Source organism: Penicillium expansum (assembly GCF_000769745.1).
Source record: "Penicillium expansum strain MD-8 chromosome Unknown contig220, whole genome shotgun sequence".
NCBI lineage: Eukaryota > Fungi > Ascomycota > Eurotiomycetes > Eurotiales > Aspergillaceae > Penicillium > Penicillium expansum.
Genome location: NW_015971271.1, coordinates 1 through 138,731, shown reverse-complemented (window position 1 = coordinate 138,731; position 138,731 = coordinate 1). Strand labels below are relative to the sequence as shown.

The following is a 138,731-nucleotide window of genomic DNA, read 5'->3' as shown; positions in this document are numbered from 1 at the left end:
CCGCTGTATGGCGCAATCCAGCTTTTTTTCTGGGGGGGAAAATTAGGAACCAGAGCAGAAAAATGGGTTAGTCTCTGGATAGACAGATGCTAAGGATGAGAAGCTAGAAGAGCGAGATCAGGGAACAAACAAACGAGCCACGTGACATGGCAACAGGGTCCTCTAAAATGAGGCTAGCTGTATACAGGTTTGCGTGGAGATTGGACTACGTATTTAACAGGCGACGATGAGGTTGCAACTGTGAAAATCAACCTCGAAATGAACGTGGTGATATCTTGAAAATTTGCGTAATGTGCATTAAAAGTGTCGAAACCGATCGGCTCGACATCGACAGTTTGGGGTTGAAAATACGAAAGTGAGGTCTTTTCTCCACCGATAACATGTTCTAGTGGATTCTCCATTTCAATTGCCAACTAAGATTAGTAGCTCACTCCAACGTTCCCTCGAATCTTTGGCTCGCAATCTTATGAGATAATTCCAACATAGACCTTGCTAGAATTTCCAAAATAGGAATAGTGGAATCCATAGATCGTGATATCCAGTTGCGCAGCTCCACGGCCACATGGGAGTCAACTCCATAATCGGAGACCGGATTAGCAGGATTAATATTTTCAACAGGGATGGAGAGATGGGAGGCAATTTTCCTGCTAAGGGCATCACAGATGACAACGGCGGCTTGATCCACTGTTTTTGCACCACCAAGTTCAACCTTCAATCCTTCTATCGAGTCGCCGAGTGCAGTAGATTTGCCATGACCCTGGAATCTATACCGGAAATGGGCAAACAATGGCGCGTCGAAGTTCCCAAGTGAATTCATCTCTTTCCATTGGCCGAGCCCAGTTATAAGTTGTGCTCCTCCGCTCGTCGACTGGGAGATTGCAACTTGTATCAGGGATAGAAGAGTTGGTGCGTCGGTGCCCTGGAATCCTTGTCGTTCCATCTTTACCGCTAAATCCTTGTTCTCGGCCAAATGGCCAACATCTGTGATCGTGCCGAGGTCCAGAGATACTGCTGAAAGGCCTAACCCTCTTCGATAGGCGGCGAATGCGTCCATAAAGGTGCAGCCGGCGGCATAGGCAGCCTGTGTGGCATTCCCAATAACGCCGCTAATAGACGACAGCATCAAGAAGAAGTCAAGATTAGTGGGGAGATGTCGGTGCAAATTCCAGGTGCCATAATACTTTGGGCCCATGACATCCCGATACTCGTCCAACCTCATATTTTCAATGTGAACATCCTTGAGGACCATGGCTGCCTGAATCAGCCCTCGTATTGGGGGTGCGCAGTAAGACAGATCATGAAGCATTCGCTGCACTTCGGTCTCGTCGGATATATCACAAGCTCGGGTAGTTACCTGGATACCTTTTTCCACCAGATTTCTCACTGTGATCTGAGCCTGATGCTTTGAAAGGCCGCTTCGATTGACGAAAGTTAGGCTCTTTGCTCCATTTTCTGCCATCCACGTAGCAACCTCTCTCCCAATTCCACCAAGCCCACCAACCAGCATGTATGACGCATTTGCGCGGAACAATGGCTGCGTAGACTTAGGGAGCGTGGCCTATATCTCGTTAGCTGAAGGCAAGAGGACGTTTTCTGCAATATGGGATAAGCTGTACCTTCACAAGATCGTTCTCTTCCATATGAACCACGACATGCTGCTGGCTTTCAGTTGCTGTTATTGCCCCTTGAATATGTGAAACATGATATGTATCGGTAAAGCTAGGCCCTTTGAGTCGCCCCTCGACAAATAAGCGAAAGACCTTCGGCCATATCTGGTTGGCAAGGTCTGTCCTCTCTTTTTGGAGCTCAAATATATTGACTGTGGACATGGACATGTTCTGAGGACATGACAGCAGTGGAGACTTGAGATTGTTTGTTCGAAGTTGAATAAACCGTCCAAATGGTGCAGTGCAGCTCTGGAGAATTCTGTCCTCCGGGGTCTCGAAAGTGACTACTACGTTTGCTTTCTTGCCATCAGTCAATCGTAGCACACCCTTGGTTATATCATCTTTCCCGCTTATGAATACATGCTCCTCCGGAATCCCGAACCTCGACCTCAGCAAGTCCTTTCCATCAGGGCTTTGCACCGTTGCAAATATCCGAGCGTCCCTCAGTAGGTACACTTCCAGAAGTGCTTGGCCGAAATGACTTCCGGCGTCATGGACGAGAACAACATCATTCGACTCAACTATCGACAGGTGGTTCACAACATAATATGCAATGGTATATGCTAGAGGCAAAGCTGAAGCCACCTGTAATGGCATTTCGTCATCGATCCTCTGGAAAGCTGATGCCCGATCGTGATAAAAGCTTCTCGCTGTCCCAGCTCCAAGACACGCAACCCGGTCGCCTACCGTGATGCCGTGGACCCCGGCGCCGACCTTGTATACTATGCCACTACACTCCAAACCGAGGGTGTCGTCTGTTTCCCAATCAAGATAGGTTGACTGAACATCCCATTTATTCAGGCTAAAGGAGTGTACTTCGATCCCAATGCAGCCGACTGGAAGCTCTTTCATCTGTAGATCAACAACAAAACCGGGGTTATTAAATTTCCGGGAAAGACGGAGAGGTTGCTGAATTTGATGAAAAGGGCGCTCGGATATAGCCTCGGTATCATTAATGCTGTTCATGGTGTCGTTCGCCTTCAAATTCTCTAGCACACGTGGAACCAGAATTTGTCCATTTCTCTCCGCATATTCCGTGTCTTCGTCTGGATTGTCACGCAGGAATCGGGTAGCAACAACTCTTACAATTATCTTGGCGGCTTGGGATTCCGAGAGAGGATTTTCAGCATCCAGATCAAGGGTAACAATCGGGTTTACACCCGATTCGGCCCGCGCTGTTCTTGCGAATCCGACAGCCAAGGCCGCGTTTGGGTTGACAGGCTCAATCGTCCCTCCCCTTGTGATCCAGAGAACTCCACCACTCTGCGTAAGCATTGCTTTTATCTTGCTGAATGTAATTTCATCAGGAGCGGCCAACAAGGAAGACTCTGAAGTATCCAAGACCAAACAAATCTGATCCTTACACTCAACATTATTGACGTGTGCCACATTCACCTCGCATGAGGTCTTCTCGAGCTCAGTAACTAGATGCCTGGCAACTCCAGCATTGTCCATGGATATGATGTTAATCTTTCTGGCAGACTTTCGGTTTTTTCGTTTTCTGGCCACGATGAATTGATGGCTCTTCTCAGAATCTTGCTCCGCATAGGCATCAACCTCATTGAAATGAGCATCTTGTAGGATCTCATCCCACTGACTCTCTGTCCAAGCACCCTGGCCCAAACAGAATTCGTTTGCGGACAAGCAGTGCAAGGCACTGAATAAGAGACTTTTCAGCGCATTCTTCTTTGGGTCGAAGGGGTTGATTGCAATCAAATAGCCAGATGGTCTCAAAAGCTCATGGATTTTAGTAAGCGCATCTTTTTCACAACGTGCAGTACACAATCCATGAGGCAGTATTAAAATGTCGAAGGAATTCTTCTCAAATCCTTGTTTGGGGAAATTCTTGCTAAGATCCAGGGGCTTACATTCAACCCATTCCGACCACTCCTCCAGCCGCTTCGCGGTATGCTCAAGCACAAAAGCGCTTTCGTGGGCAAACGTATATTTTCCGCAGTAGGGTGATTCGTTGAGTGTCAAAAGATGGTTCAGGAATATTTCCGCTATCTGGCCTGTGCCAACGCCAAATTCAAGGATGGAGATATCTGGTTTGCCGTGGCCAATCAAGTTGACATAATTTGCAGCTGCTTGGTACGAGTCGTCCGCTGAGAATAAATCCCAGAACTCATCCAAAAGTCGATCGTCTTCGATGACAGCAGAAAAGTCGACTTGGTTTCGAATAATAGCCACAAGATTATTCCCAATAACTGGCAGGAGCCTTCCCATCGGAACGGAATGGATATCTTCTAAGTGGGATATTGATATTGAGGGTTTATCATCATGTCTTTCGAGCACATCTTGGAGATAGCACCGAAATTTGCGGTGAGAAGTGCCCAGTTCCATTGCTTCCGTTGTGCTGACTTCCTCCAGCGCAGCTCTGATGAACCCGACTGCACTCTCTTCGTAATCTGTTTGAGGCTCAGGCTTTTGATCAGCATCCTTATTGTTGAAAAGGAACGATGCATTATTGCTGGAAAGAAAGCTCGGATCGGGTTTCCAGTCAATCTGATAAATTATGCGGCTGTCTTTTGCCTGAGATGCCGGTTCATGGCGCTCGAGCCGCGCGCATCGTAGGCCACGAAGTGAAATAGTTGGCTCGGTTTCAAATTGCTTCACGTTGCAACTTACCGCGACTATGCATGCCGTCACGTCCCTGTTAGGCATCGGGCGCACATGAGTACAAATACTCATGAGCTCTCCTGCCGAACAGTTCAGACTGGATGATACAACCATCTCTTCAATGGAGACAGGGATTGCAGGTCCTTCCTCAATCCCCATACCTGGCGGTAAAGCGGCAAAGATGGTTTGAAATATAGTATCCAGTGTGCATGGATGGACCAAAAGCTCATGCTGAAATGATGCAGGCATCACAGATAGTGTATCTGGTACAGTAACTTCTGCAAAGCACGCCCCGTCTTGAGTGACACGTGCTTTTGTCATATTCGCAAAACATGGTCCGTATTCGAGACCCGAACGCTGAAGCTTCTCATAAAAGTCTTGCACATCAATCACTGATATTCCATGGACTTCAGTCCCCAACGGGACTGTCGCATAATCATCAGTTTCCTCGACGCCGTCGCCTAAAAGACCAATGCTTTTCTGTGCCCCGACCAAGCCAGTACAATTCTCAATCCACCTATTATCCTCTGAGACAGAGTATACATGGAAATTATACAACTGTTCTTGGTCCTGTGTCGACTTTTGAAGAGATATCATAACCTCGACCGCAGAGGTTTCATCGAGTACCAGGGCTGAGTGTATTCTCACATCTCGCAGGATGTATTTAGCAATACTTTCTTCATCTTTATTCAGCTGTATTGAGGCTTGGATTGCCATGACCAGATACCCTGCAGCAGGGAAAACAATGTTTCCCTGAATCTTGTGATCGAGGAGCCAAGGGAGTTCTGAGGTCCGAAGATGATTTCTCCAGCGAGGTTCAAATGGACATGCCATATTGTCTGGTGCGCCAAGTAAGTCCATCCGCGGAGAGGTTCGGTTCCGAAACATCTTGCTCATGCGTGGCTCTGCCCAATATGACCTGGTGTGATTCCAGGCATACGTTGGAAGATCAACCAGTAGCTGTGGCGTGCTACTAATCTCGGTCCCCACAGGCCTGTTAATTGCAGTCAAGTCAATAGGGTAATTAAGTGATGTTAACTTAGCGACTGCACCGAGCGCTGTCGTGACTGCGCTGACTTTCCGTGTCAGAATGCTAATATAGGTTATATCGGCAGCGTTGAGTTTCGCATCGGCCTGGAGAACTTGCTTGATCGGCCCAGAAAGTGCCGAATGGGGTCCAATCTCGATGAGACAATCGACAGAAGGCTTTTGGGCTGCTCCGGCCCTTCTTATTCGGGAACTCCCTGTATGACTAGCGCGGTGACCATTTGTCTCAAAACATAAACTCCTTAGTGAGTTCGCAAATTTCACTTGCCCGATCAAATTTGACACCCAGTACTGAGCATCCAATCCCCCCAAAGGAAACATGGTTCCAGTGACCGAGGAAAAGAACGATCCAGACCTTTCCCTCTTGTCTCCTGCTATTTGATCCAGTCCTCGGGGTTGTATATGCTCTATTAAGCTGTAATACTTCTCGGCAACCTGTTCTATATGAGGAGAGTGATAGGCGACGCCCACTTCAAGGCGTCGGCTAAAGACCTGTTGTTCTTTCAAAGTTTGAGCGAGTGCATCAATCGCAAGTATATCACCTGATATCGTCACACTCGATGGACTGTTGACACACGCTACCACCAGCTGTCTGGGCTGGAAGCTGTCCAGGTAAGGCTGTACCTCTTCAGCAGACATCCCAACTGCCATCATGGCACCTCTGTTTGGTTGGTCATTGAGAAGCTGGCTTGCCACTGCCCCTCGGTAGTATGCCACTGACATCGCATCATTCATGCTGAGTGCACCAGTGGCATATGCAGCGGCAATTTCGCCACTAGAATGACCCATCACAGAGTCTGGATGTATATTCCAAGATTTCAGCAAGTCAACCAGCGCGATCTGTAACGCAGTGCACACTGTCTGGCTGAGACTCGGACGGTTCAAATCGGAGCCCTGGGGGCTCTTTGTGATTTCATCTATTTTCACCACGTCAGTGCACAGAAATTCAAAAAGCTGATTCATGCCAATATACCTTCCACTTTGAAAGGAGCTCCAATATTATTCAAGAATCTGTCGATACCTAATATTGTCTTTTTGAAGACTGGATAAGCCTGAAGCAGCTCCTTTCCCATCCCAGCCCACTGCGCGCCTTGCCCAGTAAATACAAACCCAAGAGCTGGCTTCCGAACAGCGATCCTAGCTTTGACATTCTGGGAGAGGGAGGTTGCCAACCCCGACAACGTATCTCCAACAACAGCTGCCTTCCATGGAAAGACGGAGCGCCGCTCGTTGACTGTGTATGCAAGATCGTCCAAAAACTTCTGATTGTCAACTTCATCTCTCTTATCGAGAATATGATTGCTCAGAGCCTGCATCTGTTGTACACAAGTTCTTTCATCGAAACCAGATAGCATCAATATGCGAGGTATGCCAAGCGATGAACAAAGAGCCTTCTCATCATGGCTTTTGGTCGTGGTCGACGGTATTCGGTCATCTCTCTTGAGTCCCCAGCCTGAGAGGCAGCTTTGGGCATCTTCGACAATTACGTGGGCATTGCTTCCACCATAACCGAAGCTATTTACAGAAACACGATGAGGCCGTGTGGTCTCCCATGGCTCAGGGTACAATTGAACCTACTGACGTTAGTCCCCAGCTTTTGACTTGCCTGAGTGTTCAAACCTTGAGTTTCCAATCATCGAGCGGGATTCGTGGGTTGATCTTTTCAAAATTCCTGTTTGGCAAGAACATGCAGTTTTCCAACATCAACACTGCCTTGATCACACCCGCGACTCCGCTTGCACCTTCCAAGTGGCCGACGTTGGTTTTGATGGAACCAATCCGCACAGGATCATCAGGTGGACGACCAGTTCCAAACACACGAGCAATTGCCCCCGTCTCAACTGGGTCTCCAGCCAGTGTGCCTGTCCCATGAGCCTCCACAAAATCGGTCTCTGAGGGATCCAGATCTGCCCGTATATAGACGCTCCGGATCAAGCTTTCTTGGGATGCCCCGTTAGGTAGTGTTATCCCTGCAGTACGCCCGTCCTGGTTGGAACCCGTTCCTCGTATCACAGCCCGGATCTTGTCGTGGTCGTGTAACGCCTTGGCCAAAGGTTTAAGGATGAGACAGCCAGCTGCCTCGCCTCGCGCGTACCCATTGGCCTTTTCATCAAAGGTATGGCATCTTCCATCTGAAGAGAGAAACCTAGGACTAAGTCAGTCTAATTTTTGAAGTCGCGGGTAATTTCTTACATACTTCATCATGCTCATGGTTGACATAAACTCATGACTCAAGATCAAATTGACTCCCGCTGCAATCGCTGTTGATGAGTCCCCTGTCTGGAGGCTTTGGCATGCCAAATGCAGTGCCACAAGGCTTCCCGAACAAGCTGTGTCTACTGTGACACTGGGTCCTTTCAAATCAAAGAAGTATGATAGTCTGTTTGCCATCATTGCACGAGATTGTCCGGCGTTTGTGCACTGATACATGGGTACACACTCGGGATCCCGAAGTAGGAGATCCGTGTAGTCTGCAGAAAAAGACCCTACAAAGCAGGATGTCCTTGTGCCCATGATTTTGGTCATAGGAATTCCAGCTATCCACCATCAATCAGCCTTGAAGGGGGAACTGGGACTAGCAGCCTACCATTTTCAAGACCTTCATATGCTACCTCCAAAAGCAATCTCTGCTGAGGGTCCATGGCCTGATTTATTTGACAATTAGGTGAGCTCGACAATATTCAAATAGGTACTCACCGCTGCCTCGTCGCTTGTCATGTTAAAAAACGGTGCGTCGAACGCGGATACGTCGTCTTCCAGAAAGTGGCCACCTTCCACATTGATCTATTCTCATATTATTGATCATTCCGACGAATTGCACATATGGCTTACTGTTCCATGGCGAGCATGATCTGAGTGATGGAATGCTGCACTATTCCACCTTTTAGCTGGAATCGGGCTCCATGCCTCTCTACCTGTGAGAATCATTTCCCACAGCTTCTCGACATTTTTGGCATCCCCTGGCCCCCGGAAGCCAATTCCCACAATTGCTATCGGTGTACAGGACCCAGCAACCATGTTCGTCAGACCATCTTCCGAAATTGTCCTTTTTGGGGGGTTGACGCTAGTTTGTGGCGACATTGTTGCTTTTAGCTTGCTAGATGTCGGACAATGACCATATATCTCATGCCAGGGAAAAGCGAGGGGACTGGCTTTTCTCAGGCCAGGGCAATTGGTTTTCCTCTATCAAAGTGATTGGTCTATTCGAGTTTTTGACGCCATTCGTTCTCGGTGACAGTCTACATCGGGATATGTGGGAAGGTTTCACCTCAAGTCGCAGCGAGGTAAGTATCCGGGTGCAACCCCCAACGGCGAAACAAAACTCAAAGCCCATCAACGTCTCGATCTGAAACAAGTTTCCTGTCTTCGCGAAGAATCTGCAATACACCATTACAACATCCTGCACATTATGTTCCACAACCGCAAACATACTACTCCCCTCTTCCAACAGACTTTTCTTCGCCCAACATTTGCCCCCTTGTCGCACAGCCGAAGTGAAGACCCTTCCTTTGGTATTTGGTGTCACAAGATTTGACTGGACATTTTTCGAATTGCACTGGCGATTATAGCGACATTTTTTTTATCACTGGGGACATCATGACCCTTTCCATGTACGGCAAATGTCGAATATCTCGCAGCACAGAGCTGATATAGAGCCATTGAGTATTCAAAGAGGGGGTCTTTGGCGCCAGCAATATGCACGCAGGGGATGGAGATAAACCCCTCCAATCCTTCGTCTACGACTGGGCGGTTCCCAGGTTCCATGCGGAAGGGTGGGAGGGAATTAATGAAGATTGCGCATCGAAATAGCGCAGGCTCATTTGGGTTCGTCTTGGCGTGGTGGATCATGAATCCAGCAGCCAATGTGCCGCCATGAGAGAAGCCTAGAACCCCGTCGAACGGACCTTCCAAGGCAACTGTTTCACTCAGCTGCTCATACGCCTCCAGTATATCGGACTCATCGCTATCCTCGTGGGAAAAGGTGCGTGGGAAACGGTAGTAGCTGTAGTACGGGCCATCATAGTAGCCGGCGATTCCAGGCCCGGGATCTGAGTCGACGTCACCTTCGAGGAAAGAGAAGGTTGCGGTGTTGTCACGTTGAAGCTCGTGCATGAGCCCACCTGTTTGATTAGAGTTTTATGTTTCGCCACTCACAGGAGATTGCATACAACCTACTCAGTTGCGACTGTAGAATCTATTGGTAGATTAGCATGCGGTCACCCCCCTATCAGCAGAATCAGTAACTTGCCTTCTGATTCGTGCCCCATCCATGGAGACACAATAATCTCAGGGGCATTGTGTTGGGTAGCGATAGACAGATGAAGTAGAGCAAAAGTCGCCGTTGTCATCAAGGATCACTGCAATTTGCCATGATGAGCGCCCTGTCTTCCTGCGAGATTTATATTTTCCTTTGTGGCAAACAAGAACACACGGCGGAAAAGAGATTCATCTCATCGGCTTCATTTCATCGATATGCACGAACGACCAGGGACCCTGGAACTCACCGCGAGGAGACAGATCCACTTTTGGCCTAAACTTGGCGAAACTATCAGTTGCACAGACATGCCGATCTGGATATGCCAATACACTCCACGTAGTCCACGTAGTCCATGCAGTGTTGTACTCACTCTGATTCATAACGCTCAGACGAAAGCCAAGGCAGTTGTAGACTTCACCATTGACATTTCCAGGTTGCTAAACGTGCATGTCAATGGAGGTCTTATTGGCTTCTTGCCAGCAGAAAATTGGCCACCTACATGGCTCTCTGGGATATTACAGCGTAATAATTAAGGAGATAAGCATTTCTGATTACCTAGACTGCATATTTGGAGAAGTCCATTTGTAGGAATTGTGCTCTCCATCCCATTCTATAGTTTGCGACTGATAAAAGTATATCTAAAATATATCGTAGTAAAATCTTGATTAGAGCGCTTCTAATAACATTTCCTTCGCACAGTAAGTTGTCTGGATATATAACTAGCCAGATTTCCAGCATACCTACATACCTACACCAAATAGGTGCCCCAATTAGGTTTAGTCGCCGATCAAAGACTCCCGAATGCCACCATTGCTTGGTATGGAGATAACCTTCGCTTGGCAGGATGTTTACTCCGTACATCTACTTTCTAGACGACATTCATCAAACTTCTGAGATATTCATAATTACCAAACAGTACACTCACTATCTCGGTCAAATTCCCACACTCTTCCAATTTCCCACCTTGCGCTTTCACACTAGCAACTGAGAAGCTCCGAACGAGTAAGGCACAGTGAGGACTTTCTCCAAGATAACGGGCTCGTCTGGCTGGCTCGCACGGTCCGCATCCTTTCTCTTGTCCTATTGAGGCAATCAACTAACAGGTCTCAACCCCTCGCCGATCCTGTTCCTAGTTTCTTCTGGTTCAAGAAATCGATCAGGCCCTCTTCACGAGACTTGAAGAGCAAGAAGATATCCTCCAAGGTGCCAGGGCCATGATTGCCAGCAAATATATATCAAGTTATGTCTGGCGCTCAGCATAAACAGATTTCCGGAAAGCTTATGAACATCTTCATAATTTTGTTTAAGTGCATGTGTATAGAGTACCGAGTGAATATTCCAAAATATCAAGATCACTTGAATTCTGCAATTTCTTTTACCAAAATTACAGAATTTGCCTCCCTTGTAAAAATGCACCTTTTACTAGGCAGATCATACAAAGAGTACCTATTCAAATGCTTGGGACGATCTGTAATTTTGGTAAGAGGAATGTAAGGGGCGGGCACTACAACATGGTTTTCTGCCGGGCAAAAACCCCCCGCAGTACCGCCCGTTGACATAGTCAGGGTTGAAATCTCCAGATCTCCAGATCATCTCCACGACTTCATCTGAAATAGAACTTCATATCGCATCACTTTTAGTTCCTATCATATTTTTTTCCCCCTGTACAATCATTCTCACTATTCTTTGATCTTTCGCTCTCGCTCAGGCTATCTTTGCCCCCCTTTTGGCGGTGGCAATCCCCTATTACCGCAGGATCCATTGTGGCTCTTTTGACCAATCGTAAGGATTTAGACATTGATTCTTGATTTGCGAGTACGAACACGACTTGCAATTCTTGATACAAGTAAGCAGAATCGTGAGACCCATCACCAGCGTCAACAATCATCATATTGACCATATTCCCCACCAGGGAGTCTCTTTATGCCTGGACTCTCATTATGTTCTATCGGTTGATAGGATACGCCACGACACCCTTTTCGCAATCATTTCTCTATCGCTAACCTGCAGTGCGTTATGCACAGTACAGTTGGGATTTTGACTGCCTCTGGATGCCTTGATTTTTGTTGGCTGAACTAGGCTAGGCCTAGGTCAATTGGTGGATAGCAGCCCGGACCGCATTCTTTGTGCCTCGTCCCTTCGGCTGCGTGGCTTCCATGCGCGGCATGCCTCAACATGATCCCGAGGTTTGAATGGACTATTTCTAATATGCAACGGTCAGACCTCGGGAGTAATGAGATAAGAGGAAAACAAGCCCTGAAGAGCGACTAAAACAAGAGCTACTGCAGCTGTTGCACAGGATAGCATGTGCGATAGAGGGGGGATAGAGAGAGCGAGAGGTTCGAAAGGATCGAGGGGTCTCGACCACTAAATTAAATCATTGAATCATGTGCAACCACACAGATTTACGCCATTTTGACCCCACCGGGTGGCGTGGGCCATGAGCTCTCGGCGATTCGTAATGTTCTGCCATGAATCCCGAGGGTCCTTTAGTGGATCATACTTCTATCTATAAATCTGGTGTCTGTTCGCCCTTTTTCTTTTCTTTGATATCACAGTGGATAATGGCATCAGATTTACAAGGGACTATCCTTGATCATCCTTGATCATCCTTGACTATCCTCGACTATCCTTCACTACCCTTTCCACTCCACTCTATCTCAGGAGGTGGCTGCGAAATAACAAATGCCCAAGGCGTGGGTCCAGATCGACGTTTTGGGCAGTTCAACTGCGGCCTAAGGGGTTGTGAGAGATAAGGTAGATGAAACAACAACAAACCCATAAATTTTTTTTCTAAACTACATCCAGTCGGTATAAAAAATGGAGTTAAAGGAAACACACGAACCATCCATTTTAGAATTTTAGAGCGGATGGCTCGGTTCCAAACTGGACCAGAACAAGATCGCCACAATATGACCCACACCACCTTGATGTGCAGGTAGTACGTACTCTAGAAACTCTAGAAACTCTAGAAACTCTAGAAACTCTAGAATGAATTCTATTCCCCGAATGATAGAGGTATGTCAGTGTGCATGTATCCATGGATATGCAATTGGGGTCATAAGTAAACTTAAGGTTGAACCTATAAAGTGAAGTTATATCTCAGATGTGCCATACTCCCCGTTATAAGTAGGTATTATTATGATTTCACTTGAGATCTAGACTCTCTTAGTCTTTTAATCTCTTATTATTTTATCTTTTTTTTAAAACCTATTTTAACTACTTGACTTATCCAAAAAGACCCAAAAGACCCAAAAGACCTAAAAGACCCTACCTGAAAATCCGCATTGAGGGAATTCTCTAGGCAATTCCTTGGTTTCGCCATTCAATCCTGTTCTAACCTTCTTTTTCTTCTTCTTTTCTCTCTCAAACTCTTATCCTTTTCAATCAAAACTGTTCATATTCTATCTTTTATTCGATTTTGACTTCTATTCGTGGTGCCTTGTGCCTTGCATAAAACGGCTTGCAGCTCTTGGCTAATCTCCCACCCGAGCCAACGGGCTCACTCAAATTCCCTTCATGTCGGGCATCATCAACCCACATCCCAGCCCAAATGAAGAATACGCAGAATATCCTCTTCCAATCATTGACAATCCCGATGATCGCCATAACCTCGAGCGTGAGGTCACCGTCGATGCCACCCACTACAATGTCGGGCTTGAGCCACCCATACGCCCTCGCAGCCGATCCCATCATAGGGTTCGTTTTCATTCAATGAGTTTGCGCCGAAATGAACAAGAAGATGCTTCACATCCCTCGTCGCGACCGCTACTGCCGCTCACAGACCGCAATGAAATCCCGCTATCCGGAACCATCACCCCGCCAGCCCCCACACATTCCCGCCGTGGATCCGGCCTCACCAATGCGCACACCCCAGACCAGTTGAGCGAGTCGGAGAAACATGATGTCGTAGGTGAAATGGGCCGGATCACCTCGGCCCGCGATCGATTCAGAGCTACCGGTCACATTTTGCGACAGAAAACTACCCGCTTCACCGAACGCCTCGGTCGCCCCACGGATGAGGGTGAGCCACTCAACGCCTCTTACATTCCAGACGACTTTGACGGCAGTATCCCACTCGAGGAGCTCGAGGCCCGCCGCGCGCGTCATGATGCCGACCGAGCGCATGCATTGGAGAGCGGTGAGAATATTATCGAGCCGCCCCCGAGCGCCGAGGCCCATCGCTTGGTCCGTAGCATGACCGTGGTTCAGGACCAGCTGCGGAAGCGGAAACCTCGGGGCGCATATCAGCGGTCGGGACAGACAACTCCCGAGGGATTGTTCAGCGCCTTTACGCAACGGAGACGATCCAGTGGACTCAGCGGTGGCAGTGGCATTTTGTCGCAGCTGCTGAAGCTCCAGGCCGCCCAGAATGGGGGCTATTCGCGCCCGGAAAGTGTCATCACCGATGACTCCGACAGTGAGACTCAGGTGTCTTCCGGTATCTCCACCCCGAAGAAGGGATCCCTCTCGCCTCCTATCCCTGCATCTCTGCCAGCCTCTGGCGCCGCTACCCCGCGCAAGGAGAAGCTCAAGTGGTACAAGAAATCGGCACATCGGTCCACCTCGTCGCTAGTCAATGCCTCCATGAACCTCAGCACGGCTAGTCTGCCTGCCGCGGTGGAGGCCGCCCCGGGTATACACAAGAAACGAAAGAAGAACAAGCGCAAGACCCGTCTGGAGGATGAGATCCGTGTGACCGTCCATATCGCAGAGATCATCGCACGTCATCGGTACATCATGCAGCTGTGTCGTGCGCTTATGCGATACGGTGCGCCGACCCATCGTCTGGAGGAGTACATGCAAATGACCGCCCGGGTCCTGGAAGTCTCGGGTCAATTTTTGTACCTGCCTGGTTGCATGATCATGTCCTTTGATGATCCTACCACGCGTACGGCCGAAGTCAAGCTCGTGCGAATGGTGCAAGGAGTCGACCTTGGTCGTCTCGCTGATACACACAACGTTTACAAAAATGTTGTTCACGATCTTATCGGCGTCGAAGAGGCAACTCAGGAACTGGACGAAATCATGCAGCGCAAGCCCCGATTCAACAAATGGATCTTAGTCTTGGTGTATGGTCTTGCTAGTGCGACTGTCGGACCGTTCGCTTTCACGGCGCGACCAATCGATATGCCCATCATCTTCTGTCTCGGCTGCATTGTTGGGCTGATGCAACATGTTCTCGCGCCACGGTCCACACTCTACTCCAATGTCTTTGAGGTTACTGCTGCTATCGTGACCTCCTTCCTCGCCCGCGCATTTGGCAGCATCATGGTCACCCGCAATGGTGTATCTGAACCACTTTTCTGCTTCTCCGCTATGGCACAATCATCTATCGCTCTCATTCTCCCTGGATTCATGGTTCTTTGTAGCAGTCTGGAACTGCAATCTCACCAAATTATCGCTGGTTCGATCCGTATGGTGTACGCCATTATCTACTCCCTCTTTTTGGGCTATGGTATCACAGTGGGGACTACGATCTACGGGCTGATGGATGGTAATGCGACATCTGCATCGACGTGTTCAGGCCTGGATGTCTACGGGTCGGTTTATGTACGCACATTCCCCTTCGTGGCTATCTATGCTGTTTTCCTGGCCATCGTGAACCACGGAAAATTGAAGCAGATGCCCGTCATGGTCTTCATCGCTTTGTCTGGGTACGTCGCCAATTATTTCAGCACCACCAAGCTCGGCACCCAATCAGAAGTTGCCAACACCGTCGGCGCATTCACCATTGGTGTCTTGGGCAATCTATACAGTCGGGTCTGGCATGGCCATGCTGCGACCGCCATTCTTCCCGGTATATTTGTGCTGGTCCCCTCTGGCCTTGCTTCTAGTGGGTCTTTGATCGCTGGCATCAAATACGCCGACGAGGTTCGTCAGAACCTCTCAAATAACGGGACCAGTACAGCGACTGGTGCCCTTTCTGAAACTTCAGTTGCCAGTCTTGGTTTCGGCATGATCCAAGTCGCGATAGGCATTACAGTCGGATTATTTATCGCGGCTTTGGTTGTCTACCCCTACGGCAAGAAGCGCACTGGTCTGTTTAGCTTCTAAGTCATTTATTTTCATTTTTTGAACATACTTCTGTTGTATGTGTGTCATATTTCAGCCTTTTTTTCTTTCTACATTTCGGGTTATCAGCGTCAATTCAGCGTTTGGGATATACACTGCATTTATCGATTCACACGGGAGCGTCATTAGCGATATCATTTTTAGACATGGACAACAACAGTACACAATTTATAGAAATTACTTAAACAAGATATCTACAACCATTCATATCCTCAACAGGGACTTTGTTCTGATAGTCGAAAATAGTGGGTTCTCGTGTCAGGGCTTTCCGACCGCAATGACACCGCCCCACGGGCATCTCCAAATACTCCAAATACCCCAAACAGTCGCAAAATACTAACACTCTACTTAACACAACAGAGGAGTTGTTTTTTTACAACGGCAGAGACAATCCAAAATGGGACGAATCATCCCAACTGACTTCATCGCCTCAGACCGCGGCGGCGTCGTAGAAAATCGACACAGCGTCCATGCAGCCATCACCGACGCCGCAGGCAACCTCCTCTATGCAGTCGGCGATCCCTACCGAATGACACTCGCCCGCTCAGCAGCCAAACCCGCACAGGCACTAGCCATCCTTGAAACGGGTGCCGTGGACAAATTCAATTTCAACGACGCCGATCTGGCCTTCATGTGCGCCTCGAATAGCAGTGAGGAGCGACATATCGCTCGCGCCCGGAGTATGTTGTCGAAAGTCTCGGCTTCCGAGGCGGATCTCCGCTGCGGTGGCCATCCTCCTCTATCTGACACTGTACTGCGCACTTGGATCAAAACTGATTTCACCCCAACTCCGGTTTGTAGTAATTGTTCTGGCAAGCATGTCGGCATGATTGCCGGGGCGAAGGTGCTGGGTGGTGGTATGGCGGATTATCACTTATCTACACATCCTATTCAGATGCATGTGAAACGTGTGGTTAATGATGTCTGTGGCCTTGGGGATGATGTGTCTGTTTGGGGTCTTGATGGGTGTAATTTGCCTGCTCCGGCTTTCGAATTGCATTATTTGGCTCGGATGAATGCGACGTTCGCCGCTGCGGCTGATGCTATGGCGTCGGGCTCTGGTACATCTTCCAGAACAAAGGCGTTAAGTCGGGTCTTCCATGCTATGTGGCAACATCCCGAGTTCGTTGCGGGAGAAAATCGCTTTTGTACAATCCTCATGACTGCATTCCAAGGCCTGCTGATTGGGAAACTCGGAGCAGATGGCTGCTATGGAATTGGCGTTCGGCAGTGTGAGCAAACAAGATGCCTCGGAGCAGAGGGTGCTATTGGGATTTCTGTGAAGATCGAAGATGGCAATATTGGCGTTCTTTACTTGGCTGTGGCAGAGATTTTGGAGCAGCTCAAGATTGGAGAGCCTGAAATGCGTCAAGCACTCTCTATCTTTCACCACCAAGATATCTTCAACACTGTTAATGTTCAGACTGGCAAGTTCTTGCCTTGCTTCCAAGTGCGACCAGCATCGCGTAGTTAAGCAGAGTCCTACATTGGGTAGGCTATTATAGAGCATGGAGAACTAATAGACATCATACAAGAAATTACTCAACAAAGAGATTGTGCCATGGTCTCATTAACTACCCTCGATCATACTGTTTATATTCTGTCCATTGCTTTTTTAGTGGTTCTTTCACTCTTCTATCACTTGCTCCTTACTTTTCTATCGTGTAGCTCTTTATCTTGTTTAGTCTCGGTTGAATGCGTTGTTTTCACACCAGGCAAACAATATTCTTTTTCAATAGAATCATTATTCAAGGGGCTTGGCTTTTCTTATATGGTCTGTCATTACTATCTGTTCAATTCGTATTGCCCTTCTGGTAAGTGGGAGGCGTTCTTGTTCACCCAATGACATCCTATCTTCTTTATCTGCATTATAAGCACGATGGCTATTGGAATAGCTAAGTTTGGTGCCTGTAGTAACGGCATAAAGTCATACAAGATTGCCATATCACCTCTACTTTACATACTCTATCATATTCACACCCCTCTTTGCATCCCCTAGGCAAAACAACATGGATGTCAGTGGGAGTGAATATCAACAGCCCTCACTAGTGAGTCTCCATCCCAGTTTCCACTGGCCTATGTGCACAATCTAACTTAGGACAGCCATCGGGCACGAGGAAGAGAAAGCGCTCAGCCGGGTATGAGTCCTTGCGGGTAAGTCCTGACTTTCCTCTAAATCAATTTATGTTTTACACAGAAACTAATATTTTTACCCCGTCAAGGCGAGGAAGAAACGCAAGCCAGTGCTCGATGACCTCCGCAAGGTGTTGGTAACTTACCACGGCTTGCAGCAAATGCAACGGGAGTTGAACGAGCAGCTCGCCGTGTGCGAACGCCAAATTGTGAAACACAAATTTGGCAGTGTCTCGAGGAAGCTTCGCCGTAGCCGCTACCGCAGTCGCCCATACGTCTTTCCGCGCTTAAGGTCTCCACTGCGCGAGTTAGTCAAGATAGAGGAAGATTTGCCCACATTCTGGGAGCGTCTAGGAGAATGGTTGCGGAGATTGTGGTGAAAGGGGGAAGGAGCGGAAGCTGAATCACTTCGTGTACTAGGTGGCTCTCGCTGGCGAGACTTCCCACAACTAGATGAGTGTACGATATCGTGAAGGGTCACCCATGTTGGAGATAACTAGCATGTCATGTGTTTCCTACACAACCACAAAGGCAACCAGAAGCCCCGGTCCACAAGGCCTGTATTCTTTACCTCCATATCAATTCATACCATTATGTGTCCGTTTGTTGATTGACCTGTACTCCTGCCAGCTTTTGTTCCTGGGCAAAGAGCGGATGTATCTATTAACCGCTGCGTGAAGTTCTGGGGTTTATATTTTTCAGCATCCAAAATCTACCTCTGAGAAAATGTCTAAAAATACTGACTAAAAAGATTATCAAAAAGAGACATGACTGAACTGCATAGACGGTCGACTGTACACCAACACAATGTTCACCTAGAAAATATATATTTCTCAGCCACATTTTATTATACCACCACCCATCAATTGAAACTACAAAAAAAAAAGTACTTATAAAAGCCAAAAAAAAGGTAAGAATAAAAATTGAATGACATGGAATATACGAGGAATCTCAGCAATTTAAAATGGAAGAAGCAAAAAGAAAAACCAAAAAAAATAGTTTCCCTGGGAATCGAACCCAGAACCTTTCCGGAACACTTGCGATGAAGCAATTGTTAACGGAAAATCATAACCGCTAGACCAGGAAACTGTTGTATGGAAAATATGTTTAATTTGTGTATTATAAGCAAACAAAAAAGAATAACTCATTCCAGTACTACCCATATGTGCAGGTGCAGTTAGGAAGGAATGACCATTGGATATGACAATTCCAATTTCAGAGAACAGTGGGATATGATGAAAAGGGATATCTGAGTATTCTCATTGGAATCTACATTCGCTGTTTATTTGCATAGTTATCATATGGATGATGTCTTGTGTACATGTGTAGTTACCTTACAACTGTCAGAACGGGTTAAACGACTTGGTATTATTAATTTCTCCATCCATCGTCCTTACATAGCCTTGCCAAGCAATATAATTGGAAAATGATGAATCTAAGCCGTAATGTAGTTCCATGGCTGAAGATCTTGAGGCGTCGAAACAAATGTGCCGCAAAGGATCCCAAATCAATTGACGGGTGAGACAGGCTCCGGACTCGTGCAAGGAGTTACGGGTCCCCAGGTAACATTCGTAAGCTTTCCAACGTGATGGCAATCTCGAACAACACGTTCAGCAAGGGTCAGGTCGGATCCCTCGACGTTGCCCCAGTCCCATCCCTTCATGAACCGAACTCCTTCGTCTAGTTTCTTCTGCAAATCTTCTTTGCTCCGATGTTCCACAAGATGATGGAGAAGCTCGGGATGAATATGTCCAGGTGGCCCGTGAAGAATGTAACAAGATATGAAACTCAAGAGGTCCTTTTCAACCGGGAGAGTCACCAATTTGGAACTTTTGGAGATGGTGTATTAAGGAGATCATGTATCGAGGAGGCTTTGGTGTGAAAATGTTGATCTCGGAGGCAAACATCGAGGGGACCTTAGTTGTATCCTCCAGCGTAAGACCGACCAACGACAACGGGAGAAGATGTACACGCATCCAGCCTGCACGATCCAAGCCGTGTCGCAAACATCCGGTATCCCAGTGTCCAAGCCACCGTCGAGTTCCAGTCGAGAGGAGGGGGAAGTCGTGCTCGACTAGAATCTGTGAGGCTAGCGACAACTGCTCATCGGGCACTGCCCATTCCACAACCTATAGAACTTCGGTTAATAGAGCAACTCCCTGGAAAATGATAAAGAGATTGATTATGCCACTCACCACTGGAACCTCCTCGTAAACACATCTGAATTGAACTTGAGTTCCGTATTCCACTATTGAGATGTTCCCACCGGCAAGTACTTTCAAAGCTGCCGTAATGGGAGAGTCACGGAAAGGATGATCATATTCATCTTCATTCGGAGGAACCTTTTGAATCCGGTGCTCCTCAAAGTTGTCATGCTGTCTAGCTTCTTGACCTTCCTCCAGTGTAACCTTTGAAATCTTGGTGATGTCTAGGTTGCGATGCTGTTTGAGTTCTTGATGCTCATCCACTGGGAGTTTCGAAATAGGGAGCTCGCCCAGACCGTGATGTAGTTTGGGGCCTTGAAGTTCGTCCAGTGTAAGCTTTGGAACCTCCAGGTAATCCATGTTTTGATAGCTATCTGTGTCAAGTTTGGCTGGTGAGACATCGATTGCCTCGACGACATTTGGCGAAGGAGAAATATGTATAGCTGAAAACAACAAGGACAATATGGGAGCCTCTAAAAAGGCTGTTTAAGGACGAGCTTTAAGGTTGATTCTCTAGGGTAGAGTGAAAAGCCAAGTCAAGAATTGAGTGAAAAAGATTCCCTCCTGTCGATTTGTTTGCCTTGCAATTCTAATCACCTGTCCACCTTTCCAACTCATTGCCTCTAACCTTTTCCCTTTTCTTCCTCTGCATCCAACATACTTGTCTATCCTTTGTTACTTCCCCCTTCTGACACCTTTCAACCATCGGCTTCCTTTTAGTCTTGATAATCATCACCATGGTACCTGATAAATCTGCCTACAAACACCTGGATACTGCAGCAAGTCAGCTTACACATATCCTGCGTGAGGCAGGTATCAACCACATTTTCTTCGGGGATTCGCCGCCGGCCTTCTTGGTAGCACTCGCGTGACTAAGGTGAACTTTCCCTCGGCATCCCCCCCTCTCACACGTTTGACAAGAGGCTAGAAGCCCTAACAAGAAACACAGGACACTCATGTCACCATCGAGACATCCGCCAGCCGTGCTTTGAGCGATATCCCAGAGTTTACCTGGTGTAGCGATGAGAAGTGTTGGAGGTACTTCTACCGCAACATCCACGCTAGCATTGCCATTTCAACACCAGGGAGTGGGCCTTGGAATGTACTGAGCCCGCGGGCTGCAGAAAGATATACCATTGATCCGAGGGACGTCCCGGATCGTTCGCTCTTTGCGAAAAGTAAGCTGTCAACTACTAAATATAGAGCCTTCGCTGGCCTGCTCCACAGTCGACATCCTTCATCCCTCTGTTCTTGTCCTCACTAAGCTGAAGCCGTGGTATAACTCGGAGATCTCTCGGGATATATCGGCTTACATGCGTAGTCGAGCACACCTAATGGACATCATGAGCGGGCTTGAGTGGCTCACGGATGAGGAAATTGCGGATTGACCTTGACACTTACCCTGGGGTCCCGAAGCAAGAGCTGATGCAGTTGTTCTGCAAGCTCTATCGAGCTCATCGACAAGCACGACCGTATGTTGATGCAACCCTTGCGTTTAACGATATGAAGGGGGGGTTTGAACTCTACTCGTTAGGCCTTTGGCAACTTCAAGCTTGGGGAATAGCCGCGACAGTACTTGGCTGGCATTTGATTCTTTCCATTGGTGATTAGCCCTTTCTATATGGGCGACGGTGGCTATCACTCTTCACTTGAGTTTGATCGATTTATTGGATACTTCTGCCATGATATTTTGCTAAATTGATACATGTGCATAAATATTTGTTGTAAATAGACTACCACCATTCTTCACTTGGAGGTGTATATTGAATGGTTGCCTTCGGGTGGAGACATTGTTCGATAGATCACGGCTTGTAGTTTGCTTGGATTGGAATGGAAATCCTACCTCTGGAAAAACATAGTCTTTCGAGCAGGGTATTAATGAACCTGACTTCAAAGACACACCTTCCCATCACGTTCTCCAATACTATCAAACGATAATCAAGATTGGTAATTGGGGGTAAGATTGATGTAAGACTGATGATGGGGTAACCTGGGAACCTTGGAAGAGTTGAGACATCCGGAATAAATTAGACCGAATGTCTTCGGGTACACGGCCCGTGGCTTCAACCTTGAAAGAGCCCTGGATGGGGCACTACATACATATACATTACTCCGTAAGTAGGTACATAGATGGCTCTGCTTTAGTGCTAAAAACTAAGGAATAATCGGAGAGAGAAGTACTCTGTATGGTTGAAACCATTCAAGTGGAGCAGACAAGCGAAAAGAAAAGGAACCATTTCAAAGGTTCCACATGGAGATCACCCACATTTTTATAAATATACTCTACTCTATACGGAGTACGGCGTACTCTGCCGTACTCCGTAGAACGATATCGTTCAATCATTTTCACTATAATCTGGTAGTGGACCAAGGGATTTTTTTCCCCTAGAAATTTAGCGCCTCTAACAAAGGTACTAGTGCTGACGCACGGCTGGGATTCGGCAAGCCGGCTGAAACCTGCGTGCGACTTGATTCATCTTTATTCTCAATTTTTTAATAACGTCGACTTGCCTGGTCCTTGTCTATACCTCGTTCTTTTTAATCAAACTTCAAAAGATTGCCGTGATGGTGGGCAAAATAGAAGATAAGTATGCTCATCCGGTGGCTGCCTGATACCCGGTCCTTTCCAACGTTGTCCGTTCCCGCTGACAGTTTCTTTTTCCTTGTGCCTCAACAGATTTATTGGGCTGATACTGGCGCTGTTATCTGCCACAGTAATTGGTTGTGTCACCTGTCCCCCTTTCAAGACAGTTTTTAGACATACTGACGATCGCACCGAGCAGGTTCAAGCTATGTCGTCACTAAGAAGGTTCGGTGCCTAGTCAATAATATCCCGGTGTTCTTCAATCGTCGCGCATCTGCAATCTGATACGGCACTACCAGGGTCTTATACAAGCAGCCGAGAAATATGGGTTCACTGGAGATGGATTTGAATACATACGGAGTCCGGTGTGGTGGTGTGGAACAACTATGCGTATGGATGCCTGACTGGACGGATATCGCTAAGGGCTAATAGACCATGATTGCAGTTGTTAGCAGAGAATTAATGAATACTGCGGCCTATGCATTCGCTCCCGCTGTGCTGGTCACACCGCTTGGGGCGCTGAGCGTCCTCATCGGGTGAGTCAGCCAATTAATTATTCCACTGTCGCGCTAATCACTTCTAGTGCCTTGATGGGCTCATATTTCCTCAGGGAAGAGATCAACGTTCTCGGAAAACTCGGATGTGCCGCCTGCCTTCTAGGCTCGGTGTTGTTGGTGCTCCATGCGCCGGGCGACAAGGACATCGAGACTATCGATGAAATCCTGCACCTGGCAATCCAACCATGTTGACAACCCTTCCCAGCGTTGTATTGCCAGCATACTGACATATCTGTAGTATTTCTTCTCTACTGCCTTTGTGTTGCAATAATTGCCATTTACATCATCTGGAAAGTCGCACCGGTACAGGGGCGAACAAACCCGTTGGTCTATATCTCGATTTGCTCTTCGGTCGGATCTATATCCGTCATGTCAGTCAAGGCGTTTGGGATTGCAGTCAAACTCACCGCAGGCGGTGATAACCAATTCACCCACGCCTCGACTTATGTCTTCGCGTTGGTTCTGGTAGTCACCACCCTGACCCAGATGAACTATTTGAATAAGGCGATGGGCCAATTTCCTGCATCGCTGTAAGTTCTCTTGTCTAATTTTGATAAGCCATACATGTTATACTCAATTCTTGACAGAGTAAACGCGATGTACTATGTTGGTTTTACAACGTGCACCCTCTCTGCCTCCATTATATTTTACCAAGGGCTGAACACTAGTAACTGGACGAGTATTATCTCGATGATATGTGGATTTCTGCTCAATTTCACGGGCATCTCCCTCTTGACATTGTCCAAAACTGCGTCTTCCAGTAAAAAGAGCATGGACTCAGTGCGAGGGATGAGCGTGAGGCCACTGGAGCTCTCCCATGGACGATACGAGCACGTACGAACAACCAGTGTGGATATTGAACAAGCCCTTGGAAGACGGCATTCTGGAGCCCAACTGGAAGAGAGACCATAACGAATTGCAAATTCGGATTTGATTTCTTTGTACCATATATTTTCAGCTTCCTGCTAGCCTCAGGATAAATTAGAGTCGAGACTGTGTCCTTACGGCCTTCTTCGTTTTAATCCAGCTATAGGACCCTATTGATAAATACCTAAGATGGCGCGCGTCTGTTTTCGTCTTCAGTACTAGCAGGGCAGTAAAGGAACTTCCCGGCGGTATCTAAGCTGACCGTGTCCCTTTGAATCCGGTCGTGGGCAAGTTGGCGCTCTTCCGGAGTCAACCATCGTGTTGTTAGTGGGTGATCGGGCAGCATGAATATGCCGAGACCTGCAATACCAAATGTAACTGCACCCTCGATGATAGTGTCGCTGTTGTAGGATTTATCATATCCTGCGTGACACTAAATAAGGGCGCAAGATATGTGGCTTGTTTCCTCTTTGCCAGTGGTGTATCTGCTGTCAATTCGGTCATTTTGGGCTGGGTCTCTGCCACACTAGGCCAGACGCCAGAGAAGAAAGCCGCTTCTATTAGCTTTATTAACGTTGTGGCTAACGCATCTTATATCTATACGGCTTACCTCTACCCAAAAACTGATGGCCCTCGTTACTTGACTGGAATGTCGGCGAACACGGCATTTGGCATTGCAACTATTGGGAGTGGTTGGGCTTTGAGGTGGTGGCTGCAGAATACAAACAAGAAGATCAGCAGGGGTGCTCTGCCTAGTGCTGGTGATGTTCTTTATGCCTATTGAGAGATTATCGGGAATGATCTTGTCCCGTGTTTATATGGCTGTGTTGAATAGGAAACATGACTTTGTCCACGGTTGACGTTAACTTACGGCGATATTTAACTTTGACCTGATCTAGGAATCCTCTGAGAAAATTGCCTGTCTTTGAAAGCAGAATTCAAATGATACAAGTGCGTCATATACTTATCTATAAGCCAAATAATCTAAATCTAAATCCCATCAGTCACTGCTGTACAGAGCCTTATAATAGCTCCTCCATGGTTTCAGTTAATATCCAATAAGCATTCTCGTGCGCATCATAATTCACATTAGGGGCTTAAAAGCCGCCAAACTCACAGGTTCATAACCAGCTTTGATCCGCCATTCTTCTTGTGGTTTATTTATCCTCCATTTTCATGTCTTGTGAAATTGCCTGAGGCGTTCTCCAATTTTTACCCACAAGCAGAGCTGGATGTAGACCAGTCAAGCAAATACACGCAATTGAAATCATAGCGCCTTCGAGGATCATCAAGGCTATCTCATCGTTGGCCAATTTACTGTGAAATCCACCCTGGAGCTCGGCCACTCGGAATGAAGATCGAATCAATATAGTTAGAACGGCAGATGTCAAACCTGATAATCAAACTCGAGTCAGTGGAATGCCCATAGAAAAGATCGAGGTGATATACATACCAAGCAAAAACGATCTCCTCATCCAGCTTGCTGGCCGTTCCTGAGTATGGGAATGCAGGCGTCTTGCTCGTAAAATCCGGGCTCCATACTCAATCGCTAGAATAGAGAACACTACCAGCGATGCAACTTGAAAGACCAGTCCAGCGATCATGATGTTGACACCAGTATCGCGAAGTGACTGTTCATCGGCAATTGAAGTAATGGCTCCACCGGCCGCTTGCAAGATCAGGGAAATCAAATCGCAAGTCACGAACAAGTAGCTGTAGGTTCTTGGCTTCAAGCGTGAGAACTCTTCGCCGTAAACAGTAATAATACGACCGAGGCATAGATAGATTCCAGCTGTGAAGAATGCCGGGGCAATGGTGAGACATATCAAGTACCTAATGTATCACGCCTCGGTCAGCATATATTCAATCATGTGGTAGGCTCTGTAACTTACATCAAGAAAGCATTGAAGCTAAATGGGTTATCATGTAAGAGAATTCGGCCCAAATATCCTATGATCTCCAATATAAGGCCCGCAACCATTGGCACCATGAAACTCCAAGATCGAAATACGATACCCGTACCGATCTGTCCAATGAGTAAGATGGCGAAAAGAGCGAGATAAAAGATGTTTCCAGCCATGTTAGGCTGATACTGGATGTAAGCATCACTTAACGGACATGTTTGCAAAGTGCAATCATCCGGATTGGACATGACTATGTATAGTAAAGAACCTTGGAAGATTAAGTAGGCTAAAATGAAGTTTGAAGACAATGAGTGCTGCGATTGAATTGATATTAGCAAATCCATGATAGATTCGTCACTATTTATATGTAGACCCAAAGATGTTTGACGCTGCCTATCCACAATCAATAATCATTATGAGGCTGTGTGGGTATTTTCAAAACTTCAACTTGAGGTAATCTCACTCCCAAATCCTTCGAATTTATAGTCAAACCAATAATCAACGCTGCCATGAAGATTGATACGATATAGTGGATCCCAAGTTAAGCCGTTGCCTGGCGGGTCACCGATGCCAAGACTTTTGCACTTCGACCATGTCCTTGTCCTTGTCCGTGTCCTTGTCCTTATCCTCTTCAACTCGCCCATTTCCTTGTCCTGATGTACCTTTCACCAGAACAGATTGACTATACTCAATTTGGAACATGGCGTCTACGTCGGGACACATCAAAACGTGTCAAAACTGTGCTCGTGGCAAAATCCGATGTATCCGAACTTCGGATTCCTCTATCTGTGATCGGTAAGTAGTGAAACTCGATCATCATTTTTATACTCAACTATAACCATATTCTAATATAAGGTATTAGATGTCGCCGCCTTGATAAAGAGTGCTTTTTTCGGGCTGCTCGACCTCGTTACAACCCCACTAAGAAGGGGACGTAAGGCTCCCAAATTCCATCTGATTCGTGACAGTAAATATGCTGACGCAAGCTTAAAAAATAAGACGAGTCGAGGCTCTCGAAGCCAAAGTGGATCAGCTCTTAGCGCGAGTCGTTAATAGCCAGCACACTAAACACCAGCCTGATGTTCCTTTAGCCCTGTCTGACCCGGAACTTCATTCCATCCCAGATAAACCCCGAGATGTTATTGATCGCGGGATTGTGAGATTTGATGATGCCGTCAGTCTTCTTGAATCTTTTCGGGAAACCTTGATGCCATGTTTTCCATATATCTTTATCGCACCGGAAGTGACGCTTGCTCAGCTGCGAGCGGAGAACCCGCTTCTCTTGCTGGCTATCCTCAAGGTCTCATCATACAAAAATGCAGCCGCTCAGCAGATATTGGAAGAAACATTCCAAACAGCAGTTGCTGATCAGATGATCTTCGCCTATAATCCATCCATGGACGTATTGCTGGGACTCCTTGTGGTTTTGGCATGGTGAGTCTAATTTAAAGTGGTTTTATTGAAGACGGCACTACTGACTCAAAGCCTCAATATCCCAGGTTGCAACATCAGTCTCAGCATGAAAGATTTTCCAGCTACCTTCATCTTGCTTGGAGTATAGTCGGTGATTTGCGGCTTGACCGGTTGTCGGAAACCCAATCATTCTATTCACGGATGGCTATGAGCAAGGTCTCTTCAGATGAAAACAGTAGTAGACATTCGGTGAACGAGAGAAGACGAGCTCTGATTGGATGTTACGTGCTATCCTCATGGTCAGTAACAATGCCCATATCTCCCTAATATTACTGACTGAGTATGGGTGTGTGCAGTCGCTCGACAATATTGCAAAAGGATCGCATGATGACTCGGCTGTCATATGTTGAAAAGCATGCACTTGAATTACTATCAAATGCTGAGACTGCCAGTGATCGCTGCTTAATACAACTAGTAAAATTACAACAAATCTTTGAACGGATCGATGATGCTGTGGTCACTACTGCGAATCCAGTACGAGAGGTTGATATGCATGCATTCCAAACCGAAATCAATGAGTACAGAACGACCTTGCTGGCAAAGTTTTCGGACAATTGTAAGTGACACCGCTTGTGAGTTTGATTGATTAGATTAGAACTAATACTAACTCAACGTCCACAACATAGCCCTACTACAATTTCACCTACACACTCTACAATTGTTTCTATGCCAGGCTTGCTTATTTGATAAACATGAAACAGCCAACTATTCGGCTTCGTCCGCGCCTCGCTCCCATGCAGACTCAGGGCTCCCACCACATCTCCAAAGTGGCCACCAACCGTTAGACTTATCACCCTTCCAGGTTGAATTTCTCAATCGCGGCATGACTGAAGCAAAAAGATTCTTTGATTACATTTTCAAATTTGCTCCGGATACTTATCGACTGATCAGCCATACGCAATGGCTGCAAATAGGCTTTAACTTGGTTCTAGGCTGCAAACTGGCCGTCACGGGGGCAAAATACGCCCCACGCAGTCCGCATGTTCGTGCCCTATGCTCGGCTTTGAATATGCCGCATGTTCTGCGGGCCGCGTTGCAACGGATCCAATGGCTCAGCAAGGACAGAGTGACTGTAGATGGGAAACAGCACTCCAAATACTTCTACGAGGCATGGCTGTGGCATATTCTTGAATGGTTCGAGCAAAAGTATCACCTGGTGCCCTCTGAAGATACGACCCAAATACCTACAGGATTACCCGATGGCGGCCTCGGACCGTCTACTTTGGCCAACAGCGCAACCTCGCAGGATGTCCCCCTGATGGGTGAAAGTTATGGCGCCACACAAGTACCACAGGTAGATGATACTGCCTTATGGCCGGACTTCCTCTGGAACATAAGCACGGATGACATACTCAATGGGTATATGGGGTTTCCGGATATGTCGTGTCCCACATTACAGCCTGGACATGACGTGCCACTGCCATGAGAACAAAAGACGTTGACACTATGCGAATGCATAACACCAAAAGAGACCAAATAAAAAAACCAGCTTGTTCCCGCGGTGGCATCGCTTTAACTCAAATTTGTTGCTGTTTACACCAATAATCCAAGCTCAACAGGGGCTGATTTGATTTGGTCCTCTTGGATCTCGCGAATCAACGCATTACTCGTGTAGTCTTCCAGATCTAGATCCATGTATCCGCTGGATTCCCATTTCCTTCCTGAGACAAAGAAGGAATGCCCATTAACACTCCTGACGCTGAGGATTCTCAGCAGGTACTGCGTTGCGTCTTCTGCCTGTGCAAACTCTACCCCAACGCTGGAAACATGCTTGAACGCCTCATCCGACAGAATGTTTGTGTTCACATACCTTGTGACTTGATCAGCAATTGTACTTCTCAGAATAAAGCGGCCGTGCTTACCATGGGGAGATGACGTTGACCCGACTACCATAGAAGAAAGCAGTTCTTCTCAATGAATGCATGATCCCGCGCATGGCCCATTTGCTCGCACAATATTGAGGGGGCCGCGGACAGTCCAAAAAGGCTGCCCCTGATCCAATCAAAATCAAAGATGTATCTTCTTGCTCGGGTGAGTTTTTCGTGCCATTTTGACGGATGAAATGGTGGGCGCAAGACCCAGGAAGAATGGATCCGTTGGTGTATCGCATTTGAGAAGAAGCTGTGTCAGGCGCTGTAAAGCCAGATCCTCGAGTCCGGAGAACAAAAACTGGCGTGCAAAGCAGTAAACCTGCTGCGGCTGTTTGGATAGTCCCTGCTGGCAAACCAGCTTGCAAACACCAACTCAAAGGTGTTAGCGGTCATTCTTCCGAAAACGCTTCGTTTAAGATTTTGGAGTCAGGCACCGATGACCCTACTTTGGTAGAGAGGAAGGCTTGTTGTGCTGAAAGGTATATTCGTTAACAGCGAACAGAATTAGAAGGGGAGTATGGAATGTACTAATCTGATCATCGTCGTTTCTCTCTTTAATTTGTTCACCAACAAATTTTCGACTACTACACTATATGGTCAAAATGACCCTAGGAGGTGCCCATAGACTAGCAATGTCGCAGTCTACTAGTAATAAACTAGATAAACCTTTAAAATTGAGCTCCATGATATCGATAGGCTGCAGTCCACTAGAGCCCGTTACTAGTTGCCCATTGGCCCCCATATTTGGTACCATCATGTCTCCGTGAGGAGACGCATCAACCTGGGGTAGTGGAGTTACCCCAGCCTTTTCACAGGTTAAAGTGGAGACAATCACAGGCCTTCGCCAGTGAGGCTTAAAGTTCACCGTGGAAATTTGGTACTAAGCAAAAAGAAAAGTAGATCAAAAATCATGTATCATGTATTTACAACACAATAGTGGTAGGCTGCATATCGTTCACGAAGTTGATTATGAACCTCATTCACTAGGCTGAGAACGGACTCGTTTTTGGTCTAGTTGGGTAAACCGACTCGCGAGGGGTCAGCGTAAATGAAATCATCCCTCCATCTATCCATCCATCCATGCTGTACATACTGCAGGACCCCCATTTGATTATCATCCCCTATGGGAGGTTACTAGTAGAGAGAGTGACCCTGCGACTGTTTTTGTGAACAAGGTGTAGTTTCCGGGTTTGTTCAAGCCATGCGAATGTGACTTTTGAATTAGATATAACACGGACATACAAATTGCTAACTCACAAGTTCTATCCATGCACAATCTATCCAACCCCCCACGGTCGAGGCCTCATCACGGCCGATTTCTTTCGAGTCCGTCCAGCTCATGCACCTCGGTCACATTGCTGTCCAACTCCTGTATCGGCTCTGGCTTTTGTGCTCCATGCACACCGAGCCCGTAGCTCTGGCCCGGCGCCCATTTATGCTGCGACATATCCTCGCTCACGGTACTATTTGAGTAGATTTCTGAAATCGGCCGTCCGCTTTCTGAGGGTAGTCCGGGAGAGAGCGAGGGCAGGCTGATGCCTGCTGAGGAAGTTGACATGTATTTCGGGTCCTTTCCTGCTCCTGTTGTCGTGCCGGCAGGGCTGGAGAATTGCGAGTCTAAGCAAACGCAATAAATATCAGCCAATGGACTTGGATAGATCCAATCCGGAAGGAAACTGGTACATACTATGGTACTGCGACCCCGGGGATGGATACATCCTGTGATTCTCGCCCTCGACAACAAACGGCGTGTGCCCGTGTCCACTCATCGCAGCAGCTTTCTTGTTCCTTCTCCGCATGAAGAACCAGACGAGCGCTCCAACAATCACCAGCGCCGCAACAGCCCCAACCACGATTCCCGCGATCGCGCCGCCGGATAACCCACCCTCTCCGCTACTACCCTCATCATCGTCATCGCCTGTGCCCTCGTCCTGGAAAAGCGCAAATTGACCCCGACTGGACGAGCTCCACGCAGCGGCAAGTAAGTCTTCGGCCGGACACCCTTTTGTGCAAGCATTGCTCGAGCAGCAGCCGAGGAAGGGTGGGTCCGTGAAGTTGCAGGAATACCAGTTCGCGTTCGCGGAGCCGATGCACGAGTTGGGCAGGATATCGTCGTAGATGGAGGTGTTAAAGGAGGCGGGATAGACGTCGGGGCATGGCGAGGTGCTGTTTGCGTCGACGTTTGTGCATGGGTCCGAGGAGCAGCAGCCGAGGTAGTACGGCGCGTTCGGGCACACGTACCAGGTGCCGCCTGACGGGCAGGTGAAGTGATTCGAGCTCGAGTTCGACATTATGATTACAGTTGTGTTTTATCTTAATAAAGACTATTGCCTGCGAGAAAAAAAGAACCTAGGAATGGAGAATGGAAGAAACCTGAAAACTGCGGGTCAGGAGCGTTTCACCGAGCCAGGACCCCTGCATTTCGAAGAAAACTCAGCAGGCCCAACGCTGTGGGGAGTTCTTAACAGTAGGATGATTGTTGCTAGGTAGAGCTGACTGAGGCTGAGAGCTTGGCTGCCTCGGACTGGCGTTGGAGCTACTGCAGGCGTGGCCGAGGCCAGCGAATTTTGCGTGTCTTTGATTGGCGGGTTCAGTGCAGGATTCTAGGGAAAGAGATCAGACCTGCTGCGCACTGCTAGATGCGTTGTTAGCGCAGAGACAGGCTTGGGGGCCAAATTTCTCCTGCTGTTACGGCTGATGGGAGAAAGGGAATTGAGGGCAAGACCAGCACCCAACGGCGGTCGCTCTTATGTATACATAGATTCAGCCCTATGCTGCATAACAACTTTAAGAATCATTTTCCTCATCTATTATAATATCCCCCTGCTGGGTTCGTGTTTCAACTTTCAACGCCCAACTTTCAGGGATCCAGTCTCAGCCCCAAAAGCCAACGAAGCGGAGCTAAGACGGCACCTTGGCTGCATTTGTGGATATCATATCGCAAAGCTAACATAATTCCCAACTTGAACCAAGTTAAACAGCTAACTTGGTTACCTCTTGAAAAACTCATCACGTGGAGTAAAAAATGAGTGTTTGGCAACATAGATGTAGTCAAACCAGCTGATGGCTTGTGGGACGTATTTGTACGAGGCGTGCGGGGCGCATCACGCGCCCGGCGAGCAGTCGAGAGGTGCTAAAGCGGAGTCTCTGGTAGTGCAGGAATAATGCGTCACCTACAGCTGCAAAGCGGTCCGTGCTTTCCGCTTGTTAGGGAATCGGGTAATATCACCTATGTTGTAGACTCGAAGAGCTACCTTGCGGGAACGAGTGATCAGCGACTGTGGGGACACAACGTGGCAATGTGATGTGATGCGATGCAGTGCGATCCATCACACACTGTATGAGCGCTTTTGCCCGCCTGATTGCAAGGTAGGGGTAGGCGGTAGGAGGGGCGGCATATAGGCCGACATCTGTATGGCTGACTGCTAGAGCAGAGCCAGACGACAAATGTAATACCTGTTCTAACACCATACAAGACCTCGATAGAACGAATCCTACTTTCGCAGTGGCTTTCAGTTTGGTGACCCCGGTTTTCAATCAAGTATAAGGCAGAAAGGAGGAATTTTCTGATCGGTCTTAACGACTCGAATTCTTTGTCGGCTATCTAAATTATCCGCTGGCTCTGCCGCATTACAGCGCGATTGCTGAATACGCTAATCTCATGATAGAGCCGACCAACAGAGCATTATATGGATCAGTCCACAGAATAGGCAATCAGCAGTCAGATAGCCATTACATAGTATCCCTAGGTTCAATAGAAGGCGGGAACGCTACGCTGCCCAACCGAACCCTACAAAATATATTCATAAACAGCCTAATCAAGGCAACTTTTGTGGAACAACCTACAGTAATTACTTTCACTGATGAGAAATCTATATATCTATAGCTTGTATACTTAAATTTGAGAAACTAAATAATACTCTCTTATATTCCATGCCCGAATCTCCTGCTTAGCCCTACGCTTTTCCTCCGATCTCGAAGCAGCTTATCCTCGGCTTTCGATCTCTTTTTGTGGGTAGAATCGTGTTTTACCACCGCCATTTCACATTTCTTCTGCGCCTTAACAATATCGTCGTAGCTTATCACTTTTATAAGTCCTATAACCGTCTGGCCACTAGCTTACCGGGAGGTCTTTTCATTATTCTACTTAAAAAGGATTCGGTTCTCCTCTAGCAATAAGGCGCGCTTAGTAAAGACCTTTTTAGCCGCGCGGCTTCATGTCTGAAGATGATATCTATATATAATATCTAGGCTCCGAGTATCTTGCTCTATCTCTCTATAAAGCAAGGCGAAGTAATCAGAGGTATTTAGAGTGTGACAGAGACAGTCTTCCGCAAAACCCATTTTGGGTCGAAGGTCTCGACCCAGAACCCAACCCAGACCCAGTGACTGGGGCCCCAGAAAACCAGTACAGGCCCAGTTCGACCCAGTTTCTACATAAAATGGGGTCTTGGCAGTCACAAACCAGCTAAATCAGCAGAATTATACACATAATTAGCGTGTTTGCTTAGTTTGTAACCCAATTTGGGGCCCCAGACCCAGTACTGGGCTACCCAGTCCGAACCAGACCCATTACTGGGTCGTGCGGAAGACTACCCGCGGGTCACTGCCAGGTCTACGTAGGGTTCTCGCACAGTATTAGCCTATAGGTAGTTTATAGCCCCGCTATATAGGCATAAGAATCCCGGAATAGTATAGGGTGAGAAAAAGCTGTTTTATTCTAGGCGCTATCGACAGAGCCGACGAAGGAAGGCAGCATAGATAGTAGTAGCGGCGATGGGAGGGATTATATAGAACCACGCGCGGTGACGCATAAGGACAAAGAGCGCTAAACCCCAACTGGACCAACTAAACTACACAGCGTAATTCGCTATCCCCTTCCGATATGGTGTAGTGGCTAACATCGCCGTCTCTCACACGGCAGCCGGGGGTTCGATTCCCCCTATCGGAGTTTTTTTTTTTGTCTTTCATTTTTCCCCTCCTTTTTTCAGGAGTATTTCATATGCAATCCAGGCCAAAATCTTGAAAATCTTCCAAGTTTCCGTGATTGTTATAGGTCGCTCCAGATTTCTCTCAGGTCCCACCAACGATATACCGCCTTCCTAACTAGACTCATTTTGTTCCTCACTTCTCTCTTGATTTCAACAATCTAGATTCTTTTCTCCCTCCGTATGTTGTATAACCTGACAACCCCCAACCATCTCACCGTGGGGTCACTTCGCTCTCCTATTCGAATTCGAGATAAGTAGCTCGCTGTTAAGCCGCCGTTGAGGCGCGCGCTACGCTCATTCCGACAATCTAAACAGTGGAGATGACGTCCCCACATCCCAAGGGCACCGGCCTGTGGTCCCCGCGCAAAAGGTCGGAGAGTGTTACCTCTCCAAAACGGATAGAGCCCTCAGAGATCGGACAGGGACAGCTAGAGTCCAGGGATCGATCGCAGTCGATCGCAGAGGTTCACCAGCCACCGAGCACTGGGTTTGACCCCGCCGACCGTGTGTTTCCTATTAGGTCGGTTGTTTCGGTCGATCCCACCGTTACCCCCCAGTATACGGGCTCAGTACACTCTCGGGACACGATATCGCCAACCCGAGAAGGGGCACGACAGTATTCATTCATCGACGAACGGACGTGGAATCAACTGCACTCGCAGGTTTCTTCCAACCACCTACATCCCCGCGACCCCGAACAAGCCGAACCTACCATCCCCACCGACATTCCACGCCATACGACCCATGCGATAGATGACAAAACTGAACTTGCGACACATTCGTTGGCATCGAAGGTCGTTCAACACCCCGAACTTTACGCTAAACCTGCCAGAAGCGAGAACCAGTCTAGAACCGGCTCCACCGCGTCTCTATCCTCCCATACCCAGCGCAGGAGTGCTGAAGACGATGCCCATGTTACTGCCCGCTTCAAACATTTCATGACGGATGGCGGCCATGCCGTTATCACAGGACGAGACGGAGAAGCATTTCAATACTGCGAGGACGAGCCTATTCGCATCCCCGGGGCAATTCAGAGTTTTGGTTTAATGATTGCCCTTCGCGAAGAGTCGCCAAATCAGCTCGTAGTTCGCATTGTGAGCGAGAACTCAGCCGACTTCTTGGGTTATTCGCCGAAGCAACTGTTCGAGTTGAAAAGCTTCTGTGATATCTTGAGTGAGGACCAGGCGGACGCACTGCTGGATCATGTTGACTTTGTTCGTGATGATGCACACGACCCATCAGTCGACGGACCAGAGGTCTTCAATATGTCCATCCGTACAGCTGATGGGAAGCGCTGCAGATTCTGGTGCGCCACTCATGTCTCTCAGACGCAAAAGGATTTGATTATCTGCGAGTTCGAGCGTGAGGATGACGATGTGAACCCGTTGAATGTTGATGGCCTTGCCACTCCAGCAGTTCCCACAGACACGCTAGGTATTGTTCCAACACCAGATCAACTCGCTGCGAGTACAATCAATATCAGCCAGCCTCTCCGCGTTCTTAGAAATGCCCGTCGTAGGAAGGGCGAGGCATCCTCGATGGAAGCTTTTAGTATCTTAACTCAGATACAGGAGCAGTTGGGGCGGACGAGTGATCTAGATCAGCTGCTCAACACAACTGCGGGATTGGTCAAGGAGCTGACCGGCTTTCACCGGGTCTTGATCTATCAGTTCGACAGTAGCTGGAACGGCATGGTTGTTGCCGAATTAGTTGATCCTAACACTACTATTGATCTCTACAGGGGTCTTCATTTCCCTGCATCCGATATCCCCGCCCAAGCCCGTGAACTATACAAAATCAACAAGGTCCGGCTCCTATACGATCGCGATCAACTCACTTCTCGACTTGTGTGCCGGACTTTGGAGGATCTCGATTCCCCGTTAGACATGACTCACGCCTACCTTCGTGCTATGTCCCCAATTCACGTAAAATATCTAGCACACATGAAAGTCCGGTCCTCGATGTCAATAAGCGTCAACGCTTTCAATGATCTATGGGGATTGATCTCCTGCCATAGCTACGGAACCGCTGGTATGCGCGTGTCATTCCCAATACGCAAAATGTGCCGGCTCCTTGGCGACACTGTATCTCGAAACATAGAGCGGCTTTCATATGCCTCTCGCCTTCAGGCCCGCAAACTGATCAACACTGTTCCAACCGAGGCCAACCCATCAGGCTACATCATTGCATCATCGGATGATCTGCTACAACTGTTTGATGCAGATTACGGTGTGTTGTCGATTCGCGATGAAACTAAAATTCTTGGTGACAACAACAACTCCCAAGAGGTACTTGCATTGCTAGAGTTCCTTCGCGTAAGGCATCTGGATTCAGTGCTTGCCTCGCACGACATCGTCAAGGATTTCCCTGATTTGCATTACGCTCCAGGATTGAAGGCAATCTCTGGTCTACTATATGTCCCGCTCTCTACTGGAGGCAGTGACTTCATCGCATTCTTCCGCCGTGGACAACTCACCGAGATCAAATGGGCTGGTAATCCTTACGAAATTGAAAAGCGAAAGCAGACTGCAGGATATCTAGAACCTCGCGAAAGTTTCACAGCGTGGCGGGAGACAGTTTTATCGCAAAGTAGAGAGTGGACAGAGACGGATGTGGAGACGGCGGCGGTCTTGTGCTGTAAGTTCTCCCCTTGGAACCTGAATATCTTGTCTTGATTGTCTGAAAGCTAACATACCTTGAACAGTGGTTTACGGTAAATTTATTAAAGTTTGGAGGCAGAAAGAGGCTGCTATGCAGACCTCGCAACTCACTCGACTCCTTCTGGCAAACTCTGCACATGAAGTTCGGACCCCTTTGAACGCCATCGTTAACTACTTGGAGATTGCACTTGAGGGTGCTCTGGATGATGAAACCAGAGAGAGTCTGACCAAATCCCATTCGGCTTCTAAGTCACTTATCTATGTGATCAACGATCTCCTTGACTTGACAAATACCGAGCAGGGCCAGGACCTCATTAAGGACGAGACCTTTGACCTCGAGTCAACCTTTAGAGAAGCGGCTGATATGCTGTATGGCGATGCCAAGCGGAAAAACATCTCATACACTGTTTCAGTACATCCGGACATTCCAGAATCAGTTCTTGGTGACCAGCGTCGTGTGCGGCAAGTTCTTTCGAACGTGATCTCAAATGCCATTCAACACACCGACTCCGGTGCGGTCACGACAGAAATGTGGCGATCTGCCAGTCAAACGATTCCGGGCCATGTAGGAGTGGAGATGATGGTTGTTGATACAGGGGTGGGTATGTCGCACGATAAATTGGAGAGGCTCTTTCACGAACTCGAACAAGTGTCGACCGATGATACTTACTACCCCGAAGAAGAAGAAGAAGACAACACGCAGAGCCCACCGCAAAAACGTGTGTTGGGTCTTGGTCTTGCTCTTGCAGCAAGGATCGTCCATAACATGCATGGTCAGCTCGCTGTCAGATCTGAAGAAGGGAAGGGCAGTCGTTTCAAGATTACATTGCACTTCCGATTGCCAGAGGGGACAACCTGTGACGGAGATGCGGATGGAATTTCTCCTCCGAGTGTTGTCATTCCTGCGACACCTATGTTTTCAGACAAGGAGTTTACACTAGTTTCCGGTGGACATGAGTCTCGTGATGCCAGACGACGAAGTTCCGAAAGCCTTCGCAGTGGTGCCAGTTCCCGCAGTGGACACAGTGGGCGTAGTGGGAAAAGTCACGCCGATCGACTCATCAGTGCCATGCAAGAACCCCCCCTTAAACGGAGCACTAGTCAGGATTTAGATCTGAGACGGCTCAACTCTTCGTCGAGTCCTGCCAGCGCCAGCAGCAATCATGCGCATCCTCTTGTATCACCATCTGCCGTAAAGCGATCATTGGCCATGCAGGATCCGAAGTCTACTTTGTCTTCTGTCACGCATACCCCACCGCTCACGCTACAGCCACTTATCACACCCCCTCCCCCAGGTCTGGAGAATATCACGGACTCGGGAGTACCAATGGGTGCTCTGCGAATGTCACAACATTTCACCAGTCTCAGGTCACCACAGATCGAGCCTCCGAAAGAAGATAGCTCATATTTCCCAAGAGTTTCGTCAGTCGCAGAAACATCACAAGCTCCGTCCTCTGGGCCAACATCCTCTGCCCCACCAACCAGCGTACCTTCAACAACAGACTACGACCCACTCAATGTTCTTGTCGCCGAGGACGATCCAATCAACAGCAAGATTATACAAAAGCGGTTGACTAAACTTGGCCACACCGTTGAGTTGACCAGCAATGGGGAAGCCTGCACAATTGCTTTTGCCTCTTCCACCAAGTCTTTTGATGTGGTGTTGATGGATATTCAGGTATGTTGAAAACGCTCCTCCGATCATCTCCACCCTCACTAATCTTCCCTAGATGCCGATCTTGGATGGAATGAAAGCCACCCGCGCGATTCGCGAATTTGAATCCAAGACACCCAAGGAAGCGCTATCCGAAAAAGCTATACACAATAATCGAGTACCTATCTTTGCAGTCTCCGCATCTTTAGTTGAAAAGGACCGCGACAGCTACGTCGATACCGGATTTGATGGCTGGGTTATGAAACCTATCAATTTTGCTCGTTTGAACGTTCTATTGAGCGGTCTCTGCGATCTGTCTGCCCGACAAGCAGCCACATACACCCCTGACAGGGAATGGGAGAACGGTGGATGGTTCGACAGCAAGTAACAAATATTTGATCGTTGACAACCCAAGACAGCCATTCTTGCATGCGCGGGTGTTCCGTCTCCATTCTCACACTTTCCTGTCATACTCTTGCGCCCTACCTACCCCTCATTCTACGCCTCTATTCTCCCTCATTTGATGAAATTTGACCTATCCTCATTCCCGAGGGAAGGTACACACACAAAACTATACGACGGCAATCCTTTTTGCCCCTGAAGACACATCTCTTGAACCATCGTGATGTATTTGATGATTTTCTTCTGTCTATGTGGTATGTGTTCATGTATTTGCATATACAGGCCCCGGTATACGAAACGGGCCTGTGGGTTTTTCTTTCGGCGTTCCTTGTGACTTCTATCAGGAAAATATACGGATACCCTATACATTTCACATGCATGTTTGTATTTATTTTCATGCATTTTTCGTTTTTTTTTTTCTCATTTTCTTCTTTGCGCTCTTCCACCCATGTACTGCTCATCTTAATGTCGTGACCACATGTCATCAAAGGGCCAGTTGAGTTGAGTTGTCGGGCTGCGTCGGTGCTAGCCATGGGGGAAACGCCGTCGAGGCGTAACACTCCTCTGTCTCAGGTCCCCATGTGTCGAATCCTCCGGCATCGTCTAAAGAAGCTGGGAAGTTGTTCATTTTCAATCCCAAATCAGCAGAAGTGTTTCGAACTGCACATTATACAAAGCGCTTGCTAGGCCTTCATGGATGAACCCGAGGCTAACTTTTAATCACTCAAAATCAAGCTTACTCAATTCTCCCGTCCGCTATTGTATCGCCAACCACCTTTGCCGCCAGAGTGCCGATGCTCATAAACGAGTTCAAAGGACCCACCAAACCAGTCTTGAATCCAAGAGCGGAGTGAAACTAAGCGGGAAATTCCGTTGCAATCAAACTGTCAACGCCGTGCTCTGACATAGCCTGACTTGCATTGAACGCCGGCGCGTCCATCAGAACTATCGTCTCTACCGTGTTCCAGATGATCGCTGTAACAAGATATAAAGTACTCCCACGACGCTGAAGTTGCTTAACAACAGCACGAGACTGACCCGACCCTCTCAACCCATCAACAATGGCATATCATGCCTCCGGGTCAAAGGTGACTGTTGGTGCTGCTGGCACTATCCGCACGAGTGAGTCGTGATCTTGGAACCTCACTACCAGCTTACTGATGTACGTGCCATTGGAGAAGCTGACAGGTGTCTAATGCAGCTGAGAGATTTTCGAGATGACGACAGGGCGGATGGGGCTAATTAAACCAGCACGGTAGTAAAAATCCACAGCTTGCATAAGCTGCAAGCATAGCTTTGCGTCATGCTCGATCACACCCCGGTGCAGGCGCGTCAACTGCTCGAATTTGTATACACATGTTACCACAGGCACGGTGCCAATGTCAATGTAGTCGTCACCAGATTATGTCTTCTGCGTGAGCGCGGTAGCCTCGCAAGCATAGCTGCCAAAGTGAACCTTGCCCGGGCCATAAACCAAGTCACCCACAGCAGCGGGCGTACTTTACCTATTACGTTTTCTACGAGTTAACGTCTCATGGTTGTTGATAACAACTAGTGCTGCAATAGTTTGCTGGGTCTAGAATGGGTGCTCGAGTAATGACCTCTGGCAGGGGAAGCGAGCTTGTCATGGGGCTCAAACTGCGCGGGCCAGTGCTGTCTGAATTTCTCTACATTTGTCTCAGTTACACATGAAGGTCGGTGGCAGCCATGACTGGGGTAGTACCGTTTCACATAGGGAATTCCGGGGACAAAGTTCGCAGCTTAGCTCCGGTTTAGCGCTCCGCAAAGCCCATAAATTGGGGCCCAAGGCCCAAATGGCAGTGGATTATGGGCTATGATGGGGTCTTAGCGCTTACAAACCGGCGTCATGTAATCGCTGTATTCTAGCCTTCTGCTGATTGTATAGAGTTCAAATCTGGAATATAGAGTAAAATATGAAGTTTTGATACTAGATATACAAGAAAGTCGGCCGCGTTTGCGGCCTTATAACATCTGTTTAGTCTTTTCAGATATCTTTCTAGATGGTCTTTCTAGGTGGTATTCTTTGATAGATATTTGCCCTTCTAAATAGGCGATAGAAGAAGGTAGAGAAAGGATTAATTTATGAAACAGACTTTTCTATATATAACATTTAATATTTAGGATTCATTTAGGAGTACTCCGTACGGAGTAAGCGACATACCGCCTTTATATAGAGGTACAAAATTCCGCCCAATACTTCAGAGGTCCCACTATACTACCACTTTCTAAGTGAACCTCGGTAATTTAAAACTTAATCTAAATCACGCATTTCCTCGTGTTTTTAAACGTAACATATGAATTAAACTGATAATAAAATATTACCCTAACATAAGGGCTAGAAATGGGGTCTAAACGTAGGGTAATTAAAAAAAGTCACGTTTTTCGGAATGTTTGTATTGTTTGGTGGTAATTGGGCCCAAAGCCCAGCCCATTTGGGGGCTAGGTTGGGCTGTGGGCTGTGGGCTGTGGGCTTTGTGGGCTTTGCGGAGCTCTCTCCAGTTGCAGCTTCACAGCCACGGACGTGAATTACTCCTCAACATCAAAGACCTCCAATATATCAGCTAGAATCTGGGTCACAAGGCACTCAATGAGACTCGGAGGAACGAACTTACTAATCCCTTCACGCGGATTATTCAAGCCTAATTTCCGCAGCCTGACCAACCGGCAAGCAAGAAGACCAAGCCGCATGATTGTGTCTAGAGATGCGGGGTGAATTCACTAGAAGGCCCTGCCACATTTGATAGGTCCTACTATAGTCTTCAAGTCTAGCTTTGTGGAGGACACATTTCTAGCACGGTGTGCGCTTATATCCGAGAGAGCCTGGAACATAGCCCCGTAGCCCAGGCCATGGCTACATATGTATGATGTGCGAATGTTTGTACCCATGTCCCTCTCGGCCCTTCACGGAGACCGAGACCCGAAGCGCAGCGTAGAGAACATCTCGAATAATTGACAATTAGCCCTTCAGGTCTACTTAGGTGGTGTCTTGTAAAATAAAACTAAATCTCTCTCACGTAACTGAATCACCAAAAGGTTGAGGGTATTCAGCGAAATGGTATCTAATCGAAACGTTACCTCCATGTCGTACATTCCAAAGGGAGATTACACACACACACATATCCAGACCGCTGGTCGATTTTTTGACAGGGGTTTGACGGGGTGCGTCGGACTGTAGGATCTCACAATTTTAAGAACCCTGCTTGATTCTAGCCACACTCCCTACATGGACGACTTTTGCTCGATTGAGTAGACATTGTTAGAGCTTGCAATACCATTGATGTACCCAAAAAAAATCTTCGATGTAGGAAACCCCTTCTAAAGAATATGTGATAGCGTCTGTCAACAAGTGGAGATTTCTCAGTTATTCATATGATATTGGTGCTGGGATAGGCTGGAAATCGATGCAGTGGGGTTGGAAATCTACGGGTGACTATTGGAACCACCGATACATAACTCTCTCATTGGTTAATATTGCTAGGCAGTAATTTAGATTCACTCTCACTTTCTAAGTACTGTGTTCAAAGTGTATGTAGTATGCAGTCTTTTTATCTCTCTAATAAATGTATCAATCTACCTACCATTTGTATACTCTCTGAGTGTATTTAATTTGATACCTGGCAAGAGCATGCTTCGTATGTAAATTGAAGTATATCAAATACTGGATCTGTTTCAATACGTCTCCATATTATGACAGGTATAACAGCAATGGCATTTATATCGTATAGAGTATTGTATCTAAAATTAGAAGATATACCGGTTTAGAAAAGAGAGATGATCTTACATATATCCAATAGTTGCCCGTAAAATCAGCGATTCACTTTGAAGCCGGCAGCGGAGAACTACTTTGTATGCACTTTGTATGTAGGTGGTCATCCCCCATGCCGATCACTGCCCTCGGTGATAGTTAAAACAAGCCCCGAAGGCCCCTTGTACTGCAATAATTGTCGGACTTCGGGCTGCAAACCACCGGAGTGATCTCACTGTGCGTGTAACAAGGGAAGCCATCCCCACGAATTGCATTGTTGCTGAATATAAATACCATGTCGATCTGGCAATGAGAAGAGATAGACACAAGTGACATATTCAACAAATCACGACTATGGAGTCTCTCAACCATCTTCCTACAATTTTAGGTTGCTTTCTTGGAGTATTGTGTCTCGTAAGATGGTTGATTATCGGAGAGCTTTTACGCTCTCAAGGCTGATTTTCGTGTAGCACTTCATTTATACCCGTCTGTCTAGTCCGCTCGCGCGGATTCCCGGTCCGACAATCTCTAAATGGACCGAGGTTGTTTACATACGATATTGGTTCGCCGGGAAGGTTCCATACTATGTTCATGATCTGCATGAGAGATATGGTAAGAGCCTTAATGATCCAATTTGAACCCGATGGAATGGGCTTCGACCCTTAGGAATAGAGTGCTGACATGTGCAATATCAAGGTCCCATCGTTCGAACTGGCCCAAATAGGGTTGATATTTGCGATGTCGATGCTGTGAAAGAAATACACAAGACTAACTCGCGCTTCCTCAAGTCCTCTTGGTATCGCACGCTCCTACCAGATGGCATGGAAAACCTCTTCTCGACCACCGATCGGCATTTCCATTCTACCCGCCGTCGTCTACTAGCATCGCCAATCTCTGACACTTCACTGCATCAGCATGAAGATTTGATTACTGGTAGGGTGAAAATGGCAGTCTGGAGAATGGCAGAAGAGACACAGACCCGTGGCGCCACCGACGTATTTAAATGGTGGCTGTTCATGGCCACCGACATTATTGGAGAACTCAGCTTTGGAGAATCGTTCCAGATGCTAGAATTTGGCGAGGCAAGTGATATATGGATAAAAAAGTCCAAAACTCCACAGCCAATTCTAATAGTACACAGAAAACTCAATACTCCTTAGATCTGGAACAGGTCTCAACCTTCCAACCGATTCGAACAACATTCCCCAACCTGCTCCACTTAGGAAAATATCTACCTCTACCAGTCTTCAAGCGCAGTATAGCAGTTGGGAAGCGAATGGGCATGTATGGAAGCCAGTCCATCGACCGATATAAGAAAATGATCACCGAAAACCCCTCCAACCCGAAAAAGACGCTATTTACCAAGCTATTTGACACTGAGAAAGACGGCCTTGCTCATGAAGAGATCAAGAAAGAAGCTCAGGGTTACATCGTTGCGGGAAGTGATACTACTGCCGTTACTTTGACTTACCTTGTTTATGCTGTCTGTGGAAACAGCCGAATTCGAGATAAGCTGGTCGCCGAGGTGGCAACATTATCTGAACCGATTCATGACAATGACCTTCGGAATCTGCCTTATTTGAACATGGTTATCACCGAGACCCTTCGCCTTTACACGGCTGTTCCTTTTGGTCTCCCCCGTGCTGTGCCTTCGGAAGGGGCCAATTTCAATGGATACTTTCTCCCAAGTGGAGCGACAGTGTCGACTCAGTCTTATAGTCTGCACCGGGACCCTACAATATTCCCCGACCCATATACGTAAGAAGTATATCCTCTACAGGAAGAGGAACACTAACAGAATGCAGGTTCAACCCTGAGAGATGGGAGAATCCGACCAAGGAAATGAAGGATATTTCCATTCCATTTGGTGGTGGATCGCGCAGTAAGTCAAAAGCAAGCTTCATAACCTCGGGAATCTCATCAGCTGACACCATCAACAGTCTGTATCGGATTGCACCTGGCCCGCATCGAACTTCGCTTAGCATCAGTCCTATTTTTCCGAGAATTCCCAAATGCTCAACGATCCGAAAAAGAGGGAATGAGCGAAAAAGACATGGAAATGCAGTCCTTCTTCTTGATGGCACCAAAAGGACACCGCTGTCTGATTGAAACGAAGTGACCTAGTCCTTTTAAGTTGCCCAATGATCTTACTCGGTGACCACTATCTACCTATGAACTAAGAACGAGGCCGAGGGTGTTCCAAAGCTTCCCATCACCCAGGTAATTACTTAAATCATAGTAGGCGGTAATTGCACTTTTCCATCTTAAAATTATATGGTTTTATTCCATGTGACGAGATTCAGAAAGATGCGAGAATGAAATGAAGAAATTTTTAAGATGTAAAACCACTTGGCAGTGAAGTGGCCGTACATGTAGCCCCAGACTAGATTGGTGACCGTCGCACTTAACAGAAATGTGACACTCAACCACGGCAGCTTTTCAATGCCACCGAGCTCCGACACGATGACAGGCTGAAGATCAGCCATCACTATCGCATCGAGAGCATATAGGAAGGTGGAAGCCAATATGTAGACCGATGTCAAATGCCACTTCCAGCCATTGATGTCTCGCGGCAGTTCCTCGGGCACAGTCATAGCGAGGGCAGCTCCAGAGACTTCGTTCTTTGGATCGTCGTTCGAGTCGTCCGTTGGGCTGGTTGAGGTGTCGTAGTAGTGTTTCTCTTCGACCGGGTTGCTGATGGCGCTTTCTTACTTGTCAAGCGCAGTCATATCCGCAATTCTGATGTGACTCTTGTGAGTATAAATATGCCAAAGAGACACAATGGGAGAACGACCCGTTCGTTTCTTTGGAGCAAGTTGTATACTGTGGGATAGGATAGAGGTAAAAGGAGGTAAGAAGATGGGGATAAGTGCAATCTTCATTCTGACGCTGGCTTAAGCGTAGAAATATGATGTCAGGTAAGTAAACACGTTGTAGGGATAGATATAGTTTCACTGATTGGAAAGACCCTTTGATTTGTCAAGCATGTACTGATTCTGCTCACAAACGAGCCTCCAATGCAAAATTTCGTTCGATTTATGGTAGCCACAGTTTGAAGCACCTTAGATTTACCATGTTCTACTCAAATTACTATAGACCGAGGTATAGAGCTGCCCAGGTGAGATCTAGCCCAGTTTGTCAAGCGGCATTTAATCGGCCGTGCTGAATCACAAATTGATCTTCGGTTAGTCCATTTATAAAGAAGAATAGTAATTCATTCCTAAATATGTGCAGATCAAGCTATGTACATGCAAAGGGCATTATAGGACGCCGGCGTCCTATAATGGTAGACGATCAAGTTCACCATCGCCCTCATTTTCATCTTTATGGGACACCAATTGATAAATGCCACTGGAGCCGAATTCCTGGCGAATTCGACGGCGAATAGCAAAGTAGACACCACAAATGAGACAGGAAAGCACCACAAACACAATGGCCCCCAGGGCCCATGGGCTGATATGGGGAGAGTCTTCGTCTGATGACGCTGGTAGTCGCTGGAGTAGTTCCGTCACACCGAGACTCTCTCCGTTTGAGGTCATTGCACGCAGGCGGAAGAATGAATCAACCGTGGAGGTCAGTGGGATTTCAGTTTCGAACCCCTCGCGAGGGACCTGGTCGACAGCCGTGAATGTCATATTTCTGAGGTCTTCACCATCCCATGCCTCAACCCGCCATTCGGCTACCTCGGTGGCACCGTTCCAACTAACAAAGACACTCTCTGGTGTGATAGCAGTGTCAGGGATCGTTAGAGGATTACCAACCCAGTTGAACTTGAACACTCGGTAGGAGACGACACGACCAAATGTGAAGAAGGCAGAGGCACCAAAGTGCACATCGCATACAACATCGCCATTTGGGGAGAACTCGGTGAAGGCTGCAGAGTGGCCCCAACCCACGAGCACGTTCCCTGTATCGAGTACTTGAATATTCCCTTGAGAAACAGCCATTATGTCGTGCGGATGATGGAAGGATTGCAGTAGTTTTGCCTGCTGTTCTTCCGTATCCAGATCAACAATCATCCCATGACTCACCGCGGAGAGGTTGTCGTTATTGTAGGCTGCGTTGTTGAACAAGCTGAGGCGGTTGAGTCCTTGCCAGCGAGCGTCATGCTGCCATGAGAAGTCGGTGGCAGCTCCATCCGAAGCATCAGTAAAATCGTTCCGTTTCCCTCCTAGTGACCAGAGGACATCACCAGTGGTTCCATCTATGCATGCAACAGTATGGAGGTGGCGCATCGAAACCAGGTACCGACCCTGATCATCCTTGTCTACACTGTTGATGTGCGAGTGGTCATACCCCGAGGTCCGTCCCTGACCGGCATCTCCAATCGGATAATAACTATCACTCGGGTGGTAGAAATCAGATACGCGCCACTGGAATAGGAGTTCTCCGGTTTCGAGGTTGATTTCCTGGAACATCCCATCATACATCCATCCCAGCTCCGGACCACCGATAGAGCTCAAATCCATGGGGATAGGGTCGTAAATCATCAAAATTGCGGTATCGTTGGAAGTGATTTGAAAGTCATGCAGGTCACCGTCATATATACCGATTGGGGACACCACGTACTTCTGGGTATATGTTGAATCAAGCTGTCGTTGGGAAAGGGAATTAGAGAGCCTTAATTGTGACGAGCCAAGGCCAATATATAACCTACCATGTACCATGACCCTCGTCCATAACCGTCGGCGGTGTCTCCTTGCCAATAAGTGAGGTAGTCTTCACCTTTATAGCGCTGCAATTTGAAGTCTTGTGTTGTACCCCCGTTCCATTTCGTCCACACAAGTTCTCCAGCGGAATTCAGGATCATTGGACCGGGATGGGCAATTGAATCCCCCCGAGGCGCAAGGAATGTATATCGGGAATCGCATTCTGCATTAGGCGGGGTGGTTTCGACGATGGGTGACTCTTGATCGAAGGAGATATAGTTTCGATCTGGACCGAACCCTTGAACTCCCAGATCATACCAGCTTAAGCCGGCGCGGAACCGGAATCTGAGAAGTTGTGGGACAGCGAACACATAGAATACACCGAGGCCTCCAATGGCGGCGAGAATCAGAGCAAGCCATCGGAGGGGAAAGCGGATGTGCAGACCATCATTCCGAAGCCAGGAGCTCAGGCGAAGCACACCAGAAGAAGTCCGCAAGAACATTGGCGCATCGCCGACGAAACACAGGATTCGAGCAGAGAGACAGTAGAGGCTTTTTGCATCGGAGGCAGAGGCTGCGACAACATGGTTTTATTCCACATCCTGCTTTAACGTCGATTCCCCGACTGTCTGAGAGACTTCTTGGTAGGAGGAACCACTCGGGCTTGGCGACACGGACAGTGGAACTGAGTTTGTACGCGTATGGTGATTCGGTAGCTGACGGATTTTCATAGAAATATCATGGTCTGCCAAGCTCCCCGTGGGTCAAAATTCCTTCGAGAATTGCGCGTCTGCGCCAACCAGCGATGAGAACATCTACCGTAACTCCGTAACCCGTCAGCAATTGCCTAGTGGCTGGAATGACCCATCAAACATCCACTGAGTACAAAGTAGAAGAGCTCTCGGATCTCCTCGAAGCGAACTGCAATGTCACCAGCCCCACGCGTCGTCATCGAAGTGTTCGGGGGAGGTGTGGCGTGGGTGGCAGTTCCACTCAATCTTGAGATCCGATAAGAGCATTCGATGTTTCCTTTTAACATATTTGTTTTAGTATATTGTATATAAAGAGAAGAATTCATCAGCAATATACTCTATATCCATGTTGTAGTTCAATCAGTCTACCGTCCTTTTGTCGTTTTTCTTTTTTTTTTGTGGCGGAGATCGGTCTTAATGTCTCGATTCGGCTTAGTCTCAAGGACAAGGGGGATATTACACAGGGGAATATTCATCCGAAAGGAGGTTAGAATATATGCCATACGTATGTTGTATGTTTAAAAAAAATGACACACGCAATGCAATTGATTCTCCGTGTCTTGACACCAAGACATTGTGGAGTGTTCGTCATTCACTCGATGATCCACGCGTGGAACGCGTGGAAAACGCGTGAGTATGTACGGAGTACAGGGGCTTATCTTTAAACCTTAGAGTTGGAATAAGAACGGGTTCAAAAATGGGTAGACCAATAACCTTCACTTCTCACTAGCGAGGACATGGTGGCTTAGGATAGAACATCATCTTCCTAGATATATGCGGCCATATCTCTACATATGTTGCAACCAAAGGAGCGTAATCCTGTCACCGTCAGGTGACTAGTCACCTGACCGTCACCCCTGTAGCTCCGGCCCGTAGCTAGTATAATAAGGATCATCTTTACCTTCCCCTAAGTTTCCACGCTTACAGCTGGTAGCACGTCCTGGCTTGGCCAGTGTCTGAATTCTGACGAAGGAACCCTCGTCAGAGAAAAATTTTCATTATATAGGCCTTAGGTGCTTCGCCCTTAGCCTGTTAGGGGTGGTCTGCGTCCGTTCGTTCGGTACGCTACCCCGCGGTTTGGTATCTATCTTCGACGACTTTATATCTAAGTCGGCGACGAACAGACAACCTACGTATATATACGATAGTAATAGATACTCCTTGCCTACAGCCTTTTATTATTCGATAGGCCCCCTAGCTAGTTACGTAACTAGGACTTAGGGAGTAGTAGTACTAATTAGTAACGTTATCCTTATATACTCTAGTTATATTAATATTACTTATATCGGAGGAACTAACTAATTATATACTATAAAGGTTGATTTTAACTATATATTAATTATATTACTATTATATAACTAAGTCTAACCTATACCTAGATATCTTTAACCCCTTATTAAAGGTATAAATCTATTTCTTTATTAATTAATACTACTAACTATACCTACCTATAGGAATATTAGGGCTTTACTACCTAGCTAACTAGGCCTTAGAGTCTAGATATATATTAAAGAAAGTAGTATATAACTTTATATAGTAGGCTATTAAGCTTTTAAAGAGGATTTCGCTTAATAGCTTTCTTAACTCTTTAGAGCTAATATTATTAAAGTAACTACTATTAGCTAAAGACCTATAGCTATCTTAACTATTAGTTTTAATAAAGAGATTAGGTACCCTATAGTTTACTTAGATAATATTAATAGCTTAGGAACCCCTATATAGACCTGGCAGTGACCCTCCATTTGGACCCGCCAAGACGCTAAGGAGGGTCCAAAGTCCGGATTCTANAGTCCGGATTCTGGACCCGCCAAGGAAATTATGCATGCATAACCTATCCTAATTAGGAAATAATATGCTTATAAACCATGATTTATATATATTTATGTCAAAATTTAGGTCTTGGCGGGTCGCTGGACCCTCGGAGGGTCCAAGGTCATGGACCACCCGGAGGGTCACTGCCAGGTCTACCCCTATAACTAACCCTACTACTACTTATAGCTAAGGCTTTAGTATATCTCTACCTAAGAATAAACTATAACTTTATTTTTAATAGTCTAAGGCTATCTTTTATAGGATATTATAAATATAATTAAGACTATCTATTATCTCTATTATAAGGGGTCCTTAATAATAATTTCCTAATTACTAAGGATACTATTTAATAGCTAATAATATAGATTATAGAAGACCTAGTAAGGGTATTCTAAGAGAGCTATAGCCTATATAAAGATAATATAAATATAATATTATTATAATAGACTACTTAAAGGCTTATAGGGCTTTAACTATAACTATTAGTAATAATCTCCCTTTACCTAATAGTAAAAGATATTATTAATATAATACTAAGTAAAATATTAGTTATAAAGGTCTACCTTCCTTACTCTACCCCTAACTCTTACTAGCTATATAATATAGTATAATATTATATCTCCCTATAATAACTAGTAGATATTATAGCTACTATAGTAATACTATATAGATCTATAATATATAATAATAATAGCCTATTAAGTAATAGTTTCTTAAATATTATTATAATAGGTATAAGTATAGTAAATACTTAGCTATTATAGCTAGTAGTATAATACTTATAACCTTAAACTATTATACTATTATTTACTAACCCTACTCTATCTAATCTATAGCTATCTACTTTCTCTATTATATAACTTTAATAAATTATAATAATAGTTATAGTAATAAATAATAATTAATCCTTATAAAGCTTACCTAGTCTACCTAGATATAATAGTATCTTAGGTAAGAATAGATATAATAGTATTAGTACCTTTCTAATAAATATTATATAGAAGGCTAAAGATATTAGGCTCTTTATATTAGATATAACTTAGGAGTATTATATTTATAATATTTAGGGGATAACTTACTATTCTAATATCTATATCTTCCTAGATTAATTAAAGAGCTAGATTCCTTTATAAAGAGAAGGTATTATTAGGATAAATATATAATTATACCTAGACCTGGCAGTGACCCTCCGGGTGGTCCATGACCTTGGACCCTCCGAGGGTCCAGCGACCCGCCAAGACCTAAATTTTGACATAAATATATATAAATCATGGTTTATAAGCATATTATTTCCTAATTAGGATAGGTTATGCATGCATAATTTCCTTGGCGGGTCCAGAATCCGGACTTTAGACCCTCCTTAGTGTCTTGGCGGGTCCAAATGGAGGGTCACTGCCAGGTCTAATTATACCTATAAAGAGAAGTATATAAGTAGTATAACTCTAAGCTAATAGATATTAAATATATAGGTTTATAGATATACCTAGTTAAGTATAAATTTAGCTAGTTTATAACCCTAAAATACTAATAGAAGATACTAGTAATAAAGGCTATTAGATAACTAATAGATAATTACTATATATAGGCTAATATTTAGAATAATTAGTCTATTATATTATAGATATAAAGAATATTTTAACTAACTAAGGTAGTAGATATTATAGAGCTAATATAATAGCTATATCTAATATAGACCTAGTTAGACCTATCTCTATAAAGGGATATTAATAAACCTAGACTTAGTACTACTATTATATCTTTTATTATTTAACTAAATAAATAATACCCCTAATAATAAAGTATAAATTAGTATATAAGAATATAGATATATAAGAGAGATAAATAATAATAATAGGAAGATAAACCCTATATAAATAATAATAGTTAATCTAATAACCCTTATTAAATAGATAACTAATATCTAAGAAAAGATAACTAATATACTACTAATTATTATAATAATAATAAAAATCATCCTAATAATTAATAATAATATAACTATTATAAATTTAATACTATATATCTTAAGAACCCCCCTAATAATCTAGAGGTATTTATATTATATAATATTAATAAAGGGGATAGGATACTAAAAAGTAATAAATATAATACTTATAATACCTATAATAATAAAGATATAGATAATCTAGATAACCTATAAAACTAACTAGATTTTTAGGAAGTAGCCTTTATAAGTATAATACTTATAAGGGGAACTACTTCTAAATCCCTAGCTATAACCTATTAGTACTATAAACTACTATTTATATCTTATAATAAACTATACTTATACCTATAAGAATTAGATTATAGCTATTAATAAGCCTTAGAAGTTATCTAGGCGTTTAATATTATTATTAATAAAGATAGTAATATAAATAGTAATAAAGAGACTAATAAAGATTATAAGCTAATTATAGAATTAAACTAATAATATTATTTATATATACCTAGTTAAGCTTATAAAATATAGAGATATTTATTAACTACTATAAGTCTTTATAAGCCTAATAATAAGTTACCTATCTACCTTAATTTAGGTTATTTAATAACCCTTATTAATAGTACCTTAGCTTATAATTTATATTTATAATACTATAAAATACTAGATATTTTAGTTACTAAGATTAGTTCTAGATATATCTCTCTTACCTATATAAACCTACCTATTTTCTTTTATAATAAATATAATACTACTAAGATTACTATTAAAGTATACTTTATTAATAACCTTATTACTAAATTACTCCTTAATATAGATATTATAAGATATAAGAGCTTCTAGATAGATATAAATATAAAGACTATTTATATTATATTATATATAGGCTTTATATTTACTATTAATATCTATAATAGACCTAATTACTAAGACTATTATATAATATATATAGCTATAACTATAATAATCCCCCTTTAATCTTATATTATAGTTAATACTATTATACTAATATTACTAATAGATTATTATTATATTTTTACTAATAACTATCTATATATAAGCTTTTACTTATATTTAGTAGATACTAATATATCCTAGGTACTAGTAGTTAATAACTCTAATAAGCCTATCTATATCTAGTATAGTATACTAATTAGCTTATTTATAAAGATTAACTAATATACTATAATATATACTATCTCCCTTTATATAATAGAATTAGGGAGATTTAGTCTAATAAAGGTAATTACTTTTAATAACCTAAGATATACTTAGTAAAAGAGTATACTACTAAATAATATTATAATCTTTAGTAAGAGGTAAGATACTAATATACTTATTAATATAATTAATATATATAATATCTAAGGCTCTAAGGCTAATTCTAGCCTAGTAAAGATCCTAAAGGATAGGTAGATAGAGATCCTATTAGTTAATAAATAGGAGAAGCTAATACTAAAGCCCTATATATACCTATTAGATATAACTAATAGATAAGTTATTAATAATATATTTAATAGGTTATATAAAGAAGGTAAGATAGTATAGTTAACTAAGTATACCTTAATTAGATTCTTAGTCTTTATTATCTACTATAATATAATAATATTAGATAATAGGATAGTATATAAGTTATAGCTTATTATTAATATATAAGGCTTAAATAAGGTCTCTTAATTAGATATCTACCTAATATAGATATAGGAAGAGATTATATAAATATATTAAAGAGCTAAATTTATCTCTATCTTAGATATAAAGAGCTTCTTCTACTAATAGTAAGTTAAGCTAGAGTATTATAAATACCTTACTATTATCTTATATAAAAGCTAAGAGTACTTTAAGGTTATAATTATAGGTTACTATAACTCTATTATATATATCTAATAATAAATAGACCTAATTTTAAAAGACTTCTTTAAATAGTATTAAATATATCTAGATAATATTATTATATACTTAGATAGCTTAATAGAATATATCTCCTACCTATAATATCTATTCTAATATCTATAGGATTATAGAATCTAATTAGAACTTAAGAAGGTATATCTTAGCTTCTTAGAAGTAGTACTACTAGGCTAATATATTAATATACTAGGTCTTAATATACTAAAAGAGAAACTAAGGGTAATTATAGACCTATAGTTTCTAGATATATTAAGGAAGCTTAAGATATATATTAGTATAATAAGGGATCTTTATTATATTATACTAAACTATACTTAGAAGGTAGAGCTACTTTAGTAATATAAGATAATACTATTAAAAGGAAGCCTACTAGCTAAATAGCTATAATAATAATAGGTATTAAAAACGTACTTTATATAACTAATAGAGATAGAGTTAAAAGTATTTAATACCTTATAGAGTAGGTTTTATAATAAGAACTCTATAATATTAATATATTAGGTATTAGACTAGTAAGCCTATATTAATATTAATATATCTTAGTAAACTAGATTTAGTATAGTAATCTACTATATTAAGGATAGGTATAAGTATAAGGACCTAACTAAATCCTTACTAGCTATAATAATATAGCTAATTATATTCTTTAGCTGTTTACTAATAATAATAGAGAAGAACTATTAAGTGATAGAGCTAAAGATTAGCTATATTATATAGATAATCTAAAAGATCTACTATCTAATTAAAGTAGTAAAGCTACTAATTATCTTTTATACTAATTATTCTACTATAATTACTATTACTATATCCCTATATATAATTATAATTAAGAAGCTTAATCTATAATTAATATATACTATAATATATATTTAGGCTTTCTAAGTAAAAGTCTATTACTACCTAGGCTAGATAAACTATATTATAGATATACTATTATAACTACTAAGTAGATTACTATTAGAACTAAAGAAAGATAATAACCTAGATACCCTATAGATAGTACTAATAATAGAGACTATATTAATAATAGATACTACTATAATATATATATTTTAAGCTTCTATAATATATATAAGTAATAAACTATATTAGAGGATCCTTAATAGGTATAATACTAACCCTTACTAGACTAAGATATAGTATTAGCTTTAAGAGGAAGATAATAATCTAATAATACTAGCCCTTCTATATTTAATAAAGGATAGTTTCCTTTACTTTATATAAGATAATAGTAGCTATTAGTTATATATACCTAGATTACTAGTAAAAGATATATTTTAGCTAGTATATAATAACTAGGGTTATTAAAGGTTTAATAGATATTAATATAAGATAGATAGTATTATTATCTACTAAGGTATATAGTTACTAAAATAATATATTTACTACTACTTAGAGTATCTATAGAATAATATAAGGTACTATCGCCTATATAGCTTATTATAACTAATTATTAAACTACCTATCTTTTTCTATATAATCTATATTAACTTTATTATAGGTTTACCTATATTAGCTTATAGATATAATATAATTATATTTATTATATATAAGTTTATAAAGTAGATTAGTATAATATCTAGTAAAATAATATAGATAAGTAAAGACTAGGCGCTAACTATCTTAGTATATCTATAGACAGCGGATTAAGGTCTACTAATAGTTTAGATCTTAGATAGGGACCTAAAATTTATATATAGGTTTTAGAGGTTAATATTTAATACCTTTTATATAGTACTATTCTTTATAGCGGTATATTATATATAGATAGATAATTAGAGTAAATATACTAATTAGATAGCTAAGATATAGCTATAATATTAGGTATTATTATACCTAATTAAAGATTAGCTAGTAAGCCTATTAAACCTAATAGTAGTAATAAATAATATAATCTCTATATTTATATTAGAGATACCTTATAAGTTAATATTTAGCTTTAATCTATAAATACTATAGAACCTACTATATAATACCTTTAGAGCCTAGTAGGATCTTACCCTATACTAAGATATTATAAAATACCTAAAATATACTATAATATAAATAAAGGACTATTATAATAGGTAATACTAACCTATATACTTTACTATTAGAGATAAAATACTATTATATATTAGATATAGTTATAATATACCTATAAATAAAGTAATATCCTATAAGCTTAGCTAATAATATATTAGTCTTTTTACTATTATTAAAAAGGTTAGATAGCTAATATATAAGCTAGACTTACTACTAATATAAAGGATCTATCTAGTTATTAGTATATAATATTTAGAACTAGTACTAATACTAGACCCCTTTAATAAGGAGCTTTTAAACTCCTAACTAATATATAATAAGTATTTCCCTAAAGATATAGACTATTATAATATTACTATTATACTAGATATTAAGGTATAATAGCTAGGTAGATATAGGATATTATATAAAAAATATCTTATTTAATAGGAAGGTAAGCCTAAAGAATAAGCCTAATAGGTAAAGAAGAGGGACACTATAAGAGTAGAAGAAAAGATAGCTAAGTTTAAGATAGAAAAGTAATAGTACCTTAATAATAGTAATATAGCTAAAGGTAGTAATAGTAATAATATAGCTAAAGATAGTAATATTATTACTTAATAAGTAGTTATACTACCTATTTATATATTAACTCCTTAGTTCTTATATATCTCTTATCTTTATTCCTTACCTTTATAACCCTCTTTTATATATATCTCTTACTTTTATTTCTTAACTTATCTCTTACCTTTATTCCCCTCTTTTATCTTTATTACCCTTTTACCTTTACTTTTCCTTTTACTTCTTACTTTTATACCTTTATCTATATATCTTTACTCTATCTTATAAATCACTATAATACCCTTATAATACCTAAGATCTAATTAACTAAGTAAAATATAATATAGCTATTATATAAGTAAAGAAGCTATAGTATATATAATATATCTTACTAAAATAAATAGATATATATAGATTAAGTTAATTACCTATAATAAGGACTATAAATTACTATACTATAATAAGATTAAATATAATAGGTATAGTTTTATAATTATACCCCTTAGTAACCACTATCTATCTAATATACTAGTATTCTTAATTATTAGTTAAAATATTATTATTATAAGAAATTATTATATAAAATAGCTAAGAGACTTTAATATAATAGGTAATATTAAGCCTAGATAATAGCTAATTAGCTACCTAGTTATAATATAGGTATATAGACTACCCTTTATCCCTATATTCTCTAATTACTATACTATAGTTAACTTATATCTCTATAAATATATCTAGCTTATTATAAAGAAAAAGAGTAAATATAAATATATTAGCTAATATATTAGGGAGGTTATTATATCTCTAAAGAAGTTAAAACTAGTAGATATAACTATATTCTAGATTAATTATAAAAGCTATAACTAGTTAAAATTTACTAGTAGCTAAATAATACTAAATTATATACCTAAGTATTATATATTACTATTTTAGAACTCCTCTATCTAACTAACCTATATAACTAATATCTAAGGTTTCTACCCTAATAGTAGCCTAAAGGTAATTATAAAGGTAACTTATCTAAATAATATTAATAAGGTAGAATAGTAAGAGATAGTAGAAAGATCTTACTAGTAAATTATAAAGTATATAATTAAAAATAAGGATTTATTATAGGGAATAAGAATTATAATATAAAATAGACCTTATAACCCTAACCTAAAGGGTATATCTTAGACTATATAGCTAAAGATATAATCCCTTATATATACCTCTATAAGAATATCTATAAAAACTACTATAACTATAGTAGTAATAGCTAAACTAGCTACCTATAATATAGTAATAGTAGCTAATAATAACTATAGATACCTAACTACTTACCTACTAGTAAATAAGTATAATATACCTTCTAATAGCCCCTCTATTTATAATACTAAGCTATTATAGTAAAGCCTATCTATAGTATCTATAATATCTAAGATAACCTATAAATACTAGTATAAGATAACTACTAATAATATCTATTATATATATACCTTTAATATAGAGGTTACTAAGGATTATAATAATAATATAATTAATAATAAGCTCTTAGCTCTTATTAAAATAGAGAAGGAACTAAGTACCCCTAAAGCCTAATATATTCTATAGCTTAGTTAAGACTTTATAGATATATATAAGGAGTATAAGGATATAATAGTAGTATTAATATAGTAGATCGCTAATAGGGAGGACTAGTAGAAGGCTGTTATATAACCTATAATAGATAGGTACTATTAAAACTATATTATTATATATAGCGTAGATAGGTCGGATAGCGATAAGTCAGACAGTAATAAGAGTAATAGCTCTATATATATTAAGGCGGTAGACGTACTAGAAACGTAGGTTAACGTATCTTAATTCTAATATAGTTATATCTTAACATAGTTACTCGACGTTCCTATATTTCCCCTATTACCTATAACACTAAGGATTTATCTTTCTAACACAACAGAGCCTTAGTTCGGTCGGTTGATAATTATAATGATATTTTTTTTTTCTTTCTTCTTATGTACCTAGTGGTAATCCTCGATCGAGGACGGCCGAGTTTTAGGGAGCGGCAGATATCACCGTCAGGTGACTAGTCACCTGACCGTCACCCCTGTAGCTCCGGCCCGTAGCTAGTATAATAAGGATCATCTTTACCTTCCCCTAAGTTTCCACGCTTACAAATCCCGGCAACCTGTTCGGGCTTTAACCGTATTGGCTGAACTGGCAGAAAATCCCATCCACGGAGGTTCATTATATTATCTAACGCTATTGCCGAATGATTCTAAAGACATAACTTATGCTCCGACCAAATCCGGAGATCCCACAATGTCATTATGGAGTCCATATACACTTAGCAAGCCACATAATCTAGAGAACGCCAATAAGATGCATAACCATGGACTGGAATAACGCTTAGCCATAATCAGCCTTTGGATTAGGTTCACCTACTCTATACCTACTCTCTACCTACAACATATATGTAGTTATCTATCTAGAATCATGTCTATCTCTAAATGAAAGCTTAAAGTCAATCTATCAGTAGGGATACTACGGAGTACGGGGTATTATATCGTAGAACGGCCCGAAGCAGCTGAGGAACATGGGATATCAAATGAAACAGATTTCACGCTATATTTAGCAGGTAAAACGGACGATGTACGGAGTACTTGGACTATTAGCGATTATTTAGATCAAATATCAACGAGAATATTGTGTACCACCTTGTAGCGTAGGTATTCCTATCATAATACTATGTTGGACGGAGTACGGAGTACTCCGTACAGAAACAACCTTCCTAATTGCCAAGTACATAAATATGAGACATTCGACTTGATTGGGCTTTGACCTCTTTGGTGAAGAAACCTGCCGTCTTTTGAAGTTCATAACCATCGAATCAGAGTCGAGTATATATTTTGTACCCCATTGACTCCATTTACTCCATTTTTGACCTTCCATGGAGAAAGATATTCATAGGCACAATACATAATCGAATTCAATCCAGTTATTTAGTATATTTAAAGTATACCTGCATACAACTATGTAAATATATGTACATACACATGTACTCCGTACAGAGTACACAAGTAAAAAGTAGAAACCTGCAGATGTCCGGAAATTAAACTTCGGCTCCACTTTCGGGCTTTTCTCCTCCCCCCCCCCTTCCCTTTGATGACTTTCTCCACGGCCCCCTTGGTCTTGGTCTACCCTTTTTTCTCCCTTCTTTGCTATCCATCCACATCACCATGAAGGGAGCATCGGACAAGAATATGGTGTCCCAAGACGTCGTCGTCGAAGCGACCGACCAGGATGATTGGGACATGCAGCGCCTAGGAAAGACCCAACAGTTCAAGGTGAGTTGCGCATCCCCCCCCGGACTTGGAGCCAATGCTGATCAACAATAGAGAAACTTCCGTTTTTATTCGATCTTAGGTTTCACAACGACATTGATGGCCACATGGGAGTCAATTCTGCTGTGAGTTTTGGACGCGCGATATTACGAGAGGACACTGGGAATAATGGGGAATGCCGCAGCACGAGTACCTACGGCCTGACCGATGGCGGACGAGCCGGCATGGTCTATGTGTATATTGGATCATTTGTGGGATTTTTTGCCGCTGTGATCTCCATGGCCGAAATTGCCTCCATGTAAGTTCGATTCTCACCTGTCTGTCCGCGCATGGAGATTGACTAGCCAGCTCCCCGACGTCCGGTGGACAGTACCACTGGGTCAGTGAATTCGCCTGGCCAAGATGTCAACGATTCTTGAGCTATCTCACCGGTTAGCCCACACCTCGAATTTACAACCCGACGATCTCTAGCGCTAATCCGGGTTCTAGGTTGGCTTTCGGTGCTAGGCTGGCAGGCGGCTTTTGCTAGTATTTGCTACCTTTGCGGTACTCTGATTCAAGGACTACTGGTCTTCAACTACTCGGATCCCTCTGGTTGGGTGTATGGCTTTGAGCGCTGGCATGGGACACTGCTGACCATCGCTATCGCCGCCGTCGGAACTGTGGTGAATACCTGGGGTTACAAGATTCTCCCTCCCATGGAGGGCCTCATCCTTGCTATTCATCTTTTCGGCTTCGTTGTTGTTGTCGTCCTGATGTGGGCGATGTCTCCAGGAAAGGCCTCTGGAGAGTCTGTCTGGAAGGAGTTCACAAACTCTGGCGAATGGCCGAGCATGGGCCTCGCTTGTCTGGTCGGCCAGCTGACTCCCATCTTCTCCTGGACAGGCCCGGATGCTGCTACACATATGTGTAAGTCAAACGTCTTACTTCTTTTGAGGCGTTATGATGGCTAACCTCTATTAGCCGAAGAGGTTCAGAATGCTGCCTTGGTGGTCCCGTGGTGTATGGTTTCGACCGCTTTGATTAACGGCGCTCTCGGTTTCATCATGCTAATCACCTTACTGTATAAGATGGGTGACTTGCAGGATGTGCTCGCCCCGGCGAGTGGATTCTCTTTCCTCCCGGCAGTTAATCATGCTACCGGCTCCGTGGCTGCTACCAATGCTGTGGCTGCTATCATTCTTGTCATGGAAGTTTGCAGCGCGATCGGTATTCTTGCGACAGTCTCTCGTCAGACCTTTGCTTTTGCTCGCGATGATGCCTTGCCGTTCTCGAAGCATCTGGCCCACGTTAACCGACGCACCCAAATTCCCATCTGCTCTGTGTTGGTCTCGACCATTATTACCGTGCTGCTGAGCTTGATCAACATCGGATCTACTGCGGCTTTCAATGCTGTCGCATCTGTAATGATCGCTGCGCTTTTCACCACTTACATCTTGCCGATTGCCGCGGTCATTCGCGTCCGTTTTCAACCAGGTGGTATTCCCCCTTCACGCTTTTCGCTCGGTATCTTCGGGTTGGCGATCAATGTCTTCTCACTAGCTTGGCTATGCTTTGCCATCATTTTCACCTTCTTCCCAACCGCCAATAACCCGACCCCGGTTAATATGAATTGGTCTATCCTTGTCTTTGGAGCGGTAGTCATCTTTGCCATTGTTTTGTACATTGTGCATGGCCGCCGAGTATATCGTTCACCTGTGACCCAAGTGCGCAAGGTTGAATAAGCCCATTGGTATTTTGGGATCAACCATACAGCCCACTTGCGCCCCAAACGCTCTATCTATTTTGGCACCAAGCGTTGGCCCATGTTTTTTTGCGTACATATATGACATTTAATAAAGATGTGGACATATTGAGTATATATAATTTGATACCCAAAACAATCTGAATTCGCCTGACCAGCGTTGACAACCATCGTCCGAGATCGCACTGTTGAGCTCCAAGCATTATGGGAACCCGAGTGCACAAATTACCTTGTCTCCATTTTGACACAGAAGAATTTTATGACTTTTCAAGGGCGCTGTCGGTGAATTCCGGAGTTTATGTTTATCGGGCTGCATTGATTCGACCATGACTCGGACCTATTAGAAAGCGTAGATTGCGCATCCGTACGGTTCTTGGAGTGTCTTGGAATCGCATTTAACTTTCAATAGACACAATGGCATCTAATTGAAACGTTTGGCAAGGATAGGATACTGTACTCCGTACTTCGTACTCCAAATTCCCTTTTATTAGCTTGTTAATCCGAGTGCAACCCTCTACGCCATTCTTATCAGCTCAGCCGAGCCAATCCCCAACACGATGCATGTGTATTGTACGGTGAAAGAAATTTGTGTGACATCGAATGGCCTATAAGTGTATTCATACTTCACCGTTTGCACATATGTAAAGTTACTAGACTGTTAAAAACCATGGCATCTCAAACCCGATATGTTGATCGAGTCATTCCACGTATCTCGATGCACAATTTCGAAGATCGTATTGATGAAATCACTGATCAGCTAATTCAAGCCGCTGAAAATGTTGGATTTTTTACCTTGACGGGTCATGGAATCTCCAAAGAAGACATTGAATCTATGTTTGCGATATCCAAAACTTTCTTCGATCTACCGGACGACGTCAAAGCAGCTGTACCGTGGAATCCGAATAATGTCGGATGGGAAAAGAACTCACAAATCCGACCGTCTACAGGGCAGCCCGACTGTAAAGAGTCATACCAGTTGCAGTTCGGCGAGAATATGAATGACCTCTGGGTCAAGTACGACGACCTACCTGGATTCCGGACCGCCTCTCTCGATTTCATGAACCGCGCCCAACGAGTATCGGAATGTTTGATGCGATGCTTTGCACGGGGCCTGGGGTTCCCGGAAAGATTCTTCATCGAGTGTCATGGCATCTCACGACCGAACTCGCAAACCACTATGCGTCTACTCCATTACTTTGAGTTGCCAGAAGTTTCTGACGGCAAGGTGTATCATCGCGCAGGGGCACATGCCGATTGGGACTTTTTGACTTTACTTTTCCAAAGGGACGGCCAGGATGGGCTGGAAATTTGTCCCGGTCGCGAGGTAGTGACAGAGTTCGGTATTGGGGACGAATGGACCAAGGTGAAGGCCAAGACCGGCGAGATCGTGTGTAATATTGGCGATTTACTCATGTCCTGGTCGGATGACCGGTTCAAGTCCACTTTTCATCGTGTCAAGGCTCCTTGTGAGCCTGGTGACTATTATGGCGATCGATACAGCATTGCCTACTTCAATCAGCCCTGTAAGGATTCTTTGATCCAGGGGCCCTCGAAGAAGTATCCGATGGTGACTGGGGCACAGTTTACCGAAACCGCTATGAAGCGGAATTTTGCTGCGTTGCAGCAGAAGTTGAAGACAGTCGCAGCGGCATAACTTGATCGGGAGCGCGTGGGCATCAAGTTTTCACCTGGGGTTTTGTTAGGAGTGTTTCCGCACAAGGGTATTTTCGCATAGGGGCTTTGGGCAAAAGAATAAGTGCGGGGGGATGGAGACGAGAGTTACGGCCCGAGAAGACAGTAACACCGTAGTAGAAGTCAATGAACATATTACTCCTATAAGTTTCCAAAGTCCCACCAAGTGGAAAATCCATCAATGTTTCCGAGGGTGGATTCGGAATCCGGGTATCCCACATTGTTCTCCATATCAACAAATTGCGAGGGATCCGTCCATAGCCAGGGGGTATTGGTCATTAAACTGTCGGCAGGCGCCACGAGTTTCTCACCAAGGTCGAGATCAGAAGAAGTTGGTGTGGAAGATATGCGCGGCATGGTTGGTGGAATGTGAGCAGCTTGACCGCCATCCGCAGTGTTCACTGTGATATTTGGGGACATTGCAACAATAACCTCTAGAGTCGAGGCTGGGCTATCCTCCGCCTCCTCTGTAGAGACTGTCGGGGTCAAAGATGGATGCAACAAGCCGCCCGTGGACACTTCGTGTGGCTTGGGTTTACAGTTGACTTGAAGAACATCCCACATCAAAGGTATACTGAGATGAATCTTCGCGGGCTCCCAATCATGGTCGATGTTTTCTGAACCGGAAGCAATTCGAGTCATCTTGTCCAGCGTTTGATCCTGTGCATTTGTTAGCATTGTAAGCTGCTTTTAGGTTGCATGAGACCCACCAAGATTCCACAAGCAGGCGAAAAGGACACAAAGCTCTTCAGGAACCTTCGGCATTTTGTGAAATCAACCTTGGATTTGTACTTTAGTCGGGGATCCGCAGCACAGCAATAGTACAGATGCACGGTAGCTGCAATGGCGGCAGCGTGTCCGAAGAACGGATCAATCAGTCGCATCTTCTTCTCCGATACCATGTCTATCATGCGAACAAGCCACGTAGCGTGTAGTAAGACCAACTCGGATGACCGTCTCCAGAAAGCGTTCGGGATTGCCAGATTGTCGTTGTATTGTGATGCCACAATGTAGAGAAAAGGATGGTTCAGAACAGTCAAAATGCAGTGATAAGTGAACTGTAGCTTCAGCCATGGGGTCCAGTAGTTTCGGCTCGATCTCAGCTCCTCTGCTGTTCGCTCGTAGAATTTGACCGAGTCATATCGATGACACTGGGAAAGCTTGTTCTCAATTTCTGTAAGGTCGGAGAGCACCATGGCGTACATGGAATCGTGTCGCCAGGGTTCTTTGAGCCTATTCCGAGCACAATCGGAGACATATGTTCGCACTCTGCTCCAGACCCAACCAAAGTGGGCTGCTAAGCTCCAAATCCCTAAATCGGATGATTTCGAGCAACCAAGATCATCTATCGGTAGCGGTGGAGGCTTCGGCTCCGTCCCATCTTGTTTTGCACGGTCGCCACTGGAGGCAACATAGAAGGTGCGCATGATTTCTGATGGTATACAGAGAAACCCATTTTGCTGCCCGTAAGACTGCTCCAGACATTGGAGACTCCAGAATAGACGCTTCTTTCGCTCGGTCATGGGACCTTCGCCGGCATGACTTGACTCGAGATCCAGCGTTGCTGACCTACAAAGATGTAGAGCAAGACCAAGATGGAAGCGACCGAGGTGTATATCTCCATCTAGAATACAATCAATATTTGAAATCCTTTCACTTGGCTGAGGCTCATACCTAGAAATGAGGAATAGGAGAGCAGACAGAGACTCTCAATGGTTTCAAGCTCCACTGTGCCGTTAGCCATACGAAGCATGACTAGGCTTCTTGCACTATCCCCATAATGTTGTAAATGATCACGATCTCTTGAGAATCGTGATGTCAAGGCGAGGAGGCAACAAACGAGCTCCTCTGACAGGTAACTGGGGTCTGAGACATCTTCACGGTCAAAACACCAAATTGGTTGTCGATGACAGTATTCAAAATAAAGATCAATAGCTTTGGCGATCGCAGATGATGACGGGTGAGAGGTTGAGTCCTCGTAGCCAAACCCGAGGAAGAATGGGTCATTGACTGTGCTCGGTTCAATGGATGGTGGACGTGTTGTGAGAGGATAGCATTTTTCTGAGTTTCCATTTCCTGTCTCTTGTGGCTTTTCTGATGCAAGTGTTTGAGTAGGTCTGCCACTCAAGATGAGATTTACCTTCTCTTCAAGGAATGCTAGCCTGTCGTCCTGTAGAAAAGAAGAAGAATTCACGTCAATGATTGACCACTGACAATCATAAGCCAACACATACAGATTGCCCTCCCCGGGACCCTCTGGGTATTGTAGTATAAAGGCATGGCTGATTTAAGCGGACACAGCTTGAGCAGGAAGGTTTCTCGGCCGGACATCGGGTCTTCTTTCTTCTGTGTTGGAGATCAGTTCCACCCATATATAGACAATTATATTATCTTACCTGCAGTTGAGACAGGCCTCATGGGAACGCAACCTTCCGCGAGTGCTCTCTCGTGGCATCATTGAAGGGAAAATAAGAAAATACGGAGATACGAAAATAAGAAAAAAAAGGGAGGGATTTAGCGGGGTATGGGAGTTACATAGATTAGATAGACAAGCTTGGAAGATCGTCACCAGACTCAGCAGATTAAAAGAGGGGATAGGGATAGGGAGATAATGACGAGAGATAAAGTACCAAAATTCAAGAGGTTTGGAGTAATTGGATAATTGGAGAAGATTGGGAGGGGGAAAAAACGGCATTTGACCGTGTTTTGAGGCTTTTCTCCTCTTTTTCTCTTTTCTTCTTCCCCCATAGGTTCGACCTAATCTATGTGCATGAACGTGCATGAATGTACATGTCAAATGTAAATTTATACTGAAAAAGGTTAAATGATCCCTTTTTCTATTATCTCTTTACTTCCCCACCCATCCCCCCCCACTAATATTGGGTTGATGATATGAAGGCCGTTTACGAACTACTTCCAACTGGCCTGGTCATCCTGAAAAGTATAAATACTACCGCTTGCTATATAATTGGTATATAATTGGTTACTTTTTCTTTTTATAGTAACAATTAAATCTTGTGTAAAATCAAAGTGTTCATATGACCTTCTTTGATGCTTATACCTGTCTCGTGATCACTGATATGTATTCATCCATGGTTGCATGTAACATGTCATCTTCATAATAAGAATATATCCAAGGCTAAAAAAAAGAGCAATCAACTAAAAGAATAACTAAATAGTTCGCTATCATGGGCATCATTAAACCACCATAGTCTCAGGTGCTGTTGCTGCAATGGTGGGAGGTCCTCCTCCACATCCTCCTCCACAACAACCCCCCGCAGTCAAAGCTGATCCGTCATTACTTGTTAACTTGGAGCAAAAGTCCATATCCTCTTTGCTCACTGCCTCTTCCTTGGGGAGTCTTTGTCGTGCGGGCCAAAACTGCTCCCCTGTATCCTCTTCCCGCTTATGGTGCTCCGCGATCAGCCCACGAACGACTGTCTGGAAGTCGACCGATCCCTCTTCCGTCGGGTGGAGTTGACCATTCACAGAGACTCCTGTGTTCAGATTCTTTTGTGTTTCAACGCAGAGATCTTTGTTTTCGGACATCATACGCTTGTACATTTGGTTGATCATTTCAAAATCGTCATCGCTAGAGTTCTTGTTGCGGTAGATTTCATAGCGCACTGAGCATGTGGTGGGGCCCGTAGGCACAAGTCGCTGCATGAAGAAGAAGTGCGGCCTGCGTACACGATTAGCACCAAATCGGTTACATTAGGAGACAATTGCACTTACGAAACGGTCATAGCAGCATTAGGGAAATAGTAAGTGCTGGCAGTCTTCAGCCCATTGGAAATCTCCTCGGATGTGGATTTGCCGTCTTTGGTGTCCACGGCGTATGAGATGAGGTTAGAAAGCGAAGGAGTGTAGGATTCGTTGTAGTTGTCTGCCAGGATCTTCCAGTTGTAATCTCCACTCATCTCCCAGGCGTGGTCGAAATTATAGTCCTCGAAGTCAAACCCCTCGAAACGTGGCTGTAAGTCGATACCTTTGAAGTCATCTTCCCACGAGATCTCAGGCTTCTCGCCGGCATCTAGGTTGACCCAAACAAAACCGTTGACATCAATATGAACGTGGATCGGGAGGAGGCCGTTTTTGCTCTTATCGAAACCTTCTAGCTCTTGATAGCCGGGTGCTTTCGCAAGTTTGCCATTAAGGCCGTAGGACCATCCGTGGTATTGACAAGAGAAAATTCGAGAGGTGCCACCCTCTTCGGTAACCACTGGGAATGCACGGTGTCGACAGACGTTGTGGAAAGCATTGACATTTCCCTCACGATCCTTCACCAAAATAAAGGCGTACCCGGCGATGTCGTATCGGAGCCAGTCGCCTGTTTTAGGGAAACGCAGCTTGTGTGTAGTCAGAAGCCATTTCCGACTGAATATAGCGCGTCGTTCAAGTTCATGCATATCTGGCGAAGAATACCACGAGGCAGGGAGAGGGTGAACTGCGGAATTATCGTTGGCGGGGGTGGGAAGTCCCTCTGTTTCCCCAAGCTTGAAGGAATCCTTAAACGTCGACATTGTAAAGGCCAAAGAATAAGTAACAATAAGTATATAGAAAGATTATCCGAGGGACGAAATCTAGTGTTTATTGTCTTGAAACTCTATCAACTCTTCATCTAGAGCGGAACGCGAGTTCCTTAATATAGGCACAGGGCATCTAGATCCCAATGACAGCTACTATGATCATGAGTCAATAATTCCCCATAAGGATATGCAATCAATAGGTTTCGACCGATCACAAGATCGGAGCGGAGGGTAAGCCGTGCATCGCCCGACCGTTTTTTAACATCCGGTAGACCGTGCTAGGCCACGACGATCAGATGGAAATCGGTCGACGGGTGCAATTACCGCGTTGGATAAACGCCACTCGGGTGGTCGGGTTTCCTACCGGGCTTGTGAAATCAATAAGAGAAAGGATATGCTCGGAGAGGATGAAGATAAACACTTGATATTCCAAGACCGGCTAGATCGTCCACGGTGGTATGTGGTACATCGCTGCGACAAAGATTAGACTCAAACCTCAAAATGGAATATTTAGATTTATATTTTCCTAACTTGGTCGAAAATAGATATAAATATCAAATTATGGACGAATAGGCTGAAGGTGAAGGGTAATGCGTTTGATATAAAACTTCCCCGCATAAGATCTCAGCCGATCACGTGAGCGGCCCATGAGTTTATAGGAAGCTGCAAGTTCTCTTATCTTCTCCAGAGTTGGAAGTGTGTTTTTGTGAAAATTGACATTCCAGATGTGATAGTGTATGAACTGGAGAATCGAATAATTGAAGTGTTGAAATATGTATATATTCATATGTATAATGTTGAGTCTACTACGTACTGGGTGCCAAAATCACCCGAGTACCCCGCACGGGACGGGACCACTTGACCAACATCACCATTCTAACTGTCTTGATCGGCGAGAGATAAGACTTCTTTTTTTTTTAAAAAAAAAATTTGCCAATTGGCCTATTAAGAGCTCAATGGGTGATAACTACACCATACACAAAGTTTCTTTAAAGCGAACCCGGCAAGCTTGTGGTCCCTGTCGGTAGGTGCCAAGCCCCCCCAAAAAAAATCCCGAGATCGCCAGGGTGTACATGTACTCATTTCTAATATGCAATCTCGCTAGTCGGAAGAAGGCACGATGCCCAGGCGAGAAACCAACATGCTCGCTATGCCATAGGCTAGGGCAACACTGCTCATACGGACCGCAACCATCTCGTGTGAAACCCCACTCGGTTTCGGCTCGTGCGCAGAGCCAGGAAACACAACACAGTAGCATCAATGAGGTATGAATGCGTTCTCTCTTAGTTCCACCATTGGATTGGAGGTGATGTTTTGGGCTATGCTAACTTTATCAGATCCAAGGGGATATCTCGAGCTCTGGGAGGCTTCAGCGCATCGAAGAAAGACTAGATATGATGGCACTTTTACTCCAGTATGCAAGAGACTTCATATCTATGCCCTAGGGGTTGCTAATTAAAAGATCTTTCGAAATAGAGAAGGCTTACCAAGGTCGAATTCATTGCGAGAAGTATCGAGTGATACCCAGCTCAATGATGATCGTGAGCTGCAAGAGGCTTCTTATGATGACCTCGAAATAATGGATTGCCCAAAGAGTCACTCGCTGGCCTCTCCAGAGTAAGTGTGGAATTTTCCCTCCTCATTGGTCATCACAAACATCTCTAATGGAAATGAAATAGAAGTGATCTTCCGCTTGCATTTATTGAGCAGGAAGTGCAAACTTACCTTACGTACTTTCATGACCAGCCATATTGCCTTTTTTCAAAATACTGGCTGTTGAGATATACCAGCTCATTGCCACCAGAGGTCGCATTCGCATTAGTGGCCCTTACTTCCCGTCTGCCTCGACGATCTCGTGGACCTTTACATGAGAATAGACCTGATGGGAAAACATTCGCAGAGAGAGCCTGGGACCTTTTGTCAAGTCAGTACAAAGATGGCAAGATGGGCCTTTCATTTCTCCAGGGTACATTTCTCATGGCCCAGGTAGATTTTGCCGATGGAAAAGCGCATCGAGCGTATGCGTCGGTTGCCCTTGGATTGCGTGTCATTCAATCTGTAGGGTTGAATAAAGAAGAGGACTCCTATCGCACGAATGAGCCAGAGATCGAAACGAGAAAGCGCATTACTTGGGCCTTTTTTATGCTCGATCGCACTTATAGTGCTTCCCGGAATTATTCACTGTCCCTCTCCGACAAACAATTCACACTTCCCTTTCCTGCTCTAGAGACGGAGTCGCTGTTCAGTGAAAATGGGCCACTGACCCACGGGTCGTTGCATGACGGTCCTGGAAAACAAGGGCAGAAAGTTGATCATGGAATTCTCGTATGTCTCCTGAGGCTGTTCTCTTTGTGGGGAAAATCCACGGAGTATGTCTTTGAACCCTTTGCTGAGAGCTCGCTACCTCCCTGGCAAACCGGATCAGCTCTCGCGGTCCTCGAGTCAGAATGGTTGCAATTCGAAACACACTTTGCAGATGCTCATCGATATATAAACGTGGATTTCAAAAGCTGCGCCCGAGAAGATCCACGGCCACGTACATACCTCTCGACCTGGGTGTGTGTCCAATTCCTTTTCCATTCAATCCAGGGTCTACTGCACCACCCATTCGTGATCATGACCAAGCTTCGCAACTTTAATGGAAATCTGTCTGCAACATTTCTGCAAAAATCGTTCGAGACATCACTCCTCCACTCTCGATGGATAGTTCGGTTCATAAGGGAAATGTCAGATGTCAACTTTGAGACCTGTGATCCGTTTCTGGGATATTTGGCTGCGATCGCAGCAACAATTCAGCTCGAGCACACCGGCAACAAAAATCCACAAATTGCTCTTTTGCTCAACAAAGAATTTCAGATTCTTGTTGACTTCATGACGGAGCTGTCTGTGTATTGGGAAAATATGAGTGTTCTGGTAAGTCTGCTTGCAAAATATCAAATCAAAATCGCTGATTATTTTGGTCAAGGTTAACAAAGTGAATGAACTTGCCGCTCGTCATCAAAATTATGGATCACTTTATTACAATCAAGAGGGTTTCTCGGGCGCTTTATCCAAAATGCCGACCCCTTCGAATATGCCTAGAATGTCCGCAGAAGACGAGGGACTCATGTGGGAAATCCTCGATTTTGGCTGCTCATCAGGAGGAGACAAGGCAATGAACTTTGGGAATTTGGCTATCCCCCAAGACATCCAAGCAAATGAAGGGCACCCCGCACAAAGGAGACCGTCGTCAAGAATACAACGTGCAGGTCAGCAAAACAAGAATGATCAGAGAGGGCGCATGACCCCAAGTGTTCCAAATCTTGACGAAATATCCGAATCCATCAACGAAGGTCCATTGCCTGAGTGGCCATTTCAGGCGAGAGATGGTGGTGATATGATTGGGGCAGCAATGCCGGACATTCCAGATTGGATGATTCTGGGAGATTATATGGCAGAGCATCTGTGAGGTAATTAAGAGGAGAGAGGTCTGAGGCTTTAATACATCAATAACGTGGCCTTGATCTTAAACGTCTGCTTTGTTCAAAAGTACACAGTAACTCCGAAAATTGGCAAATGTTCCTGCCTATAACACAGTATTGCTTTGAAGTGTCCCTAGGTAATCGATGTAGAGAACACGAGGGATATCAGCTACTGAAAGTACCCGAGGTCGAATCCCCTTACCCACAACTGCGATCGGTTGCTATTTATGGTGGTGCAAAATCATCCTTTGGTCTGGTATATTTCTTTGCGACACTAAATCGCAACGACTCAAAGCTGCACCTCAAGTCTACACAGAAAGATCTTGTCCAAGTACACTGGATCATCCGTGATCGAGGGTCCACTCTTCCAAATTGTGACACCGTTGCAAGCGATAAGTATGCCAGTAGCCGACTGCTCACCCATCTCACCCCGTGCTGCTAAGAGACTCCAAAATGCCAGTCTATCGGAACCTCCAGGGGTTTGCACTAAAGGCTTGGAGGACACGGCGCAATATGGTTCAAATCGGAGGATAGAAAAGCTTCGCCCGGAGAACAGGTAAGTCCAACGAGAGATCATTTGGAATGTGATTGATAATTTCCAGTGTTCTATTTGCCCATGGAGCAGGCTTGTTTGGCAACCAGCTATACAATACGGCCATGTTGGTTTTATTAAACAATCGGCCTCGCACTGCACGCATCGCCGACTTCCACTCCGTTGCCATGTCGCCGTTGTGGCATGCGCAGCGGATATGCAGTATCGCTCTCCACAATGATAGTCGGGAATTCTGGGATCCATATATCCTGGCATCCTTTCTGTTGGCAGCTCGCTGGATGACACATGAGTCGCAACAACATGAAGTTGTGCATGCATTCGACCGCATACGTACGGTGTCGGGGTGGAACGCACACAACAGCTTGCAGAGCCTATGAGCGGAGTGGTGCCTCCTTGATGAGACATCGTAAATGATATCTCTGGGGAGGGAGACCATTCAAGTCGGTACCAGCTGTCCATCAATATTCCGGTCTGCACGTGAGACTTGATACCCCCAGGCGAGTTTTAGGTCGTGGATGCGCCAGCAAGCGCCCCATCCAGTATCGGCTTCAATACGACGAATTATATCGATTATAATGGTGTGTTCAGACACATGGCTGAACAGACGAGCTGCAATCCATAGCGGCTGGATGGCGTTGTTCAAGCATCCATGACGCGGATTGGCGAGCGAAATTCCACAAATGCGGCTCGCATGCCATAGCATAGATATTATAGGTGTTAGCTGTAGCTTGATAAATTTAGGTTTCAAGTTTAGCAGTAAAATGCATGCCGTATGGTATAGCTGATTCGAGGATATAGCGGTCCATTGCAGAAAAAGGACACGGGGTAATGGTTTGGTCGTTGTTGTGTAGATTGGTAATAACTCCGGTGGTCGGCTGTCAAGCCAGTGCTGCAAACCATTCCAGAGTTGCAGCCAGCGGCGATTGAAGGCCTCGCCGGTGCAGTCATTGCGAACCGCTAGATCCACAAACTGAGTGCAATTAGCGACCAGCTCGCACGACTGTGCGCAAAGGTATACAGCGTAGTTGGCGTGCATCACGAAGATGCTACTGCACAGCTCTTCGAAGCCGCGCTCTCCCCGGGCATATGCAGGTGCGAGCCATTTGCTAGGCCGAAGAAGAGTGCTCTGTGTCCCACCAGAGATCAACGCGCCACATATGTCTAGTTATCCTGAATTAGTGATGACCCTTTGTAAGTTGACCATGAATATGGACTCTTACCCATGCGTGCGTAGCACCAAAACACTGCTTGTAGAAGGCCGCTGCTGAACCCATTCATTTCGAAGGTCTCAAAAAGTGCCGCACACCCCTACAAATGACGGCGCCAATCCTGCACGCGGGCAGACATCATCTCAACACAGCAGAGTAGCACGCAAACGGCGACGACTTCAGGACCGTGCATCTGCAATAGCGGGCTCAGCAGGCAAATTGCTTCCTGGTATAGCTCCAGATTGTCAAATGAGTCTTGAATCCCCTTCTTCCTTTCCATTTGTCGGGCGAATATCGCGAGGATCGCATTCATCAGGGCGGGGAATGATCGGGATAGTGCGGGAATGTGTAGTCGAAAGGTACATTGCGAATCGAACATATCGAGCTGCGGTCGGGGATTAGCGATTGTTGAGAACCTCACAAGTCATATCGCTTACCCATGGTCCCACCTACCCAACATAGCTCTTCAAGTACTCAATGCGACGGAAATTGGACAGCACAGGACGCGTTGGTGTTCGCCCCCTGTCATGCAATTGTGAGGCATCTTGTTCCGGGATATCTGGGCTCTGTGCGCGGGTCGGAGCTGCAGACTGATTAAAAAGCATACATCGTAGCTCCTCCTAAGATGCTAAAAAGGCTGGATCAAGGGAGAATCCATCACCCCAGTTAGTAGCGCCCAATGGAGAAGCAAATGCAGCATTAGTGGAATTGTATGTTGTCGCGTCGGGTTGCAATCAGTCGTTCATGGTGTAATTGGAGACATGCGATAGCTCTCCCAGTTCACAGGAAATTAATTAATTCATCAAAATATTGAGTCCATGTTGAACTGTGAAGACGAGAGTAATCGAGAAAACACGAAGAAAAAAGAGCAACGAAGAAGTGGAAATGAAGATGGAAGTGTAGATGAAAGCGGGGAGAGATTGGAGTAAATCAAGAAACATCTCACCTGGGCACTTCCATTTCTCCTCGGACACTCCTCGGACACTTCGAGATGTCTTTTCCACAAGAATTCATTAATCAACTCATGTTAATTACAAAAATTCACATCATCTACTGTAAATGTTCATACACTTCAGAATCCCACCACACCCCCTACCCAAGATTCACGAGTACTCATAAATCAACACTGCACCTCGATCACAACCTACGATGTACTCTGTACAGCTTAAATTAGCAGTCACATTCTCTAGGACAGATCCTTCACTATGAATCTTTGCGTACTTGTGTACGAAGTACAACATACGGAGTACATGGGAGATCACTACAAAGAAAGGGGTGTGAGTTTACAACCCAGTTGGCCGTAACCCCTGGATGGCACTTGCATGAAAAACCGACGCAAGGGATATAACGAGGAAGGAAAAGACAGATGGCATCTCCTTGCAGGAAGAGTCATCGACCTTTCGAGTTAGACTTTCAGACACTGTTGAATATCTTTAACCTTCAAATCTAGTCTTATTGGGTCTCTGCCTCTCATCTGCGTGATGTACGGTCTCAAACAGCTCTCGCTTCTAAGCTTGATGCTTCTCTCTGTATCGGCAGAGAAGAACTCCAAAAGAACCATTGTAGGCATGGTCTTCCTTGAGTCTATACTCTATTGCTAACAGGACCATGCAGGTGGGCATTGAAACAGCCGACAAGAGCCGTGGTATCGATGTGCCATTGAATGATTGCCATGCGATCGAGGAAGAGTAAGATTGATTTCCAGCCATTACGTTTCAACAGAGACTAACAAGCCACAGAGATGTTCTTACTGTGTCTCTAAAAAAGCCATGTCGTCTCTTCACGTAAGTCAGGTGTCAATGAAGCAAGTCGACTCTCACTAATCGTACTACAGTGGCCCTGACTGCACCGGGCACAACACATTCTTGAGCCCTGGCGACCACTCTTCTAAGGACCCAATCCCCGTCATCGAATCGATATTTTGTCAGTCATCATTTTGAGGAACCACAATGGTAAAAAGAACAAGGGGCTTGGAAGTTGGTGCAGGCATTTTATCTGGCTTGAATTGGTATATAGTATCAAATCAAGACTTGTATTGTTGACCATTATTTGCTTCGGTTTGTCATTGGCCTGCCTTAGACGCCGCCAAAAAAACATTTTCTCGATCGAGCACCAAGTCCAGCAGCGTTCAGATTCGTAACGATCGAAAGCAGGTATTCCTACGACATCTTTAAAGAAGCCTCCTGCTCATCGATCACCAACACACTTGATGCTACTGTTTCGAGTGTCAGCACAAAAGTGGAGCGCATCATGAGGACGCAAGCTTCTTCAGCTCCAAGATGCCACCACTTAGCCAGGCAATTGCTAGCGGCCAGGTATCACGGTGGCGATTGATGAACCGGAGATCAATCCAGCAGAAGAGGCAAGAAATATTCACTGCACCGGGACCCCAGTACAACTCACCTCGGCGAGTGAAGTATGCATAAAAGGTAAATTTTTCATGATCGCTATTGCTACACCAATAGCTATGACCGTGCCTCCCCGCCGTGCAGTGTATGCGGCAGTGTACACACTGCTTTCCACGCCGGTACACTCGAGTATGGTTTCCGTGGCAACATATTCGCCTGACCCGAAGAGAGCATGAATTGCCTCTGCATTTCCCTTCAAATCCTTTGTACGGTCTACCTCATAGGTAATGCATGAAGGGACAAAATCTTTGGCAAAGGCCAGTCGAGAGGCTCTAGATCTCTCACTATGATAGAATGGGCACCGGAGGCACGTGCTGCAATCACTCCGATGGGGCTTACACCGCATACAACTATCTATACCACAGCCCAACGAAAGACCAGCAAACTTGACCCCGTATATCACCACTGAGAGTGGAACGAGAAGTGCATCTTCTGCAAAAATGACGTTGCGGGGAGCTTGTGTAGCCACTTCGCAGGGTGGTTCTTGTAGCGCTGAATGGTACCTTCAAAATGGTAAATGCCGGCAAACTGAACATGCTCGCACAGGTTATAACGTCCCTCATTGCAGAGGAAGCAGTGTTCACAGGGAACACCAGGTTCGACGGCAACTCGGTCACCTATCCAACCATCAGCACAGAACTCCTCAAGCTGAAACGAATCACTTCTACCTGGCTTCAAATGATTGACCCCTCGCTGCATTGCAGGACGATACCCGAGGCCTCATTTCCAATGATGCAGTCGCCTTCAAACACCAACGACCCAATGTGTCCGGTATTTCAGAGGTGAATATCAGACCCGCAAATTCCAGTTGCTTTGATATGAACCAAGACCTCACCTGGTTTCGGCGTGTAAATAGGCGTGTCGACAGATATCAGCTTGTGGTCTGCGGTCACCTGAAATGATGGATTGGGATAGGAGACTTGGAGGCGAACGCGATCGCCCACTGTTCTCACGACCCGTGGCCGTTTCGCTGATTATAAGTACCGGAGTCATTGTGTGTTTTCTGTGCAACTTCACAAAAGTGAGCGACTTCCAATCTTTAAAGACGCCGCCATGTGAGCCCAAAGAATGCTTGATCTAGTAAGTTGTGGCTCAAACTACCTGTTTGGGTGTGGATGGAGCTGCTAGCTTACCCAGGAGTGGAGTCGGTGCTGGGTGATCGCTTAATTAGGAAATATTAAGCATCACCACTCCCAATATTTAAATGAGCTTCCCCTCCAGTTTTGAACATCCATATCACCTATTGCTCAGCTCTGTATGGCTCTTATAATGGCGGGTACCCCCGGGTATGGTCGTCGCGACATTATCTTGGTTTAGGCACAAGCTGATTATGTGTCAGTGGTGCTATTGGTATGGCTGCGATCGGTGTAGAGTTATGGAGGTATATATACTAAAATAACATCCTATAGGGCACACTTGCCTCTTCTAATACTCCTTTCTGCATCTCACAGGATACAAGGCCATGACCTTCGAACAGCTAAAATCATATCACTCGGAGCGCGTAGACGCGCTATGCCCCGGTCATCCGGAGATTGAACACGAAGGATTTGAAGTAACAATTGGACCATTAGGTCAGGGAATTGCGAATGTTGTAGGCCTGGCTAGACCGCCGCAAAGCCCACAAAGCCTAAAGCCCACCGGTGGGCTATGGGCCCAATAAGCACTAAACAATATAAACATTCCAAAAAGGCGTGACTTTTTTAATTACCTTGCGTTCAGGCTCCGTTTTTAGCCTTTGTTTCAATGTAATATTTTATTATCTTATTTTTTTCAAAAGTATTTATTAGTCAGGTTTATATATAACGTCTAAAAACGCGAGAAAACGCGTTATTTAGAAGTTCACTTAGAAAGTAGTAGTACTCCTGTATAAACCCCAAAAATATATCGAGTTTCAAAATATTAATATTAACCTTTTTCGCGGTATCTTAATATCTATAAGGCAGATTTTATTCAAATCAAAATACATACATATTTATCACTTTAATAAATTTTAAAAGTTCAAACTCTATAGGATAAGTGGAAGGTCAGAATACAGCGATTACAAGTTACTACTTGAACCCCCGTGGGTTATAATGGGGGCCTTGTGGGCCTCCACGAATGGGCTGTGGGCTGGCTGGGTTGGGCTTTAGGCCCGGGGTCCGGGCCCATTTATGGACTTTGCAGAGGTCTACTGGCAGCTTACTCCCCAAACACCATCATTCCGATCACGTCGACTTCCTTCATGTTGTACTTGTATGCTGCACCCGCGGTCCGAATGTGCGCATTGCAGCGACTCCAAATCATTCACCCACGACTCTATTGGTATGGGCGAGGATGAACCGACCCACCAGCCTATTGAGTTGGCTAACCTGTATCGCGCGATGCCAAACCTCTTGTACATCCGTCTGGTGATAGCAAGGAGATGGCTGGTGCACGGATTGCTGCTATTTGTGCCAAACAGACCCCAAGTATCATTTCTACCTCCCGTCAAGCCTTGCCCCAGCTCCCCCAGACGCGTTGAGATGGCATAGCCCTGGGCACGTATGTCCTGTCCGAATGGGAACCGGCTACTGTGACTTTGATCGGGGTTGGAGCTGAGCCCTTTATTTACAGTGGAGGTTGCTGAGAAACTTAAGGTGCAGAAAGGTATTACCGCGCGCGTTGTGAGCTTCCCTTGCCAGCGCCTGTTTGAGAAACAGTCGGTCGATTATAAGCGTAACCCGCTGCAACGACACCGGGGCATACCAGCTGTGGTGATTGAGCCCTATGCACTAAATGGGTGGGAACGGTACGCAGATGCGGGCATCTGCGACACGCTTTGGCCATAGTCTGCCAGGCAAGGCGGCACACAAGCTTTTCGGATATGAGGTTTCTAAATTGACAACGAAGGTGGCTAGGTACTTGAAACGGCTCCAAGAAGATGAGCTACTTCACGGTGAGGTTGTCAACTTGTGAACATGGTGTTTGAGGTTTTTGACCATCTTTCATGGAGGAATGGTTTGGATATGGGGTCAATGAACTTTTAGGTTTACTTCAGAATTGCACAAATTCTCCGATATCTATTGTTCTATATTCAATCCGATTGTATATATTCCACATAGCCCCTTCTAACCTCAATCAAACAAACAACTTAGGAGATAGGCATCTCACCAAGCTTGGGTGCCAACGTCTCTAGTGCTTATGCTGATCATTTACATTTTCTTTCTCTTTCCTGCCGTTAAAGGTCTGGTATTGGTCTTTGGTTCTATCATGAGACTTACCAGGCGACTTGGCCCAACTACTCTGCGACCGGCTGAAATTCATACCAAGGTATTGACATCCTGCTTACTTCACCCCTCAACTTGATTTAGGTGAAAGCGGGCGAGACCATATACAGAAGAGCCAGGGATGTGACCATTTCGCGGGGACAAGGAAATAATAATGCAGTCCGCCTGATCATGGAACGTGCTAGGGTTATTCAAAATGAAGTATAACAGTCATAAGATAGACTGATCAGCAAACTAGTGATCGAATAATACTGATTGCGAACAAACGCATTAAACACATCCCGCAGCGAGTGAATTTGCGGTGACGAGAACGTTATTAGGATTTTAAATAACCTTCAAGCGAGACAAGGGGTTTAATCCAAGAGAAATCTTCGATCGAATGTATGCGATGTAGCTATGTATGAATCATGCTTGCAGGATCAGGATATATTGCACCCTCTATTCCCAACTAGCACGCTAATAATATTACTAAATAAAAGTTATATCAGTTGTTACAAATACTAGTAACTAAGAACATATGACCCTTTTTCTCTCTCTCTCTCTTACTGGAAATATACCTGGCCAATGATAGTGTGTTCGTGGCGCATGCCCCGACGCGGGGGACTCAGAACTGTTTGATCGACACGCGTGGGTGACCTCGCAGAATTGTGACATGCACATGCGATGAAAGGGGTTTCTAAGAGGGTGCTCAAAGAAATGTGAAAAATAAAAGACAAAAATGAAAGTAAATGAAATGAAATACTTATAAGCTTGTCGGTTCGTCAAGTCAAGTCTACCTTTTTATTCTCATCTCAAAACATGGCGGGCTTTCTATTTTTGGTTGCCCTAAGTCTTGGTGCCGCTGCGATGCCCGCTTCGTCGGGTATGAGCAACATCAAGAATATTGTGGTCTTGGTCCAGGAAAATTTGTCATTTGACCACTTCGCTGGAGGTCTTGACTATGATTCCAGCATCGATGGCCCGCGAAATCCTCAATTTTGCAACCCTGCCAATGTTTCCTCCCCCTCCGACCAGGTCTGCGCCAACCCCAATGCGCAGAACATCGCATCGGACGACCCCAATCACAGCATCGCGGGTGGTAACATGCAAGTTTTTGGCACCTACCACCCCCTTGCAGGAGCCATGTCCTCCATGGATGGGTTCATCAGTGAGCAGCGTGCCTCTTACCCTAAGGACGACCTAAACCGGGCAGCCGAGGCTATCAACTACTTCCACCCAGATCATATCCCCGTGTTCAATACTATCGCTCAGAACTTTGTCTTGTTCGATCGCTGGTTTGCTGCAGTCCCGGGCCCTACAAACCCCAACCGTGCCTACTTGACCTCTGGCACTTCGCATGGCCATGGCCACAATGACGACGACTTTCTCAACTCTGCGCTGCCACAAAAGTCCATTTTCGAGCAGCTATCGGAAAAGGGAATCACTTGGAAGAACTATGAGAACTCCACCCAGTCAAAACCCGCATTTTTGCCCGACGCGTTGTTCTATGATTGGACCGCGAAGAATGGCAAGGATAACGTCGTTCCGATTTCCCAGTTCTATAGTGATGCCAAAGCTGGAGCGCTGCCACAGTTTACTTGGATCAACCCCGAGTGCTGCTCTTATATGTCAATGCATCCTCCGTCCCCAATCAACATGGGCGAGAACTTTGTCAAGAGCATCTATGAGGCTGTGCGCAATTCGCCGCAGTGGAATGAGACCCTCTTCATTCTGACCTGGGATGAACATGGTGGTTTTGCTGATCATGTTTCGCCTCCCACTGACGTTCCCGCTGGCGACAGTCTGACCTATACGGAGACTGCTCGGGATGGTGAGCAATACACGTTCCACTTTGATCGCCTCGGGATTCGGGTTCCTACAGTCTTGATCTCCCCCTGGGTTTCCAAAGGCCTGGTCCAGCATAAGCCCAGCGAGGGGAACGAGTTCACGCATACTTCTATCCTCAAATTTGTCTCTGAGCTTTGGGGATTAGACAGTCTATCCCCGCGCGTGGACTGGTCGCCTTCCTTCGGGAACCTGGTCACGAACAGATTCCGAAGTGATACTCCCGAGAAGTTGCCGGACGCGGCGGATTTTTAGGCCTTCACTCTCTTGTGTCAGTAGTTGCAGTCTGGAACTCCTAGCTTACTTCAATTCATTTCGATGATAATAATAATGAAAATAAAAATATAATACTCAGGCCTATAAAGAGCCCAGTGCTTATATGATGCATTTTATTCCTTGAGCTGACCACAACTCATGAAGATATTTAATTTGATTTGGGTAATGTAGTTCTTCAAACTGGGAGGATGACCTCCCGGGGCCCTCCCGCCCGGAATCACCCGATTACATAAACCCATCCACATCTGGCCCCAGGGACTAACCTCGGAAGAGGTTTTCTCAAACCATCTATAAAATGTGAATCTCATCAGTCATGGATATGGCAAGACAACCCGTAAAAGATCGTCTACGGCCATGACAAACATGTTCGAACCGTTTTTCCCCCGAATCAACAAAACACGGAGACAAAATCTACAATGATCGCGACGGCAGGTGATGATGATAAAGATCCAGTTTGTGAAGATTTCATGAGGATAAATGTCATCAACTATGATGAAAAGTGGAATCGCTAATACATAATGTCAGGAGATTATGCTGTCTGGCTTGATGGATAAACTTGCGTTAGCTTTGTTGGCTGGAATGTTGCTCAACCTCTCCGCGCAGCTTTTGGAGAGGTACGACATCGTATATTTGTCTATTGTCCCATTTGCCGACAATATCTTATTAAAGACACGTTATTCTAACAATTATATCCTTTTGTAGTGTCAAATGAGCTTAACGCATGCAAAGAGTGCTAAGTTGCCTCTGTAAATGACAGAATTTAGAGGTTGGAGTATCTATACTGATCGAATCTACCCAGCCACGAAGCTTCATACATCAGGAGAAAGGTGACTCTCCTTTTGTTCTTATCTCTGCCAATGACAGCGGTTCAGATACCTGTTATCAACATGGAATTCTCCGAACCCACCAGCTCTGCTATGCAGTGATCCTGATCAACATTCCATTTCCCAGTTGATCCGCTCAGCGGGGCGGTTCGTGCACCCACACAGTGACCCAAGCCTAAAGGAGGCCGTTGTCATTTCTCTCGGATTATTTCTAGAGCAGATCCCGCATCTGATCGGCACGGCCTCGAATAGCAGCAAATGGCAAAACCCTGCCTAATATCTCAACATGCAATGAGGAACGACAGAGAAGAACCTCTTCATCGGGAAGATATCTACTGGTATCAACTGAAGACCTAGGGAAATGAGTAATCACCACGCTATGGTGTCCCTGGACGCGTGACTTGTGAAACGGACCATATCAGTACATCTAGGGGTTCAGCATCACATTGCTGGGACCCCAGTCCACCTGGATTCCAGGTATGTGCTTTTGCGCTACCTTCCTGAGACGCCAATTGGGTGGATGATCCTTGTCAAGGAGATTTATTTCGTCATGCAGTTATCTTCCATTAGCTTATTTCCTTTTCCCAGGACGATCCTGGCTTTCCTTTCAACGGCCGCATTGAATATAAAGCCTTTTCAAAGGAGGGTCTCCCCGTGGCTTTCGCACACAAACCCATTGTATTTTCGGATCCTCACTACGCCCGTGGCTACAGATCCGTGAGATATTTCACATCATGGAGCCTAAGGAGTATCCTCCTAGTTTCACCAGCCGGAGCACATCCTTCATACCCTCCGACCAACAGTCTGACAGCCGAATCATTCTAGATGATGAGAAGTTGCCACCAGTCGACGGAGGAGTTCAAGCATGGCTCTTCCTTATGGCTTCTGCAATGCTCGAAGCTCTAGTTTGGGGTACGTGGTCATTGGCCGAGGATGAATTGTGGATGAAACTAACATGTGAACAGGTTATGCATTCGCCTTTGGTATATTTCAAGACTACTACAGTACGCATGAGCCATTTAAAGGATCTGAAAATATCGCAGTTATTGGTACTTGTGCCATGGTTAGTTGTCCGGATATTCCAGGTCCCCCTTCTCTCACTAACAGAACATCCAGGGTATCGCATACCTGATTGCCCCGTTGGCAATCGTTTTGATGATTTTAGTGCCTAGAATTGCTCGCTGGGTGTCGACTATAGGAGTTGTTATTATGTGCTTGTCTTTGGCACTGAGTTCCTTTTCTACCAGCGTCATGCATCTTATTTTGTCACAAGGAATTGGGTTTGGAATTGGTGGCTGTTTTGCCTATACTCCCACCATCTTATTTATGTCGGAGTGGTTCGACAAGCGGAGAGGGCTTGCCTTTGGTATTGTCTGGGTGAGTTATCAAAATTACTCTCTACCCGCGAGCTCCTTCTTGCGGCAAGACGAACTGATACTGATATATATCTATTATTAGGGTGGGTCCGGTGTATCTGGGATAGTATTCCCACTTGCCATCCAGTGGCTTTTGAACCAGTATGGGATTGAAGCCACGCTTCAAATATCCTCAGTGGCATTGTTCATTCTTGCTGTGCCTTTCCTCTACTTCCATCGACCGAGACTGCGTACGACAGAAATTGCGTATCACCGTCTGAATTTTCGCTTCTTGTACAACAAAGTCTTCATAATTTACCAGCTTGGCAACACTCTGGAAGCAATCGGGTTCTTCCTGCCGACCATCTACCTTCCGACATATGCGCGCAGTCTAGGTGCGAGTGACTACATGGCGTCTCTCACAGTCATCCTCGTCAATTTGTTCACCGTGTTTGGATCTGTCATCATGGGATTCCTTTCCGACCGATATCACATCACTACCTGCATCTTGATGTCGACTGTGGGTACCGTTATCGCAGTCTTCTTTGTTTGGGGGTTTGCCGACACTATCCCTCCTTTATACGTGTTTTGTATTGCCTATGGTCTCCTTGCGGGTGGCTTTTCCTCCACATGGGCTGGGGTCTCCCACGAGGTGCAGAAGGCCAATCCATTAGCAGACGAAACTGTCATTTTCCCATTCATGGAAACAGGGCGTGGGATTGGCAATGTGGCAAGTGGCCCCCTAAGTGAGGCGCTTCTCAGGGCAGACAACTGGCGAGGACATGCCTTGGGTGCATATGGAACTGGCTACGGGACACTTGTCGTTTGCACCGGCGCAACTGCATTGATAGGCGGCTTGTCTGTGGTGGCCCGGCAGTTAAAGTGGATATAAAAACTGTGGCAACAAACAACAACCATGGCCGATCATGTTGTGATTGAGGGATGTTCCATGAAAATCTGGAGCCAGGTGTCGCTAGGTGTCCTCCCAAATTATTACCCGCACGAGCATACAGGAGCATAAAGTATAAGAAATACATGATTCCGAGAATGGCTCGTCGATATCTGAAAACAATAATGTTACAAAACGGTACTGTAAACATGCCAGCCACCATGAGCAGGTGCCTTGCGCTAAATAAATCACATATACAAGTTATCGAATATTGATAACTGTGCTATATTACTTTGTGACCCAGCCCCAGACCCTCCAGTACCATGGCTTGGGAGCGTCGACTTCCTTTTCGTAATGCAAGCGACCTGTGTCAATATCGGCATCGGCTGCACTGACAAATGACGGACGGAAAATCACCTTGTGTCCGACGTAGAGCACCACAAAGACGATGGGGCAGATGTAGGCAACAAAAAAGTCCGTCACTCGGAAATGCGGGATGAAAGAAGTGAAACCCTGGGTGAGAGCGATAAGGATGTTGAAAAAAAGACCGTACCAAGCGAGATATGGTTGCAAGATGGCCTTATACGGAAGGGTATCACGAGAAATCCCACGGTTTGCCAATACACGCATGAACGCAATATGACACGCATTGATCGAGGCCCAGGTTACAAAGCCTGCAACGCTAGAAAGGTTAACGAGCCAAGTGAAGACTTGACCAGCGTCATTGGAAATGTTCATGAAACCCAACAGACCAAACAAAGCGGTGAATATCACACTAACATAGGGCACACCGTGCTTGGTCACCCAACCGAAACAGGCTGGAGCAAATCCTTCATGTGCCAATCCAGTCAGGACTCGACTACCACTATAGACATTGGAGTTTGCCGCTGATAAAACCACAGACAAGAGCACGGCATTGATCAAGCTTGGAAGAACCTTAACTCCTGCCAAATCAGCCGCGATAACCATAGGCGACGATGATGCGTTGGTTGTTGCGGTGGTGAGTCGAGCGTTGTCATAGGGGACCACGAGCCCAATGAAGAAGATCGTCAAGACGAAGAAAAGGAGAATTCGAACGAACGTCTTGCGGATAGCCGATGGGACAGTCTTTTGTGGATTTTCGGTTTCTCCAGCCGCCACCCCGACAAGCTCCGTGCCTTGATAGGAGAATCCGGCTTGGATAAGCACCGCCCAGAAACCAACGAACTTGCCTACCGATACCGGTAGCTGGGGACTGTATGTGGCAAAGGCCCCCGGCGTGCTCCAGTATCGGAAGCCCAGATAGCCCTGCTCCCCAACTCCGACATCGATGCAAATGGCAAAAATGATAAAGCCGATAACAGTGGCCACCTTGATAGTGGAGAACCAGAACTCCACCTCACCGTAGAAATTGACGGGGAGAAAGTTCATAGCCGTGATGAACACCCAGAACACTCCGATGAAAATGGCAATGTTCAGACTAGGATCCCAATATTGGATGATGGTACCGGTGGCAGTAAGTTCGACAGCGAATGTGGAGGCCCAGTTGAACCAATAAATCCAGCCCATGGAAAATCCAAGGCTTGGGTCGATCAGCCGGGCTGCATAGGATGTGAAGGCACCGGGGATTGGGATATAGGTTGCAACTTCACCCAACGAGCTCATGACAGAATAGACAATGGAGCCGACAAATATATAGGCGATCAACGCGCCAGCTGGGCCAGATTCTGCGATGGCAGTGCCACTAGAGATGAAGAGTCCTAGAAAGGTGTTAGATTTCGGGATTTATCAAGCCGAGGACCTGAGGGCAATAGAGTATACCTGTGCCGATAGTTCCGCCTGTGACAGAGGTAGGTTAGCGTCTCCTATAAGCCATTTTGATCAAAGAAGCCAAGTCTTACCAATCGCAATCATCTGTAGATGCCTGCTTTTCAGCTTGCGCTTCAGTTCCCCAGGGTTGGAAGTGTCGGCATGATTTTGCTCGGCATCAGCCTCCTTCGTGTCTTGAAAAGCATTGTCCGACTCTGTCGAGATCGCATTTGCCGAGGTTTTGGTATCATCGTGTGCCGCGGAGGCATTGCGAGAGGTATTGTGAGAGACCATGTCAGACATGGCAGGGCCACCACGGGGGTGTGTGTATGTGTATATTGAATTGAAATAGGGATTCGAATTAGACTAGCTGAGATTGTCACCACTGTATCTGGATTTCAAGATTGTCAAAAGTTCAAAGAATTTTCTGCAAAGGCTTCCAAGAACGGGCTCGGTGGGGTTCCGAGAAGAGATCCATGGGTGGAGTCAAGAATCTTAAATATTTTAGGTAAGTGGCGTTTGAACCAGCCGGAAAAGGAAATGACGGGAGAGCCCTACAACATATTGTACATATGTTGTACAACATAGAAACATCTTGGGAAGTACCGATGTGTATTAGGTACATAACATAAAAGGCGAAATATCTACTAAATGTAGGTACACATCTCTTAGAGTTACTTAGAGTGAAGTCCATCTTGAAAGACTTCTTGATCCTGTCCTAGGATATATGTACACATGTACACCTAATCTATACATAGGAATATTAGTCAGATATGTATATGTTCCTATGTACGGAGTACCAAAAGCACTCATGGTACGGCGTCACTACTCCTACCGCGGAGGGCTCCTGGACACACTGTTGTACGACTGTGTGTTTCGGAAAAACCTCGGGAGACTTGAACTTCGAAGCCTTGGAATTGAGGCAACACTACTCACATCCACGTGACTCTGCCTGAAACACAGGCCACAAGGTCCAACAAGAAAAATCCCAACTTGGCACCAGTTAATATACGTGTTTACACAAAACAATGCAAGGAGATCTTCTGAAACGGCCACGTCTCATATCCTAGTGCTAGCTATATCCGGACCTTCCTTCTACTTACCTATGTAGGTAAGATGTTGATGCAGATTCGGTCGTACTTCTCTCAAAAAGGCCTGGTCTCAACCCCAGCTACCCGGTTTAGGGGTCAGATCAAATTTTGGGCTTTGAACGCTCAACATGTTCCATATCCTGTTTCTTTAAGCCAGCCAATTCAAAAATATACGCCCCAATCTTCCGCATCTGGATCTCCTCTGCGCCTTCCGTGATCCGATACGTTCAAAAGGGTAGTGACGAGAGTATCAATCACCCCCGTGAATCTGATATGTCAGTCATGTCTCAAGAACCAGCCGGTATGGACAAACCTGAATCGCTCGGTCGGCAGCTTGGCAGCATAATCGATTTGCCCAGAAGTTACACATAGCCACCTGATCGGAGAGTTGGCGCTCAATTTCAAACCACGACGGGTGCTGGGCTTTCGGCGACTGGCCCTTCCAATACAGTCCATCTCCCAGCTTGTCTTCAATATGAACAGTCGCAGCATCTCCACCTGTGTCATTAACTCAGCGACTGGGAACTGAATAGTCTAGTTATCGGCCAGGGTTTTTTCCTCTCCCCATATCTTCCGTGCCCGTGCGCGCTCGATGCTTCCGTCCAGACAGTATCGCGCGGCCCCACAAGAGCTGGCGGCTTGACGAATTCTATTCTCGTGCACAAACTTTTGGGCGATGGCTAGTCCCTGGTCGACCGATCCCAAAACCGCCGACCCAGGCACCCGTACACTATTCAGTTCCACCATTGCGTGATCGGTGGGCATTTTTTAACGTCCACTCGTAACTAACGATGTGAACCCCTCTTGTGTCACGAGAAACTAAGAATGCAGTGATGCCTTGTGTTGATCCTGATTGACCAGAAGTTCGCGCAAAGATGAGAAGGTGGGTACAGTGATACGCCCCTGTCTGCCACTTCTTTGCCCCCGTAATCTCAAAGCCTTTCCGAATTTGATGAGCTGTAGTAGACATGAAAGTTGCATCACTTCCGTGGTTTGGTTCAGTAAGACCGAATGTTGTTCGGAACTCCCCCTGCAAACGTGCAGGAATCAAGGTATCTCTTTGCTGTTGACTACCAAAATGGTGGAGCATCAAAATATCTGGGAAATTTCCAACGATACTATGCTCATTCTGTAAATCATTGGCCAATCCAAAACCACCACCGTATACAGCATTCGAGGACAAGTGATAGCGAATGGCGGAAATCCATGAGTTCACGTCTGGATGTGACTGACCGCCATAGACCCCAGGGAGGGCAAATCGGTAAAACCCCGAGTAATCAGCTAGAGTACGCGCCTTACCTGCCGATTTATCAGTCCCGCTTGTCTCTGACTTTTGTTCTAGGTTCGTTCAACTGACCTAATAGCTCCTCCCATTCCTTTCGTGGATTCCCATTATTTTCCTAGTCTGTCCGTGCATACCCACGACGGTGATCGAAGAAGCGGTCATTGTCATCGGAATGCTGCAACGGGAGAATAGTTGAGTGAATGAACGAATCTATGGATTCTAAATGAGCTTGGAGAGTTGGTGGCAAGTCAAAATCTGTTTTGATGATGGTCCTGATAAAGGTAGGGCTTGCAGGCTACATGCATACCAAATCAAATTTTTGACCATGGATGTTGTATAAATTTCTCAGTTTCTCCACATTCGGACCTCGGCGAACATGCATCTCAGTTCAATGCCCGAGTACGCATAAATGCGTGTCTCCAATTTAGTCTGGCATCTACTTTAAAGACAAGAAAAGGCCAGAGGGAACAACACCCTAATGTTAGACAAATTTGGCTAAACGCGGGAGCTCAGGGGTTTTCAGCACTTCGCTCCCTACCTCCTCACCCCGCAGGATGAGTGATGGCTTGCAAAATTAAAAAAAATTCGGGATGCGCAGCAGACTGAAATAAGGGCTGGTGAGGAAAAACTGCTGTTTCATGCAGATGAGTGGTGTAATATGATAATATATCTCGCTACGACCAGGGGGGAACCCCTAATTCTGATTTCCTGTACGGCCTTGGGAGAAGTACTACGGAGTACGCCGTGCTCATTGAATTTGTTGTTTACACGACGGATCACCCTTATTTGCTGTGGCTGTGCCGTTTGTGTCTTAGCAAAGGGATTGTCATCTTCAAGGTTCCACAGCAATGCCTGAGCATGATAATTTCGAGACCAGGAGATCGGCCTATGATATTAGGGAACCACCGGAAATGATATCCCCCCTATCTCGCGAAATGCCACGCAAAGATTATGTCTCGTATTTCATGGACTTTTGACGAACAATGGCGTTGTCTGTGGGGGCTTTTTTTTTATCTTTTGATATTTCCACTATTCCCAAATGGGAACCGTCGCCCTATCTTCATGAAGATCCTGCAGAAATCTCTACCACCTCATCCCTCTGAGGACAAAAGGGATGAGTGGAGTTCATTGGGCAAAAGAAGTGAAAACAAATATTCAACCATAGGAGGTCATTACTATGATTATAATCTCCTAGCTACTGATTCTTCAGCTGTCGGCACTTTCAACGCTTTGTCCCTCCGGGATCCTGAAGGTTCCACCGAGGTCCCGTGCCCTTGAACGGGGCTTGGAAATTATCAATCCGAACCTCTTATACGGAGTGAAATAGATGATCCTAAGCTCTGGACACATTTCTCAGACCCACAGCCGAAGTAGTGTCCTAACACGGATGTGCCGCGATAGGTTGGAGAAGATTGCCACTACACGTGGCCCTTCCCCATCCACAAAGGTACAGCACTCGAAGTTACCGACAGTATGGATTCTAATCACCCTCCTGTGTCCATCCGGTCTAGTGGCATAATGTTCTTCCTGACAGGTGTGGGGCACCAACTCAAGAAGATACAAAAGCACCGACCGAGAACTGGCAGATTAGCATTTGCGTATTTCCTCGTCTACAACGTGTTTTCCTTCTCACTTCAAATCCACCCATCATGGATTGGTGGGATGCCGTTATCACACACCCCATTGTGGCCCTTGGCGTTGTTGGAGTGACCTATGGGGTGTGGTTGGCAACATATCGGCTATGGTTCTCACCACTGGCTCATTTCCCAGGACCAAAACTGGCCGCTCTGACAATGTGGTACGAGTTCTATTACGATTCATTCCTCGAAGGTCAGTACACTTTTCGAATTGCTGAGATGCATCGCAAATACGGCCCGATTGTGAGAATCAGCCCCTTTGAACTACACATCGATGACCCAGAGTACTATGAAATCTTATACTCTCGAGAAAAGCCGAGGAACAAATCGTTACATTTGACTGGCATGTTTGGGGCACCGGCCTCCGCTTTCGGCTCAGTCGATCACCGTCGCCATCGGATACGTCGACAACCTATGAACCCGTTCTTTTCTCAGCAGCGAATTCGGCAGTTGGAACCTATGCTCCGGGGAATGATTGATAAACTGCGCAAAGGAATGCGAGTGTGGAAGGAGAGAGATACACCGCTGAATATTTATCATGCGTTTAATGCCTACACAACAGACGTGGTTGTGGAGTATTCTATGGGTGAATCGTTCCATTATTTGGATGACCCTGATTTCACACCGCAGTGGTCAAAGACCATTGAGGCAATTGTGCAAGTCGGAGTTCAATTCAAACAGTTTCGCTGGGTCTTCAGTTTGTTTGAACTGCTTCCACGATGGCTAGTTATGGCTATCAACCCTCACATCGGCCCGGTAATTGATCAGAAAATGGAAAGTTTGCGACTAGCGAAAGCGATTATTGATAGCCAAAGCGCCGATGGGAACTCAGCAGATGATAAGGTTAGTGTACCTCAAGGCACATTGTTTCACGCGCTGCTAGACAGTAAGCTTCCCCCAGAGGAGAAGGCCCCTGGCCGGTTGAGTCAAGAGGTTTTCACCGTAATCTCGGCCGGAGGAGAAACGACTGCGAAAAACTTAACGACACTTACCTTCCATTTACTTAACAACCCAGACAAACTACAAAGGCTACGGGACGAGCTCAACCGACTCGACCCCGATGGAACAGCAACTTTGGTAGAATACGAAACAATGCCGTACCTTGTAAGGTGTCTATTCTCAATGTCGAGTTCATGAAATTCCAAAATATCTGACAATACAGCAGACGTCTGTTATGCTGGAGGGCCTGAGGTATGTCAGGCCTTTGTCTTTTAACTCCCCCCGACGCGACTTTTTCATTTACTTATTTGACCCCATGAAGAATCACCAACGCTGTGGCAACGAGGCTTCAGCGTAGCTCTCCAGATCAGGTTATGACTTACAATGACTGGACCATTCCTCCCGGGGTACGATATCTTCCCCCTTTTTTTTGTGGTTGCCCAGGTCGCATTTTGACGATTATAAACTAGACACCTGTGGGGATGACCAGCATATTTATGCACCACAATGAAGATATTTTCCCAAACTCGCAAAGCTTCATCCCCGAGCGATGGATGGACCTAGAGCAGAGGAAACACCTTGAAAAGTATCTGGTTGCTTTCAGCAAGGGGTCAAGACAGTGTATTGGAATTCCGTACGTGGATTGTTTTGATTTTTCCATCTTAATGACATACTAACGTCTGTTGACTAGCCTGGCGCGAGCGGAGATTCTTTTAGCAATCGCCACCATTTTCCGGGAATTTGAGATGGAGCTCTACGAGACTACAGTAGATGACGTTCGAATTGTACGAGACATGTTCAATGGCCACCCGCGGAAAGGAAGTCAGGGAGTCCGCGTTATGATAACGGACTGGAACGGACGCCTAAGGCAGAGTGAAGACTCCCCATAAAGGCGCTTTGACTTTCTTCTCTATCGGTGAATGCTTGTTTGATTCTGAGCGAGTTTCACGGGGATGTGACTTAGCTGGGAGTACCGCTGAAGGCTGGCTCATTACAACTACAGAAGTAACGCCAAAATTCTGAAAACTTCCAAAAGATCTTTCTCATCTAGAGCTAGTCCAGCGGATAGATTAGGCGCAAATCTGGGAGATAAGCGGCTGCCAGCCTTGATATAAATAATGCATATCATCGGCTTTTTGACCTCCAAGGTAAAGCGCACGGGTTTCTACACGACAGGAATAAATAAGAGAAGTGGATAGGTCCAACCTTGAATTATACCTCATATTCTTGCCTCCTATGATTGATGGCCATCTCCAGTGTTCGAAAGCCAGTCGCGCTCTAGCCAAGGGCATGGTCGGGCTTTTAACTCCTTACTTGGAAATCCCCGCTCCTGGACGGTTGGTACTCGAATACTTCGTAATCAGTGGAGTTCACAACGTGGAGGAAAAATATGAAACCCAGCGGGCCCAGAACCGTCAAGCCGGAACATTGTCAGCTCGGGTCTAGGATGGCCTTAATTCTCCGAACTTTGATGCGGCTTCGGCCTCGACGTGAAATGCGATCTTCCAAACCAGATTCGGGTTTCTTTTGATAATATTTAGGGTAGAAGTCTTAATTAGTGGCATCAAGCTCTTCTCCAATGCCTACAAGGCAGGTACTATAGGGTAGGTCCATATCTGCGACCAACCGGCTGCTTTTTAGGCACCGTCGTTGGGATGACTTGTGTCCTTGAGACTACATTCCGTATTAGTCTGTTTAATCTCACAAGATGGTCATCTCCATTTCTTCCGTGGTATTCAACTCGGGTCAAAGGACTGTTGAAGCCGTCTCAACCTCTTGGGCACTCTGCGTAAAGGGGAGCTCAAGTTTCAGATGCAGCGCTATGTGAGACAATATTTACCTCCGTTGTATTACGCCAGATATTTTCCCTGATACATTGCTCCCATTTGAGAATGGTGTAACATCTTCCATGGATCCTGACGCACCTCGTACCAGGACTCTGGGGCTCAGCCTTCGGTTTTTGGATGCGATGGAAATACCCTTAAACTTCCGTCTGCATGTCCGCATGTCCATACACATGTTGTGAGAGGATTAAGTTGACATGATTTGGGAACTTGTCACACCTGAGAATTGGAGGTGCAAAACTCAGGAGTATCCAACGAATCACCACGTAGGGTCAGCTTCAAAAATGTTGTGGATCATGTTCCAAGGAGAGGTATACAGACGCGGTGATACCAGCCCACGCGCTTTCCTAGCCTTTTTCTCAGGCTCTAATTTCGAATACATCTATCTTTCCTCGAGCCTGAAGTATGTTTAGATGTGCTGATGGGAATGATTCAAGCCAATTGGTGGGTTCCAATATTCCATTCAATTTTAATCGAGCAAGAACGGAGTACATATTTGCCCTTTGTAGCTTCTTTTCAATGGTCTATCTCTGTAATTGTCGACCGCCATAGAGAATATTGTTTCTTGTTTTTTTTATCCTTCCAATGCATCCGACCCAGAATTATCGGCACTCTCGACGGTCCGCCTGTGATCGTTGTCGCGGGCAAAAGTTGCGATGCGAGCGCGATCATATGAATGGCATGTCTTGTGAGCGATGCCTCAAGGCCCAAGAAATTTGTATCACAAGTATGAATCAGCCTGCACCGGTCATCTTACCCTCAACCCATAGCCAGAGTCTACTTGTCCGAGATGATCGCGAGCGCCAAAGATCCAATCAAAGGCATGAGTCAATGTCTGTGCTTCACAAATCATCCGGCTCCAGAGTGAAGAAGTTGTTGCATTCTCCCTCTCCAATCCCAGGGCGACACAATATGAAAGAGCACCACTGCTGGGAAGGAGTAGCCCCAATGCCTGTTGTTCCTGGGGGCAGCTTTCTTTCATCCTCGGCAGACATTGGGTTTAATGTTCCCCTAGATGTTGGAAACATCATGGCTCCGGTTGGGCAGTGGGGTGATCCTCATTCAAATTGGTCAACCGATACCTATAACCTAGTGAGTTGGAGCCCAAGGGAAAGCACACTAGCCATTTACTGACTATTAATCACTATAGCCTTCTGATTGGATGCCATCAGACCAATCATATCCTCGCGAGGGAAACTCTTGTTTTCCCTTTGTTTTCAACAGCCATGTCCATCACGAGATGAGATCAAGCACGAACGCCTTTCCCATCCAAGCCACTGGAATTCCAATCCCCGAGCCTTTTCAAACTAAGTGTCTCAGTTATGGCAAGCATGAATCCCTATTTACAGCCAAGAACCTTCCAGATCCTGCATGGGGGAATCACCCAGACCTTGCAGCTATAATTAAGCCTCCTCCGATGACGACAAGAAAAGAAGCTCTCTCCTCTACGCAAGACATTCGCAAGAGTCTCTTAGGATTGAAATTGGCTCTTCTTGAAGATTTGGAACTGTTTGAAACTGGATCAATGCTTCTACAATCTTCATCCCTCTTATATGAAAATTCTCATTTGCCTATTGAGACACTTGACCTCCCAATATATCGTCTACTTGATCATTCTTCTTGGCTTTTGGGAATTATTCAATCTTCATGTGGCACGAAGGAAGAAATCTTGGACGTTACACCTGCTACACAACGATTCGAATCGGAGAACGGCGGATATGAGGACTCCTGGTTTATCCTTCGGGATGCTGGCTACAATAGCATGGATGAAGATCCCACCACAGTATCCCCACATGATTCCGGGTATCATACCACGACGACATCTCCGGATCGAATGACAAATCCCCCAATACCAAAATGTGATATAGCACTGTGGCTTGGCATATTGGAAGCACATTGCTCACTTGTCCGCATATATCGTGCTATTTTCATGCGATTATACCAGCTATTTCTCATCATACCTCCAACTGATGCAGCCACGATTCTGGTGTTACCGAAGGTACGGTTTGGAGGATTTCATTTGGAAGGAAATCTCATTGTACAAGTTCAATCATTAGTTGAGCTCAGCTCTAAAACAATGGGCGAGCTTGACCAAGCCCTTAAATTGAGGTCAAGCCCAGCTCAACCCCAAGAGGATCAAGAGTTCGATCCATCCGAAACTATCCGCCAGAAAAGTTGGTCAGCATCAATCTGCGAGATTGTCTTAGCACACGAACAAGATCCCTGTGAAATGTCGTTGATGGAAATAATGGAGTGCTTGCGGCAACTTGTTAAAGATCCAGTGATGATTTAATGGTATAGTTATTCAGAATAACCAACAATATTCAAAAAGATCTACTTGCTCCTTGGTTGTGCTGGATTTTAGGATTAGTTAGTATAGGGCTATTTAATTGTGCAATAATCAGAAAGAATAATAAAGCCATATCTAGAGATCAGATAAATGAAAGGTCACCCAGAGTTGGAGAATGTATCCTCACACTTCTGAGTATCACAAACCGGGCGAATAAAAGGTAATGTAGAGTTACTCTATGAGTGAGCAACCGGTGATATTGATTTAGGATGGAAACCATGCCGTGTTTGATTATTTTCTATGCAAGACTGTTCGCTGTGTTGATGGGCTGCTGCAGGCTTTACGATGGATGGTCTGTATACGAATGAGTTGCTCCGCTCGACATTCCCTGCATGTTCGGACACCGAGTCCGAGTCCGATTTCGATTTCGAATCCATATAGAGATCCCTAGATTACGGGATTAAGGGAGACTAAACTTCACCCTTAAAAGGAACGAATCGCCTCATTACCAAAGAGATATACTTTTCAAAGAAGGAAGAACATAAGTCTCAAGTCATTCGTTAAATCTATACCCCCGAGTATGGCTGTACCTGATTTCAAAGATGTTCCCGACCTTACTGGAACCTGGGTATTGGTACGTTAAGGTTTTCTTATTTGATTACTTACTTAACTCATGGGCTAATATGGTGATTAGAACCGAAAGCTATCAACCGATCCAGATGATGTTTTCGTCTTGGTAAGAGCAATATCGAATTGAGATATTGACTTTAGTTTACTAAGAAAGAATAGCAAGGTGTACCTTGGGTTGTCAGAAAGGTCTTGCGACACGCCCGGCTTTCGTTGCAGATCTGCCAGACCACTTCTTTATCCGCAAAAGGTACAGGGATACCCAATGAAATTTCTGAGCTGGCCGGCAATTTGAAACCTGTTATAACTCTTTGTATGACACAAACCGTCAACCCAGGGGGGTTTGACAGCGAAGGAAGCTATCCAGTTGATGGAAGACCCCAAGACGTTTCGCTACCTATCTTCGGAGATATTCAGATGCAGCTCCAATTTGTCGACAAATCTGATATAATCGAGGACTCAATCCGTGAAATTTTGGAGGTGGGTAGCTTGAGTGACAAGGTTATTCAAGAATTGGCCCGGAATGCGTCAAAGGGATGGGACGCCGAAGTGATTTGGGGATTTGAAGAACTCGACGGAAAGAGATATTTGACACGAAACATTAGCACGACAAAGGAGCAGAAGAAGGTTATTGCTAAGATGGTTTACGACGGCCCAAATTAGATCCTACCTACTCTGTATGTTGATTATTCCGTATTTTCAACGCAAATCGAAATTTTGAATGCACCGTATAGAACCACTACAAATATCATGCTTTACAAAATCTCATTTTTATATTTTATCACTTGGTTCCCTGGTATTTGGTCTAACGAGATGGCACATTTCTACTGGAGTTAGGAGATAACGGCGAGCTCTCTACGTCTGAAGCATATTACACTAACTAGCAACAATAACCACAAGGGACAGCGAAGAGACACGTCTTGTGTGTACAAAGAGATATGTGATTCCGACCTGCGATCAAACCACATATTCTCTAAAATAATTGGAAATTGGGCTATGCTTCTTTCAGCCGTCCAGCTCAATAGAAGCTTTCATTTCGTGGTCATAGAGACGATGAGCTTCTTCCCTGAGACCCTCCCATTTCGTAACATGTCCAAGCCCTCCAAGATCCCGTCAAATTTGCCTGGGATGTTTTGAATTGGGCACGGTCTAAGCTTCCCATTGTCTATCAGTTCTTGGAGTTCTGCGTACCATGACCGAGCCCATACCCCGATCTCGGGTCGTGGTCGAATGTCGTATGGGTCTGGGAGCTCAACACCTCGCCCAGAGATAGCACCTCCCATGACTAGTTCGTGCTTGATTGTCTTTCGCGAGCAAAGACTTTCTTGATATTGCTCAAGTGCACAGTACCTTCCTCCAGTACGACCAATAGCCGCATAGCACATCCGCAGAGTCTTGGCTTCCGCAAAGGGATCAAGGACATAGCGCAAAGTGTTTTTTGTGGCCGCTCGAATATCTTCAGCACATGTCGAAGAGTTGTAGTCAAAGACAAGATCTGCCCCGTATGATGTCACCAAGTCGCAGTTGTGAGGGGAGCATGTGGTGATTACCCGGTGGCCGCAGCTAAGGAAGACAGATCAGTTACTTTGAACATACCGAAAGCCACGGGAAAGAAGAATAGAATACTTACAGTTTTACCATCTGGATTGCAAGTAGCCCTATAGTGCTACTTCCGCCATATACCAGAACATCCTCTGCTTTGGATGCTGGTGTGTGCAATGTTCCGGGCAATTGGAGTGACCAAAAAAGAGCAACCCCAAGAGTGGCAATTGCGGTTCCTGAGAGTGAGGGGGCATTGGCAAGATCCGTTCCCCTAGGAACGTGGAAAGTAAGGTCTGGCTCGGTTCGAATGTACTCGCAATAGGCTCCAGACAGTGGATCTGACATATTTGAGCCTTGAACAGCACCAAAAACATGATCCCCGAGACGGAATCGTCCCTGTGCAGCAACTTCGCTTCCTAAAGCAACCACTGTGCCTGAAAAGTCACACCCATCCCACAGACCTGGGGTCGGGAACCTCAATGGCATTTTATAATCACAGGGGTTAAGAGCCACGGCGGCAGTCTTCACCAGCATTTGGTGGGGCCCGAGTTCTGGAATAGGCAGACCATGAGTGATTTGAAGAATACCACCTTCATGTTGAATGATGCCGGTCTGATTCGATGGTACTTCATCCCGGGCTGCCATCTTGTGATTGTAAAAAGAGTGCTGATAGAATTCTAATCGCACATGAATTTGGGAGACTCGTTATATAAAGTTCAATCCTTCTCACCGAAGAATATATCAGACGACAACAATAATCAAAAGAAAAGACCAGGAAAAAAAGGAATTAACGTAAACAGTGCGGTTATTGGGTATACAATGATGGGTTTAAAATCGGCGATTCCGGTCAAAGTTGCAACTTCTGCCTTTTTATACATTTACCCTGGGATAATGACTGGGCCTTATGCTCCCCACGAGAATGTCGAGTTTACTACTTGTATTCTAGTTTATTCTCAGTACGCCCGTAGTTAACGTGATAATTGGGATGATTTTCAACGCTAGCCAAGAATGGCAACACCCCCTGATGCAAGATTAACCCTGTCAATGCAATTTGACGTCGCTTACGCCATTTTCTGCATATAATGTGCATTGTTTTGTATTGCAGGAGTGCTGTTCAATTCGGGCTGCATTCACCCATTGTCAACTGATGGATTCGGATGAGTTTGTGATTCTATCTGTTTCCAATACAACTTATGTTGGTAGGGTGGAAATAAAATGCAGAGATATACGTTCATACTCCAGCAATGAAAAGATTAGACAGCTTTACAAGGGACATTAGTTTCTTGATACTCTCAAATATCTTTCCCAGAAAGGTCACACTTCATATATGCAATAATGTACCATTGTGTAAAGGGTGGAGGTTGAGTGAGCTATTTAAAACAAGAAAAATAGCAAATGGGGGAAATTGTATCTAGTATAGCCTGCTTCCTATATCCCTGACATACACAACTCTGACCTGGGTATTGACAATCCAACGAAAAACAACAAGTTCGTCCAATTCAAAAAGAGGATCATCAAAGCCCAGGAGGAAAATGGGCCTTGGACTTTGTCGGTGGTTTAAATTGAAATATATTTCATTCAAACGTCCGGAGCTGACTGCATAGTCGGGTCTTCATCGTGAGATGTAGAGAAATGTAAAAAAGAAACAAAAAAGTGATTAAGGCCACTGTTGGTTCTCTCCGTGTCGACCTTCGATTATACAGTATTCTGTCTGGTTAATTGCTACCGATGAGTGCTATCAATATCAATTAAGTAAGTCTTTTTTTTTTATTTTTTTTATTTTTTTTATCACAATACCGGTTGTTTTCGTAGGAAAAATGTTAAAGAAAGATTAGCTTTTGCCCTGGAATGATATTGGTGGGAGAACCCATTCCGCTGCAACTTGAAATCGTAGAGCTAGGAAAATATATTCGACTAGGGATAGATATCTAGTAAGAGAGACTCGAAAAGCCTAACTTGCCTATCATCGTGGATCAGGAGAGCGAGCAATGATGTCGATGAAAATCTCAAACAGGTCAGATATATCTCTTCTCATTCCCGCGTAGAGGCGTTAAACCACCTGTGTACAGGTTGGTAACTAGTACTTGAACTTTCTATTCCCGTACATCCTCAAATCCAGCACTTTTGATCAACCTGGGGAGGAGAACTTGGCCATCGGAGGCCCTGCGCAAGTACTCCCCCAACAACACACTCATTCCTGCTTGTTCGGCAGCATTCACCCATTCGTCGAGGGAAACGATCTGAAACTGTTGCCCTGATCCCGATTCCATCAAGGGCATAATCTCATCACGTCCAATCTTCGTCTCACCAGATTCATAAAGGTAGTTCAGAGATCCTGTACCTAGTTCAGCCACGCTGGATTGGTAAACGGCTTCGAGGAGTTGGCTTGCAGCTGACTGTACAGAAATGAGATCGAAGACTCCCGACCATGAACTCGAGTCTGGCACTTTCTGGGTTTCTTTGGTAAACCGCATCACATTACCCATCAGATCAAGTTCCGGTGCATCAGTACCGGTGATGCTCGATGGGCGGTGGATCCATACGGGGAGACCGAATTGGCGGTTGATGTGCTCCAGATAGACTTCGCTCACCCACTTGGCAGCAATGTACCCATCTGTTGGTCGAGATGGAGGAGGATATGATGAGACTGACGTCTCCCCGAAGCTTTCTTGGGATGCAAGGCGTGCAACACCGGCCGACGAGACAAAATGAAATGGAACACACCGGGGCAATGCAAGCTTGACGAGTTCCTTTGTCGATGCCACATTGATCAGCTTGAGGGTCTGATACGTTTTCATGAACGAAACATCCGCGCCATTGTGAATAACAATGTCTGCGCAGGAGAATATAGATACGGCCTCAGATTCTGAGAGTCCTAGTTGAGGAGCTCCCAGGTCACCATAATGTAAATGAACTTTCGGATGAGCAAATAGTTCATGTAAACCCAAGGATCGGTTTCTGACAGCAAGACAATGGATCAATGAGACCTTTCCATCTTGTATGAGTCTTCGGAGTATTTCTTTCCCAAGGAAACCTGTTGCCCCTGTAAGCACCACAGTCTTGACCCCAAAAGCCCTACGCGGCCCAGAGTCACCGTATAGAGATGAAGTGAGGTTGGATGCGACTTCAACTTCTGTATCCCAATTCACATCTAGCTCAAGTGCGGGGCGAGATATATCTTGAATCCTGGCCGCCATGGCACTTAGACTGCTAGCTTCAAAAAGTTGATACAACGCCATAGTTGCACCGAGTTTCTCCTTGATCAGAGCTTGTAGGTTGACAAGGGCGAGGGAACTTCCCCCAACGTGGAAAAAGTCGGATTGGGAACTAATTGAGTGAAACTTGCTAAGTTCCCGTGGTAGTGCTTGTTGCCAGAGCTGACGTAATGACTCTTCGAATGTCGTGAGAGTGCTGTCGTCCGGCAGCTGGGATGAAATCAACGGAATAGGAAGCTCGCTGACTGCGACGTGATCAGTTTTCCCCGAGGTATTTTGGGGAATGTTTTCAACTGGAATGATAGCAGCAGGTCGCATATGACGTGGTAATGGCAGCTCTTGGGAAAGGCGCGCGAGAAATTGAACCGCATTTTCAGAATCGTGTGTGGTAGCCATTGTAGCAAATGCAACAAGAAATTGATCGCCCTCAGATTGAGTTGCATCTGAACGAATGGACACAACAGCTTGTGTGATAGCTCCAGCTGAAGAACTGACGATCGCCGTCTCGATTTCTTCAATGTTGATGCGAATTCCCCTCAATTTGATTTGGTTATCCCCGTCCAGGCGCCCCAGGAGAATAAGACCACCATCGCAATTGAGCTTTCCGCGATCGCCAGTGCGGTGAATTGTTGTCCAGTCCTTTTCCTTGAAAAATTTGCTCGCGTACAGATCATTTGAAAAGCGTTCAGTTGTTTTGGGGCCGTCAAGATAGCCCTGCGCAACCCCTGCACCACCAACAACCACCTCGCCAGGAACTCCGATGGGAACAGGGTTCAAATTTTCGTCGACAATGTAAACAGAGTAGTTTGGTAGAGTGTAAAGCGCGAATGCAGGGGACGTTGACGTCGAATCTAGCAGGCTGTACGGGACTTCACTACCCGAGCATGCAACACTGATCTCCGCCGGTCCATAAGCGTTTATCAGTTTGAGGTCTGGCCGATGGAGATTCTTAATCTCTTTGATCAAGCCACTTGGCATGAATTCACCACCACATATCGCAGTCGACAAGCGAGAGTTAATGAGGTGGGGGCGACCATGACGCACCCAAGTGAGATACTCTGTGGGCGTCGCAAGGGTGCATGTGACATTCTCCGATGCGATAAGTCTTGTGAGAGCAACAGGGTCGCCTCTTGTGAGATCAGATGCAATTACAAGGGTCGCGCCAGAACATAGGGAGACCATTATCTGCCACAAAGACGCGTCCCACGCATAAGATGATTGATGAAGAATGGTCTCGCTTCCCTGTTTAAGTTTCCAGACGTCGCTGGATGACTGAACCTGGTGGACATATGCCGAATGGGCAATCATAACCCCCTTTGGGACACCAGTTGATCCACTAGTATACATGATCACCGCTGTCAGGCTTGGCACAGCCATGTTCCGGACGGCACGTGCAGGGGAGCCGTTTAGTGTACACACGTTAATGGGTTTCGCCGTGGTTTGCAAATGCGCATAGTCAGACATGGAGTTTGTATCAACCAATACCATGGGTGCGTGTGTTTCTTTCATAATCATGGCCAGTCTGTTCATCCCCACCTTTTTATCCAATGGAATGTACGCACCACCGACACGCAAGATGGCCATGAGAGAACATATCCAGTCCGCACTCGGGGACTGGAAAACGCCAACACGGGTGCCTATGCCAACTCCGTTGCGTAAGAGTTCATGGCCGATAGCATCGATCCGACGCTGGACTTCAGCGTAACTCAAGGAGTTGCCATCGTGGCTCTTCAATGCGACACGCTCCGGATAACGCAAGGCAACTTCATCTAGGCGATGGACGATAGTCATAGCATATTCGTCTCGGAGCTCCGGTCCTGTGGTTTTAGGGTTTTAGCAAAGTACCTACAATTATCAAGGAGTAATTAAACATGCCTCGGCCCACAGCGACTGCCTCCTGGAGGTCATCTTTGGAATGTAATTCCGGCCAGGCCACCCGAGTGGCTGGATTTTGAAGAAAAGACCGGAGAAGATTGACGTAAGAGCCGAGAAGAATTTCAGCATGCTCCATTCCATACAAGCTTTTCTGGGCTGATAGGTGAACTAGCGTCTCGCCCGCACCAACGTTGCCAACATCTAGACCAAGATCAAAAGAGGTTTCGCCGCCGCTCAAAAGTGCGCCATCGGCTACACAACCGCAGAAGCTTCGTGATTGCTCGACCTTGGGTCGATAGTTGAAGAGAGTTTGGCATAGGGGATTGTGTGATGCGGAGCGCGGAACGTTAAGTTCTGTTAAAATCACATCAAACGGCACACGCGAGTGTCCAAATGCATCCTGTGTGATGTTCCGGACCTCCTTGAGAGATTCCCCAAAGGATTGACATGGCTGCTGAAAGAACCTCACAGGAAGGAGGTTCAAGAAAAGTCCCATGCTCCGCAGAATGTCGGCATCGGTACGGTTCCCATCCCCCAGGCCGATGGAAACATCCTCCATATCAAAGAACCGCAGAAGAAGCGTTTTCCAGACTGCCAAATGGAAGTGAAATGGTGTTGAGTTGAACATCCGGCAACACCGGTCAATTGAATCCGACAAACTGATATCGAGACGAATCTGAGCAGTATGAGACCCAAATTGAGCAATCTTGGGCCGCATAGGTTGTAGGGAAAATGGAAGAAGGGGAATTGCGGGTGGAATCTCGATATATTGTGCTCGCCAGTAAGCGATATCAGCAGCCCAGGCGCCCTCTTCGTATTCACGAAGCTGACGCATAGTGAAATCTGGATATTGAAGTCCATCTTCGGAAAGAGGCTGGCCTTCATATGCCTTTTCCACGTCTGACCAGAATACTTCGAAGCTAATGCCATCCATGTTGATGTGATGAAAGCCGAAGATTATCCAGTGCTTTTCTGGATTTAGCGAAAGCAGCCGAACCCGCATGATCTCACCATCAGAAAGTTTGAACACGTGTGCCTCCATCTGTTTCGAGGCCTGTTTGACTTCTGTCTCGTCCGAGATTGCAACATGCTCCAGACGCAAAGACGATCTCGTCCAAACGCCTTGCATATGATTTCGCTCATTGTCAGTGAAGAAGAAAGTACGCAATGCTTCGTGATGTTGTGCCGCGGTTTGTACAGCATTCGCAAATTCCTCAATTCTTAGACGACCAGACAATTCGAAGGTCGGTGTAATGTTAAATGCTGTCTTGTCCTCGACCAGATGATCTAGAAACCAAAAACGAGACTGCCCATAGGACATTGGCACAGTTCTTTGGATTTCCCGTTTTGCGGGCCCCATTTCGCTGTTGTCAGTAAATACGGACGAAGAAGTGTCGTCGTTATCTTCGGAATTCGAATCTCCAGTGATTAAAGAAGTCGTGGAGCTGCCACTGTACGCGTTTGTTGCGTCTGGAAGTGCAAACTTCAATTCGACAGGCAAATCCGTGCGAGAAGCTTTTGCAGCCACAGGAAAACCCGAGGCCACCTTGTTCAATACGTTAGTGGTATGAGGCCCAGGTTGCTTTGCAGCCTGGTCGCCGGTCATCAGATTGGGAATCAAGGATTCTGGCAGAACTTCAGCAGTAGTGGCCAAAAGCTCACGAATCGACGCCGCGTTAAAGATTTTCAGCACCGGCATATCGACGCCTAACTCCTTAAGGAACCATGATCGAAGGTCAACGGCAACTAACGAATCCACACCGAGTTCATCTGGACTCATGTCCAACATGGGCTTGTTGGGGTCAGCCTGAAGGGCTGACTGGAGCTTCAACACAAAGCCATCTAAAGAACAACACTTAGTTTCGACTGCGTATAGAACTTGCGACGCTCGTACCTTGTAAGATCTCGATAACCTCCTGATTTGAAGTTGCCTCGAACAGGCGCGTTTTAATCAAGACGCCGTATTTCCCTTTCTTTTCCGCTACCACAAGACTGCTAGACTTGTAAACCAGATGTTGGAACATTGGGTTAGAAACCCAACTCTTTGACTCGTCATCGTCAATTCTGAGTCCACAGCATAACTCAGCACTTCCTACACGGTCTAAGCAGGATAGGACACCTTCGGCAAACACCTCATGGAAGTCTTGTTCAGACATCCATGAATGGCCAACTCGGTAAAGATATGATTGTTGACCCATGTTAAGCTCTCGCGTCACATAGCCGTTACCGACAATGGCGCCAATGTTAATCGCATGTGCTGCCAAGCCACGGCTTCGGCGCTGAGCTGCCAGGCTCGCCATAAACATATTCGCGGCATTATAGGCAACCTGGCCGGGGTTTCCTGTCATCGCAGCCATTGATGAAAAGAAGACCATGAATTCCAACGTGTCCTCTGGGAATAATTCGTCGAGTAATATGCTACCTTCAACTTTGGGACGGAGAACCTTCTCAAGGCGAGGAAGATCCAAATCAATAAACATTGTATCCTGGAGCACCATGGCACCCTGTGCAACACCAGCAATGGGAGGCATGCTATCGCTAATATTTCGATAGGTTACTTGAACGGATTCCCGATTCGTTATGTCGCTGGATGTATTAGCTTGAGCCCAAACCCAGAAAAGAAGGAAGAGCTTACTTGGGAAAGACTCGAACAGTGCAGCCATTGGCAGCCATTCTCTGCAACCATTGGTCATCAATATTTGGATTACGACTTGAGAGAGCGATGTATCGTGCCCCTTGTCCGATCATCCACTGACAAAGCGACAAGCCGAGCCCGCCTGTCAGTCCAACTAGCCAGTAAGTTTTGTCTTTTGAAAATTTGACCTGTTTGGTAGCAGGGCGAACCTGGACAGCAAGTTGTGATCCACCCCATGCAACTAAAGACTGCTGTGAAAGCGGGGACTGGGCAAGGATCAAGTCCTCGAGTCCTAAAGCAATAAACTTGTGCATATTGACTGGCATCAGGTCGCATTGTGCTCTCGTCCAGGAGTTCTGCAGCTGCATAGCCAATTGGCCTCTATCTGAGGTATATAGAGATTGGGAGCAGTTTGCAGTCAGCGTGCTCTCGCTCTCGAAATGACAGTATGGCGGCAAACATGTCTTTAGGAGATTAGTCACATCAGAGCTGCCACTCATATTGACAACTCGTGAAATAATGCCAGGTAACTTGGTTAGTACTTCGCGCCGGGTGGAGTTTGGGTGTATTCGGATCCATGGCCACGAGCAGTGTCCTTCTTTTGTTGTCAAAAGCACAAGGTGGACACCCTTTTCGTTTGCATATTTCGTAAGGACAGGTGACAGCGAAAAGTCAGGGTCTAACACAGCGAGCGTCTTTCCCGATTGAAGTTGTTGTAACATGGAGAGAGCAAGAAAATGGAAATAGAGGGTGAGCATCGATCGAACTCCTAGGTGTTCAGAGTCTCCACATCGCACCGCTAGGCCACTCGGCACACGAACTTGGGAGTCCAGAGTATGCGACAGGGCGACCACACGCTCACCATTCCAAGTATTCTTCCCAACCACCAAGAAATAACTGTCTGATGAAGTGATACGGACGGCACGGAGCAAAGAGTGAGTCACATCAATATTCACATCATCTGGGAAAGAGGGCGAGGCTCGAAGGTCTTTTTCTTCAATTTGATACCCAGTTTCTGTTGGTTGGATGGTTACCACAGACCTGTCACGTGCAACATCTTTAATGATGAGACGCCTTGAGGAATTATATCGATCATTTCGGCCAGAATCGAGGTGGAATCGAGGAACTTTGAAGTTCCCATTCTCAAGCACCAATTCCCTCTCGTTGGACCACAATATCCCATCAAGCTGTCCGCTTTGATCCCAAATTTCGGCGGCTTCCAGATGAAGGAGTTTTGTTGCAATAATATTGGCATCGGCGTCACGCAGTGAATGGAGGTTGAGGAAATGGATATGGAGGTGAGTCATCTCCATGGCCAATGTGCGTTGAACTCCTACAAACATGTTGCCATAGGGGTTCTCCCCTTGAGCACCATGCCCCAGCCATAGAACATTCTTGCTTTGTTTGAAGAGCTCTTGGAATGAATTCAAACCCGCGGGGGTCATGTGTTTCAGAACTGGCCCATCCAATTCAATCAAACTAATCACTGTCCCCATTACTGGCAGCTTTGCTGAGATGAGGTCGCCTAAAGAACTGGCTGTGTAGATATTGCCGTAGTGGGGACGGACCGCGGTTTTGATATCGGCTACCATATCAGCAGTCAAGGGAGTTTTGCCTCCGATGATTGTCAATGAGTCCACACCCAGTGGAATATGATTAGCCGCCAGCGGATCACGGAGGAAATTGATACGGTGATCAACAGCTTGGGTAACCATAACGGAGAATGGTATAGGCACGGTTTTGGAAGACGACACGAGGGCTTCAAAGGCAGAAAATCCCGACTTTTGCATCAGAACCTCCCAGTCGTCCTCCGATACACACGGTGATAATGTTCTTCCCTCCTCGTAGCCTAACCACCAGCCTGGTAGGCCACCAAGGATGAGCCCGAAGCGCATCACATCAGGGTCAGTGAGCTCTAGCATAATCAGATAGCCACCAGGCTTGAGTAGCCGACGAACATTTGTGAGGGTTGCTTCAAGCTTTCTGGTAGCGTACAGGGCCAGAGGGGCAATGACAAGGTCAAAACAACCCTCTTCATACTCTTGTTCTCCGATGTCCTTCTCGATGTCCAACACCTTGAATGCCATTCTGGATTGATAATACGAGAATCTTTCACGTGCTTCATCGAACTGCGAGTCCACAATATCAGTGTATGTGTATGACGCAAATGAAGAGCCCATTTCACGCATGACTCGATCTGAAGTAGCGCCGGCGCCAGCTCCTGTAATACATCAGTACCAGGCAAAAGAAAGAAGGTTTGTGTACTAACCAATCTCCAAAACGTTAACATGGGGGTATCTATGGCTGATCTGGCGAGCCGCCTGAGCAACAGCATCCAAGTAGGTGTCTATTCCAAGTGTTTTGGAGTAGAATTCCGCCAACATGTTGTCATGCATCAGAATTTCAAGAAGATTCGTATCTCCCCGAATGATAGCAGAAAGACTTTTGCCAACTGCAGACAACACTTTGATGTCGATACTTTCGGAATGACTATGTAGGTCGGTCAGTGTTGTTCGGGTTCAGTCAACATGAGACTTGTTCTCACCGGTCTAGAATTGGAGCAACATCATCTATGGTGTCATTGGCCCATTCCGGCTTTGCGAATTTATGCTCCTCATTAGCAACAGACGTTGTACAATGCTCCACATATGAGAGAAAATGGGTATGGTTCCAAGTAGCATTTGCACGATCGGAGTGCTGAAGTGAATTTTCGAGTTTTTTGAAGTAAAAATGGGCGACACGTTCGAGATCCATGCCTAAGGAACGGTCTTGGGGAAGCATTTCTTCGACTTTGTCTGGTTGTCGCCCAGTGGGTCTGTCAACATCCCAGACGACTTCTGTAAAAAAGGGAACATCATTTTTTGATGTCAATGGACTCAGTGGTGTTGTATGAAGTCCTTCAAGTTGAACCAAAGTGTGTCTCCCGTCTGCGGAAAATATATCAACATCGCCCGAGAGTTCAGCGAAGCGGGCTTCTGTGACTGCAGAATAGAATCGTAGATCTACACCAGGGGGGGCAAGAGTGACACAGGCAGTCGGATTGAGGCGAAGCCTGTCAATTCGAGTGGGAAGGTAAAGCGTACGTAGACGTCCATCGCCTGGGAAGGAATAAGCAAGCATGATGGACTGAATGGCCCCGTCAAGAGACGCTGGGTGAATGATTAACGGTCTTTCGATTCCGGAATCCTCTGGGACACCGATATGACCTGATGCCTCGTCCATTTTTCTGCGCAAGTTGGAAAGCGCCTGGAAGGGGCCGGTGTAGCCAAACCCAAGATCGGAAACCGAGTTGTAGAATCGGTCGGCTTCGAGATCCAGGAATGAACCTTGAGGCTGGGCTTGTGGTGGGAGGATATCGTGTGTGGGCTCACCCAAAATAATTTGCAGGGTGGCAGATGCGTGAAGAGACATGTTGGATGACCCCTTATTTGAATCGGAATGACAGGAAAAAGACGCAGACACGCAATTAGCCTGAACTTGATCGATCGACAGTCTGAAAATTGTTTCCACTCCCCCGTTCTCTTCAAGCACCAATGCTTGTCCAATGACCACATCATGGAAGTCGATCAGTTGCACAGAACCCAGGCCATACTTTTGAATGACAGACTCAACCGCCGCCGATATATACCCAGCAGCGGGAAACACCATCTGACCTTGGACTTGGTGATGTGCCAACCATGAAACCTCCCTGGGGTGAAGATAGTTGCGCCAGCGCAGCTCATTTTCTGTGCCGTCCGGGCATTTCACACCCAGTAGGGAGTGAAATGGTTCTTTTTCTGTGCGAATTGCGGCTGATAATCTGGATTCGTGCCAATAAACCCGATCATGATCCCACGAATACGATGGAAGGCCCTTGATGAGCTGTGGAAGATTTTGCTGTTGCATTGCCTTCATTTCAAACCCCGCAAAGTCCACAACACTCTCACCCAAAGCAATCCACAGAGCGCCCAGTGCGGATGAGAGAGCCTCACTATCATTTTTGCCACGGCTTAAGGTCCCGGTGTACGGCAATGTCTGGCCAGAGACTTCTTGGATCGTTTGCATTGCAGGCCCCTTCAATGCTGGATGAGGGCCAATCTCCAAAGCCATGTCGAATGGCCCAGCTGCACCAACTGCATAAGTGACGGCCTGGGAGAATAGTACAGGTTTGACCATATTGTTGCTCCAGTATGTATCGGCAAGATTGTCCTTCACATTGTCAATATTGTCGCCATAAACACTAGATATCCAGGTAGCACTGCCACTCGGTGGGCGCTGAATGGCTACTCCACACTTCCGGACAGCTGTGATATAGGGACCTGCGCAGGAAAGCATGTGATGTGAGTGGTAAGCTTTGTCTACTTTCAACAAGCGAGCAAATTTCTTCTCATCTTCAAGGATTTCCCTAGCCTCGTCGATCGCATCGGCGTCCCCGGAAAGTGTGATGCTAGCAGAGGAGTTACTAGCCGCTACGCATATTCTGTTCTCGAGTGACGGCATCTCGCAAAGCTCCTTTGCATCTTCAAATGATGTCCCCGTGGCCATCATTGCCCCTTTTTGTCCTTCCTGATCTGTTGCGTATTGCAGAGACCACCCGCGGTAATAGGCGATGCGGATAGCGTCCTCTTCATTCAGATATTCCGCGGCATACGCTGCGGCAATCTCGCCAGATGAATGGCCAACGACAGCAGTGAGTTTTATATTGGCTGCCCGAATAAGCTGAACCAACGCAACCTGAATTGCTGTACAAAGAGGTTGCGAGAACGCCGCCTCCCCAATGCGAGACGAGGACTTATCTTTGCCAAGCTCCTCCCTCAGCAACCAAACAGGGCGATGCTCCGTGGGTAGTTCTTGTAAAGACCGATCGAGACGGGCGATGCAATCACTGAACATTGGTGAGCTTTTTAGCAATTCAGCACCCATCCCTGCCCACTGTGCTCCTTGCCCCGTGAAGACTCCAAGGAGTTTTGGTTCGCGAATGCTTCCAGTTTGCGTGCTTGGTGTTATTGCCGAGGACACGACCGCTTCATCTAGCTTTGCAGCAAGCTCTTGTGGGCTTGATGCAGTTACCGATAGCCGTACTGGCAAAGTTGAACGCCGACAGTTCAACGTCCATGACAGATCACGGGGTTTGACATCCAGATGATTTCGCAAATATGCCGCGTATGCTGCAATGTTGGCAAGAAGCGACTTTTCGGAGGAAGCAGAGAAATTGAACGGTGACACTGCTACGGAGCTGCCATCTGCGGTGTTGCGACCACGAGTAAGCAGGCGCGCATCGAATGCTTCTAGAATTGCATGTGCATTTGCACCACCAAATCCAAAGCTGTTCACACTAGCACGGCGAGGGGTATTCTTTGGAAGTTCAGGCCATTCTTTTGCGACTTGAAGAATTTCAAGATCGCTGTAGAAGGGAAGTACCGTGGAACTTAACTCATTGAGCAGTAGGTTTGGCGGGATGACAGCATGTTGTAAAGCAAGCGAGGCTTTGAGGACCGCTGCTAATCCAGCCGTCCCCTCGGTGTGACCGATGACTGTTTTGATGGACCCAACATACAAGGGGTCCTCCTGGTCACCATCACGGTGATATTTGGCTGCTTCTCCAAAGAATGCAGTGCTGATGGCCTCCGCCTCGACTGGGTCACCTGCTGGAGTTCCTGATTTGATCAGCAAGGCTATGTCATTGTTAGACTAAGAATACGTACCGGTACCATGAGCTTCGAAATATTGTGGTCGGTCGGTGGGCTTAGAAAGATCAAGTCCAGCTCGAGCGTACGTCGTCCGAATAAGGTCTGCTTGAGCCACAGGGTTGGGCATTGTAATTCCTTTGGTGCGACCATCTTGATTGGCACCTGTCTCCCGAACGATGCACTCGATGTGATCTCCATTTGCCAATGCTGCGCTCAATGGTTTTAGTATGACAGCAGCAATTCCATCACCACGTGCATATCCATCTGCGCGTTTATCCCACATGCGCGAGCGGCCCGTTGGGGAGAGCATCTTCAGCTTACTCTCTGCAATGTATTGCTCCGGTCCCAGCAGAAGATTGGTTCCTGCTGCGACAGCAACATCAGTCTCGCCACTTCGCAAGCTCTGTACAGCCTGGTGTAGCGCGATCAGACTAGAAGAGCACGCTGTGTCGATGGTCATCGAAGGACCGCGCCAGTCGAAAAAGTAGGAGACACGATTAGATAGAATACTTCGGGCAGTTCCCGATGCAAAATAAGTTGGAAAGTTCTGTACATCCCGACCTAGCATATCGGCATAGTCATTGGTCATCAAACCAACGTATACGCCCGTGTTAGACCCTTGTAGATTCTCCATGGGAATGCCAGACGTTTCAATGCCCTCGTAGACAGTCTCGAGCAACAGCCTTTGCTGTGGATCAATCGAGTTTGCTTCCACTGGCTTGGTTCCAAAGAATTGGGCGTCGAACAATCGATGATCGTCGGACAACAAATAGGAATGTCGAACGTTCGTAGTGCCATGATGAAGGCCATCGGGGTGGTAGAACGCTTTGGTGCTGAAGCGGCTTTCTGGGATTTCGCTAAGAACATCTCGAGGTGCTTTAAGCAGGTCCCATAGCTTCGAGGGGGTTGTTGCATCACCTGGAAAGCGGCAAGCACTTCCCACAATGGCAATCGGTTCTCCGGTATGCTGAAGATTACCGGTCATTGTGTAGCTCAGGTTTCACTGACTCTGCACAGGCTGGTACGACCAATGTGTGACTTTGCGTATTGCAATGAAAGGTCTATAGGGTATCAATCGGGACAAGACTTTCTCCGCAGCATTCAGACTCTAGTTGCTAGCGACGGGGAGCGGTACATATCAATGTGCCGAGGCTCGCTTTGATTGACAAATTAGGACAGTTCGGACATCCAATCTCGCATCAGCTTGCCATTGTTTTCAGCTGGTTCCGACTCCGAGAGTTATCCCCGGGGTTGTGATATGAAACGAGACAAATCATGATTGATACATGGGATCCACCAGTTTTTCACCATGTATGCATGGCAACTTCCTGCATCTTCTCCCTTCACGTTACTCTAGAAACCTAGGGAACGTAAGATCCGTTCCTTCCAGAGGTTGCCAGTCCGACTAGTTTGAAATCTGAAGACCGAGTCCGAGTCCGAAGGTCATTGCCCTGTTGCATTTGCATGTTCAAGATATTCATACCATCCATGACGGGCCAGGATGCGGGTAGGGATTGTAAGCACGTGTCTTATGGCCGATGGGGTGCATCATAGGGCGACATTCCACAAGACCACACCAAAAGAAGATGCGCCTCACTAATCATATTCCTACATACATGTAGTCAGCAGTCGGTAGGTTCAGCATTACAGTTCAAGTCCGAGATAACCTACACACCTAGGCCAAGTTCCAATATGGAACCCCTTTTTCTCGGATCATTACCACGCCTCAGTTGTCAACCACATTATGTCCCATGAATCTTCGTCAATTTAGGTCCTAGCCTCAAAACGATTCGAATTTCAACTGGGTAATGTCCGAACATAGGTGCATATTGTATTTGAATGGTCAAAACGTGGCAAATCGACGTGGCCTGCATTGTTTGTGTTGTTTGCTCCCCTATCCCTATCTAGGCAGGAGGTGAAAATAGAAGATGCACTTGCTGCGGATAAGGCGGACAGAGAAGGCGGGGAACCAGAGGGGGGAGAGAAGGAAGAGAAGAGAGAGTGATGTACATGTTCTGCCCATCATCCCCACCCATAGACATGTCGTGTTAGGTGGACTCAGGCACCAAATTTGGCCTGAGGCCGTATTTTCTTTACAAGTGTGTTCACACAAAGAGAAGAATGAGATATTCTACTCACTTTGCCGAGGGTATCAGTCAACTTGAATATATTGGACGTATGGCGACTAGCTTCAATAGATATAAACAAATTCATCATTCTCCCGATCGGTCAGATCTTGAAACGCATTGTCCCCGACTTGTACAGCCTCATGCCCAGCCTCCTCTAAGCTGTCCTGCATATCGTGATAATCGTTTTGCATCGAAAGGTCAACTATTTCAGCTCTCTTTCCATTCTGTACCCGTCGTCGGGCTTGTTGTTGGTTGAGGAACCACAAATTGGCCCACTGAATGAGAACAACAGCGGCCAAAGTGCTGAAAATTCCGAGACATGCGCGCAGGCCTGGGTGGTAGGCCGGCTTGTCCTTCTCGTTGAAGAGCAACGGGCCAACGATATTTCCTGCTGAGCTTGCTGCATTGTACAAACTCATGATAACGGACTTCTTGGTGGTGCCTGCCGTGTTGCCGATGATCCAGGTCACAATCAATGGATTTCCACCAAATAAGAATGCGAGGAGGTAGTAGCCAGCAAGTAACTGGCTCTGCACAGACTTGGTCCGAGCTACCGCATACAAAATTGCTAGGCCAGCGATCACGGGCAGCATGAAAGCCGCGATGATAGCACTCTTCACACGGGCGGTTTGGGCAAGATAGCTTGCCAGCAGAATGATGATGAATTGCAACGCGCCAAATGGCATGGTCAGTAGAGTTGTCCTGTATTTGTCGTAACCGAGGCCGCTTAAAATCAGTGGGCCGAAGATGTTGGTCACGCTGGCGCCAATATTGAGAAGCATTGCCATTCCAATCCACAGGTATGTTTTGGGCTCTAGGAATGCCTCGAGGACATGACTGAACTTAAACTCAGTGTTTCCGGTTCCAGTCTGGTTGGCTCGCAGGCGCTCTACTCCTTGGGCTTTCTCCTTCTCGCTGAGGAAACGTGCGGTGGATATATCGTTGTCCAGGCGCCAGTAGACAAGTGGAGAAGATGCGATAGTTATCAGGCCAACCACAAGAAAGATGCTAAAACCGAGTCAGAATATACCGGTCTCGGGGGCTGGATGATTCGATCCCCTACATTTGCCATGATTTGAGTACATCCGACTTGATCTGTGCAAGTCCGTAGGACAAAGCAGCTGCAACAATGGTTGCTAGGCCATTTGTGCTATACCACGCAGCGATCCGGATCGGTTGCTCTGCACGACGGTACCATTGACTCGTGATAACACCAAAGAGAGGGAGACAACCGGCCTCGAACAAGCCTAAAAAGAATCGAGCGGCCATCAAGGAGTTGAAGTTGTGGCATACAGCCATGCATGTCTGCGCAATTCCCCACCCAAGGCACAACACTGGCATCAGGATTTTGTGAGGAACCTTGACAATCAGGTATGAAGAAAAGGGCTGCCAGGCAAGTTGTGCAATGGGTCCGATGGAGCCGACGAGCGAATATTCGTTACCGGTAAGGCCTGTGTCTGCCTGCAAACCAAATGTTGCACCGTATCCCAGGACTGTCTTATCGAGAACCTGCAAGAAGTAGACCCAGGCGAGCACAACAAGAATAGTCCGGTCGGTCTTACGGCAGATGCGCTTGCTGTCTTCTTCGGTCAAGAGGACGCGTACAATGCCACTATTATCCATGATTTTGTCCCCCTTCTGGGGCTCTGCCGCTTCATTGTGAACAACATCTGGTTTCGACATGGTAGGATCTTGCATTGTAGGAGAATATGTATACCTTTGGTCTTACCTCTCACGACATATATATAGGTTCAGCTTCAGAACCCCACGTCATCTATATCTGGTTTTCCCCATGTTGCCCCGTGATCCCCCAATGTTCCCCCACGTCTCCGCACCTCCCCCCACGAAAGTCTAACGCGCAGGTCACATGTGAGCCAAGGTATTTAGCGAACAAGTCTTGCCATTTATCGATTAGTGTCTCCTATGTCTACCAATCGATTAGAATATCCTTGTTTCTTTCCAGAGACAACGCAATGCCGAGATTCGGAGTGGAGATCCCCATTCGGGACATCCCGTTACCGAGGCCAACCGAAACTCGGGGGTCGTGGGGGTAAACTCCTTGCCTATGTTGTACATTCCTACCTACATTCCTAGCTTTAAGCCTTGGTAGGTACCTACATAGGTATGATGGCGGTATTACCTCAGCACTTTTCTACCTTTCTATTTGTTCGTCGGGTACTAGAGTGAATTGTCGGCGTTTGAAGTTTGCCGTGTAAGATGCCGACCTGGGGGAATTGGCCGAAAATACTCCGCACATATATTATTATATATCTCGAAATGATTGATATCGGATAGGTCATTTTTCTGCGCATAAGGAAGCCATATGTCTTATAACGCTCAATGAATACACTTTTGAATACTCCGTAGTTCTTCCAGAGTAGAAAAAAATCCGAGGCTGGGTACTCCGTAGGTTGTTTTATTATGATGTATTCTCTTTCTGCGTTGCCTTTCATGTCCAGACACCCGGAAAAGGCCAAAAACTTTGAAAACAAAACAATAATTATATTCAGTTACATTGTTAACATATAGGACTCTGTAATATGTTCAAAATATGTACTCCGTACCGGATTTAGAAAACATGAGCTGTCAAGTTGACTCGGGACAAGCTGTGACCACAGGTCAGTAGGGCCCGCCTGACCTCTCACGTTGGTGCGCTGCCTTAGGCACCCACCAAGACTTCATGTGTGCCTTACATTTTTCATTACCTTACCACTTTCCTATAATTACCTATATCTCTCTTACCAATACCATACCCGTGGACCTACTCTGTTTAAAATTCCCCCTAATGCTTTAGAGGTCCTATAGCTACCCTTATAATATAGGTAGGTACCCCCCTCCCCTAGGGCCCCCCCTATCTCCTCCCTAAAAAAACCTTACTAGCGCTAAACTCCCCCCCCTACCCCTTTATACGTAACCACGAGTAGTATAGAAGTATTCCGTATATATATACCCTGAAAAAATAGGGTAAAAAAGGCCTAGAAAAGATAAATATATATCTTCTAGTTTAGGAGTAGGCTTAGTAGCTATATGCTACTAGAAATAATAGAACAGTAGTAAATAAACCAAGAGGTTTAGTATAAAGTGATTTCTGGATATTATATTAGATGTAGAGTTGTTTATTATTTGTAAGAATGTATCCCTTGGAATTCACTTCTATAGCTGTAGACCACATATTTCATACCGAAACGGGATGACATAATAATTGATGCCTTACATTTCCATACCAAACCGCTTCCCGGTACGTAAAACCCAGCGAGCCCACGTGAGCATTGACCAACGGACCAACGTGAGAGGTCAGGCGGGCCCTACTGACCTGAGTTCTGGGACAAGCTGCTAATTATTATTCATGTCTGAGGCAGCAGCAGGGAAGCAAGGCAGCAAGGCATCTAAACACGAAAACAAATTCCCAAACGGAGGACGCGTCTCATAAAAAGATTCAATTAGCTCGTGTAAACGTTTTTTACGATATCACTATACTCTATCCTCTACTGCCAAATATGACTAGTATTTTTCCCTCTGAAAGAACAAAAAAACTCGAAAAAAGAGGTCTCGATTTTACCACGTTAATCCATTCCGATCTTGCAAGCGCACCGGACCCTACTCTTTGAGTGAATCATGACCCCAGTTCTTGAGTGAGCGGTAACTCTTACTACTCGTGTCCTGCTTGGATCGCTCCTCTTGCGCTAAATGGCGCTTGCAGTAGGAGACCACACGACGCATGAGGTCAATGTCTTGATCGCTGTAGTCGGAGGGGTTCTTAGTGGGATTTTGCTCAAGGATCTGCATAATCCTTCGGCCACTATCGTCATCTTTAGCGCTCATTTCTGTTTTCCAGTTGTTGAAATTCTGCGACCGAGGGCGACCAAGAAAAGGATTCTTGACTGACCTTTTGTGACCAATAGTCTCCCCGGAACCGCCCAGCTAACCCGATGTTAGTGATTGCTCTTGTTCAAGCTAGGCACGAAGCTCAGTCGCGCTCATATTCACGAGATAGTTGAACTCGCTGGTCAGAACGTCAATTGTTTTTGTTTATTAAGCCTGTCAAAGGGGAAAATACCAAGTCACGGTATCTCTGTCCTTCATTTTCCCTCCTACAGTACTCTCCCAATGTGAAGTGAATATTGAATTTTCAGTTAGATGCGACGAGTAGTGGCCAGCATTTGATTTCGCTGTTATTGGTCTATTGTTGCAGACTTCAATTAGACGTCACAGGTGTAGAAGTACATGCATACATACGGACAGGTATTCCAAAGTTGCTATGTCACGATGACAAGGTTCGTACCTAGATACCTACATTTTGGAGGCCTTGCATAACCTTCAAATGTGGATAACTAGCTACCTAATGTACAATATGGTGCAAATTATGTAGCATGCATATTGTAGCATTTACCATTAGTTACAACATACAGATGTAGGTAGGTCCGCGGAGATGTAGGATCTCGACAACATATTCTTATCTTGCCAAGATCCTTGACTCTGATAACTAATTCTCTTTTGACTCGATAGATCTTTCCAGTGTGAATATGCTCGCTAGTCACTGATCCTGTTAACCACGCCAAATCCTTATCTAGGTTCAATGATCATCATAACTCTAGATTTAAAGTAGCCGAGTGTGGGAACTATTTGCTCGTAACCATGCTAGGGAGAGTTTCCAACGAGACGTGAGATAAGCCATCCGTTGCATCGGTAAGGGAGTTATCGAGACAAAATCATTTATTTTCGCCGGCCCTTCAGCGTTATATGCCTCCATTACATACGGAAGGGTTGCTACTTTACTACTGAACTGATATATTCACCGGATTGCGATTGTTTTCTGATGAAAATGACTTTCGATGCCTTCTCTCCTCAAGAGGTGATTGAGGCCATCTCAAAAGCTGGCACTCACAAGGGGAATATGCGTCTGGACAAGGTGCTTTTTAGCTCAGTATCAGCTGGCTGTCTACTTGCATTCGCTTGCGGGACTACTCTTAGTACCACTACCGCACCCTGGTTTCAAGACAATGCCCCAGGTCTGATACGAACTATTGGTGCCATGGTGTTTCCTTATGGCCTGTGTATGATTCTCCTAACAAGTGCAGACCTTTGTACTGGATCTTTCATGGTATGGAAAAAACAGATACGGTGACCATGATGGAGGCCATCAACTAACATGCATACTAGTTTACTACAGTGGCAGTGCTCCATCGACGCTTGCCTTGGTCGAAAATGTTGGTTCATTGGGCTGTGACATTCGTCGGCAACTTCGCTGGATCTTTATTTGTCGTGGCTATCATCTTCGGCTGTACGGAATCCACTCTCACATCCCTATTACTATAAAACAATGTGACTAATGCTGGACTCATAGATGGAAATTCTTTTTCCGCAGAGCCATTCAGGTCTGCTGTTATTTCTTTTGCTACAAAAAAGCAGGTCACCCCAGAGTTCCACATGATACTCCTGCGTGGCATTGGATGTAACTGGCTAGTATGTTTGGCTTGCTTTTTGGGTATCCAAGGGCGTGATCTGGCCTCCAAAGTTATAGGAATCTGGTTGCCCATCTTCGCTTTTGTTTCCCTCGGCTTTGATCATGTTGTTGCAAACATGACATTCATTCCATTGGGTATCTGGCTTGGAGCGCCAAATATTACAATTGGCTTATACATATGGAAAGGCATCATCCCGACCTTATTAGGAAATATTATCGGGGGAGGTATATTTTGTGGTCAGTATCACTATCCATATTCGTGCATTGAGTGTCTCGGCTGATGAAACCTCTAGGGACTTACTATTGGTACATGTTACTTCTCGATCTAAACACCCTGCCTTTATATGGAAAAGAGAGAGTTCGGGGTAGCTCATTGAAGTCAGTGTCGTGTTCAGATCGAGCTAGCACTAAGCGACCGGACATCGAGGCACCAGCTGGAGTCTTTGGTGACCAGAACGCACATATGAATGATTAGATGGAAGACCCATGAAATGGAATACAACAATGTATCCACGATCTTAAATCCTAAGCTGGACTTCCTAAGCTGGACTGGAGTTGCATGTGCGTATGCAGACATATGTACATCGATGTACTTTCCAAATCCTAATATAATTGATTTTGTCTCTTATTTCTTTGATTTGTTCGAGCTTGCCATTATATGGATACATATTGCGTGATGTGTGATGCCAGCTTTAGACTTCTTAGCCGACAAGCCGTAATGGCAAACTAGCATCGTGGTTTGGGTTGGTTGCGATCTTATTGAATACAGACCTGGTCAGTTAGTACTTGGAGTCTGACTATGATATATGTATTCCCCTTATACTTGAGAAATCAAACGTAAAGTTTCATCTCGTGAGGCCGGAGGTACAACGAGCAATGAAGCGATCGGCCGAAACCGATCGGCACGACAAGCCGAGCAACCTATATCTCGCTAGACGGGGATGCACAGTGATAGTATATATATATATATATATATATATATCGACCAGAACCCATTTCTGACAATAAATAAATCTCTCCATTTAAGGTCCCTGCACTGAGGATATAATTCATCCACATCAAATTTCATTCAACCATGGCCCCCGGACTAGTGGAAGCTACTACTTTGCCGACCTTGTCGAGCCCCGTCAAGCTCTCTGTGTTCCCAGATGGATTCAAAACATCCGGTCAGCACCCCCCCATATATTCACTAGTTCGGCCCTATGCCGATTTCCCGAAGACACATACCGGGCCTACAGTGTGGAAAGCCGAAGACTATCGCGAGAATCCTGAACTTTGGACGCATCGATTCACCACAGAAGAGATTAAAGAGATCAGTACTGCTTCAGATCAATTTATACAAACTGGAACCCCTTTGACTGGAATATCAAAGGTATGGTTGTCCATGACACTGCGATGAACACGAGGAGTGGAAACTAACTTGTCTACAGGCGAACTTTCCTTTGCCCAATTTGTCCGAGCGGCTGGAATTGCTTCGACAAGATCTGATCAATGGGAAAGGATTCTTTCGTTTTAGAGGGCTTCCTGTTCAGAAGTGGAATCTCCAGAAATGTGCAACAGCATATATGGGGCTTGGCACATACTTAGGCTACTTTGTCAGTCAAAACGGCCGTGGTCATGTCCTCGGTCATGTCAAAGATTTAGGAGAAGATCCAACCAAAACTGACAGAGTTCGAATTTATCGAACGAATGCTCGGTATGTAACTAGTCCTATCCACACCAAAAAGTGGATAAAAGCTAACTTGTTCACTAGTCAATACTTCCACACGGACGGAGCCGATCTTGTTGGCCTTCTTTGTGTCGCCAAATCCCTGTCTGGCGGGGAGTCTGACATTGTTTCTACGCATCATGTATTCAATGTACTACAGGAAAGACATCCCGATGTGATACGAACACTATGTGAGCCCAACTGGTATTTCGACCGGAAGGGTGAGATGTCCGAAGGCGAAGATGGCTGGATTCGAGGTAGCATTTTCTATCTCGAAAACGACAACGGCACCTCTAGTCCACGAGTCTACGCCAGGTTCGATCCTATGAACGTGACATCGCTAGCGCGTTTCAATTCGGGGCCTGATGCATGCATACCCCCTTTGTCAGACAGACAGACACACGCCCTAGAGGTATTTGAGAAGATCTGTGCTGAGCTATCACTACATATGATTCTAGCTCCAGGGGATATTCAATTTCTCAGTAACACACATGTCTTCCATGCACGAACCGCCTACACGGATCATCCACCTGGGGCGGTTGATGAGGACGGCCGGCCTGCCCAAAGACGGCATTTGATGCGACTTTGGCTGTCAGCCCCAGAATCAGAAGGAGGATGGAAGCTTCCGTACCACGATACTTTGGACAAGAAACGCGGAGGTATCCAAGTGAATGACACTCCTCCCGTATACCCCTTGGACGCGGAGTAAAAGAGTGGATCGCCGTATGAATCTTACTAAAACCCTTTCTGTATGGAATTGGATATATCATTGCAAACCCTAAGTTTTTAATTTTATAAAATCAGATTGGGCGCTGGACCGTCTTTAAGTGGCCATAGTAAGGGCATCTTCGTAATAAATAGAAATCAGACGTGGGTTTCCCAAGGAGCTGTCAGCTTTGCTGGGGGAATGGAAATACAGGCAACCAGGGCTGTGTTTGAGTGATGGGATATCCACCTGCCCATGGCAATAGTCCAGCTCCCTCTGTTCCTGATCCAACGGCCGTATCTGCGGGCTGCCATGCCCATCCAAGATCAGACATGAACAAAGTTTGCAGCTCCTCAAGGCTCGACTGATCAACCTCTAACTCAGCTTGACCACTTTCTACCCCGGAGCCGCTATCAACTTCACAAGGGGGATAATCAATATCCCCTGCATTGTTACCTCTAAGTGCCGACGTAGTGCCTGCCCTTTCGGGGGCATGTCGCTCCGGTATAGATTTGCGTGCCATTCGGTAAATCGTCAACGGGTTGAGCACGTAGTCCGGCGCGCTTTGAACTGGAGTTTCTCGAAGGTTGTCACTGTAACTCACGGTTAGCAAGTAAAGACCACTTTCCGGAAACTGGCCACATGTACCTCGTGTCTTCCTCCTCAGTTGATTGATATGGGTCATCGGGTATGATGTTCTGGGAGACCAACTCGGACTCAATACCAGAACGATCAAGCATTGTCTCCGCTGCGGAGGACTGGGACAGCCAAAGATAGATCAGTGATCAGGCCTATTCAAATTGGAGGCTACGCGAACTAACCAGTGAGCTGGCGATTGCATTGAGTGATCCCATTAACTTCAGTGCGTTGATGTTACTGCGAAGGAGGGGAATGGTAGCTAGTGCAAGAGCCTTTGCATTATCTGAACGCGGATCTAGAATCTGAGTCAAATGATATACCATGATCCGGCAGCTGTCATACGCGATGGTGGGAAGCCAGGAGTCTGCCAACATTCGAGGACCATGACCAGCCGCCTGGCCAATGATAGTTGCTAAAGCTCGAGCTGCATCGAAGAGAACTTGTTGCAGATGCCGAAGGAAGTCCCGCTGTTCAGGAGGGAAGTCGAAAGCCGCTCGGAGTTTGTAAAGCGCAGGGGCCCCTAAGCGATATAGGTCGCAGACTGTTTGATAATGCGCACAATGGAGCAAACACAGCGCGCCTAATTGCGAAGTATCTTTGCGGATGTACATTGCATCGGGGGTGAATTGTAGACTTGCCGGTAGAGACTCATACCACGCCCGGCAATCTGAATCTAAAAGTGAAAATTCTGACGCGGGGTCCCACGGGACCATAGCGTCTCCCAAATGCTTGATATATCTTGTTCGACGTTAGCAGATTTGAAAGATAGCAAAACGGGGTTTCAAATACCTCAAAACTCTTTTGCGGATTGAGATATGTCGAATGAAATACGCCATTATACCCATGTTGGGCAACAGGGTCTTTGTATCTGAATCTTCTGGCAGGATCTTGAGCCAACTTCCAGGATATAAAGTTTCTGTGATGCAGGGGACATTCTGAGTGAAGTTGCGCTCGTTGCAGGGAAGTTGAATCTTTATATCTCTTTCATCCATCAGTGTCAGCTGGTCTACTCCGCTGCCAACAAGCGCATCCATTATATAGCAGCTCCACATCAACCGCCGACGAGATTCCTTTGCCGTGACTGGAAGACCGTTCTCGGTATCTTGGCAGAGTATGTCGGTGTTGTATTCAAGATTGATCTGTAGCGCTTGGGTCATGCGAGTAGTGAGTCCGCTCAGCATGAACGCGTTTGCGAAGTTCCCTAATCGAACCGCATAATCGTGAAGTAGAACGGCCGCCTTACTAAATGATTAGTATTCGGCATAGAAATCGGCTTATGAGCAGAGCACACCATTAGACTTTCAATAGTGACACGATCTATGGTCTCAAGAATGAGTCGTTGGGCAATTTTAGCCCATTGGGTACCCGCAAGAAGGACAAATTTCGGCTCAAGCGAAGTTGTTGTCTCGCTATATGACAGAGCATAAAACCTTCAAAACAGAAATGAGCTTGTCGGACTTTATCTCTGAGATGTGAGTTGGGCTTACTGGGCTCCCAGTGCACATATAACATGTAAAAGGGCATGATTGTGGTATTCCTTTGAAGTCTCTCCATCCAATCGTTGTAGGAACGAAGGTTTGTGGATAAAAGCAAAGGCACGTAGAGGGTGGATGTTGTTAAAATACTCTTCGACTAGCATCGCGATTCTCGATGGGTTGGGAAGGTAATTGGTAGCCAACCTGCAGCGAGTGAGCAGAAATGCAGCATGTATATATATTAGTAAAAGACTTCACAGCTCACCAGTCAAGTGGGGATGATGAACTCCCGGCTTCCACCAGGGGAAAAGCCTGTGACATAGGCGACGTCCGCATTGAGCTAGGCGGGCCGTCCTGGATAGACGGTGTCTGGCTGAAAGACGATTCAGGCCTGGAGGGTCGGGATGGAGAGAAGTCTCCGTTGCCTGTCGGGGTCACGTTGACTCTGCGCACCCAAGTGGGCTGTGTAGACTCGCCGTATACGCATTCGTTTGAACGTTTCCAACGGCATCGTTGGCATGGTCGCTCACCCGAGCATTTGGTCTTCGAAACTCGACATGCTGTGCAGGAGCGATACGTCCTTTTTCCTCTCGTGGAATCTCCTTGGTATATTTCACCCCCGGTTGCTTGAGGCCCCAGCGGTGTTGTGTAGCCGGAACAGACCAGTCGTAATCGAGTACAGTTGCCGCATTCGCCAGGTGTTTCATCACATTTGACCTATGAAATTTCGATTGCATGTCTTAGAAAACCAAGCCACCTGGAGCAAAAAGGTAACTTCTCACTTTTCGAGCACGGCAGGTGCGACAGCCTACAAATATACATATTAGGGGAGTGATCAATCCCGCTGAGAGGATGACTCACCGAACCGTGATCGCGATGTTTTGTTATTCGAACCCATGCCAACGGAGGAGTCAACAACTCAGCAGTGTCATGAACATTGAGAGATTTCGGACCATCGGTTGGTCGGCTAATTTGATGGCGGGACATGCATGTTGAATGACGAAATCTTAAATGTGGAGAAGGCCCATTTCTAGAAAGAGCCTAGCGTCTAGTTGGGGTATGTATATGTACAAGATCAACTTAGATCTTATGTTGTATGTTGTATACACCACCCTGTCCGGAGTATATAGGACTTGATTTCTCGAGTACTGCAACCTGATTGGAAGGCCACGAACCGGCCGGCGTAATGCAAAGAAGACAAAAGAAACCCAATGTAGATGGTTCATCCCGCATTCCCCGCGGGCACAGAGTGTCCCCTTCTCTTTATAATGCACCTTCCACCCCCTTCTTCTTCTTTATTACTCACTTCTCTCTCTCCTTTCCTGGCTCCTCGAGTTACCGAGTCTCTGCATCACTAGGACCGCCAGTTGCATTATTCCGGCAGGTCGTACACAAACAGGTTCGGATCGCGACGCTATGCTTCGTTGTTATCTTCGTCTTCATCGGGAGTAATGGCTGATCTCTATGGGTTTTGTTGGCGTGAGGTGACCTCGGTAGACCTGGCGTCTGGCTACTAAGTTGTGCTTCCTTTGTCTCTAGCACTTGTAGTGCCTTGGTTTGATTCTAAATTCCCGTCCCCTGCCCCCTTCTCCTTACCGGTGGCGACCGAGTCTACTGAATGGAACTGTCCTAGGAGTCCCGACGCGATCATGAACTTTGCCACGATCGGCGCTGCCTTCGATTCCTTCAACACCTCTTCCTCTCCGAGCATCGCCGACACCCCGGCTTCGAACAATTTTTCCGCCATTTCTGTTCGCAGTTCCTCCCGAAGTGGACACTCGAGCAGGACGTGCCGCACACTTTGGTCTCCCAGGTCGCATTGGCACCGCGATGAGTCTTTTCGCTTGATTTTGCACAGGTCCTCGGCCAGCCTAGCCACGCCTTCCATTGCTAATAAAGCTGATCCTGCTGCAGCCAGCGCAATACCTTGGGAGGCGGTTGTGGCTCGAAGTGTTGCACACCGATCGATGCTAGGGGCTACGATCAGTATTCGTACGATAACGGGGGGCATTGCAAAGTCATGCATTTGGAGTAATAGAGAGTGCTCTTGTAATGCGGTTAACAGCGCGGTTGGTGGCTCGGTCTCTTGTATTGGAGATTATAATGCCGGTGGCTATTCGATCGTGTCCAGGGATCATGGCTGACACTACGTCGCACGTACTTAGCATTGCGTATATTAACTAGAAAGATAGAGAGGAAAAACAAATCCATCAATACAGATAGCTTGTTGTCTAGATGGGCGATATTGTGAATTTAACAGTGAAATACTGCTCGTAGATGAGAATTTACAAAATGATGCACTCCATGTTGAATGTGCAGCAAGAGCAGAGTAGTGTAAAGGAGTGTTCAATGAGAGCCATGTTGAATAGCGGTCAAAGTAGGAAACTCTAGAAAATAATCAATGAAAGGGTGGCACCTTCGGTGATGCACTCAAGTGACCTCAATAGTCATCGCCACGACTGATCACTTCCTTGCATGAATCTCGCAACAGAACGGTCTAGGAAGGTTAGCATCGCGGGTTGGTTTGTAAAGAAGGAGGCCCACAAACATGTTCGAATTGAGCGGAATACGATCCTTTAACGTCCATCAGAGGTTGGTAGACCTCGACATACCCATTAGATACGAGGTTGTTCATCTGTTCACTATAAGCACCTGATTTCCATGGTCCAACGATGAAAACTCACACCAGCCAGATAACGTTCGACGCCAAGCCGCTCAAGATAGCGGCGACAGAAGACAAGCGAGCCAAAATTTTCGTTGATTTTCTGATAAAGGGACTTGGCACTGGCAAGGTGCGAGGTGATCCTTTTTGGTGCGGATGGGTCCTTACCATAACCATAGACTCCAGGCTAAAGAATTGAATGAGTACGTGACAACAACTACAAGCAACGAAAATGAAACCTACCCCATCAAAGAGATAGCCATTACCGGTTGTCCCGAATGTCTCGATGGCAAATATCTCTCCGGCTTCCATCTTGGTGTTGTCATTGTTCTTGACAAATGGTATAGATTTCCCGGCGTGAATGCGATATTGTTCGATATTGTGCCCAGTGATATTGCGCACCGCCTTCACAGGGAACGTCCGACCATTGATGTCGACCTCATAGCTTTCCATAGCTTCCTGTATGGCAGCACTGACATCGCTAATGCGAACATCGACTCCCGCATTCTAGAAGTGGTCAGCGGTAAGTCTAGCTTGCAAACCACAGATTGTTTACCTTGATGCCAGTATTTGTCGCGTCCTTGACAGCGGCAAGCAGATTGTCATAGGTTGGGTCAAATGACATTGTGAAAGCACTGTCAACAATCCAGCCATTTATGTGGACTCCAAAATCGACCTTCATGACATCACTTGAGTCGAGGACTACATCCTTTTGGCCTGGGTTTGGCGTGTAGTGGGCAACACAATTGTTGAGTGACAGGCCTGTGGGGAAGCCAAGTCCGGATATGAGACCTTCACCAGTGTCAAGGCCGGCATTATCGAGCAACGCTCTCACGCCATCTTCGATTCCCACAGCAATCTCCGTCAGAGTCTGGCCCGGATGAACACTCTCTTGAGTCCAGCGTCGGACTTGGCGGTGCACCTCTGCAGCCTTGCGATAGTCATTCAAAAAAGTGTCATCTTCGATATGACGTCGGGCCTGGTATCGGACTTCCTCAGCGGGTGTGCGGGTTGTATTTTCGACCATAGACTCATAAATTTGAGCCTCGCCATGTGGATACCGGCGATCAGGGAAGAGATCGGCAAGGGGAATTCTCGGTGGTGAGGATTGCTTCAATACAGAAGATTTCTTCTTGGTCCTCTTTCGTTTCTTCTTCGAACTTGTTAAGGGTACAGCCTGCGAGTTCAACGGCAAGGTAAGAGCGCAGGGGATATTGTCGCCGTCAGCATCATCATCTCCATCGCCTTCTCCAAGCGTGCCATCACCATCCCGGGACCAATGGGCACCCCGAGGTTCCCCACCAGTGACATTTGCCATGGTAGAGCTAGAAGGCGCATCTGCTAAATGTCAGTTGACTTCGATGGAGGTTGATCGCTATATCACTTACTACCACCTCCTTGGCTCTCATTCTCCGCTGTTTTAGAGCCCATGTTGACATAAGGAAAGCTAACTCTATGTGTGATACTGGACTGCAAAACGGATTATTTTGGAAGCAGCGTTCGCGCGGGGGCGGAAACTGAGGTGGTGTGTTTGTTGTGTTTGTTGTGTTTGTGGGATATTTTGCGAGTCCACCATTAACCGTCTCACGCGCACCCCCCTGTGTTGGTGTCTCCTGGTCAACGATGATGATGATGATGATCTCATTGACCCGATGTAGCTTGATATTATATACATGCTGCTATGCGGGGATTGCGTCCTAGAGCCTACTCCCGACGACAAATGGTGGTGCATCCCCAGTATGCAAGTCCACCCTGTATAGTTACATGAGTCGAGAGGGGTCCCGTAACATGAATTTGAAGGCCACAAAGCGGCCGGCATAACTAGTTAACTAATGCAAACAAGACAAAAGAAATTAAACGTCATCTGTAGATTGTGATTTCCCAAGAGAGACATCACAAAAAGAAATCCCAAAAAGACGTCCTAAAATGGTGTTTTGGGGTGGGCCACTTGTATGTGAAATACGTTATCAACAATCCGGATATGTCTGGTAATCGAAGTAACATGATGTTCGGGGTATAATACCCAGTTTCAACCATGTATTCCAACTTAGTATTCGACATCATCCATTCATACCATACATTGTCATACGGTCGGATTTCTATCAAGATGAATTAACATGGCCAATGTAGTCCTACCACGTGACTCTTTTATGCGCGGCTGGTGAATTCCTGAGACCAGGGATGCACAATTCGGAACCGGCGACTCTATTTTCTTTGTTCGAGGTTAATATGTCGCCGGTCCGACGAATTCTGCAATCCATGCATTTGCGTATTATCAGATGAATTTACAACACTCGCTTCAACGCAATTTACACAGTTAGATCTGGAATATGTCTTTGTCTCTAGATGAGACTAGAACTACCAAGTCAGAAGATGCTGGCAGTACTGCCCAACCCCAACACCAGAACCTTACCGAGGGAAACCCAACGGCGATGTACGGCTTCAAACTCTGGGCCATTTTTATCGGTATATGTTTCGGTGCTTTTCTGATGTCCTTGGATATCTTCGTTATCGCAACAGTACTATCACCCACTCCCTGTCCTAGAAAATCGAATCATCTGACGCACTATGGATAGGCCATTCCATCCATCACGTCCGACTTCAAGGATACGTCGCAGCTGGCCTGGTATCCGGCCGCCTACTCACTCACAACATGCGCATTGACTCCGCTGGCAGGAAAGCTGAGCGCAACCTTTCCCCTACGCTGGATCTATATCACGTTCTTTTCTATCTTTATGGTTGGAAGCCTCATCTGTGGCTTTGCTCCGAATAGTAACAGCTTTATTGTAGGTCGTGCAGTCGCAGGTATCGGGGCGTCCGGTGTCGCGAGTGGCGGGTTTATTATTGTTCTCACGGTTACTTCGGATAAAGCGAAACCGCTCCTTATGGGTATCTGTAGTAGTTGCTTTGCTATGGGTCTAATCCTTGCACCCGTTATAGGTGGTGCTTTCACGCAAAAAGCAACATGGCGGTGGTGCTTCTGGGTTAATCTTCCTCCGGGTGCTATGACATTGGTCGCCATGCTCTTATTCTTCAAACTCCCATCTATTCAGCGCGATCAAACAGCTCTCCAGCGGATAAAGAATCTAGATCTCATTGGATGTGTGATCTTTATTCCCGCTATTTTCATGCTACTTCTCGCTATGATGTGGGGCGGCACGGAAAAGCCTTGGGGCTCGGTAACAATCATCGGTCTCTTTATAGGGTCTGGTGTGATGCTCATACTATTTGTTGGCTGGGAGCACTATAAGGGTGATGGCGCTATGATACCGGGGAATCTAATTGTGAGACGAACTATCACCTTTAGTGTCTTATTTTCCTTCTGTCATTTCGGGTCTCTTGGCATCCTTAACTACTATCTTCCAGAGTGGTTCCAGGCCGTGGAAGGCGCAAGTCCACTGGAAAGCGGTACGCGGGTTTTGGCTTCAGTTCTCGCTCAGATCGTGGGAACAATATCTTCTGGTATTCTGGGTAAGCTTAACACCCGAATTTCACGTGGAAGGTATCAGGCTAATACTAAACAGCGCGAAAAGTCAACTTCTACAACCCTTGGCTCTTCGCTGGACCTCTCTTTATGTGCACTGCCGCAGCGTTATACACCCAGTTCACGGCTTTCGATACACCATCCAGCCATTGGATTGGGTTCCAAGTCATTCAGGGTCTCGGGGTTGGCATGGCCCAGCAAATGCCCTCTCTCATAGTCCAACTAGCAGTCCATGATAAACCAGAGCTCATGCCCGCTGCCGTCTCTCTCAACCTATTCTTCCAGTATCTAGGTGCCACAGTCACACAGGTTATCGGAGGCATCGTGTTTCGTTCAATTCTGGGTAAATCCCTAGACGACCATGGTCTAAATGCTACACAGATAGCGTTGTTATCTGCCGCTGGGACTGCCGGTATCCGTGATATCACCAATGCGAACTTCCCCACACTATTGCATCCAGTTTTGGAATCTTACAACAAAGCTATTACTTCCGCATTTGTGAGTGGTCCTTCCCTAGGCGAGAGAGTAGAGGGACTAGCTGACATATGGACATCGATAGTTTGTTGCAGTTGGTACGACGGCCGCAGCATTCTGTTTTGCTTTCGGGGTCAAGTGGACGAGAATTCATGCGGCAAAGAGTACTGATCCGGAAGCGGATGAGGTTGAACAGAAGTAGGGACCTGGTAAGCCTATTTTACGGGTCTCACGAGTAAGAGAAAGCCATGATCCGTGTGCAGAATGTAGGGAAGTGATCGATGTTAAGATATATAATGAATGGAGAAAGACTAAACTAGGTATTTAGGTTTACGTCTCTCGTACGTAATTTCTAGAAGCAAGTTGTGTGCTAGCCTAGAAAATTGAAAATTCAACTGTGGGATGTAAAAATGATTATCTATTTCAAATGTGACGTGATAACCCGAAGTCCACGGATGCATTTCAAATATTTGGGCCTAGTAATTGTGGGAAAAAATGTTGTTTCACCGCACAACAAATCATTCATAAACTTTGGAGTGTGGGTATAAGTAGGATATTACTCCGGGAGCTTCTAGTGCTGCCTGCCTGAGGTTATATTTTCCTACTAGAGGCACTGACTAAATTTGCTTAGAGTGCCCCGGATCAGATGTAACAGCTGCACTTACGTGGTGGCGGTGACGGAGCAGACATTTGCTGTGGAGTGTCAGTATAACCTTGTCATAAATCATCTTGAAGTCAGTTTTATTAACTAAAACGATAGTTGCACTGGGCTTCTCTGCTTCGAGTTCTGCACCTGCTGCTTCTGTTGTTGATGGAGTGGTCCAATATCGACCCAAAAAATCCTTAGTGGTATTTAACGGAGCTTCCAGTGTAGTCTAGACCTATTCATAACGCTCCGAAAATCGCCCTAAGATCTTGGGTTGTGCATAAATAAATCGCATCACGGCGATAGACAGTCATGTAGGACCTAAAAATAGAACCGGCCCTCCGGCTTACTTGAATGAATATAGGGCTTGTAACCCCAAGTATCATGTGACAAGGATCTTGTAATATTTTTGTAAATCGAACAACAACCTAGACTTGTCTTGTCGAAAGCAAGGTGCCTAGTTAAAAATACTAACACGGTTCTTCTTCTTGTTTCTGGTCTATCTCAATAATTGGATTGCTTGAATTGAATTAAGAAATAAAGAATCTATAGAAATATAAAGCAACCTGGGGAAAAAAAAGAAAATAGGAGGAGTAAAGAAGATAATCACACGCCCCGGTAGACCCCATGAGGTTTCGCAGCCTGTTCATTCCCGGCACGAGTCAACTCGTAATTCGCGGAATCAATCAAAAACTGAGTGATTTCATATGGATGAGCAATATTGAAGATAACCATAGCAATGAAGATGAGCAGTGAATCAAAAATATACAAGAAGATCTCATGACGCAAAAGATAGCCCGTATTCCCCTGGATGTATTCCGCAAGTCGAAAAAGCGAGCGCACAAGGATCAACAGACTGGTCGCATAGAGAATGTTTAGGTGTTTGCGCCAGGGAATATGCCGATCGAAGCAGCGTGGGATAGGGTATTTGCGAAGTTTCCAGTCAAATAGACCAGCGACAACAATGAAGAAGCCAAAAAAGATGATTTGGACAAAAAGTCCTACAATGATAATGCGCTCGCCAGTCTTCATGCTGTCGAGGGACCCGCTACTCTGGATGCCGCCACCTAGATATACAGTCAGATAATCCCATCTTATCTTTTATTTATCTCGAGAACACATACCAGCGCCTTGTAGAAGGAACGACATCACGTCACCGGTCACGAAAATCTTCGTAAGCCATTTCTTTTTCAAAATGGAATGCGATTCTGCCTGGAGCACCAGAATAATCCGGCCGAGAAACATGTAGATTGAGGCTGCTAAAAGAGCTGGGGCAAGAAGCAGACACAGGGTCTGCATGATGTACGGTCCTAGCGTCCAATCGGGGGTTTGTTTGCTGGACAAGGCACGCCCTATATATCCGATAATCTCGACTACTCATGTTAGCTTGAGTATAAAAAGCGCATAAAGCAAGGTTGCGCGTACGGAGACCACCTATCATGAAGGGAATAAAAAACCAAGTCTTGGCTTTGAACATCTGGTAGATGTGGTGAAAAGTTGTGCCCATGAAAAGAATCGTAAAAAGGACAGCACCACCCATGCTGGGGTTATAGTGATAAAAAGCGAAGCCGCCCGGTCCATCATCAGAACGGATCGAAGTCATGTTATTCTGTATTCTGTAACGATTGGCGTGGTAATTTTTGTCAAAGAGATTTAGAAGGTATCGATGTTAGGTCCGGATGCGATATTTCAAGCTTCATTGCTTCGTAGACCTTTGCAAAATGTTTTGTCGCCATTTCTTATATACCACTTCCACAGAAGCCAGAATTTGACCCTGAATATAAAAATAGTCTTGGCTTTGTATTGAATCGCAGGTATCTAAATAGCGCAATAGTAGAAGCGAGTACGGGTGGGTCAGCGTCAAAACGAGAGGCTTAGATCCCTTGGGTAAATACAGAGTACCCAATGTAAATCCGGCCAGACAAACCTTGGCAGACCCATCCCAACTGAGTGGCGACCGGAAAAACCGAGAATGCGAATACGGGTGGGTCAATTACGGCCTTGCCGCATCCTTGTACCAATTAACCTACATGATAATGGCAGTGATGGCATCTACCACGGATACAAAGATCAAAATTTATAAAAAAAATCATATTTTGTCCCAAATACGAATAAAAGTATATATACTAGATTAGCACGGTCAGAAATATATAATAATTAACTCCTGCAGCTGCTCATTCAAGGTGACAAACGTCGAACAACCTCCTTAGTCCTTTGAATTGCCTCCTCTTGGCCGAAGTATACTTGTCACTCTGACAGTTGTTTGTATTCGGCTACCACGCTCATTCATCATGGGTTTCAACAAGGATGGACAGGCAGTCTATGAACTATACCGCTATACGCCCTCTCTCGCGGCTGCAGTTCTCTTCACTGTTCTATTTGTTTTAGCAACTCTTCATCACTTTTACCAGATCGTCCGTACGCGATCCTGGTATTTTATAGTCTTCGTTATCGGAGGAGTCTGTAAGTTGGCCCGGTCTCAAGTCCAGAGCTCATTAGCTTCCTCATGATCTACTGGAGTCTATAGCGTTACTAATGGGTGTTGCAGTTCAAATCATAGGTTATATTTGCCGCGCGCCAGCCCATAAAGACAAAGAGAATATCCCGCTTTACTCAATCAGTACTATTATGATACTCCTTGCCCCTCCTCTCTATGCAGCCTCGATATATATGACTCTCGGTCGTCTCATTGTGCATTTGGACGCCGAGAAGTTAAGTATGGTGCCAGTGAAATGGCTTACCATAATTTTCGTCACTGGAGACGTGATTGGGTTTCTGATGCAAGCGGCAGGTAACTAGTCCTCTCTGTCAACGGAACCGTCCCAGTCAATGAAAACTAACCGAGAATAAGGCGGGGGAATCATGGCAAGTGGAACTCTTAGCTCGATAAACACCGGCGAACATATCACGATCGGCGGTCTCGCCATACAATTGGTGTTCTTCAGCGTTTTCATCATTGCTTCAACAATCTTTCACCGCCGGATTCGCAATAATCCCACCGAGAAGTCTGTCAGCCGATCAAGCTCATCTGGAGTAACGAGCATGGCTACTTGGGAAACCATCATGATTGGGCTATACATCGCCAGCATTCTGATTCTCATTCGTTCGATTTTCCGACTCATTGAATACGCCCAGGGCAACGATGGATACATCATCAGCCACGAGGCATTCATGTACGTCTTTGACTCAACTTTGATGTTATTTGCTATGATTGCCATGAGTATTTTCCACCCATCGAGGATTCTGTCTCAACCAACGAAGCCACCGCGAGCTTCGAGAAGGTCGCGTTCAGCAAACAAAGAATCGCCTCTGGTAAGAGAAGAAGCCTAGATTGCCACCTTATTACGAACAATGTCGCATGATTTTGCCACGGTTATCTAGCACAGAGGGGTCTAGAAGTCCTTGAATGAGTTGGAGAGCGGGTATTGTTTTGAGATTCTAGTTAGTTATTTATATATGTTGAGATGGGTGTTTGAAGGAGCGGGCCAGTGGAGCCTTGGAATGTACTCTGGTTGATAGCTTAGTACCAGTATAGATAAATGACTCACGATTTAAATTGCAGGATCATAGCAAGAATGGCCTTTTGTATTGAAGTGACGGCGAGCTTTCCTACTGAATCTCCCCAAGCACGATGGGCTTTCGCGTCGCACCGATGACATTGAGACCATCTAGTATAGAGGATAGTCCTGGCAGAGAGTCATGTCGGCCCTAGCGATCGATAGTACCACTTAGGGGTAGCAGCAAAGGACCGCCATGTCGGTGTGGAAGATGTAAGCTTCTGAAATGAATTTACCTATAGCTAGATCTTTGAAGGCGATCAAAGTCTCTTCTTGGTATTTGGAAATGGGCGAAAGGTCGGGAAGTAGCTGCATGACGCGTACATCCACTACCCCTGGGAATCCACTCTACGATCCTGACTGGTTACGAACTGGCTCTGGGAATACAATGGCTACATTTGGGAGCTGCCGTGCTCCTTGGGCCCTACTTATGGATCCTGGACTCATTATTCTGCTTTCTGGGGTGGCGGAAAGCCCTGACAAGATACCTTACCAGACCTGCGCACAAATATGAGTCATTCAACGACTCCTGGAAAGGCAAGCTACACCCCCAGGAACCGCACCTGAGGTTCCAGGAGTTGATAAGACTATCAACCGGATCATGACTTTAGTTCCCCGAGGTGGAGGTACAAGACCCCAGAAGCTACTTTGGGCTTCCTGGGGGCTACTTGGCTCCTGGAAGCGGCTTCTTTGCCCCCAAAAACCGTACTGAGGCCCCTGGAAGCTACCTTGCTGATTCTAAGAAGTTGACGACAGATTTCTGTCAGTTTCCTTAAACCAGGGACGAACTCTTTACGTATAGAACTAGCGTGTTCGTACCCTGCTCTGACACCGCAGTAGGCATCAGCTCACGATGTGTCCCGGCGTTATGTCGTTGCCTGGTCAACATTTTCCCAGCTGTAAAGCTGTTGAGTCTGCCACAACAGTCTTGACAATTCACAACCAGTTGAGTACCAAACAGATAGAGAATACATCGCCGGACAAAATCATGAAGACCTCTGCCACAACAATCATTACCGTGCTCATCGTTGCTGCTGAAGGAGTCTATGCGCTTCCGAGCACTGGTACCACACCGCTGAGGAACGAGGCAAGCAAACAGTATATTCTTATTGGGTCTCGAGCGATCACTCCGATGTATCTCAATGATCCGGAGTTCGCGGCTGTCCTTGCCAATCAATTCAACATCCTCTCTCCCGAAAATAAGATGAAATGGTCGATCATCAAGCCGGCCAAAGGGCACTACAACTAGAATAAGCTCGGCCACCTCGTGAAATTCGCAGAAGAAAACAATATTGTGGCCTAGGGGCTCGGGCTTATCTCGAGCAGCTATAATCCCGACTTCCGGCTACATTGCAGATACCTTCCGTATCACCCGAGTAGCAGCCCCAGACTCCAAGCTATTCATCAATGAAAATCTGGTCCAGTCATTTCCTAGCAAGCGCAAGGAACTCTACAACCTAGTCTCTAGATTCGTGGAAAAGGGCGTCCCAACTGATGAAATCGCTCTGCATACACACATCATTGAATTAGCTCCGAAACCGGGCGTGATCACGGAGATCGCAACTCCTACGAGGCGCTCGGATTGGAGGTGGCAATCGCTGAGCTGGATGATCACACGCTCGACAACGCGATCGAGGCTAATATCTACGGCACCGTCTTCAGCGAGTCTCCCAACGCAGGAATCACCAACCTTAGCATCTGGGGCTTTACGGATAAGCACGCTTACACCTGGGTGCAGGGCGCAAAGCCATTGATGTTCGACCAGTGCTACAAACCCAAGAGTGAGTTTTACGCCACTCACGCTGCTCTCACCAACTTCGTCAACCGTTCCTAATGAGCTTGAGCACCATCTAGCCGCCAGAGATTGCGCTTTACAAATCTGCAGTCACAGCCCTGCAAGATTAACCGTAAACATGTTTGAAAAAAATAAAAAGCATTGTTGACGAAAAAAGGATCTGGATCTTACTAACACATCCAAGGAGTTCTCAACATTCCTGAATGCCTGATTTATACCATGTTCATAAGGCTTTTAGATTTTCCGCACCTTACAGCCTTATTACATTAAGCCTGACTCCTTTTTTTCCTAAATGAAACAAGAGCCCGTGATTCCGTGCCTTTGGTCATACTCTCATTGTACAGAATCACAGGCTGATGTGCAACGAGAGCATCAAGATGCCAAAGGTCAATACAATATAGCAAGTACAAATGCCCATATGTCTAAGCAATGACCCTCAGTACAAATGGAATGCAGAGAATGCGTAGCATGCGCCGTCTACCTCTCTCTGTCTCTCTCTTCCTTTCTCTTCCCGATGCCCCCCTCACTTCTCATTCTAATGAGATCAGGACTCGGTTACAAGACCAACTTCAACTTCAATTGTGACTCGCTTTCTTCCAGGAACCTTCCCACAAGTAATAGCTGCTTAGTTCTAGTATATAACGAACCAGTACTAAACATCGGTCTGCAAAGAAAGCAACTCCGATATATGAGAAAAATACGATGCCAAAAACGTTATTTGGCGGCCCTTGCAGACTCTATATATGGCGATTATCATGGCCTCGAGACCACCACTGTAATCCTACAATCGATGGTTACGCAGAGTTTAAGTTAGAGAACTTAAGGGCAGATTAGGATACTCACTCGGGTCGGTGAGTGTTCAAATCAAATTTCGGAGCCTTTATATGGCCATGGAACTACTGTTGAAAAAAGTGACAAATCCAACAGATCCCTAATAAAGCTCTAATAGGTCCTCTTACAGTATTACCTATTATTATATTCTTTGGCTTTGAACAGCCTCTTGTTCCTCTAGGTAGCGATTTACGAAGTAATGGTGGGAATAGGCTGCCTCACTTCTAGAAGAGAAGTTGAACCTAAACCTTCATATGAGTAATATTCATAATATTCATGTCCGTAAACCAATTTCACATGAACCTGCCTGCAGGCTTGTGGACCGGAATTGGATACCGGAAGTGGAGACCAGTTAGTATCTACGTCTCTGGTTGCTGTGGACCGCCCTGATTATGGGGTTGATCGCCGGGTTTTTCTTAACCAACTACTCAAGAGAATAGGCTGCAACTTTGCGCAAATGTTGCCAACCATGGTGGATGTTCTCGTTTACCATTAGAGAAGTTTTGTGTTCTGAAAATGGACGAAGACATCCTAGCTTTGGCAGCTTCCGACACAGCAGACAATCACAGAGTTGTGAGAAGACATCGCGCCCGCCACACCAAATCTCGCAATGGTTGCTATTCTTGCAAATTCCGGAGGGTTAAGGTACGCCTCCTTACTCCTAAGCCTGTTAGTTTCTGTTTGCCGACTAAATGCTGACTTCCCTAAGTGCGATGAGCTTCAACCCGTTTGTGGCACATGTTCATCCAGGGGCGAACCCTGTTCCTACCCTCCCCCGCGCGTTACTTCGAAAAGACCTCCTAGATCAAGAGCAGACACGGAAAAAGACGGATATCTCTTACCAGATTCTTTCGAGCCATCTGATGAAGGTCCACTACTCGATTGCATCCAGCCCTTGTCAATAAATGCGACAGCACCAGCGATCACCTCGAACCAATCCCACCAACACCAAGATGGAGATCTAAAAATGGATGATCTGCAACTCCTTCAGTTCTATCATCTATACACTGCAAGACAAATGACATTGCACCAGAGGCGATCCAATGTTTGGCAGTATATTATCCCCGAATTAGCAAGCGAAAATCGATATTTGATGCATATGCTCCTAGCATTAGGGGGTATACACATGGTCAAACAAAAGGCCGATGCCAATAGGACTGTGGTTTTTGAAGACTCAGATACGGTGGACTTGGCGATCATCATGGCACATCATCAAAGAGGATTAGAAGGCTTTAGGGAAGACGTGTCCCGCATATCTCCCTCCAATGCCGAAGCTGTTTTCACAGGGTCAATGCTTGTGGTTGCATTTGCATTTGCATTCCTTGAGATTCAGGACCTTAACCCACTCACTGGGCCTATAAACGGGAGGAGCGGCGCCATGACTGATGTTTTCCCCACAAATACCATCCCGCGCCTCAATTGGTTATACCTCAACCGAGGTGTAACCTCTGTGATCAGTGACCAATGGCAGGTTTTGAAAACCGGCCGGCTCCGGCAGATATTATCATTACAGCACAGCGAGGGGGTTTGGGTGGGTTCATCATCTAATGCACCGTCTCGGCTTTCTCGTTGCTCACCCCGCCTGGTGAAATTTGCCGACGGAGCTCGTCAAGCAGTCGCTTCTATCAAGGCTTCTCTGAATATGCTTGAACATCCTTGGGATGACTTGTCCAGCTGTTCGGGCACGCCAACATCTCAACCTTCACCGCCCACGACATTAAACTGGGCTATGGATACGCACAACGAGACAATACGCATCCTAGAATCATTTTATTCACGCATTTTATCCGTATTGGGGTGTGCATCAACTGAAAACCCGACAGACAAGGAGATCCAGTTGGACTTTGAAGAGGCAGCACTTCTGTCCTGGCCGAATTTGCTCCCTAGTGCTTTCTTAGCGTTGCTTGAGAGAAGCGACCAGAACTACCTTCGTGGACTCTCGCTCGTCATCCTTGCTCATTTCTATCTAATAAACACTCTGGTAGATACTTGGTATATGAGAGGCTCCTTCGAAAGCGAGATACCCAGGGTCCACGCGCTTATTGGTGCTTTGAATGAGAACGATCTGTTAACGTTCATGCTATGGCCCAACGAGGTCATGAGCTTACCACTCAACTGTACATTATGAACCAAATGTATAGCAACAGTGAAGGGCCCAATAACAACGCCAACGCCGTTCGCCGTTCGCCGTTCGCTATAATACTAATGACAGATGGATCGAATGGTTCCTGGTTGTCCCTATTCTATTAGCCAAAAACAGGCACATACTGGAACCTCTATCCTATGGGGGGGAGTACATAGAGCCTGAAGTCACTTTACTATACATTACTTACTAGACTGCGACATCGCCCATGGACGGGCGGGTGGGCAGTGCCCACGGGCCTTATGTAAGCGGGCGATGGGCACTATCAATACGCCCATGGACACCGTGGGCGCCCGTGGGCCTTTTTAGTAAGCAAAATTAGTGTAACACGTGATTTTTATTGACAGATGTCGAAAGCTATGTTACAATACATGACTGGGAACCCGAGTATTCAACACCTCGGAAAATACATGGACCGCTATGATAGTGGGCCCCATACAAATTGCATATTAAGCTTAGTCAGTTATGCCCCAGCAAATTGTCAAATAGGGGATTCTTGTCATTTTAGTTAGTTAGAGTCATACATATCTGTCATTTTGACCATACATTGCAGTACCGGTGATTTCTAACAGTTATAAGCCCGGAATCGTTCTATTCGAATAGATCTATCTGTATATAGATTACCTTTCAACCTCGCTGTCGCCGAATCAGTAGATAAATTAATACCTGAGTCAACCCCTGAATCGTCGAAGGTAACCCCTAACTCCTCGAAAAAGTATCGGAAGTTATTAGTATACTAGTATTAATATAACTAATTTATATCTCTCCGCGATATCCTCTCGCGTTATATTAAAGGACACAGAATCATAGGATTCCTAGCTGCTATATATTAAATCGATTATTATTTAGTACGATATATAGGAGTTATATAACCTATCCTAACTAAA

General features: G+C 45.7%; 40 protein-coding genes across 40 annotated transcripts; 22 read left to right on the top strand and 18 right to left on the bottom strand.

Annotated features, from left to right (window-relative positions):
• Positions 1–427: 427 nt before the first annotated feature.
• On the bottom strand, positions 428–8,414 carry PEX2_065890 (putative polyketide synthase; the record flags this gene model as incomplete). The annotated part of the gene is made up of 8 exons (XM_016743860.1): positions 428–1,558; positions 1,617–6,250; positions 6,307–6,907; positions 6,954–7,479; positions 7,531–7,870; positions 7,921–7,978; positions 8,031–8,117; positions 8,166–8,414. The coding sequence occupies 8 exons, from the start codon at positions 8,412–8,414 to the stop codon at positions 428–430; spliced, it is 7,626 nt and encodes a 2,541-aa protein (XP_016600042.1).
• A 441-nt stretch (positions 8,415–8,855) lies between these two features.
• Positions 8,856–9,898, bottom strand: PEX2_065880 (putative DUF341 family oxidoreductase; the record flags this gene model as incomplete). Its single annotated transcript, XM_016743859.1, has 3 exons — positions 8,856–9,454; positions 9,510–9,528; positions 9,839–9,898. The coding sequence occupies 3 exons, from the start codon at positions 9,896–9,898 to the stop codon at positions 8,856–8,858; spliced, it is 678 nt and encodes a 225-aa protein (XP_016600041.1).
• A 3,212-nt stretch (positions 9,899–13,110) lies between these two features.
• On the top strand, positions 13,111–15,648 carry PEX2_065870 (threonine/serine exporter family protein; the record flags this gene model as incomplete). Its single annotated transcript, XM_016743858.1, has 1 exon — positions 13,111–15,648. One exon carries the CDS (start codon positions 13,111–13,113, stop codon positions 15,646–15,648), a length of 2,538 nt encoding a protein of 845 aa, XP_016600040.1.
• Positions 15,649–16,063: 415 nt separating this feature from the next.
• Positions 16,064–17,140, top strand: PEX2_065860 (asparaginase; the record flags this gene model as incomplete). Its single annotated transcript, XM_016743857.1, has 1 exon — positions 16,064–17,140. One exon carries the CDS (start codon positions 16,064–16,066, stop codon positions 17,138–17,140), a length of 1,077 nt encoding a protein of 358 aa, XP_016600039.1.
• Positions 17,141–17,451: 311 nt separating this feature from the next.
• Positions 17,452–17,610, bottom strand: PEX2_065850 (uncharacterized protein; the record flags this gene model as incomplete). The annotated part of the gene is made up of 1 exon (XM_016743856.1): positions 17,452–17,610. The coding sequence occupies one exon, from the start codon at positions 17,608–17,610 to the stop codon at positions 17,452–17,454; it is 159 nt and encodes a 52-aa protein (XP_016600038.1).
• Positions 17,611–17,675: 65 nt separating this feature from the next.
• On the top strand, positions 17,676–18,179 carry PEX2_065840 (uncharacterized protein; the record flags this gene model as incomplete). Its single annotated transcript, XM_016743855.1, has 3 exons — positions 17,676–17,714; positions 17,770–17,820; positions 17,889–18,179. 3 exons carry the CDS (start codon positions 17,676–17,678, stop codon positions 18,177–18,179), a joined length of 381 nt encoding a protein of 126 aa, XP_016600037.1.
• Positions 18,180–19,601: 1,422 nt separating this feature from the next.
• PEX2_065830 (uncharacterized protein) lies at positions 19,602–20,363 on the bottom strand (the record flags this gene model as incomplete). The annotated part of the gene is made up of 2 exons (XM_016743854.1): positions 19,602–19,928; positions 19,995–20,363. The coding sequence occupies 2 exons, from the start codon at positions 20,361–20,363 to the stop codon at positions 19,602–19,604; spliced, it is 696 nt and encodes a 231-aa protein (XP_016600036.1).
• Positions 20,364–22,911: 2,548 nt separating this feature from the next.
• Positions 22,912–24,795, top strand: PEX2_065820 (Magnesium transporter NIPA; the record flags this gene model as incomplete). The annotated part of the gene is made up of 5 exons (XM_016743853.1): positions 22,912–22,977; positions 23,020–23,123; positions 23,171–23,331; positions 23,383–23,674; positions 24,408–24,795. The coding sequence occupies 5 exons, from the start codon at positions 22,912–22,914 to the stop codon at positions 24,793–24,795; spliced, it is 1,011 nt and encodes a 336-aa protein (XP_016600035.1).
• Positions 24,796–26,571: 1,776 nt separating this feature from the next.
• Positions 26,572–28,814, top strand: PEX2_065810 (uncharacterized protein; the record flags this gene model as incomplete). Its single annotated transcript, XM_016743852.1, has 4 exons — positions 26,572–26,710; positions 27,007–27,349; positions 27,685–27,944; positions 28,090–28,814. The coding sequence occupies 4 exons, from the start codon at positions 26,572–26,574 to the stop codon at positions 28,812–28,814; spliced, it is 1,467 nt and encodes a 488-aa protein (XP_016600034.1).
• Positions 28,815–28,921: 107 nt separating this feature from the next.
• PEX2_065800 (uncharacterized protein) lies at positions 28,922–29,498 on the bottom strand (the record flags this gene model as incomplete). The annotated part of the gene is made up of 2 exons (XM_016743851.1): positions 28,922–29,198; positions 29,251–29,498. 2 exons carry the CDS (start codon positions 29,496–29,498, stop codon positions 28,922–28,924), a joined length of 525 nt encoding a protein of 174 aa, XP_016600033.1.
• A 1,067-nt stretch (positions 29,499–30,565) lies between these two features.
• On the bottom strand, positions 30,566–31,550 carry PEX2_065790 (EGFR-like transmembrane domain-containing protein; the record flags this gene model as incomplete). The annotated part of the gene is made up of 2 exons (XM_016743850.1): positions 30,566–30,876; positions 30,947–31,550. The coding sequence occupies 2 exons, from the start codon at positions 31,548–31,550 to the stop codon at positions 30,566–30,568; spliced, it is 915 nt and encodes a 304-aa protein (XP_016600032.1).
• Positions 31,551–34,570: 3,020 nt separating this feature from the next.
• On the top strand, positions 34,571–38,952 carry fphA (putative sensor histidine kinase/response regulator; the record flags this gene model as incomplete). Its single annotated transcript, XM_016743849.1, has 3 exons — positions 34,571–36,887; positions 36,955–38,588; positions 38,641–38,952. The coding sequence occupies 3 exons, from the start codon at positions 34,571–34,573 to the stop codon at positions 38,950–38,952; spliced, it is 4,263 nt and encodes a 1,420-aa protein (XP_016600031.1).
• Positions 38,953–43,553: 4,601 nt separating this feature from the next.
• Positions 43,554–44,851, top strand: PEX2_065770 (Cytochrome P450, E-class, group I; the record flags this gene model as incomplete). Its single annotated transcript, XM_016743848.1, has 4 exons — positions 43,554–43,818; positions 43,893–44,490; positions 44,538–44,614; positions 44,673–44,851. 4 exons carry the CDS (start codon positions 43,554–43,556, stop codon positions 44,849–44,851), a joined length of 1,119 nt encoding a protein of 372 aa, XP_016600030.1.
• Positions 44,852–45,002: 151 nt separating this feature from the next.
• PEX2_065760 (arylsulfotransferase family protein) lies at positions 45,003–47,884 on the bottom strand (the record flags this gene model as incomplete). The annotated part of the gene is made up of 3 exons (XM_016743847.1): positions 45,003–45,439; positions 46,037–47,303; positions 47,390–47,884. 3 exons carry the CDS (start codon positions 47,882–47,884, stop codon positions 45,003–45,005), a joined length of 2,199 nt encoding a protein of 732 aa, XP_016600029.1.
• An 11,697-nt stretch (positions 47,885–59,581) lies between these two features.
• Positions 59,582–61,410, top strand: PEX2_065750 (Amino acid/polyamine transporter I; the record flags this gene model as incomplete). The annotated part of the gene is made up of 5 exons (XM_016743846.1): positions 59,582–59,689; positions 59,743–59,984; positions 60,035–60,117; positions 60,176–60,595; positions 60,650–61,410. 5 exons carry the CDS (start codon positions 59,582–59,584, stop codon positions 61,408–61,410), a joined length of 1,614 nt encoding a protein of 537 aa, XP_016600028.1.
• A 735-nt stretch (positions 61,411–62,145) lies between these two features.
• On the top strand, positions 62,146–63,084 carry PEX2_065740 (Oxoglutarate/iron-dependent dioxygenase; the record flags this gene model as incomplete). Its single annotated transcript, XM_016743845.1, has 1 exon — positions 62,146–63,084. The coding sequence occupies one exon, from the start codon at positions 62,146–62,148 to the stop codon at positions 63,082–63,084; it is 939 nt and encodes a 312-aa protein (XP_016600027.1).
• Positions 63,085–63,263: 179 nt separating this feature from the next.
• Positions 63,264–67,645, bottom strand: PEX2_065730 (Aromatic-ring-hydroxylating dioxygenase, alpha subunit; the record flags this gene model as incomplete). The annotated part of the gene is made up of 6 exons (XM_016743844.1): positions 63,264–63,782; positions 63,833–64,746; positions 64,797–65,215; positions 65,359–65,468; positions 66,465–66,804; positions 66,858–67,645. The coding sequence occupies 6 exons, from the start codon at positions 67,643–67,645 to the stop codon at positions 63,264–63,266; spliced, it is 3,090 nt and encodes a 1,029-aa protein (XP_016600026.1).
• Positions 67,646–68,607: 962 nt separating this feature from the next.
• On the top strand, positions 68,608–72,042 carry PEX2_065720 (uncharacterized protein; the record flags this gene model as incomplete). Its single annotated transcript, XM_016743843.1, has 9 exons — positions 68,608–68,675; positions 68,811–68,916; positions 68,989–69,065; positions 69,128–69,268; positions 69,442–70,564; positions 70,617–71,095; positions 71,263–71,508; positions 71,573–71,668; positions 71,715–72,042. The coding sequence occupies 9 exons, from the start codon at positions 68,608–68,610 to the stop codon at positions 72,040–72,042; spliced, it is 2,664 nt and encodes an 887-aa protein (XP_016600025.1).
• A 2,312-nt stretch (positions 72,043–74,354) lies between these two features.
• PEX2_065710 (uncharacterized protein) lies at positions 74,355–74,813 on the top strand (the record flags this gene model as incomplete). Its single annotated transcript, XM_016743842.1, has 4 exons — positions 74,355–74,435; positions 74,488–74,561; positions 74,613–74,657; positions 74,708–74,813. 4 exons carry the CDS (start codon positions 74,355–74,357, stop codon positions 74,811–74,813), a joined length of 306 nt encoding a protein of 101 aa, XP_016600024.1.
• A 4,511-nt stretch (positions 74,814–79,324) lies between these two features.
• On the top strand, positions 79,325–80,605 carry PEX2_065700 (putative phosphatidylglycerol specific phospholipase; the record flags this gene model as incomplete). The annotated part of the gene is made up of 1 exon (XM_016743841.1): positions 79,325–80,605. The coding sequence occupies one exon, from the start codon at positions 79,325–79,327 to the stop codon at positions 80,603–80,605; it is 1,281 nt and encodes a 426-aa protein (XP_016600023.1).
• Positions 80,606–82,184: 1,579 nt separating this feature from the next.
• Positions 82,185–83,697, top strand: PEX2_065690 (Major facilitator superfamily domain, general substrate transporter; the record flags this gene model as incomplete). The annotated part of the gene is made up of 4 exons (XM_016743840.1): positions 82,185–82,362; positions 82,416–82,513; positions 82,567–82,827; positions 82,909–83,697. 4 exons carry the CDS (start codon positions 82,185–82,187, stop codon positions 83,695–83,697), a joined length of 1,326 nt encoding a protein of 441 aa, XP_016600022.1.
• A 285-nt stretch (positions 83,698–83,982) lies between these two features.
• PEX2_065680 (Amino acid/polyamine transporter I) lies at positions 83,983–85,785 on the bottom strand (the record flags this gene model as incomplete). The annotated part of the gene is made up of 3 exons (XM_016743839.1): positions 83,983–85,433; positions 85,495–85,512; positions 85,575–85,785. 3 exons carry the CDS (start codon positions 85,783–85,785, stop codon positions 83,983–83,985), a joined length of 1,680 nt encoding a protein of 559 aa, XP_016600021.1.
• A 1,322-nt stretch (positions 85,786–87,107) lies between these two features.
• PEX2_065670 (Acyl-CoA oxidase/dehydrogenase, type 1) lies at positions 87,108–87,338 on the bottom strand (the record flags this gene model as incomplete). The annotated part of the gene is made up of 1 exon (XM_016743838.1): positions 87,108–87,338. One exon carries the CDS (start codon positions 87,336–87,338, stop codon positions 87,108–87,110), a length of 231 nt encoding a protein of 76 aa, XP_016600020.1.
• Positions 87,339–89,507: 2,169 nt separating this feature from the next.
• PEX2_065660 (cytochrome P450) lies at positions 89,508–91,324 on the top strand (the record flags this gene model as incomplete). Its single annotated transcript, XM_016743837.1, has 5 exons — positions 89,508–90,599; positions 90,658–90,686; positions 90,757–90,841; positions 90,905–91,068; positions 91,126–91,324. The coding sequence occupies 5 exons, from the start codon at positions 89,508–89,510 to the stop codon at positions 91,322–91,324; spliced, it is 1,569 nt and encodes a 522-aa protein (XP_016600019.1).
• A 2,194-nt stretch (positions 91,325–93,518) lies between these two features.
• Positions 93,519–94,571, top strand: PEX2_065650 (uncharacterized protein; the record flags this gene model as incomplete). The annotated part of the gene is made up of 1 exon (XM_016743836.1): positions 93,519–94,571. The coding sequence occupies one exon, from the start codon at positions 93,519–93,521 to the stop codon at positions 94,569–94,571; it is 1,053 nt and encodes a 350-aa protein (XP_016600018.1).
• A 577-nt stretch (positions 94,572–95,148) lies between these two features.
• On the top strand, positions 95,149–95,858 carry PEX2_065640 (uncharacterized protein; the record flags this gene model as incomplete). Its single annotated transcript, XM_016743835.1, has 3 exons — positions 95,149–95,202; positions 95,263–95,304; positions 95,358–95,858. The coding sequence occupies 3 exons, from the start codon at positions 95,149–95,151 to the stop codon at positions 95,856–95,858; spliced, it is 597 nt and encodes a 198-aa protein (XP_016600017.1).
• A 368-nt stretch (positions 95,859–96,226) lies between these two features.
• Positions 96,227–97,382, bottom strand: PEX2_065630 (zinc-binding alcohol dehydrogenase family protein; the record flags this gene model as incomplete). Its single annotated transcript, XM_016743834.1, has 2 exons — positions 96,227–96,758; positions 96,826–97,382. The coding sequence occupies 2 exons, from the start codon at positions 97,380–97,382 to the stop codon at positions 96,227–96,229; spliced, it is 1,089 nt and encodes a 362-aa protein (XP_016600016.1).
• Positions 97,383–98,830: 1,448 nt separating this feature from the next.
• PEX2_065620 (Acyl transferase/acyl hydrolase/lysophospholipase) lies at positions 98,831–111,116 on the bottom strand (the record flags this gene model as incomplete). Its single annotated transcript, XM_016743833.1, has 7 exons — positions 98,831–101,721; positions 101,798–103,669; positions 103,722–104,413; positions 104,463–106,683; positions 106,732–106,952; positions 107,008–110,098; positions 110,147–111,116. 7 exons carry the CDS (start codon positions 111,114–111,116, stop codon positions 98,831–98,833), a joined length of 11,958 nt encoding a protein of 3,985 aa, XP_016600015.1.
• Positions 111,117–112,322: 1,206 nt separating this feature from the next.
• Positions 112,323–113,958, bottom strand: PEX2_065610 (putative MFS transporter; the record flags this gene model as incomplete). Its single annotated transcript, XM_016743832.1, has 2 exons — positions 112,323–113,268; positions 113,324–113,958. The coding sequence occupies 2 exons, from the start codon at positions 113,956–113,958 to the stop codon at positions 112,323–112,325; spliced, it is 1,581 nt and encodes a 526-aa protein (XP_016600014.1).
• A 1,899-nt stretch (positions 113,959–115,857) lies between these two features.
• PEX2_065600 (uncharacterized protein) lies at positions 115,858–116,082 on the bottom strand (the record flags this gene model as incomplete). Its single annotated transcript, XM_016743831.1, has 1 exon — positions 115,858–116,082. The coding sequence occupies one exon, from the start codon at positions 116,080–116,082 to the stop codon at positions 115,858–115,860; it is 225 nt and encodes a 74-aa protein (XP_016600013.1).
• A 1,210-nt stretch (positions 116,083–117,292) lies between these two features.
• PEX2_065590 (formate/nitrite transporter family protein) lies at positions 117,293–118,005 on the top strand (the record flags this gene model as incomplete). Its single annotated transcript, XM_016743830.1, has 3 exons — positions 117,293–117,361; positions 117,421–117,541; positions 117,605–118,005. 3 exons carry the CDS (start codon positions 117,293–117,295, stop codon positions 118,003–118,005), a joined length of 591 nt encoding a protein of 196 aa, XP_016600012.1.
• Positions 118,006–118,799: 794 nt separating this feature from the next.
• PEX2_065580 (TauD/TfdA family dioxygenase) lies at positions 118,800–120,141 on the top strand (the record flags this gene model as incomplete). The annotated part of the gene is made up of 3 exons (XM_016743829.1): positions 118,800–119,096; positions 119,155–119,420; positions 119,478–120,141. The coding sequence occupies 3 exons, from the start codon at positions 118,800–118,802 to the stop codon at positions 120,139–120,141; spliced, it is 1,227 nt and encodes a 408-aa protein (XP_016600011.1).
• A 181-nt stretch (positions 120,142–120,322) lies between these two features.
• Positions 120,323–122,959, bottom strand: PEX2_065570 (fungal specific transcription factor domain-containing protein; the record flags this gene model as incomplete). The annotated part of the gene is made up of 8 exons (XM_016743828.1): positions 120,323–120,731; positions 120,787–120,896; positions 120,960–121,515; positions 121,567–122,015; positions 122,069–122,186; positions 122,265–122,456; positions 122,518–122,643; positions 122,706–122,959. The coding sequence occupies 8 exons, from the start codon at positions 122,957–122,959 to the stop codon at positions 120,323–120,325; spliced, it is 2,214 nt and encodes a 737-aa protein (XP_016600010.1).
• An 806-nt stretch (positions 122,960–123,765) lies between these two features.
• PEX2_065560 (uncharacterized protein) lies at positions 123,766–124,278 on the bottom strand (the record flags this gene model as incomplete). Its single annotated transcript, XM_016743827.1, has 1 exon — positions 123,766–124,278. The coding sequence occupies one exon, from the start codon at positions 124,276–124,278 to the stop codon at positions 123,766–123,768; it is 513 nt and encodes a 170-aa protein (XP_016600009.1).
• Positions 124,279–124,692: 414 nt separating this feature from the next.
• On the bottom strand, positions 124,693–126,345 carry PEX2_065550 (Winged helix-turn-helix transcription repressor DNA-binding; the record flags this gene model as incomplete). Its single annotated transcript, XM_016743826.1, has 6 exons — positions 124,693–124,749; positions 124,801–124,887; positions 124,937–125,101; positions 125,158–125,421; positions 125,471–126,252; positions 126,303–126,345. The coding sequence occupies 6 exons, from the start codon at positions 126,343–126,345 to the stop codon at positions 124,693–124,695; spliced, it is 1,398 nt and encodes a 465-aa protein (XP_016600008.1).
• An 899-nt stretch (positions 126,346–127,244) lies between these two features.
• On the top strand, positions 127,245–129,074 carry PEX2_065540 (Major facilitator superfamily domain, general substrate transporter; the record flags this gene model as incomplete). The annotated part of the gene is made up of 5 exons (XM_016743825.1): positions 127,245–127,433; positions 127,491–127,803; positions 127,855–128,385; positions 128,439–128,896; positions 128,958–129,074. 5 exons carry the CDS (start codon positions 127,245–127,247, stop codon positions 129,072–129,074), a joined length of 1,608 nt encoding a protein of 535 aa, XP_016600007.1.
• A 1,050-nt stretch (positions 129,075–130,124) lies between these two features.
• On the bottom strand, positions 130,125–131,121 carry PEX2_065530 (RTA1 domain-containing protein; the record flags this gene model as incomplete). The annotated part of the gene is made up of 3 exons (XM_016743824.1): positions 130,125–130,585; positions 130,643–130,891; positions 130,944–131,121. 3 exons carry the CDS (start codon positions 131,119–131,121, stop codon positions 130,125–130,127), a joined length of 888 nt encoding a protein of 295 aa, XP_016600006.1.
• Positions 131,122–131,809: 688 nt separating this feature from the next.
• PEX2_065520 (RTA1 domain-containing protein) lies at positions 131,810–134,909 on the top strand (the record flags this gene model as incomplete). The annotated part of the gene is made up of 6 exons (XM_016743823.1): positions 131,810–131,981; positions 132,067–132,309; positions 132,370–132,830; positions 133,687–133,837; positions 134,002–134,287; positions 134,606–134,909. 6 exons carry the CDS (start codon positions 131,810–131,812, stop codon positions 134,907–134,909), a joined length of 1,617 nt encoding a protein of 538 aa, XP_016600005.1.
• A 1,484-nt stretch (positions 134,910–136,393) lies between these two features.
• PEX2_065510 (uncharacterized protein) lies at positions 136,394–136,606 on the top strand (the record flags this gene model as incomplete). The annotated part of the gene is made up of 1 exon (XM_016743822.1): positions 136,394–136,606. The coding sequence occupies one exon, from the start codon at positions 136,394–136,396 to the stop codon at positions 136,604–136,606; it is 213 nt and encodes a 70-aa protein (XP_016600004.1).
• A 113-nt stretch (positions 136,607–136,719) lies between these two features.
• Positions 136,720–137,829, top strand: PEX2_065500 (uncharacterized protein; the record flags this gene model as incomplete). Its single annotated transcript, XM_016743821.1, has 1 exon — positions 136,720–137,829. One exon carries the CDS (start codon positions 136,720–136,722, stop codon positions 137,827–137,829), a length of 1,110 nt encoding a protein of 369 aa, XP_016600003.1.
• Between the last annotated feature and the right edge of the window lie 902 nt (positions 137,830–138,731).